Below are 144,179 nucleotides of genomic sequence, written 5' to 3' on the forward strand. Positions count from 1 at the left end.
CCTAGACTTAGAAAAACTGAAACCTAACTAACGTAAGGACATCACACACATTCACGCCCGAGGCAGGATTCGAACCTGCGACCGTAGCAGCCGCGTGATCCCGTACTGAAGCGCCTTAGCCGGCCGGAGTGGCCGAGCGGTTCTATGCGCTTCAGTCTGGAACCGAGCTACTGCTAAGGTCGCAGGTTCGAATCCTGCCTCGGGCATGGATGTGTGTGATGTCCTTAGGTTAGTTAGGTTTAAGCAGTTCTAGGGGACTGATGACCTCAGAAGTTAAGTCCTATAGTGGTCATAGCCATTTGAACCATTTGAAGCGCCTAGAAGCGCTTGGCCACAGCGGCCGGCTACATGAGAACTATCCGTTTCTTTTTCATTTTAGTTATTTCTTCTCTGTCTTTTACTCTAAGTATCAGTTTCTAATTCCTAATTCCATTCTTTCGTTTTTTTTTTTAATTGGACTTTCATCACTGATGACGGTTTTTATCAATTGAGAAAGGCTGAGAATTTTACCTAGCAGCGCCAACTGTTACTCTACTGCATTCTGTAACAACTCCCTATACCGTATGACAGAGCACTAGTAAGTGACCTTCTTTTGATTTTTTTTTGGTTTTTTTTTTTTTTTTTTTTTGTCATCAGTCTACTGACTGGTTTGATGCGGCTCGCCACGAATTCCTTTCCAGTGCTAACCTCTTCATCTCGGAGTAGCACTTGCAACCTACGTACTCAATTATTTGCTTGACGTATTCCAATCTCTGTCTTCCTCTACAGTTTTTGCCCTCTACAGCTCCCTCTAGTCCCATGGAAGTCATTCCCTCATGTCTTAGCAGATATCCTATCATCCTGTCCTTTCTCCTTATCAGTGTTTTCCACATATTCCTTTCCTCTCCGATTCTGCGTAGAACCTCCTCATTCCTTACCTTATCACTCCACCTAATTTTCAACATTCGTCTGTAGCACCACATCTCGAATGATTCGATTCTCTTCTGTTCCGGTTTTCCCACAGTCCATGTTTCACTACCATACAATGCTGTATTCCAGATGTACATCCTCAGAAAGTTCTTCCTCAAATTAAGGCCGGTATTTGATATTAGTAGACTTCTCTTGGCCAGAAATGCCTTTTTTGCCATAGCGAGTCTGCTTTTGATGTCCTCCTTGCTCCGTCCGTTATTGGTTATTTTACTGCCTAGGTAGCAGAATTCCTTAACTTCATTGACTTCGTGACCATCAATCCTGATGTTAAGTTTCTCGCTGTTCTCATTTCTACTACTTCTCATTACCTTCGTGTTTCTCCGATTTACTCTCAAACCATACTGTGTACTCATTAGACTGTTCATTCCGTTCAGCGGATCATTTAATTCTTCTTCACTTTCACTCAGGATAGCAATGTCATCAGCGAATCGTATCATTGATATCCTTTCACCTTGTATTTTAATTCCTCTCCTGAACCTTTCTTTTATTTCCATCATTGCTTCCTCGATGTACAGATTGAAGAGTAGGGGCGAAAGGCTACAGCCTTGTCTTACACCCTTCTTAATACGAGCACTTCGTTCTTGATCGTCCACTCTTATTATTGCCTCTTGGTTGTTGTACATATTGTATATGACCCGTCTCTCTCTATAGCTTACCCCTACTTTTTTCAGAATCTCGAACAGCTTGCACCATTTTATATTGTCGAACGCTTTTTCCAGGTTGACAAATCCTATGAAAGTGTCTTGACTTTTCTTTAGTCTTGCTTCCATTATTAGCCGTAACGTCAGAATTGCCTCTCTCGTCCCTTTACTTTTCCTAAAGCCAAACTGATCATCACCTAGCGCATTCTCAATTTTCTTTTCCATTCTTCTGTATATTATTCTTGTAAGCAGCTTCGATGCATGAGCTGTTAAGCTGATTGTGCGATAATTCTCGCACTTGTCAGCTCATGCCGTCTTCGGAATTGTGTGGATGATGCTTTTCCGAAAGTCAGATGGTATATCGCCAGACTCATATATTCTACACACCAACGTGAATAGTCGTTTTGTTGGCGCTTCCCCCAATGATTTTAGAAATTCTGATGCCGGCCGCGGTGGTCTCGCGGTTTTAGGCGCGCAGTCCGGAACCGTGCGACTGCTACGGTTGCAGGTTCGAATCCTGCCTCGGGCATGGATGTGTGTGATGTCCTTAGGTTAGTTAGGTTTAAGTAGTTCTAAGTTCTAGGGGACTGATGACCACAGCAGTTGAGTCCCATAGTGCTCAGAGCCATTTGAACCATTTGAAATTCTGATGGAATGTTAGCTATCGCTTCTGCCTTATTTGACCGTAAGTCCTCCAAAGCTCTTTTAAATTCCGATTCTAATACTGGATCCCCTATCTCTTCTAAATCGACTCCTGTTTCTTCTTCTATCACATCAGACAAATCTTCACCCTCATAGAGGCTTTCAATGTATTCTTTCCACTTATCTGCTCTCTTCTCTGCAGTTAACAGTGGAATTCCTGTTGCACTCTTAATGTTACCACCGTTGCTTTTAATGTCACCAAAGGTTGTTTTGACTTTCCTGTATGCTGAGTCTGTCCTTCCGACAGTCATATCTTTTTCGATGTCTTCACATTTTTCCTGCAGCCATTTCGTCTTAGCTTCCCTGCACTTCCTATTTATTTCATTCCTCAGCGACTTGTATTTCTGTATTCCTGATTCTCCCGGAACATGTTTGTACTTCCTCCTTTCATCAGTCAACTGAAGTATTTCTTCTGTTACCCATGGTTTCTTCGCAGCTACCTTCTTTGTACCTATGTTTTCCTTCCCAACTTCTGTGATGGGCCTTTTTAGAGGTGTCCATTCCTCTTCAACTGTACTGCCTACTGCGCTATTCCTTATTGCTGTATCTATAGCGTTAGAGAACTTCAAACGTATCTCGTCATTCGTTAGTACTTCCGTATGCCACTTCTTTGCGTATTGATTCTGCCTGACTAATGTCTTGAACTTCAGCCTACTCTTCATCACTACTATATTGTGTTTTGAGTCTATATCTGCTCCTGGGTACGCCTTACAATCCAGTATCTGATTTCGGAATCTCTGTCTGACCATGATGTAATCTAATTGAAATCTTCCCGTATCTCCCGGCCTTTTCCAAGTATACCTCCTCCTCTTGTGATTCTTGAACAGGGTATTCGTTATTACTAGCTGAAACTTGTTACAGAACTTAATTGGTCTTTCTCCTCTTTCATTCCTTGTCGCAAGCCCATATTCTCCTGTAACCTTTTCTTCTACTCCTTCCCCTACAACTGCATTCCAGTCGCCCATGACTATAACATTTTCGTCCCTCCTTTACATACTGCATTACCCTTTCAATATCCTCATACACTTTCTCTATCTGTTCATCTTCAGCTTGCGACATCGGCATGTATACCTGAACTATCGTTGTCGGTGTTGGTCTGCTGTCGATTCTGGTTAGAACAACCCGGTCACTGAACTGTTCACAGTAACACACCCTCTGCCCTACCTTCCTATTCATAACGAATCCTACACCTGTTATACCATTTTCTGCTGCTGTTGATATTACCCGCTACTCATCTGACCAGAAATCCTTGTCTTCCTTCCACTTCACCTCACTGACCCCTACTATATCTGGATTGTTCACGCTTCTGACATTCCACGCCCCGACTCGTAGAACGTTATCCTTTCGTTGATTATTCAATCTTTTTCTCATGGTAGCCTCCCCCTTGGCAGTCCCCTCCCGGAGATCCAAATGGGGGACTATTCCGGAATCTTTTGCCAATGGAGAGATCATCATGACACTTCTTCAATTACAGGCCACATGTCCTGTGGATACACGTTACGTGTCTTTAATGCAGTGGTTTCCATTGGCTTCTGCATCCTCATGTCGTTGATCATTGCTGATTCTTCCGCCTTTAGGGGCAATTTCCCACCACTAGGACAAGAGAGTGCCCTGAACCTCTATCCGCTCCTCCGCCCTCTTGGACAAGGTCGTTATCAGAATGAGGCTGACTTCTTAAGCCGGAAGTCTTCGGGCGCCAATGCTGATTATTTATCAAAACAGGCAGTCGCGGGGATCGAACCCGGGACCGAAGACGTTTTGATTATGTATCAAAGACGCTACCCCTAGACCACGGGTGTTACCTTTTGATATGAAATTACAAATCTTATTTCTTAAGTGCGTATAGGCCACTTTTCTGTGGGGCATATGTGATTCACACCTCGTTTCGTAACTAGCGTAATATTTTCTTCCATGTGTAAGTCTGTTCACTCAGTGCTCTTAGGTATATCAGATAACTTCATTTCCCCATTATCAAAGCGCTAATTTATAAAATTTTCTGCACAGATATGCAGCAGAAGATACAATTTTAAAAAATGCGAAATGAGTTGTGTGTGTCTCTAATAGACTTAAATAAATATTGCTACAGAGGACTATTCGAGTTTTCATGGTCCAAGATGCTACTATAGGCGGGTGTAAAATGAATGCGCGCAACGGAAAATACTGAACGCGAAAATCAAAATTTCGCCCTGTCTGACTACACCCTGAAGCAGATCTTAGGATCTCTTAATTGTGATATTATTTCCTCCTTCTTGCTCTTTAACATATAAATTACAACCTAAACATAAATGAATAAGGGAACTAGAAACTACAAAATGATAGATGTTGTTTCTGCTTATACATTTATTGTAGATAAAAACCCCTTTATATTACAAATGTTTATATTTCCTAACTAATATTACTCATCAATTGCCCTAATCTGCCCCATTTTATGGCTACGCAATATAAATAACGCGAGATGACTGACATCATCTACGTACCAAGCACTAGAAGACATTACTTTCAAAGATGATCTACAGTGGTGTGGAACCTCAGTGGAACTAAAATTTACGTGATCTCAGCTGTTTAACTTTATAGCCCTAATAAGCCGAAACCATTAGCAATTTCACCGTATGTACTGTGTCCGGTGCGTCGGAGTGATGGTTTTCGTTCAGGTCTGCGACGATGGAAGAACTCTAGCCACAAAATAAACTCTTTCAAACATTAGGATGGCAGCAGGCGGTCCTCTGACCAGTATAATCTAATACTGTCTTCTCTTCTCTGTGTTATACAAATAAGATACGCGAACTCCCAGCCACAAGGACGGAATTCAGATAACGTCTCTACGTGAGTGTAGACGGAAGAAGTGCTCTCAATCACTGAACGCTGCATACTCAATGACGACTCCCTACCCGGAGGCAAAGTCCAGAATCGTATAAGTTCGCAATAGTACAGTACCTAACCATTCTAACTATAAAATATCCTGAGAGCAAAGACAAGCCCGTCTATACCAACAAAAGATGATACTGAGCGATCGTCAAACACGGGCGCTCAAAACGGAAGACCTCTTTCTCCCCACCGCTGGCTTCTCAGCAAAGCTCGGCTCCCCTCCCGCGTATCTGCAGAAGGCGAACCATATTCTCGAAACCACGGAATATTCTCCCTCTCAGCAGATTCTTCCGAATGCCGACCAACCACATTTTAGTCTTTTATCATCCGGCGCGGAAAGCTTGCGAGGAAATATCTATCCCCCTTAATTAGAAATTCATACAATGGCACGCTTCTCAGAGTAAAAATCCTCGGAACGATCGCTAGCATCCTACGTGGCTTTATGTCATACTTTTATCTCTACTATTATGTTTCCTACATTCTCGCCACTGCGTAGGAGTTCCGTCTTTTGAAAATTTTTCTTTAAATCCCCTTTTATCATATTCGTGCAGCTATTTTCTTAGCGTAAAGGAGTGATCATCTTCTTCACTTGCCACCACAACGTGATCAACTGCGAAGAACAAGGTGTACAAACTTTGTTCCTTTGTTTATGAATGCGCATTTCAGTACATTTCCTACTCTACGGTCTGAGCTTTCTCGGTGTGTATTTCAAACAATGTAGGAGATAAACGAAGTTTCTGGACGATGATAAGACAATGAAAAACCTGTATACTGTTTAATCAAAAATTCAGTGTTTTTTTTTACGTTTTATTTTTGTGTCTACTTAGTTACTGAAGCAATCCTCTTTTAACCTTTCTTTTTTTTCTCTCTTTTTTTTTTAAGAAACTGATGTTATATGATATTTCCACAAAATTGTTTTGGGTTTGTGACCGATTCTTGGTATAAATGAAACTGTCAACTTTTCGACTATTATCACTCTGGGATAATCTGTGGCACTGTCTCCAGTGGTCACGGACTTCTTTCCTTGTCGTTATACATCACTTACATGTCGTACTAAAACATGTAAATCCACCTGATAATGGAGGTGTTGCGGATAGCGACTGATAGGAAACCTATTGTTTCATTTGATGCATCAGTTAAGGCATTAACTAAAATTTTGTGATAAAAATTTTCTTTAACTTGCTCAAACTTAATGCTTATCGGAACGCGCATAACCCTTCTGAGTTAATTGCATGAAATATTTTTCAGGCTGCATCTTATAAACTACTGTCATGAATATGCGAAAGACATTACAAACAGCTAGACTGCCGCCCACAGTGCAATGTCAGCGTGATACTTGTGGTTAAATCTGCCTGTCTTTCTTCTGTATGGGAAAATAATTCTAGACACCAACAAGCATTGTATCAAGGTTCTCCTCTTTCTGACAGATGACGAATGTCGCTAAGAAGGCGACTTTCCCCATTTTAAATGTCGCAGCTGCTTCTTTAGCTCAATAGAAAAAAACCTCGTATTATTGAACTGAAAAATGCTCATACCTTTGCTTACTATCACTTGCTGAATATCATGTTCTCGTATCACGACCCATTAAGGAAATATAACAGAAGTCCATGTTTCGTGGCAAATACTACTCATTACTGCTTCATTTGTTGAATAGGACAAACATTGTTTGCGTGACGCCCTTTTCAGCATGCGCCGCCACAAATAAGAAGAATTGGTATATTAACGTCTTGTATTACTATAAGTGGTACGCATCTTCGATAAGCCAATACAATCAGTTGTCGCTGTAGAATTTGATGGATTTCGAATTCCGAGAGATCTTCATGAGACACCAGAAGTTTATAGTGCAAACTGTTCATCACTTGTTGACAGGAGGAGGAGAATTTAAGTCTTAGATAGCAGTAGGATCAGCATTAAATAACGATAATAAAGCGTACTAATAATTATGTCCATAATTTCTTTCTGTAATCGCATCTTTTTTATTTATTTTTACAGGTTGAACCCCAACAGCTCACATGTTTGGGTGCTGTTGGCGAACGACATCAACTGGCGACTGGTGATCTTCAGGTCCCCTTCATGGCCCCCTAGAAGTAAACAACGAAATGTTCCTCTTTCTGCAAGCACGTGACTGCGCTGGAAGATGGAGTACTGACGTTTAAACTCTGCGTTTATGAATCATGTATATCAGTTTCGTAGGACTCCACACAGTCATATTTTGTGTAAATATACTTAAATGGAATAAAAATAATACACTGCTGAACTGCGAGTTTTTTCTTTGCATTCCCGCTGAATATTGTTTTAGTTTAAAATTATTTTGCACGTGCAGTATTCTTTTGTATTATTCGACCAGAATATTATTGCACTTGAGAGTGAGGCCACTTCGGTCACCTTATCATGAGCTTTTATCGTGATATTTTACAAAGCCACGCTGAACCACTTCATACGATATGCACAGCTGTTTTGGAGGAATTCACAGTGTGTTGCGTTTTCCCTAATTTTCCCCTGTACTTATTTACTGTAACGTCACGGGATGCCAAGTGAAATAATATTGTGGTCGGATAGTATATTGCTGTACGCACTTCTGCAGGTTTCTTAATATATTCATGTAGACCACACATTGTGTGGTGTGATGAAATAACTTTTAGCGCAGTATAACCAGAAAAAATTGGAGAATAGCCACAAATGACTATAAAACGCACATATAACTAGAATAGAATATGCATGAAATATTTTAACACATACATACGTTACGTGACAGATGAAAATTCAATATTTTTCGTTTGATGAAAATGCCACTGATGGAATTAGTATAACATGATCCGAGTAAATTTAAATTTACCGTTAATTCGGCTCTCAATATTATGCTTACGTAGTAAAACTGTCTAATGAAACGAAACACGTATGATGACAAGAAAGAGGACTTTGTGGTTGCAATATATTGTTAGTAGAATTAGAAGATTGGGTGAAACTGCTACAATAATGCGAGGAGCACTTCATCTTTAATTTCGTTATACAATGTAACAACAGACAATTCACAAGATGTCTCATATCTAAACACTTCACATCAAACAGTTTAGAAATCCCGTCCATTGAAACATAGCTCATTAATCGCTGTATTATGAAATAATGTTGTTGTCGGATAGTATATAGCTGCACACACTTCTGCAGGCTTCTTAAAGTATTTATGTAGACCACACATAGTGTGGTGTGATGAAATAACTTGTAGTGCCGTATAACCAGAAAAAATTGGAGCATAACCAAAAATGACTATAAAACACACATGGTGAGACATCTTGTGGATTTCTAGTTTTCACATTTACACGAGATGAAATACTGGATAACTTGTGTGAGCACGGCAGCTGACAACGAAACAAAGAGTAAGACTGATGTTCAGGATAAAGAGTGTAAACTTTTGGTAATATACTGCACAACGTAGACTCTTTTCTCAAAATGTGACGTATCAATGTTTATTACTGAGTGAGGTGACATTGCATGAATTTAAAAATATTGTTGTGGATGTGCCTAACCATAGCTAATATCGAATCAAAAATAAAAACAAATCTAGTTACACGGACAGTGAAGTTATAATTGTAATATAAACAGAATTAGTAGATGACGGATGGCACGATATTGGGTTCATGGCGTGTCGCGATTTATTACACATCAAACCACAGTAGCAATACTACTCTTCTCGAAAAGTCCTTTCATAACGTTATTTTCGATACGCGTTCTAAAAGAAGAGAAAAAAAACTTTGTCTGTTATATTTTGTAAGGTATTTTGCTTGGCATGGTATCTTCTCACAATGTTCCTATCGAGACAGGAAGAAGTGTGAAATAATAGTGAAGTATGTACACAGTTACATCAAGTACATAGGAGTGAGAAAGAAGTTCAAGTTTAATCATTATGTAGTTTAAACAGACCTAATTATGTATTACGACGCAGAAAATATAAAATAATTTAAGGCGAAAATTGTAAAGCAACCATTAATATGGACGATGAAGCCAAAGCTGAATTCTAGTAGAGTTGTACAATTTGATTTTGGTCGTCGTTTTTTTATTATATATTCGTGCGTTTAGAGTCTATCATTAATATTTCAGTATTCTTATCTGTGGGGTCCTGCCTCCTCGTCTCGTATAGGGTGCCTAAAGGATGCTACATTCTCAGAATGCTATACAATAATTCAAGCAAATAACATTAATAGTTTTTATTACAAATACGAAGACTGACATACATAACTTGGAATTTTCAATGGTGTCTCAAGCGATGGGCGACATGTAACATAAAGCCGAGTCATTTGCTATTTACAATGTTCATTCAAGTATGACATACAGTTTGTGATCAGATTAGATTTACTTTCATTTCAATTGGACCGTAGTGAGGAGGTCCTCCAGGATGTAGAACATGTCGCAAACACAATAATACATGCATGACAAATATTTACTACTAAAACAAATAAATAACGTACCCTCCACAGATAGCAAGTGGATCACTAGTAACTGCTATCGTAGCTTTCTCTGCTAGGCCTTCCGAATACTGAGCAGCCGAAGCTGACAGAAGCGGTGCTCTTGTAGGAATGCCGGACATTTGCCACTCCGGACATTTGCCACACTTGCCCCTTCGCCAAGTAGCGATCCCTCAGATAAGGGACGCCCTTCCTCGTACTTCCTCCGTCCGCTTTCAAACCGCCGTCTCCACACCTTACTCGGTACAACCAGTAAGTAAGGGACCTTCTTCTTCGACATCTTGGCCAAAAACAGAGCTTCTTTTCCGAAATCGAAAGATTTATAACTTTTGGGAAACGAAAGCAATACCGACGATTATGTCAGTATGTAATTAGTTCTGTCAAGTATAAATATAGATTCCTCTGCTGTACGGTAGCTTCTTTTCACCCTTACTGATTGAGATAGAAACAGTCCATCGCCATAGGAGTAACAAGAAAGGAACGATGTAAAGAGAATGCGAATTTATGCTAATCATTTCTTTTTGATCACTGCATTTGTGCCTACTTTGATTACTACAACTGCATACCCAAAAGACATCAAGGAAAGAAGAAATGGGTATGTGAAAGCTTGAAAAGAAGCACAACATACTCCATATTAATTTACTCTCTAAAATGCGATATCCCTTGCGGCGAAACATTAGTTAATAAAGTGTATCGGGACACTGTTCAAAACATGACTGAAAATACGTTCACTAAATAGAGATAAGAACATCTATGATTGACATGTCATCTAAAGTCGACGTACAATTTTAAAATGTTAGAAATAAGGAAATGAAGGAATACAGAATGCTATGCTTGTAACGTACGTTGTTGTTCTACATTGTTTAGCTCTGGTATTTACAGGGTCACAGAGAAAGCATCCTAGGTTTTGGAGGGAAAAGCCGTAATTGTAATGATCTGCACTACAACAGAAACAAGAAGCACAACTTAAGGAAAAATAATGTAATGTGTGTTCCAACTCACAAACGACATTGAAGCAGATAGTTCCTGTGACTTAGTATGGGCAGAGCTTATATTCGACAACCGGAATAAATTAATAACTGGCTCCTTTTACCGACCACCGGTCTCAGATGAAACAGTTGCCGAACAGTTCAAAGAAAACTTGAGTCTCATCACAAATAGGTACCCTACTCATGCAATTATAGTTGGCAGTGACTTCAATCTACCTTCCGTATATTGACAAAAATACATTTTCAGACCCTATTGTATATATAAACCAACTTCCGTAATTGTTCTAAATGCTTTTTCAAAATTATTTTGAAGAATTAGTTCACGAGGCCATTCAAATTGTAAATGGTTACGGAAACACACTTGACCTCTTAGCAACAAATAATCCTGAGCATCATGACGGATACAGGGCTCAATTCCGTAGCAAAGAAATTCACCAAAACTAAACGCGAAATATATCTATCTATAAAAGCAACTAAAAATTCGGTTGACGTCTTTCTAACAAGGAAACCTCCCCATCGCACCCCCCTCAGATTTAGTTATTATTTGGCACAGTGGATAGGCCTTGAAAAACTGTACACAGATCAGTTGAGAAAACAGGAAGAAGTTGTGTGGAACTATGAAAAAATAAGCAAAATATACAAACTGAGTAGTCCATGGGCAAGATATGCAACATCAAGGCAAACCTGGGCACAGGAGCGCCGTGGTCCCGTTGTTAGCGTGAGCAGATGAGGAGTGAAAGGTCGTTGGTTCAAATCTACCTTTGAGCGAAAAGTTTACTTACTATGTTTTTGCAAGTTATGATCTGTCCGTTCGTTCATTGACGTCTCTGTTCACTGTAATAAGTTTAGGGCCTGTGTTTCGCGACCGCACCGCAAAACTGTGCGATTAGTAGACGAAAGGACGTGCCTCTCCAATGGGAACCGAAAACATTTGATCCAGGAAAACACGTCTGCTATATTCTATACAACACTGGCGACGGCATGTGCGTCACATGACAGGAATATGATGTCGACCCACCTAACTTGCACACTTGGCAAATGGGTAAAAAGATTCTTCTACGTTGCCCGATTTAGGTTTTCTTGTGGATGTGATAATCACTCCCAAAAAAGTGATGAAAACATAAGAGTGTGTCACATAAACTGCAACAAATGAATGCAACAGCTTCACAGTCGCACAGTTTTCTCTGTGCTCTGTCAAAACATATGTTTTTAACGTTTTCAAATTTTTCCCTGTGTAGACCGTCAAATCCTGCATATGTCCAAGCAAATCTGAACACGTCCTGGAATTTTGGAGAGCGAAATTGAATATGTGTGAGTGCCTGAACTCTGATAATTGTCTGTAAATAAAAATTAAAACTTTTTACTGGATGGAAGACTTGAACCAAGGTCCTCCAGTTCCGTAGCTGCTTACGCTATCCACGGGACCACGGCGCTCCTGTGCCCACAATATCCTTGAAGTTGCCTATGTTGCCCACGGACTACTCAGTTTGTATATTTATCTTATTTTTTTCATAGTTCCACACAACTTCTTCCTGTTTTCTCGATTGATTTGTGTTCAGTTTTTCGAGGCCTATCCACTGTGCCACATTATAACTAAATCCGAGGGGGGTGCGATGGGGAGGTTCCCTTGTAAGAGACAGTCTCCAATCCTTTCAAATTATGTAAGTGAAGACCGTATGTGGTTTAAGTTCAAAGAAATAGTATCAACAGCACTCGAGATATTCATACCAAATAAATTAATAAAAGACGGAGCTGATCCCCCATGGTACACAAAACACGACAGAAAGCCGCTTCAGGAGCACCGAAAAAGTCAAGTATAATTTAGATGAACGCAAAATCTCGAAGATTGGCTATGTTTTACTGAGGCTCGAGATTTGGTGCGGATTTCAATGCGAGATGCATTTAATAGCTTCTACAACGAAACTCTCTCTAGACATGTGACGCAAAATCCAAAGAGATTCTGGTTCTATGTTAAGTAAACCAGCGGACAGCATGTGCATGATAGTGACCTACTACTTATGCACATCAAATTGCGCTCAACAGTGAGCCTTTACAGTGATTTCAAGGGAAACAGTGTGTGGTTGCATAACTTCAAATAACTGTACAGACCTTGAAGACGTAAGAGCAATAGATTGCCAAAATTAACTTGTTTTTGGTTGATTCCTGGTCTGCGTGTAAAAATCATACTCCTTTACAACAAACCTCCTGAAAAATGTGTGACATTACATTTCATGCCACCTGGAACTACTGGAGAAATTGACCATCTGCATGTTCGTTTTTCTCCGTCACTGTAGTACATATTGTCCCACTATCTGCAGCTACGCCTGATGTATATTAACGACATAGGGGACAATCTGAGTAGCCGTCTTAGATTGTTTGCAGATGATGCTGTCATTTACCGTCTTGTAAAGTCATCAGATGATCAAAAAGACTTGCAAAATGATTTAGATAAGATATCTGCATGGCGCGAAAAGTGGCAATTGACCCTGAATAAAGAAAAGTGCGAAGTTATTCACACGAGTACTAAAAGAAATCAGCTAAATTTCGATTACCCGATAAGTCACACAAATCTGAGGGCTGTAAATTCAACTAAATACATAGGGATTACAGATAAAAATAACCTAAATTGGAACGATAAAAAAAATGGTTCAAATGGCTCTGAGCACTATGGGACTTAACTTCTGAGGTCGTCAGTCCCCTAGAACTTAGAACTACTTAAACCCAACTAACCTAAGGACATCACACACATCCATGCCCGAGGCAGGATTCGAACCTGCGATCGTAGCGGTCGCGTGGCTCTAGACTGAAGCGCCTAGAACCGCTCGGCCACTCCGGCTGGCTGGAACGATCACATAGATAATATTGTGGGTAGAGCAAACTAAAGACTGCGATTCAATGGCAGAACACTTAGAAGGTGCGTCTTCAAAGAGACTGCTTACACTACGCTTGTCGGCCCTATTCTGGAGTTCCGCTGTGCAGTGTGGGATCCGCATCAGTTGGGACTGACGGATGACATCGAACAAGTACAAAGAAGGGCACCTCGTTTTGTATTATCGCGAAATAGGGGAGACAGTGTCACAGACATGATACGTGAATTGGAGTGGCAATCTTAAAACAAAGGCGTTTTTCGTTGCGACGGGATGTTCTCATGAAATTTGAATCACCAGTTTTCTCCTCCGATTGCGAAAACATTCTGTTGGCATCCACCTACACAGGGAGAAATGATCATCACGATAAAATAAGAGAAGTCAGGGTTCGCACGTAAAAACTTAAGTGCTCGTTTTTCCCGCGTGCTGTTCGAGAGTGGAACGGTAGAGAGACAGCATGAAGGTGGTTCATTGAACCCTCTGCCAGGCACTTGATTGTGAATAGCAGAGTAATCACGTAGATGTAGATGTAGAAGGGATAGCCGGTTTCACGATAAGCTGCACGGCAGACTGTTTCGCATTCAGTTGTCTGCCATCACATTCCATCAGTTCTTATCACCACGTTACATCAATATGATTCTATGCGCATTTTTTAAGAGTGCATACCTAGTTGAACGTACTGCACGGTTGATAACTCTCAAGGAATTCGCCTTCAGTCTTGATGGTGCGAACCTTCGTGATCACTGTGACGCGCCATTTTTAATTCGGTGTTCATGGTGCAAGTTAATGGTTTGTTTCGAACATTTCTTGAATATGGACGACGTCCATTTTGTGAAGTGTAATACACACCATAGAAGGTAGATCTCTGCTCCTTCCGGACGCTCTTTTTCTGTTGCCTTGCTGGTGCACATGGTGAGTCATTGGTAGCTAATATTTTTGGTGTCATAACTGTTAACACAACACTTTCAGACAAGCCATATTAAGGGTAAACTTGCCACCTTGCAAGCAAGGGGTTCCTTATCAGCCTGTTTCACAGGTAACTAATGTGGTCCACGCACATTTTCTGATCATTTCGGGCTTTATTTGCGTTCCTCCGAGTTGGCTGTATCGACATCCGGCGTCGCCTGTACTGCTCTGCTGACGACCATCTTCTTCGGACGAAGCTTTTGTTCGGACGTCTGGGTCGTGTGCGAGTGCGTCTTCTCGTGTTGTTCTGGGTGGTCGTGTGCTCGATGGTCTGTGCCGCTCGCTACTCTGTTCGTAGCCAAAAATGGCTCTGAGCACTGTGGGACTTAACATCTGAGGTCACCAGTCCCCTAGACTTAGAACTACTTAAACCTAACTAAGGACATCAGACACATCCAAGCCCGAGGCAGGATTGGAACCTGCGACCGTAGCAGCGCCGTGGTTCCGGACTGAAGCGCCTAGAACCGCTCGGCCACAGCGGCCGGCTCTGTTTGTAGTCGCCGGCGATAGGTTCCCCGCAGCAGAAGGCTGGCAGCCGCCATCTCCGCGTGGAGCGTCCACATAAATCAGGACTCCGCCTCTTCCACGGCAGCTGTTATCGCCATGCCGAGTGTTGTAGCGACGCCTACTGCCATTACAACGAATGACTGCTCTGCGAGTGGTCACTGCCTGCCTCCGCTCTGCACCACGCGGCCGGCCTCCCTCTCCGACCGTTATCGCGCGTGTACGTAGGGAGGGCGGTGAGATGGGGGGGGGGGGGGGGGGGGGAGGCCAGCTGCTTGGGAAGGGATGCCGCTGACACCCCGTCCTCGGTTCGCCCCAGCGGCAACGCCGCTGTTTTGTCGCATCGTCGTCGTCTTCGGCGGTGGCGTCTTTCGTTGTTCAGCATGAGTAACCTACAATTCACAATAGTGTTTGCAAACGTGGTGTCTGTTTGACATCACGTCGCGTCGAAGACGAAAATAGTATTCTATCGATTTTCGCATCGTTCGGGTCGCAGTGCACGAAGCAAATATGATGTTCGAAAAAATAACATTATCTTATGTAGAGAGAACTGGGGGTTACGCTTTTTCGTTATTGAAGGGTACGTTAACCCCGAATGTACATTGTTTGTAAATGTACTGGGTTCTGTATTCCTGTGAATTGGCTGTGGATAAGAGAACGATTAAAGTGTTGGGAAGAATTAACTCCGAAACTTACGGAAAAATTTGTAATAAGTATTTTTTCCTAATGCGTCCTCGTTAGTTAACCCGGAAAGTGAGACGACTTACTGATTTTTTAATTTTTTAAAAAAATTTTAAGCCAGCTGTCAGTCCAATAACGTGTACATTCAACAGCGTTCATTAAGGTGTCTCAACAAAACAGCTTACTTTTAGAAATTCTGAATACTAGTTTCAAGAGTCGTTGTGTAGTTAGAAGGTGTGGGTAGCCGCTCTAACAGACGAAAAGGAGCAGTAACTGATTTATTTTATGTCCAGTGGATAAATGCTGCCCGAAAACAGCAACGCACTGAGAATTTCTCGAAAAGCCGTCGCTAGTGGTAAACTTCCCTGTAATAAAATCAAAAAGGGGAACATTGTAATACTGGTGGTTAAAAATGTACTTTAGTTCAGGTCGCTCTACCTCTTCTTGTAGACGCTGCTGTGACCAGCGAAAGCTTTGGAGCGGCGCCAGTTTCCTACCTGCGGCCCGTAGCAGCGGACGCACGTCGGCTGGTCTTGTTTCGCTAGTGCGCTCGCGTGACTGGCATGTTTGGCAGCACACATGATACAGGAGCTGTGAGGACGGGCCGTGAGTCGTTCTTGGGTAGCTCAGTTGGTAGAGCGCTTGCCCGCGAAAGGCAGAGGTCCCGAGTTCGAGTCTCGGTCCCGCACACAGTTTTAATCTGCCAGGAAGTTTCATATCAGCGCACACTCGGCTGTAGAGTGAAAATTTCATTCTAGACACATGACACACTTCACCAATCTGCGGCAGTATTTCATATCACTACGTGGCCCTGTTCAAGACACCGAAAGCACCACAGCTTGGTGTTCAGTCCCACCGGTAGAGGCTCCACCTGCGTCGTAGCCCAGAAGCTTGCGCAGCTCGAATATTTTGGTGGCGTCTTTCTGCTGCTTCTGTATCCTTTATTTGTCCTGATGCGCAGCCTTACTGCCACATCACAGGCAACAGTTCTGGGTACTCTTTTGCGGAACATCTCGTCACTGCATAGTCGAGGTAGTTCTGTCACAAGTGTTTTCGCTGCCATTGTAACTTCCCCTTAGAACAATTACACATGACTGTGTTTAAACTGACATACAATATTTTTAGCGCAACGCAATCTGACTTTCAAAAATCCCTACAAAAGAATGGCCCTGACTAACATTAACCTGTACCTTTCACAAATCACTTACCTCACCAAAAATCTTCGTTACTCGAACTACTGCAATACAGCGAGCACCACTACTGCCAGCTAAATAAAAGATTCCAACTACTGAAGGCACTAACTACTAATAGGCATAGTTAGCAAATGAAAGATTTTGATAGAGAACAAACAATGTATTTACCTTACTAGTGTTCAAAAGTCATAATATATATAGCAGTTCATGACATCCAGTCTTACAAATTGCAAAACTCCGCCATCTCGCTCCCCACATCCACCACTGCTGGCGGCTCACCTCCAACTGCGCAACGCTACGCGCTGTTCACATCCAGCTGCCCAACACTACAATGGCAGACAACAATGCAAACTAGCCACAGACTGCACACAGCACAGCCAGTGATTTTCATACAGAGCGCTACGTGGCGTTACCAATAAGAAAACCTAAACAGCCTACTTACACCGTAGTCTTCTTCACCTTCTACAGCATTTTCTTCGGAGACGGGATGACGTACCTATTCAGTACAGGCGAGAGAGGCTAGTAGTCGGACCAGCTGTCCACTTGGAGCTCCACAAGGGTGTCATCGTCCACATACCTAACGCTGATTTCGTCTTTCGCTGCGTCCTGGAGTAGCCTCATGAACTCCAACCATTCCCTAGTATGCGAGAATGGAAACGACACAGGCTTTTGCACTATCCCCACCACGTCGCCGCAGATGTAGCCAAGTGATCATTGAAAAATCAGAGCTGGATGGCAAATCTAAAATTGCTATACTTCATCGGCGTACATGTAAAGCAGCTGATATTTATTTACCATCTAAAGCACTGCCGCGTCTTTGAAAATCTGGCTACTTATGTGTGAAAAATGTTTCCTCTGAAAATCACATTTATTTACCATAATTGCATTTGTTTGTGAAAATAATGTTTAGTATTTTTTCGTATTGCCGTTTTAAACACTGAAATTAGAAAAAAATATGCGTGAATGTAGTGAAATGTGAAGCTTTTAGATTAATTCCTCCCAGAAATGTTTGGTGTAATTTACAGTTGAACGCTAGCGCAGTAGTAAAAGCAAGCCCAATATCATGAATCGTATCTAACGGGTGTCGAATAAATTATATGAAATGGAACTATTTACAAAGAGTGTACATGCATATATGGAAAATTGATATGTTTCGTAATAAAGTTTGATGTGGTATTCATACAGAGAATACCTATCGTACTTTGACGCAATTGTTGTATCAAACATTTTTACATTTTGATTGAGATGTTGGTTAAAAAAATATTCTGTTATAAAAAGTAGTCTTTAGTCGCGTAAACTGGACCTCCTGAAGTTCATTAAACTGGACCCTTTACATTTTCACATTTAAAGTCGTTCCGTATTAGCGCACACTGTTATTCCCTTGGAATTCTCTCCCTGATTCCAACAGGATAATAAGGAGGGCTGATCAAAGAAAGTGGAGTCTCTCTAAACGCTTAACGCCATTGATGCAGTCGAAAAACAGGTGAGTTGGAAGAAGGTCAGTGAACAGTTTCATGTTCCAAAAATAATTCTTTTCAGGAAGTCCAACATGAAGAACATTACACCTGAGGAAGCAGCAACAGCAAAGCGAGGCAGACCTACATCTTTGTGTAAGGATCTTGAAGAAGAGCTGGTTTAGTGTCGTCGAGCTATGGACGCTTCTTTCTTCATGCTTACACACAATGACTTATGAAGAGCACTATATAATTGGCAGAGAGAAATAAGACTGGACACCTCTTCAAAGACGAAATTGTTGTTAAAATCGTGGTGGAGGTGAGGGGGGGGGGGGGGGGGAGGAGGGTGTTCTTAAACGACACAAAACAAAACTGTGAGAAATGAATTCCACAGGAACATTCTACTACAGCAGGACTCTTGGATTCAACAAAGTAAACAAACAAAAATTCTATAAGTTTCTGTAAGATGTTATATTTTACCTACTTTGAAACGTTCTCTCCGATTTAATACCTCCTTCTAATTTTGATTAGTATTCGAACCAGAAAGTAAAAGAGCTTTGGAGGACTTAAGATCAAATAAGGCAGAAAGATAGGTAACATTCAATCAGAATTTCTAAAATCGTTGGGGGAAGTGGCAACAAAACGACTATTCAAGTTGGCGTGTACAATGTATGAGTCTGGCGACATACCATTTGACTTTCGGAAAAATATCATTCACACAATTCCGAAGACTGCGAGAGCTAAAAAGTGCGAGAATCATTGCACAATCAGCTTAACACTCATGCATCCAAGGTGCTGACGAGAATAAGTACGGAAGAATGAAAAAGAAAATTGAGGATGTGCTAGATAACGATCAGTTTGGGTTTAGAAAAGGTAAAGGCACGAAAGAGGCAATTCTGACATTACGGTTGATAATGGAAGCAAGACTAAAGAAAAATCAAAACACGTTGATAGTATTTGTCGACCTAGAAAAAGCGTTCGACAATGTAAAATGGTGCAAAATGTTCAAAATGCTGAGAAAATAGGGCAAAGCTATAGAAAGACACGGATAATATACAATATGTACAAGAGACAGGAGGAAGTGCTCAGATTAAAAAGGGCGTATGACAGGGATGTAGTCTTCCGCACCTACTGTTCAATCTGTACATCGAAGAAGCAATGATAGAAATAAAAGAAATGTTTAAGAGTGGAATTAAACTTCAAGGTGAAAGGATATCAATGAGACGATTCGCTGATGACATTGCTATCCTGAGTGAAAGAGAACAAGAATTACATCATCTGCTGAATGAAATGAACAGTCTAAAGAGTGCAGAGTTTGTATTGAGAGTAAACAAAAGAAAGACGACGATAATGAGAAGTAGTAGAAATGAGAACAGCGAGAAACTTAATATCAAGGTCAATGGTAACGAAGTAGATGAAGTTAAGGAATTCTGCTACCCAGGCAGTAAAATAACCAATGACGGACGGAACAAGGAGACTAGCAATGACAAAAATGGCATTCCTGGCCAAGACAAGTCTTCTAGTCTCAAACATAGCCCTTAATTTGAGGCAGAAATTTCTGAAAATGTACGTCTGGAGTACAACATTGTATGGTAGTGAAATATGGACTGTGGGAAAACCGGAACATGAGAGAATCGAAGAATTTGAGACGTGGTGCTACAGACGAATGTTGGAAATTAGGTGGACTGATAAGATAAGGAATAAGGAGGTTCTGCGCAGAATCGGAGAGAAAAGGAAAATGTGGAAAACAGGGACAGGATGACAGAACATCTGCTAAGATATGAGGGAATGACTTCAATGGTACTAGAGGCAGCTATAGAGGGCAAAAACTGAAGAGGAAGCCAGACATTGGAATACATTTAGCATAATTGAGGACGTTTGTTACAAGTGTTACTATTACTATGAGAGGAAGAGGTCGGCACACGAGAGGAATTCGTGGCGGGTCGCATCCGACCACTCAGAAGACTGATGACCCCCCCCCCCCCCCCAAAAAAAATTCGATTATTTGTTCGTGAGATCCGATTTTGGCAGTTATTTTTGGAACTCGCTAAGTGTAATGTTTTTCGAAATATTTTTTTCATTATAACTTTCCGTATATTTCCTATTACTAAAATGTAAATGGTGCATAATATAAAAAAGTACATATCGCATGCTTTTAAAACACAGTATCTGTTGTTTTTTATTTCTTAAAATAAAAAGCTGAAATGAAAGTCTGCTTTTAGGCTGTTTGCTCTCCAAATGACATTGCTGCTCTTCGCTCACAGGAATTTATGCTGTAGTATTAGGTTGCTGAGTAACCACTCCATGGAAACCGAGACATAGTTGAAGAAAACGTAAAATATTTGTAACGAGTAAAAATAGAAATATCATTTATGGTCTCAGAATTCGTCACAAATGCGAAGATGGAAACAAAAATAATTAGCATACAACAATCTGTGAACCTGTGGCCTGAGATAAGGTAATACGATGCTTGTAACCTCACGAACAAGCAGAATGTTGAAAACGAATTAAGAAAGTTTTTGTTCATGTGAGGATCTCCTAGTGACTTTTTCCATCTATGTGACGTTAGCTGATATTTAATTACAAGAAATCCTACCAAAGGTGATATGTTTGTGACAAATTTTCAATGCGCCAAAAACAACTTCAGTGGGAAAACGAGTATAAACCTGAACGCGGTGAGACATATCGCTTTCCGATTGGCCTTCCAGTTCTGACTTCTGATGGGTCACTTGGTCAGAGCTGACACGACGTGGTGGGGATAGTGCAAAACTCTGTATCGTTCCCGTTCTCGCTCCTTGTATCGGGTGTAGAATGGCGGAGTCGGAACGCCTCCGAGTAGGCTACTTAGCACCAACGTCTCGTCGTCAGTAGGAGGCCACAGCTCTTACTATTCTGACGTCGATAACGTCGGCGAAGTCTTCCTCAGCAGCACGGCCTCTTTGTCTCCCGAGTTTTCTCTCCTGAGTAGCCCCACCGAGTTGCCGACCGCCGATCGAACACTTATCTGCTTCCCGAGGCGTCTGCCCTTGTCCATGGTGTGCGCAAGCACAAGCGACAATTTTGCAGTCGTTGTTGAAACTGTCGCTCTTCTCGGCTTAGCGGCAGCGCAGCACTCAGTCACACTCATCCGCTTGCAACGGCTGCCCAAGAGTTTGCGTTCGAGACGAACAACGTTACTGTTCCCATGAAGGATAGCGCAATGCTGTTATAGTTCTCTTCCCGGAAGCCTGAATGTGCGCATGTAGCTCTCCACATACTCAATATTATAAAAAAAAAAAAAGGCACTGGTCCAATGTCTGCAAAGAGTGACACTCAGTGGTAAAAAAAAAAGCGCTGGTTCAGTGTCTGCTAAGAGTCTGGAGAAAATGATTACAAAATTCGAAAAGATGGTTTCATTTGAAGTGCATTGTGGCAGAGGGAGGAAAGCAGTTGATCCGACGTCTGTCGGAAAAAAAAGAGGTTCAGATGGCTTTGGGCACTATGGGACTTAACATCTGAGGTCATCAGTCCCCTAGACTTAGAAACACTTAAACCTAACTAACCTAAGGACATCACATACATCCAGGCAGGATTCGAACCTGCGACCGTTGCAGTAGAGCGGTTCCGCACTGACGTGCCTAGAACCGCTCGGCCACCGCGGCCGGCCGTCTGTCGAAGATAAGGCCACAGTACTGCAGGAGCGGTCAAGCAGTGATCTGCAGTGAAAAGGCAAGTTGAAAAAGAGAGAGTGTGGGAGAATTGATATATACGCGTGTATTACAAACCTCTTCTCTCAAAAACATTTCTCTCCTTCATACCTCCTCTACGTTACCACAGGTGACATGTCACTGATCTCATTTGTACTAAGATTTGCGTCCAACGCACAGAGTGGAATGCATTAGTTTTAATGAAATTTCTTCTGTAGTTGTCCTCTGTCCATGAAACAGCACGTAGGTCGTCAATCCGTAATCTCGAGGCTGTAAGAAACTCTTAGCAATTTTAGAAATAATTAGATTTTAAATCAGTTTGTTTATACGGGAAGCCACTCCCTTTTCATTAGCAGAACACGAGAAACTGCACAATTACATTTCACTTTAGAGTCACAAATGATTTCTGCTTTTCAATAAACTAATGAACTGCGTATTTCCGTAAATAGTATCACACTTTTTTCAACTATATGTCCAAATAACATTGCTAATGAAGTCTCAGCTAACACTGACAGCGGCAGACAACTTACCTCTCCTCCGAAACTGCCGAACCAGCTCTGATTTATACAATAGATATTGCTATCTAAGTCTTAACTGATACCGCGAACAACATGTCCGTTCGCTGCACTCATGGACTGTGCGGCTGGTCCCGGCGGAGGTTCGAGTCCTCCCTCGGACATGGGTATGTGTGTTTGTCCTTAGGATAATTTAGGTTAAGTAGTGTGTACGCTTAGGGACTGATGACCATTAGAAGTTAAGTCCCATAAGTTTTCACACACATTTGAACATTTTTGAACATGTCCGTCCTCCGAGACTGTAGAACAGCCGACTACTTCGCCCGCGACCCAAAGATCAACGAAGCGCTTCGTCTGCCTTTTCGTTTTGCAGTTGTTTGCTATTCTGCTGGTTATTAATACACTCCCGGAAATTGAAATAAAAACACCGTGAATTCATTGTCCCAGGAAGGGGAAACTTTATTGACACATTCCTGGGGTTAGATACATCACATGATCTCACTGACAGAACCACAGGCACATAGACACAGACAACAGAGCATGCACAATGTAGGCACTAGTACAGTGTATATCCACCTTTCGCAGCAATGCAGGCTGCTATTCTCCCATGGAGACGATCGTAGAGATGCTGGATGTAGTCCTGTGGAACGGCTTGCCATGCCATTTCCACCTGGCGCCTCAGTTGGACCAGCGTTCGTGCTGGACGTGCAGACCGCGTGAGACGACGCTTCATCCAGTCCCAAACATGCTCAATGGGGGACAGATCCGGAGATCTTGCTGGCCAGGGTAGTTGACTTACACCTTCTAGAGCACGTTGGGTGGCACGGGATACATGCGGACGTGCATTGTCCTGTTGGAACAGAAAGTTCCCTTGCCGGTCTAGGAATGGTGGAACGATGGGTTCGATGACGGTTTGGATGTACCGTGCACTATTCAGTGTCCCCTCGACGATCACCAGTGGTGTACGGCCAGTGTAGGAGATCGCTCCCCACACCATGATGCCGGGTGTTGGCCCTGTGTGCCTCGGTCGTATGCAGTCCTGATTGTGGCGCTCACCTGCACGGCGCCAAACACGCATACGACCATCATTGGCACCAAGGCAGAAGCGACTCTCATCGCTGAAGACGAGACGTCTCGATTCGTCCCTCCATTCACGCCTGTCGCGACACCACTGGAGGCGGGCTGCACGATGTTGGGGCGTGAGCGGAAGACGGCCTAACGGTGTGCGGGACCGTAGCCCAGCTTCATGGAGACGGTTGCGAATGGTCCTCGCCGATACCCCAGGAGCAACAGTGTCCCTAATTTGCTGGGAAGTGGCGGTGCGGTCCCCTACGGCACTGCGTAGGATCCTACGGTCTTGGCGTGCATCCGTGCGTCGCTGCGGTCCGGTCCCAGGTCGACGGGCACGTGCACCTTCCGCCGACCACTGGCGACAACATCGATGTACTCTGGAGACCTCACGCCCCACGTGTTGAGCAATTCGGCGGTACGTCCACCCGGCCTCCCGCATGCCCACTATACGCCCTCGCTCAAAGTCCGTCAACTGCACATACGGTTCACGTCCACGCTGTCGCGGCATGCTACCAGTGTTAAAGACTGCGATGGAGCTCCGTATGCCACGGCAAACTGGCTGACACTGACGGCGGCGGTGCACAAATGCTGCGCAGCTAGCGCCATTCGACGGCCAACACCGCGGTTCCTGGTGTGTCCGCTGTGCCGTGCGTGTGATCATTGCTTGTACAGCCCTCTCGCAGTGTCCGGAGCAAGTATGGTGGGTCTGACACACCGGTCTCAATGTGTTCTTTTTTCCATTTCCAGGAGTGTACTTGTGAAATAAGGGAATGATAGCACGCTATTGAGAAATGCTTCCATTTGAAATTCAAGGAAATACGCTGTATAATTTGTCCAATATTAAAAATAGAAGATTACCGTTTTGGCGCGCAACTTCAGGAGACAGCGGCCAATCGCGGAGAAGAACCACAGTTTAGGTGGTTTTTGTCACGATACCCGTACCGAACACACCGTCGCTCATCGGTACCTCACACCACATTACGTTATCTTGCCACAGCTGCCTTGTCAACTGCTCTAAAAAGAGCTTCTTGTAGACGCATATTGTAACGTCCCACCGGTTAGTGAGAAGTTGAAAATGGTTTAAATAACTGTGAGTATCTTGTCTTCGGTGTCCCTCGACGACTTCATGCATGAGTTAAAATGTGCTTGTTCATTAAGTACAGGATACCATAATGGATTTCACTACATGATGTAGGCCACAACCGAAGTAAAGTACGTAGATTTATTCACTTCGGAACCTGTATCCTCTGCGCTCATGATCCATCTTCGGTGTAATAATCCTCGTTGTTACTACTACAGCTAACCGATGGTAGCACATACTACACTGGCGATATTAAATAGTCCAGATGCAGTAATTTGATATAAATGCATGTGTGAAGTCCATTCCATTGTTCAGCACTAATACTCAAGAAAGTACAGATATAAAGTAACATATAATTCTACCTTTTGCGATATTAAATCAAACTGATTAACACTCCGAAATAATCCGTCACTGCACTGTTGTAATATGCTATTTTAGACAATGTCCAACACACGTTGCTCTATTGTAAATCCTGAATCAGGCACCAAGAACTTAACTGTACACACAGATCTGTCCTGTAGTGGGTCCAGCACTCATCTGTCCTAACTTGAGGACGAGTATTTATACTCTTCCTACAGTGTACTACTGGTTATAATAATGTAAAACATAATTTATAATATGAAATAGTTTAACAACATTATCAAACACTCTATTATATTCCATACTTTGCTAGAACAACTTTAAGATATTTTCTAAACACATAAAAATCTCATTAATATTGAAACTGCAGAAATAAACGTTCTAACAAAACTAAACGATGACTTATCTATATTTTGTTACTTCGGCTCTTGATTTAATTAATATCATTTACAGATGATGAGAACGAAATATATTATTCTTTCAACTAAACATTTTCCATATATTAATTTCCTAAATCTGATTTTGATTGTTTATGGTACAAAGGGTATTAACTACTATGGTTTGGTATTGCTATTATTCTTCTTAAAAGCATTTTTTCTATTATCGAAAAGTAATTGAATTTAATTATAGCTGGAGATATAAGAGTATTGATCTAGTAATACATAATGCAAGGGTGATAACCATAAGCCTGGAACGTTACAATATGATGGGTGCAAATCCAGATATACAACTGCACAGGCAATTGCCCGTACGTTGAACTTGCCTGCGAGCACGAGGCGTAGATTTCTACGAAACATCCTGTACTGCTCTCCATACAGAATTACCTTTCTTCAGGAGCTGCTTCTATGACATGCCAGAAAGACAAACGTTCGCTCTGGAATTCTCGGTCTCTTGTAAGTGGACAGACGAAGCCCATTTCCGTCTACAAGGACATGTCTACACTGATTTGCGGAATATGGGCAACGGAAAATACGCACGCACATCAGCCGGTACCACTTCATTTTGCAGAGGTGGCTGTATGGCGCGGTTTGACTGCATCGTTTATAGTACGGCCATATTTTTTTGAGGAGATGAGTGCTGCTTTTCCCGTTACCTGTACCGTCACTAGTAAACTCTATATGCGTCTTGAACGCATCAACGTTATTCCAACCATTCAACGGCGTGTATGTGTAAGTAACATCATTTATGCACAAAATGATGCTTCTCCACCCGTTCCGCAGCCAGTGAGGTGGCTGTTGTAGAGACATTTTGGAAATGCTACAATGACCAGCCGTCATTCCCCTACAGCATATCCGTCCAGATCACCTGATCTTAGTCCAGGTGACTTCTGGCTGTGGAGTTATCTGAAAGATGTTGCGTTCAGTGCTCAAATTACGAACGTAGCTGAACTCAAGCCACGCATGGCGCAACACATTCTGAACATGAATCCCGAGACAATCCGATGTGTTGTGGAATATACTGTTTCTCGATTTCAGCTTGTGGGAAAAAACGGTGTCGAGTTTATTGAAGATGTCTCACGCCAGTCTCACCACAGTCAGAAACCCATGTCGTTTTGCTTTGTATGCGGTTTTTGGCCCGAGTGTAATTGAAAACCGATAGATTTTTCTTTTATTACGGGGTTTTGGTCTCAGCATAATTAAACATGATTAAACACCGATTTTTCCCATCCGATGTAGTACAACCTTCCCGTGGTGTATTGGCTTACCTAACTAACAGTGCCACAACTGTTGGCTGCCCAACTTGTTCGGTCATGCACACATAACAGTAGGGAAGGTGTGATGTGCAACTCAAACAATAGGCGTCGTGTTGCCAATTTATTTGAAACCGGCCCCATTACGTGTAGATGCTTATAGCGCGATCTACTGGTAAAAGTTTCGTCAACCTTTCTTTTTTTTGTTACGTCGCCCCCCCCCCCTCCCCACGGGTCAATAATACGCTGTACAAATTTAACGTCATTGGAAACTGGAACTTTAATTATGGACACACTATATACACTGAAGAGCCAAATAAACTGGTATAGGTATGCGTATTCAAATACAGTGACATGTAAACAGGCAGAAGACGGCACTGCGGTCGGCCTTTGTAAGACAACAAGTGTCTGGCGCAGTTTTTAGATCAGTTACTGCTGCTACAATGGCAAATTATCAAGTTTTGTGTAAATTTGACCGTGATGTTACAGTCGGCGCATGAGCGATGGGACACAGCATCTCCGAGGTAGCGATGAAATGAGGGATTTTCCCGTACGACCATTTCACGAGTGTACCGTGAATACCAGGTATACGGTAAAACATCAAATCTCCGACATCGCTACGGCACCGAAAAAGATCCTGCAAGAACGGGACCAACGACGACTGAAGAAAATCGTTCAACGTTACAGAAGTGCAACCCTTCCGCAAACTGCTGCAGATTTCAACGGTGGGCCATCAGCCATCAACAAATGTCAGCGTGCGAACTATTCAACGAAACATCATCGATATGGGCCCACTCACGTACCCTATGGCTGCACGACACAAAGCTTTACGCATCGTCCGGACCCCTTAACACCGACATTGGACTGTTGATGACTGGAAACATGTTGCCTGATCGGACGAGTCTCGTTCCAAATTGCATCGAGCGGATGGGCGTGTACGGGTATGGAGACAACCGCATGAATCCAAGGGCCCCTCAAGTCAGCAGGGACTGTTCAAGCTGGTGGTGGCTCTGTAATGGTGTGGGGCGTGTGCAGTTGGAGTTATATGCCCACCTGATACGTCTAGACACGACTCTGACAGGTGACACGTACGTAAGCATCCTTTCTGATCACCTGCATGCATTCAAATCCATTGTGCATTCCGACGGACTTGGGTAATTCCAACATGACAGTGCGACACCCCAAACGTCCAGAATTGTTACAGAGTGTCTCCAGGAACACTCTTTCGAGTTTAAACACTTTCGCTGGTCACCAAACTCCCCAGACACGAACATAATTGAGCATATCTGGTATGTCTTCCAACGTGCTGTTCAGAAGAGATCTTCACCTCCCTCGTACTCTTACGAATTTATGGACAGCCCTGCAGGATTCTGCGAGCACTACTTCAGATATTACTCGAGTCCATGCCATGATAATTTGCGACACTTCTCAGGGGCCCTATCCTATATTATGGAGGTGTACCAGTTTCTTTGGTTCTTCAGTGTATTTGCGTATCTTCGACATCTCCTCCTAAACCACTGGATCGATTTCAACCAAACATGGTACACATATTACTTACTATCTACTGAGAATTACTGTGGGAGTTACGATATTCACTGTTGGGGTTAGAGCAATCAATCTACGAAAGGGACGGTAGTGGGAGTGAAAACGTAGTGTAGTCACGACGATTGAATTCGCAGACTTTATTCTCTAATATTTGAGAATGAGAGCGCTTAGTAACTTGTAACAAACTTTACACGTAATTTAAAACCATTGCGAAAGTTTTTCTTGCTAACAACCCACACAAAATGATGAAAGGAAAAAAGTTAATCACTTACTACATTCTTGTTGTTAATGCCGCATCAGGCAGGACGGTAAAATTTATTAGTTCTGTACAACTAACTGTATTCACAACACATTTTACAGACAATATTCAAATGTATCACGGAATGACCTGTAAGTTATACCGCTGTATGACACAGAGTTCAGGAGATATGACATCATAAACACTGAGATGCGTGAAAAAATACCGCAATTTGCTTGATGTTTACGTTTATCACTTCTTTGCTACTAGCTCTATTCACAACAAAGTATGCTGCAGAATGGACGTACAAAATTACGTCATTGTACGACACAACGGTCTAACGCACTACTTCCCGAGCGGGAAGGCGTGCCGGTCCCTGGCGCGAATCCTCCCGGCGCATTAGTGTCGTGGACCGGAGTGCCGGCCAGCCTGTGGATGGTTTTTAACGCGGTTTTCTATCTGCCTCCGCGAATGGGGGCTAGTTCCCCTTATTCCGCCTCAGTTACACTATGTCGGTGATTACTGCCCAAACACTGTCTCCACGTACGTGTACAAAATAATTACTCTTCCAGACAAATGTTGGGGTTACACTTGTCTGGAATGAGACGTACCCAGTGGGGTCCACGGGGACCGAACCGTACAATAAACCTGAGTTCGGAATCGGGCGGCCGTGGGGTGAGTGGACTGTTGTAGGCTGTTGTGGGTTCGTGTACCACTGAGGGCTACGGCGAGGACGAAGCCTCTCCGTTGTTTCCCGGTAACCAGTTCAATATATACATATTCCTTAAAATAATAGGAACACATTAACATTTTTTGTGCTACAATAGGAACATTGTTATGCTGGTTCCTTTTTTTCCCTGCTGCAACAGGGCAACTCAAGCATATTAAAAGAACTGTATTGGTAAAGTTTGTGGCAACGGCCTTGCCGCAGTGGTAACACCGGTTCCCGTCAGATCACCGAAGTTAAGCGCTGTCGGGGTGGGCTAGCACTTGGATTGGTGACCATACGGTATGCCGAGCACTGTTGGCAAGCGGGATGCACTCAGCCCTTGTGAGACAAACTGAGGAGCTACGTGATTGAGAAGTAGCGGCTCCGGTCTCGGAAACTGACACACGGCCGGGAGAGCGGTGTGCTGACCACATGCCCCTCCATATCCGCATCCAGTGACGCCTGTGGGCTGAGGACGACACGGCGGCCTGTCGGTACCTTTGGGCCTTCACGCCCTGTGCGGGAGGAGTTTAGTTTTACTGGTAAAGTTTAGATAGTCTGCTTACGTGAAACTGAAACAATGCAAAACTAATTTTACACCTCAGACAGGATTTTATATGCAAAAAAATGTTACAGGTGCTTCAGTAGTGCAACATGGGGTTCCCAGATGATTACGGAAACACGTAATAGAATATTTCTCCATGCTACGTCACTTTATAAACAAAGACCTCGCTCACGCCGGATTTGACGTGCGTATTTTATGTGTACAAGTAGGATGACTTTGAACCCTTGTATCTTCGGAACGGATGAAGATATGAAGAAAATTTTCAAGGTTGTTGGAGATTGGGATCTTAGGAACCATCGTAAAAGCTATAACCATTGGCTGTGCATAGCCCTCTCGAAATCGGTGACTGGGTTATGGTAGCCAAAAGACAAGTTTTTATGATGTTTCTCGGTAATGGATACAGATTTTTGAAAACTAGAAGATGGCTCTTCTAGAGAAATGCCTAGAAAATATACCGTTAAAATTTGAGCAATATACAGGATCTTCCAAAGTGAACATATCGGTTTTAAAGCGTTGTAGCATTATTACGTTCAACTTACAGTTGTAAATAATACACCAAATGAAAGAACAACTGAAAGAGTTTTGTTTATATACCTGTGCGCAATGAAAAGAGTATGGAATGACAAGGAATGACTGAAAAACGTGTTGAAAGAGTGCAACTCTTTCACTTTTAGCCCCAAGTAATATCCCTGCGGAAAGTTTATGGGCCTTTCTTTTTCGGTGAATCAACTGTAACTGATGTTTCTTATCCTGATGTGCTACAGCTATGGCCCGTACCTCAATGGGAAGAAACTGAACGACACATCTTTTTTTGGGAGCAAGAGGGTGCGCCGCCTCACTGGCATGACTCTGAGCGCGACTGGTTACAGAACGTTATATCCGACCGGTGGATTGGGGGCAATGGGCCGGTTGACACAGCATTTTATGCATGACCTCCACGTTCACAGACTATCTGATGCGATCATGTGTATGTGCCTGCGATACCAGCTGATCTATCCGACTTTGGAAACAGTGTTATTGCAACAGTTTGGATTCAGAAATATTGGAACACGTGAGGCAATACTGACCCTACGACTTATCTTAGAAGCTAGATTAAGGAAAAGCAAACCTACGTTTCTAGCATTTGTAGACTTAGAGAAAGCTATTGACAATGTTGACTGGAATACTCTCTTTCAAAGTCTGAAGGTGGCAGTGGTAAAATACAGGGACCGAAAGGCTATTTACAATTTGTACAGAAACTAGATGGCAGTTGTAAGAGTCGAGGGGCATGAAAGGGAAGCAGCGGTTGGGAAGGGAGTGAGACAGGGTTGTAGCCTCTCCCCGATGTTATTCAATCTGAATATTGAGCAAGCAGTGAAGGAAACATAAGAAAAATTCGGAGTAGGTATTAAAATACATGGAGAAGAAATAAAAACTTTGAGGTTTGCCGATGAGATTGTAATTCTGTCAGGGACAGCAAAGGACTTGGAAGAGCAGTTAACAGAATGGATAGTGTCTTGAAAGGAGGATATAAGATGAACATCAACAAAAGCAAAACGATGATAATGGAATGTAGTCGAATTAAGTCGGGTGATGCTGAGGGAATTAGATTAGGAAATGAGACACTTAAAGTAGTAAAGGAGTTTTGCTATTTGGGGAGCAAAATAACTGATGATGGTCGAAGTAGAGAGGATATAAAATGTAGACTGGCAATGGCAAGGAAAGCGTTTCTGAAGAAGAGAAATTTGTTAACATCGAGTATAGATTTAAGTGTCAGGAAGTCGTTTCTGAAAGTATTTGTATGGATTGTAGCCATGTATGGGAGTGAAACATGGACGATAAATAGTTTGGACAAGAAGAGAATAGAAGCTTTTGAAATGTGGTGCTACAGAAGAATACTGAAGATTAGCTGGGTAGATCACATAACTAATGAGGAGGTATTGAATAGGACTGGGGAGAAGAGAAATTTATGACACAACTTGACTAGAAGAAGGGATCGGTTGGTAGGACATGTTCTGAGGCATCAAGGGATCACCAATTTAGTATTGGAGGGCAGCATGGAGGGTAAAAATCATAGAGGGAGACCAAGACATGAATACACTAAGCAGATTCAGATGGATGTAGGTTGCAGTAGTTACTGGGAGATGAAGAAGCTTGCACAGGATAGAGTAGCATGGAGAGCTGCATCAAACCAGTCTCAGGACTGAAGACCACAACAACAACAACAACAACTCCTGACACATTGATCAAGGTTTCGGAACAACTCACCTGTCGACTCGATGCGTGATCGGTGCTAACACTAAATAATTGTAAGAGAAACTGTTTGTGTTCCTTTTTCATTTGGTGTATTGTTTATAACTGTAAGGTGAATGTAAAATAGATGCTACATAGCGTTAAAACCCGTATATTCATTTTGCAACACCCTGTACGTCTGTTGTCTATTATATAGTTTTCACAACATGCTGGATTTTATGTGTAGAAGTTGGAAATTTTTGAAACTCTGCACCTTGGGAACGAATAAAGGGAACACAAAATTTTGACGATTCTTCACGACCGGGAGCTTAGGAATATATTGTAAAAATTTATACCATTTTCTGTGCGTAGCCATCTTTGAATCCTCGACTGGATTTTGATGCGCTGGTGACGGTGAAAATATTGTAAAAACAACTTTTGGGGAGGTTTTACGAAGAAACGCACATGCACTAATGGTGTGTCCATATGTTCCATGAAGCCCACCGTAGGCCACCTCAAATAGAAAAAGAACCGAACGATTTGCTCCATTTGCCTAACCAGAATGTAGGTGTGTAATATTCATACTTTGATCATTTACTGCAGGATAGTGCCACCAAGACGATTGGGTACACAAATGGTCCTTAGCCGAAGGGCTATCGAAAACAGTTGATGGTATCGTTTTATTACCAGTAGAAACCGAGGTATGAGCACCGAAAATCGCGTGTTTATGCGTGGATTTTGGAACATATTGGTAAGCATGTTGCCGCATGTATACTGTTAAGTTTGGCCTGCTATACCAACCCATCTTTCGGGTCAGTTTGTTTTAATACTGTATCTTAAGGATTATCTACCGTCTTTAAATTACAAATGTTTTAATACTGACTAACATAACTTTCAGTTATCATTCAGAAATACTTAATAACTGAGATGAACATAATACGATCACAGATGTGTTCAACTAACTTCTACGGTTTTAATGACATTTTTAATATGAAAGTGTTAATAAACGCGAGTCAATGCCGAAAGCATTCTGATATGTTTCGATTGACCGTACTCTGAAACATAGGATAAATAAAAAAATAAAATAAGGAACAAAAAGATTCTATACAAATGATCTGAAGACGGCGATAAAATTTCGCTGAAACTAGTAATCATTGTGTATTTTTATGTGATCTTGGACAATAAACTTCTGTAATAAGAAGAACAACTGTGCTGTAATTATGAAGTACTTCTATATGACCATCTTTCATACTGTTGCAGAAGCCGCCATTGTACCGGACAAACATTGCATCCCAGGCTGGAGGCCCGCCGCTTTCTCTCCAGTAATGCGGGTAAAACCCATCTATTGTCCTCTGCTGGCCGGCCCTAATTGCCCACCGGGAAAATCCATGCATCCAGGTCTCACTCTCATGATACGTTTCAAAACTTCTCTCTGGCCGATTCCTCGAGCATATGCGTTGCAGAGTACCTAGTCAGTTCTGATGAGTGAATTTGAGAGTATCGTAATACGTGATGTAAATAGTCATATCTTTTCAGTGCATTAACGTACAAGCTTACATGTTTCACTCCACCAAGGGACCGTAGACATTAGTATGTGACATAATTTACAAGTTGATAGCTGTTTGAGGTCCAAGGGTATTCATAGATAGACAAACGGACAACTGACAGCAAAAAATATTTTTAGGTGATATACTTACAAAGTGACAATTTTCTAATTTTTTTTCTTTTATTTCCATGGTGAAACCTTGCTGCTTGTCTAATTTCATGATTGTAGCTAATCGTGAAGTACCCTGTTGGTTTTGAAGACTGCATTGGCGAGTATCGAAATATGTGCCATAAATCGGCGTATCTTTTGAATGAATTGACTTAGAAATTTATATCTTCCACGTCGTCAACGGACCGTAGACCATACTACTCGATTTCTCTACTCGCTACTGAGGAAAAAAATTGTAACAGGCGGACAGATAGTCAGGCGGACGACAAAGTCATCCGATAACGGTTCCATTTTCACGGATAGAGGTACAGAGCCCTAAAAGGCAGCAACAACAAAATATAATTAAGAAAAATAAAAGCCGGCCGGAGTGGCCGTGCGGTTCTAGGCGCTACAGTCTGTATCCGAGCGGCCGCTCCGGTCGCAGGTTCGAGTCCTGCCTCCGGCATGGATGTGTGTGATGACCTTAGGTTAGTTACGTTTAATTAGTTCTAAGTTCTAGGTGACTGATGACCTCAGAAGTTAAGTCGCATAGTGCTCAGAGCCATTTGAACCATTCTGAAAAATAAAAACAGCGGCATATGACCCGTAACACTCGTCGGAAACAAAAGAAAAGACAATACATTAATCTCTTCGAATAGTTAAGTTCATTCCAGATAATCGAATTCAAACTACTGACATAAGATGCCAATGCGTACAAACTCCATAGTACTTTCGTACGAAATCTGCCTGTAGTAGAGCTGTCACGAAATTATCTTTTTCATAGACCTTACGCTGCATCTTAGCCACGTGACTCTTCAATAACAAAAATTCTGTACTAAGAATTTGAATGTCTACTTCATTTCATGCACAACACAAGACACTGCCGTATAACGCCGTCAAGCAACACAAAATAAATGCGTTCTACCTCGTAGGATTGGCCAGAGACACAAAGAAATACTAGAAAAAAATATGTAATCTCATATTAAATAAGTTACTTTATCGTAACATTTTCCCACAGATGTGCAATGTGGAAAGGCGCATAATTAATTTTTTCTTTTATTTGTTGATGAATGTGAAATACAACTCAGAAAAGTTGCAACTTGATAACAGCACACAATAAAATTGTAAAATTTTAATTATCGGGTTCAATTTCGTTCCCTATCCAGTACCTAGTAGATAATGCGGACGAACATATTTATTATTATTTCATCACGTAAAAATTAAATATATATTTTCTGTTTCGGAAAATTGTAAATCAGAGATCTCTTTTTCTACCTCCTGTACAGCTTCTTTCTCTACACTCAATATTGTTCTGCAATTGCAATCAGATTATGGAAATTTCAGCTCGAACAATGCTTACTACGAACGATAATTGTCAGGAACTTAAAAAAAAAGAAACAGTTTAGTAGCATATCTGAAAGGATAGGTCTTGTTGACGATCCACAGCTCAGGGAAATAATTCTAAATTTATTCGATGATAGAGAATTCTTTTAAATTAGCTGTTTTAAGTATAGATGCAGCCTAGTAAACATAAGTGACATATGAAAATTTGTGCTGGATCGGGACCCGAACCCGAATTTCCCCTTTATCGCAAGTGGTCGGCTTAACCACTTTCTTACAAAATTTTATTTAACATTTAACACTTTTACATAATCACGTCAATACCAGAACGTGACTGAAAACAAAACTCATTTACACTATACAGCACATTCATATTTATGTCTTCAGTACGGAAACGTGTAAGAAACTGTCAATTGAGGAATTTCTTAGGGGACGCTTGCGTAGAATTCACATTGTAGTTCTCTTAAGGGAGAACGCATATTCCCTATGACAACTGTTAATTTCTTTTACTTTGTGGTGATGCTTAGGTATGTACTAGCAGAAACCCTCTGTACTCCTATCCCTTTTTGAGAACATGTAAAATATCATACGTTACTTTATCCAGTTGACGGTATTTATTTCAATTTCGGGTAAGGTTCTTCATCTGGTTGAAGAAGATTCGTTTGTATCATCACGTCGGGCGATGTCCTTTAGATACCTGTAACTTTTTTTCTAATTGACAAACATAAATTGTTTGCATTACCACAAACAAACTGATGATCTTCGGCGTCTGTGAGGTTTCAGGTGGCACATCCCGGAATATCTGCCAGATGAATGGAGTGTAGTTATTTCAAAATAACATCGCCACATTCAAATTTGGGTAGCTGCAGAAGGGTCGAAATTATGCCGTCTAATTCTGACCTTCGCTCTTTATTAAATACCCGCCAGCAGCCATGCTCGGCGCTGGTGTCAAAATGGCGCTCTCGCGAACTGAGGCGTAGGGCAGGAAGAAACCGGTTTTCTCGTGTGTGACGTGGAGCAGTGTGGAAGTGGTTACCAACATGGGCTACCTCTTGCGGTTGTGACGATAGCCTAATCCCAGTTGTATCGCCGAGCGTTATGTCACACACAACAGTGGGAATCATTATAAAGGCAGGGTTCCACGAAATTAATAGTACAATGTCTGAAGCGTACATGTATCGAATTTACTATGAAAGTAGTAGGTTCATATAAGACATAAGCAATAATGACGGAATTACGAAGTTTCTGTCATGAAATGAGTAACAAAACAAGGAGTTTGCATTTCGAGTGTGGGAATTGCTATAAAGGCACTCAGTATCCTGATGTGTTTTGCATTGTTAGTACTTTGCCCAAACTACGTTCTTCCTAATTACCTCATAAGTTATCTTCGACACTGATTTTGTAAGGGTCGTACCGCTTTTTTCAGCTCACATACGGTCTCGAATTGCTTTCCATTGTGATAGCACACCCTGCAAGTATTCCATAAAGGTTTTGCACAGGATTCAAATCCGAGCTACATGCAGGCCAGGACAAGATATCGATGTCTTTATTTTAAAACCACTTTTGGTTCTAGCAGAACCTTGCACAGATGAATTATCTCGTTGTTTCGTCCTCTAGGTATTCATACATTCTAATCAGTTATGTTTCCAACATCTTAGAGTATATATTGTTTCTAGTCCTCAGCCAAGCATTTCCCTTTAGTGCAGTTCACCACCAGAATGTCTGCTCATTCTTACCTGCTGCTCTGTTCTCAGATCATGCTAATGATAATGAAACACATCCTGTCCATGTAAATTAAACTTATTCTCATCACTGAAGGTCACTTTATCCAATTCTGAAGTCGATGACATATGTTTTTTTTAGCAAACACCACTCTAGCCTCTTCATGTTTGGATGTCAATGCGGGTTTCTGCAGTCGTTTCTCGAACGCAATTCTTTTGTTGTATCGTGTCGTGTGGCTAGGACCTCCTCGCCGGGTGCAAATCTTTCGATTTGACGCCACTTCGGCGACTTGCGCGTCGACGGGGAGGAAATGATGATCATTAGGACGACGCAACACCCAGTCCCTGAGCGGAGAAAATCTCCGGCCCAGCCGGGAATCGAACCCGGTCCCTTAGGATTGACATTCTGTCGCGCTGACCACTCAGCTACCGGGGTCGGAATTTTGTTACGTGACAAACTTTAACTTCTTGTAGCTGTAAATCAGCAACAAGTTGAAAACAATAACGCTTTGTGCCCGTTGCTTTGCGCAAAAGTAACCCACTCTGTGCCTCAGATAATTTTATAATTTATCCGTATTTCCAGTTCTGTCCACTTCGCGCGCTCAGTCTAACGAAATGATCAATTACTGTATTCAAACCGTTTATCTTCTTGACAATTCGAAGATTAAAGAGTCACATTTCCTTGTACGTACCGATCATTGCCTTTTCATCACATGATAACCGTTTTCCGCTTGACACTGTTTCAGTCGCGGTTTATGTACACAACGTCCACTGTCACTAAAAGTGTCTGTTTCCTATATGCAGTAAATGCGCGTACGCATACACTAACACCGCACGGAGTCGTCTGCCTTTGTACCGAGTTTCGCCTTCTATCACCCGAATCGTTGATGTCTTGTTATATACTATGCTACTGACTTCATGTGCGATACCATTTGACTGCATTTATTGGTATAGTGGATTTCATACTATTGCATATAAATTGTGCGCAAGTGCTTCAAGTACTGTATTTTTTCCTGTTGGTTAATCGTGGTTACTCATTCGGCGAAAGTTGGAAGCATGAGACTGAAATCGTATTTTATGCCATCTGTAGTAAGAGTTGTTTCTTGAGGGGACCGGCAAGCTGACGTCCCTGTGGTTTGCGGTGACCGTATTTTGTTAAAAAAAAAAAAGTTCAAATGTGTGAAAGCTTATGGGACTTAACTGCTAAGGGCATCAGTCCCTAAGCTTACACACTACATAACCTAAATTATCCTAAGGACAAACACACACACACACACACACACACACACACACCTATGCCCGAGGGAGGACTCGAACCTCCGGTGGGACTAGCCGCACAGTCAATGATTGCAGCGCCTTAAGACCACTCGGCTAATCCCGCGCGGCGAACGTATTTTGTGCTTGTGTTCCTAAACTATCCTGAATTACCTGCTCTGATATGCGTTTGCTTCACTGGGAGTGGTAGCAAACAACGCGTAGTTGGTGTTTAGGAATACACGTTGTTTGTTTGGTGTGGGAATAGAGTTTAGGAATAATCTTTAATTTTGTATCGGTCTCATCTTTTGCTTCACTGAACGTGTATGCTGCCAACACGGTTTGGTCCTACGCCTAGTGAAGTCGTTCTGATCGCTTAGTGAGGGATATTTACGTTTACCATACGAGCGAAAAGCTTAGCAGAGATTCAGTCCTCTGAAGGTTACCTCCACCCCCCCCCCCCCCCTCACCATGCTTAGTCAGCTGTACTGTACGTTGAGATCTGAGTTGCGCAATTCGACTGAAGTCCTGCATTCGATTTCCATAATTGTGGTTGTAGCGTTCGCGTAGTGAGTTCGGTCACACGCAACGAAATCGGCACAGAGATCGATCCTGTGAGGTATGTGCCTGGAACTGGAAGTGTTTCTGAATTCTTGGGTACCTTCTCACGTTGCATGGTAACTTATTTTGAAATGTGAAAATACTCGCCTGCATCAGGCACTCACAAGCTGTTCTCAGCGAGGGACTGTAGTGACTTTGGTTGGCGTATGTCTTCCTGGTCCGGCTACATTCTCAGTGGTTCCGCTACAACGAGTCCTCGGTGATTCTGAACACAACTGTCGTGTGTCTTTTGGTGATCCAACTACGTGACAGGCTTATAGTTTGGCTGTCCGGTGTCTTGCACTAGCTGATGTCTTTTGAGATCCTTGTGTCATCTTTTTGAAATCTGATTGCGTATCCCAGCGGTATGATTACACGAGTAATGAGATTATTGACAAGACAATGAGTTTTGCATGTCATTATATATGAACGGCCTGAATCTCTCGCTTGTGTACTGTGTGAAATTTTGAGCAACTAAATTGACTGGAGGCACTAATATACGACACGTGGTCTCTCTATGTTGTTGTTGGACAACAGGTGGTTTTCGACAGACGTGTTTCACAGAGTAGTGAGTTTAACTGGCTGCAACTTCATAATTTGTTATGATCTAGTTGACTGGTTATTGGACGGCTGTGGACGTACTTTTTTTCGGTGTCGTCTTGTGTTATCTTACTACCTGCAGCAGACACCGACACACTGTTCTCAGCGTGGGACTGTAGTGAGCCGCTGTAGTATCCTCGTCACGATTTTGATATTACTTGTCTGTTCATCAGCGTGTGGTATGTGTATTGTAGTTGTGTATTTTGGCTGGTTTTAAGATAAGTGGCCCTTGGTAGTTACCGATTATTTTACGGATGTGTGCATATTTATTAAGTTTTGTCCGTCTGTTGCTCAACGAACAACTGACGTGCGTTCCTATCGTGGTCGTCAACTTTTCTCAGTGGCTCTCTAGAGCTCACATCTGCAGTGTCCTAGAGTGACAACTGTTCTAATAATTTCTTTTACTTCAGTGATATTTTACCACAAGTGCCTACTGGTATGGTTTTAAGTGACATTAAGCTCAGTAAATTAAGCTGTAATTTAAGTAGCAATCGGTGCAATTCAGTGAGCAGTCGCTACTCTAATATCTGTTTTCTTTTTTTTTGTGAGATGTCTTCCTCTACTATTTTTACACTCTTTAGCTCTCTCTAGGACCACGGAAATTTCTCCCTAATGTCTTAATAGATGTCCTATCATCCTGTCCTCCCTTCTTGGCAGTGTTGTCCCTATATTCCTTTCCTCGTCGATTCTCCAGAGAATTTCCTCATTGCTTACCTTTTCGCTTCACCTAATTTTCTACGTTCTTCTGTACACCACATCTCAAATGCTTCGATTCTCTTTTTTTCTCATTTCCCCACATTAGATATTTCACTAAAATTCAATGCTATGGTCCACACCAACATTCTCAGAAATTTCTTCCTTAAATTAAGGCCTATGTTTGATACCAATAGACTTCTCTTGGCCAGGAGTGCCCTTTTAGCCAGTAATAGTCTGCTTTTGATGTCCTTCCTGCTCCTACGTTATGGATTAGTTTGCTGACTAGGAGCAGAATTCCTTAACTTCATCTACTTCGTGATCAACAATCCTTGTGTTAAGTTTCTCGTTGTTCTCGTTTCTGCTGCTTCTCATTACTTCCGTCTCTCTTCAATTTACTCTCAGTCCGTATCCTGTACTCATTAGAATGTTCATTCCATTCAGCAGATCTTGTAATCGTTCTTCACTTTCGGTGATAACAGCAATGTCATTAGCTTATCTTATCATGATATCTTTTCACCTTCAGTTTTAATTCCACCCTTTCATTTCAATCATTGGTTCTTCACCCTTTTTAATCCGAGCACTTCCTTTTTCGTCTCCCACGCTTATTGTTCCCTCTTGGTTCTTGTACATATTGTATATCACCCGTCTTTACCTAAAGCTTACCCCAATTTTTCTCCGAATTTCGAACATTTTGCACAACTTTACAATGGTTCAAATGGCTCTGAGCACTATGGGACTTAACATCTGAGGTCATCAGTCCCCTAGAACTTAGAACTACTTAAACCTAACTAACACACACATCCATGCCCGAGGCAGGATGCGAACCTGCGACTGTAGCGGTCGCGCGGTTCCGGACTGAAACGCCTAGCACCGCTCGGCCACACCGGCTGGCCCACTTTACAATGTCGCGCGCTTTTTACAGGTCGACAAATACTATGAACGGGTGTTGATTTTTCTTCAGTCTTGCTTCCATTATCGACAGCAACGTCACAGTTGCCTCTCTGGTGCATTCACCTTTCCTAAAACGAAACTGATCGTCACCTAAAACATCCTCAACTTTCTTTTCCATTTTTCTGTATATTATTCTCGTGAGCAAATTGGATGCATAAGCTGTTCAGCTTATTGTGTGATATTTCTCGCACTTGTCAGCAATTGCAGTCTTAAGAATTGTGTGGGTGATGTTTTTCCGAAAGTCAGATGTCGCGATACTCATACATTCTATACACCAACGTGAATAGTCGTTTTGTTGTAACTGCCCCCAATGATTTTAGAAATTCTGATAGAACATTATCTATCCCTTCTGCCTTATTCGATCGTACCGCTTCCAAAGCTCTGACTCTGGTACTGGATCCCCTACCTCTTCTACATCGACTCCTGTTTCTTCTCCTACCACGTCATTAGACAAATCTCATAGAGGCTGTTAGTGTACGCTTTCCATCTATCCGCTCTCTCCTCTCCACTTAACACTGGAATTCCCTTTGCATGCTTAATGAGAGCCGGCTGCTGTGGCCGAGCCGTTCTAGGCGCTTTAGTCCGGAACCGCGCTGCTGCTACAGTCGTTTAATTTCACTGAAGGGTGTTTTGGCTTTCCTACATGCTGACTCAGTCCTTCCGACAGTTATTTCTTTTTCGATTTCTTCACATCTTTCCTGCAGACATTTCACCTTAGGTTTCCAGCACTTCCCATTTATTTTATTCCTAAATGACCCGTATTGCCGTATTGCTGAATTTCCGTGAACAGTTTTGTACTTCCTTCTTTCATCGATTAACAGAAGTATTTCCTCTGACCTATAGTTTCTTCGCAGTTATCTTCTTTGTATCTATGTTTTTCTTTCCAACATTTCCCATTGCACTTTTTAGAGGTGTCCATTCCTCTTGAACTGAACCGTCCACCGAGCTATTTCTTATCTCAGTACCTATAGCCTCAGAGAACTTCAAGCGTATCTCCTCTTTCCTTAGTGCTTCCGTATTCCACTTGTTTGCATTTTTGAGTCTTACTGACTCGTCTCTTAAACTTCGGCCTATTCTTCATCACTACTAAATTGTGATCTGCGTCTGTATCTCCTCCTGGGTACGCCTTACACCCCAGTATCTGGCCGAGCGGGGTCGCCATGCATTCTGTGGCGCCTTGTCACGGTTCGCGTGGCTCCCCCCGTCGGAGGTTCGAGTCCACCTGGGTGTGTGTGTTGTCCTTAGCGTAAGTTAGTTTAATTAGTGTGTAAGCCTAGGGGCCGATGACCTCAGAAGTTTGGTGTCACAGAACCTTACCACAAATTTCCAAATTTTCCAGTACCTGGAAATCTTCCCGTATCTCCCTTCCTTTTCCAAGTATACCTACTCCTGTTGTGATTCTTTAACAGAGTATTTGCTATTACTATCTGAAATTTATTGTAGAACTGCCGGCCGAAGTGGCCGTGCGGTTCTAGGCGCTGCAGTCTGGAACCGCGAGACCGCTACGATCGCAGGTTCGAATCCTGCCTCGGGCATGGATGTGTATGATGTCCTTAGGTTAGTTAGGTTTAACTAGTTCTAAGTTCTAGGGGACTAATGACCTCAGAAGTTGAGTCCCATAGTGCTCAGAGCCATTTGAATCATTTTTATTGTAGAACTTAGTCTTCCTCTTCTCTCATTCCTAGCACCAATCCCATACTCTCCCGTGACCCTTTCCTCAACTCCTCCCCTATAACCACATGACTACTACATTACCTGTTCTATATCCTCACAGACTTTCTCTATGTCTTTATCTTCAGTTTGCGACGCCGGCATGTATACTTGAACTGTGTTGGTCTGCTGCAGATTCTGATGAGAAAACCCCAACTCTGAACTGTTCACAAAGACACTGTCTCTGTTTTACCTTCCTATTCAGTCGGATCCTGCTCCCGTTACGCGATTTTCTGCTGCTGTTGATATTACCCCATACTTATCTGAACAGAAATCCTTGTCTTCTTTTCATTTCAGTTCACAGACCCCCGTTATATCTGGATTGAACCTTTGGATTTCCATTTTCAGATTTTCAAGCTTCCCTTTCAGGTTCAAACTTCCGACACTGCAGTCGCCGGCTCTTAGAATGTTATCCTTTCCTAGGTAATTCAATCTTTTTCTCATGGCCACTACTTCCTTGCCAGTCCCACCACCCCGGAGATCCGAATGTGGGACTATTCCCGAATCTTTTGTCAATGGAGAGGTCATCATGACACATTTTCTATTACAGACCCCATGTACCCTGGATACACGTGCTCTGTCTTTAATGCAGTGCTTTACATTGCCCCTGTATCCTTATACCGTTGATTACTGCTGATTCTCCGCCCCCTCACCCCCCCCCCCTTTTAGGATCGGTTTCCCACCTCAAGAGCGAGAGGATGCCCTGAACCTTTGTCCGCTCCTCCGTCCAATTTCGACAAGGCCGTTGGCAGAAAGATGGTGACTTTTTATGCCGGAAGTCTTCGGCCGCCATTACTGATGATTTTAATTCAAAATCTGACGTCGTGGGGCTCGAACCCGAGACCGAGACCGTTTTGATTAGTAATCAATGACGCCAATCTTGGACCGCACCATTTAGTAACTTTGATTAGTAACTGAGCACGAGGAAAAAGCTGAAGTATTTAACTTCTTGATTGTGAATGATAGTTTCTGAATCACTGTGCACATTGCGATCGCGTTTAATGTTTATTAAATGCCATTCTGGTTGAGCTGTAGGAGAACGCCCAACCGGATATTTTGGTGTAATTTCTTATCAGTCAATGGAGTTACTTACCCAGATCCCTGTTTCAGAGTAAAGATGCTTCCGTTTTTCGTCCATTCCGTACTCTGAACAGCTGACGGGTGCACGCCGTCGTTGCTACTGGCGCTGCGCTGGTCGAAACGGGCAGATTCTCGCTACCGGCGACTACTTCACTCCAAAGATGTCGGGTTTTCCAACTTGATGCAGGGTGCTAAGATTTTATTTTGAATGAAATTAAAATTGGAAACTTAAATAAAGGACAGAACAATAAACGTATGCCGGCCCATCCACCCACAGTCGCAAACGACCCAGCGCGTCATAGCAACCACATTCCCGGTCGTATAAGGAATGTCTCTGATAGATTAGTTACTCAGGAGACATCTATGAATATTTCATGCTCACTCTGCCTCCCGCCCCAATCATTCTGCTGTTAAGGCTACTCTGCTGAAAGCGCAATAATCATTGCGTCCTTTTAAACTGGCGGGTCCGCCTCGCGTGACGTGTAGTGGTAAATTTTGCATTAAAAAAGGGGTCCGGATTCTTTTGATGAGACTGTACGCGTAATATACCACAGTGAAGGGCATTGACAGTTTCTATGTATAGTTAAAGACTGTTTAGAAAATTCTATAGACCAAAGTTTTTGTTGGATGCTACGTTTGGACGTCTGTCAAATGCCGTTACCTGAATATGGGTTGTTTGACTGCCAGAGTGTAATAGCAAGCGCCCAGTATGGCTCTGGAGACGAAAGAAAACTAATATCATAGATGATCACCGTGAAGTGTCTAATGTTGAGCAATTTAGTTTCCAGTCCGCACGGAAATCGAATAATCAGCTGCTACCAATAATAAATGTCGCATACTGTTCTGCGTCGACTCCGTAAGTGTACTGCTTGACAATTTGCTGATAAAATAATTCCTGGGAATAGCTTTGGAGCGTATAGAAGCCACGCTTCTACTTATCGGTTAGTTGTTCTTTGTAACATAGAAAACTAACGATTTTAGTGAAAAAAGGGGTTGACTGTGGAAAAACAAAGAAACGTGAATTACAGTTCGTGTGGTACAGATCGGTCAAAACTGCTTCAATGATTGGTGTCCTGGTGCAAAATTGAAAAAATGTAAACCCAACGCTCGATGAAACTATGGTTAACGCTGCTTCTTTTTCACACAATTTCCTAATTCTCGTGTCTTTTTCTTTCTACTACTATTCAAGTTTTACTGAAACTTTTTTGTGAAGATGCGCCGATTAACAGAATTTTTTGTAGGAAACAAGTATTTGCATATCATCGAACAGGATGACATTTCAGACTGAACGAAAATGTTGTTTGGATTTGTTATAACAATCTGTAGTCAAACGTAAGTGTTAAATGAAAGTAAAAAGTACTTCTAATCTCTGAATCATACTTCACACATATTAATTTACAAATGCTCTGGAAATAAACAAAGCCCATTTTCAGGACTTACTTAGTTTCTGCGCATATTTTCCGACGTTGCTCGCGAATTTTGCGGAAAATATTCTTCCAATAGTGTTTGTTCAAGAATTCTGTACTGTGAGGAAACATGTTCAATGGTCTCGCTACCTGCGGCCTGCAAGCTGTTAATGCTAGTTTGCAGTGAATGTTTAGCAATTGATTGGGTCCATGAAGTCCCTGTTTGTCATAATTATAACATTCACTTTGAAGATTACGAGCGAGACCTAAATTACGCTGGTAAAAATTTTATATTTCTGGAAGACTAGTTTTATTACTTGTTAGATAGAGTATTATAAGCGATATTTCAGTTACATGATTTAATAAGTTTGCCTTATCAGAAGCTGAAAAGTAATATCAGTACTTTGACACTGTGCCCATTTAGACACACCACACTGAATTGTAGTGACTAATATATACGTAAAGGAACACTGCTTTAGCAAACGTGTTGTTTATAACATTGTTGGTAACGATAGTAAAAGCAGTTTAATCTGTTGCTATAGTTTGAAGTAGCTTTACGTGAATGCTCAAGAACGAAAGTGGCGGTAAGTATAGTACACATTTCACGCACTGCCTTCGAATTTACAAGTGCTGTGCATTGTAAAACTATTCTGTCATATAACAGACTCAAACATAAAGTAAAACATCTAACAGGCGTTTTTCTACTGAATGTAACATCAGTACTTCGTGAAAAATATCTCATTGTTATGAGTTTATCTTTCTTGTGTTTAACCGTTACACCTCATTAGTTCATCGTAACAGACCCCACTGTCATCTTTAATTTTATTATTTAATCAGAGCTGCTAGAAAATATTTCGTTTCGCTATCACGTACTACCCTTATACAAACATATATTAGGTATTATGCATCTCCATCTGACTAATAGCATACTGTAAGTCCATTTAAGATTTTTCTCGCTTTTAAAGATATGAAATATGTAATATTTTCAACAATAAAATAGCATCGTTAAAACGATTTTTGTTCTCCTAACCGTGATACTGTAGAAAAAAATGAACGAAAGAATGTTTTACATGAAAATGATATCACATCTCAGTGAATGTACGGGAAGTAATCAATAGAAAGTTAGTCAAAAGTTAAGCTAGCTTCAAAATCATAAACAGCTATCACACCTTAAACTATGTGCTCAGCGTAAGACATGTATTTCAAAATAGGCCGCAATCGTTAGGAAATGAGCTAGATAATTGAATAATGTAACAAGTGTACTAGCATTTTAAAGTTGTGAAGATTTTAGTTTTGGCAAATTTGAGTTCATCGCTGGTGACTTGTGTAGACACGTTATAGAGGTCTTCCGAATGCAGTTGGTTGAGCAGGAATATTCCTGAGTGACACCTCTTTACCATATACACAACTGAGTACAATTAATGTACTTCTTCTTGTTAAGTTTTGTTTTAATTTGAAGTTGTTATATGCACATATGTAGACGTGTCTGAACACTTTATTGATTTTTTTTACCCTTGTGATCGTAACAAATATTGATAGCACGAGCGCAGAAGTACTGAATATGGCGGCCGAACATTCTCAGGGCGCTGCCCCAGGAACTGTCCTCTGACACACAGATGCATTATCTATTCATTTTAGATGATAATGGTAAATGATGCGGAAGTAGCAAAACGAGCTGTTCTGGTCTAGCAAGCAGCCATGCATGTACCACTTCAGCAAAACCGTGTTATCAAATTATTACCAGAAAATTCATAGTTGGATAAATATCTATGTAATCATACACTTTCCGTTCGTTTAGTGTATTGTACTAATTTAATTTATCATGTTAAATTTCTACTCTGTAACACTTATAAAATCTGTGGTGTTATTGTTATCACAAGTCGAACATACAATAATTGTTATTACAGTGTCAGGTTTGCTGTACAGTATAGTTAGAATCAAAACAGATCTTCACGGAGTGGTTATGTGTTCTGCGCGTCTCTTCAACAGCGCGTACGACAGCTAGATAAGTCATACAATTAAAAAGAAAACGAGGTCATAGAATGGTCTGAAGTGGTGTGTACTCCTTACTAGAATTTCGGATGAAATGGCAAAATAATTTTTTGGCAAGCAGTATCAAAAAATGCTAAATCTTCAAGTTACAGTGTGAAAAATTTTTGCTAACCCAATCAGTAAACACAGTGTGTACTTACAAAAATATAACTGCAGTAATTATAAAAAAGTAGTGTGAAGGACAAGCGTTTTTTTAAAGTCGTGTAACTTTATTACAGACCTATAAAAAACATTACTTCGCGATATGGCAGGAACTGCAATAGTTTGCAGACTTGTGCGTACTGTTTAAACAGGGACCATGAAGACAATATATATATATATATATATATATATATATATATATATATATATATATATGGCGGAATCCCTGAACTTACCATTCACACGATCGTCGTGATAATGAAACTGGAAGTGCAGTTACTGTCAAAATAGTAGCTAAATATTATACATCAAACAAAGCCATTAGTTTCAGACCCACGAATATTGCATTTACTTGAGAACATAATTAAGGAAGAACGTACTGTAAAACAATAAAACATTTTGCAAAATTATTTTTATAAATCTGTTTTATTCGTATGAGTTAATTTTCATACATATCATCACCATTTAACACTGTTTAAGTATTATGTGCAACTATGCATCACTTGTGTCTTACTGTGCTGCTGCTCAACAAGTTAATCATAATATTAGTATTTTGGTAAGGTGACCCGAAATTGACAGTAGCTGGGGTGGTTTTCACTTTGTTTTGTTTTGAAGGAGTAGGGACAGTTGGGAAGATCTGAGATGGAGGTGGTCATGCTCAGTGCAGTAACCAGTTTAGGCAGGGAATGCCTTGCAGGAGGCGGAATGCAGAGCTGGGCAGAGTGCTGACGTTATCTCACGAGGGCTCCGTCGCCGCCGCGCTACGCCTCATCCTGTTGCCACTCGGGGCAGTTTAGCAGGTGGCTCAGGTCGAGAAGCGGGTTGAAGCCTCCCGGGGCCCAGATGCTCGCGCGTCCACTGAAGCCGTTGGCGGCGCGGCGGCTCGGCGGCACCACCGGATGCTGGTCCTCCGCCTTATGGCGCCCCTCCCTCCGAGACACGCTCGCCTCCTCGAGCGTCTTCCGCAAGCGACGCTGGCAGCTCCAGTCGTACGGCGTCAGCTCTCGCACGTGCTGCCGCATGCGCTGGCCGGTCTTCAGCTTCTTGCTGCTCATCTGGGCTTCCTGCAGCATTGACAGCCGCTCCTCGTCGCCGCACTGCTTGAACTGGCGCCTGCGCGCCTCCTGTGACGGTACGGACGCATCAGCGATGTCCACGTCCCTGTGGCAACAGACAGTTGGTTCGAGTTAGTGGGAGCCATTTTGTGGTGCACATGGTCATCAGCATCTACTGGCACGATGGCATCACGCCGGCCTGTGTGGACGAGCGGTTCTAGGCGCTACAGTGTGGAACCGCGCGACCGCTACGGTCGCAGGTTCGAATCCTGCCTCGGGCTTGGATGTGTGTGATGTCCTTAGGTTAGTTAGGTTTAAGTAGTTCTAAGTTCTAGGGGGACTGATGACCTCAGATGTTATGTCCCATAGTGCTCAGAGCCATTTGACCCATTTGATGGCATCACAGACAAAATGACAAATGATGAAGTTTATTATTGACTCACTTTCTCCCACTATAACACATATCTTCCACCAATCCTTAGCCACGAGTGTTGTCCGCGAAGTTTGCGAACTGGGACTTGTTAAGCCACTACCTAAAATCAAATTTGTCGCCAGTTGCGAATATGGACAATCGTCATCCGTATAATGCAACGACAATGGAAATTTTTGTTGGGCCGGGACTCGAACCCGCATTTTCCACTTATCACGAGTAATCACCTTTCCATAAGGCTATCCGAGCCCGCTTCACCACCACAATCCAGCTTCCATATGACGCCATCATGTGTCTGCAACCTGCACTCATACATCAACTAGGCCTATGTGCACTGAGGATTGTATTGGATTGTTTGTGGGAGGAGACCAGACAGCGAGGTCATCGGTCTCATCGGATTAGGGAAGGACGGGGAAGGAAGCCGACCGTGCCCTTTCAAAGGAAACGTGCCGGCATTTGCCTGGAGTGATTTAGGGAAATCAAGGAAAATCTAAATCAGGATGGCTGGAAGCGGGATTGAACAGTCGTACTCCCGAATGAGAGTACAGTGAGCTAGCCACTGCGCCACCTCGCTCGGTGCACTGAGGTGACATCCGTCACGGGGCAGCGATACGCACATATACTGATGAGGGTAGTACCACGTACACGAGGGGGAAAAAAAGGCCAGTACACTGGCGGAGCTGTTATTTCTACCCAGGGGATTCACCCGAAAAGATTTCCGAGGTGATTATGGCCGCACGACGGAAATTATGAGATTCTGCAATCGGAATGGTAGTTCGAACTAGACGTATGGGAAATTCCATTTCGCAGATCGTTAGGTTCAAAATAGTTCAAATGGCTCTGAGCAATATGGGACTTAACATCTGAGGTCATCAGTCCCCTAGACTTAGAACTACTTAAACCTAACTAACCTAAGGACATCACACACATCCATGCCCGAGGCAGGATTCGAACCAGCGACCGTAGCAGTCGCGCGGTTCCGGACTGAGCGCCTAGAACCGCACGGCCACCGCGGCCGGCGCAGATCGTTAGGGAATTCAAGATTCCGTGACTCACAATGTGAAGAGTGTGCGAGAATAACACATTTCAAGCATTACTTCCAGCCACGGACAAGTGAACGACCGAGGGCAGCGGCGTTTGTGTAGAATTGTCAGTGCTAGCAGACAAGCCACACTGCGTGACATAACCACAGAATCAATGTGAGACGTACGACGAACGTATCCAATAGGCAGAGCAGCGACTTTGGCCTTAATAGCCGGCCGATGTGGACAAGTAGTTCTAGGCGCTTCAGTCCAGAACCACGCGGCTCCTACGGTCGCAGGTTCGAATCCTGCCTCGGGCATGGATGTGTGTGATGTCCTTAGGTTAGTTAGGTTTAAGTAGTTCTAAGTCTAGGGAACTGATGACCTCAGAAGTTAAATCCTATAGTGCTCAGAGCCATTTGAACATTTGTTTCCCCTGTACAGGAATGTACATAATGATTGTACGAGTGCAGGTTGTAGACACATGGTTGACCAGCTACCGAAGTTTGAGTTTAGTCGTAAAGCGTGCTCAGATAGCTTCATGGTATGGTGACCGCTGACGATAAGCTGGAAATCCGGATTCGAGTCCTGGACCGGCACAAGTTTTCGTTGTCACCATTGTCCAAATTCGCGACTGAGAATTCATTTTGTGTAGGCCTATTTCATAACGGCTATGGTCGCCGGAGTGCCTGTTCGTTCGGACATGCATGCACGGTCGACGGAACATTGCATTGTACTTCTGAACAAGACAGGCACTGCCCTATCGTAGTACTACCTAAAAAGGACGTTGGCACGGATTATCAGATTATTTTCATTCTTCCTTCACTGTCCAAGGCCTTAGTGAAGTGTTGGCAGAAGAGCCAACACTGTGTTGCTAGAGGAGGCTGAAATACACGCGTTTAATTACACGCTGACTGGCGTGAGGTCTGGAACAGTTAAGGGAATTAATAGTAGCAAATAAAGTACGTAGTTGATATAATACTTAACTTTAATCCACAATTGTTGTACATCGTTCTTGACGGTACATGTTATAATCTCAATATCAAATGCTATGGCGTCTTGCTAGGTCGTAGCAAATGACGTAGCTGAAGGCTATGCTAACTATCGTCTCGGCAAATGAGATCGTAGTTGTCAGTGATCCATCTCTGGCTAAGTCGGCTGTACAACTGGGGCGAGTGCTAGTACGTCTCTCTAGACCTGCCGTGTGGCGGCGCTCGGTCTGCAATCACTGACAGTGGCGACACGCGGGTCCGACGTATACTAGCGGACCGCGGCCGATTTAAAGGCTACCACCTAGCAAATGTGGTGTCTGGCGGTGACACCACACTTAGAATATTTAGTTCCTTCTTTCCAACCCTATCTTCCTCATTTCCCACCGTTCTTAGCCGGTGCAGTCTCCTCAAAAGTCCCTAACCCCAGAACTAGCTATATCATAAAACATCTATTTTGTTCGCCTATAAATTCTTTTTATATCTCCCTCTATTATTATTATTGTAGTTATCATTATTATTATGGGTATTATTATTATTCGAAACAGAAGTTGTAGAAGTACTGTCAGTGTGCTGGCTCTTAGCTAGCAGTATTTACCCATGACGTTTCTACAGGCTATCAAATCATTTTACTATTTTTTATATTAAAATTATTGTTTGTTCTCTGGTGACCGCGACGTAAACAAAGTACTGTGCGTGTGAAACCCGAGTACGGTGTAAGAGAGGACTTGAAATCAATAATCTGATCAACTTAAATAAATAAATTCATAAAAATTACAGAGTGGACGATTAAAATTCGTGGTTTAGTTTAATTTGCAGATTTTTCAGAACTCTCGCTCACAAAAATTGAAGTGACAGATTATAAATTAGCAGTTTTTGAAATCCCATAAGATAGCCCTATATTCACGTTAGGTTCATCAACTAGAAAATAAATACGGCAGTGGCGTGCGTCATTGTATGGTTAAGCAGACCACGAGGGCTCAGTAATATTGAGATATGGTGACTAAGTTTGTCAGGGAGGGGCGACAATTCATCCCCATGCTCACAAAACCAGTCTTGGATGATGCGACCCGTGTGAAGAAGAGACTTGTAAACTTGGAACACAATACGTCCATTGCGGAACAAGCACTGTACTATGAGAAGACTCTGACCAACCAAAATGGTCACTTAATCTCTGACAGCAATTCGACTTTGCTGAGGAACCACGGGACGAGTGGAATACTACCATACGGCTACCCAAATCACCACCTTCCTACTGCCATGTTTCACTTTTGGGACATACAAAAGGCTATAAGTTCGAAACAATGTGAAACAAGGCACACCCGATCGAATTACTTTCCTCCGTCGCTCCGTAGTGTAGGTTTCATGGCTTCGGCGCATTTTCCGTTACGGGCTTTTGCATCAGTAGTAAGTCATTTGAAATTCCCACTTGCCCTGGAATTCCCTGCTATGGAGCTCCCTTCGTGTTGTTTTTAGCGCTGACGGGGTTCACGAGAGCGACATTGAGGTCTATAGTGACTTTTGCAGCTGTTGGTCCCATATTTGTCGTCACAGTCCACCTCAACGACTGTCCGCCGCGATTACTCAACACACACTTTCATCCGTGTTGTTGGACGATGTTTTTCCGCTTACTCTGTACGCGGTATACATTTACGATACGGTGCCAAACATTTCGCCCACCTTGTTTCCGGTAATCTCCACCACACAAGTGTGAACAATTTCCCCGCGTTATGGACTTCAGTTACCTCCGATTTTACGCATTCACAAGTATACAGAACACTTATGACCACAACTAACATTAGCAACATATCGAGGTCATTCCGTAGACCGAATACAACAGCGTTACTTTCAGGATTGCTAAAACTGATGTTCAAGCACGCATATCTTATGGTGTTATCATATTTTTGTCCAGCCCTTGTGCGTCCCGTTCCTCGCCTTACACTCGCAATAAGCACTGTAGAGACTCCGAAACATCTTAGAGTGTCGTTTATCAATTGCCGTCAGATTCTGTTACATCAGTTCAACGTCCCGTCCCTTGAGGGTAATTTTGCGACCAAATTAACATCACAACTTTTTCTCTGCAGTAGAGAGTATTCTCGTGTGAATATGAAAACAGTAAGATAAGATAAAACCCAATAATGAAATAGGGGCAAGTAATTTTACTTCGGATTACCGAATGCGGCTGATCATTCGATAAAATAGTGGTCATCAACCACTCTGCAAAACTGCTCCAGTCGATATGTAAAATACATGATAGCCCAAATACCGCAGGTTTCAAGAACAATATAGAAGTCGCAATAGCGCTACTGAAGAAGGCAGCTGCTGGCAAGAGGAATATTATCGAACAATCAGTTTAAGAAGAATTGTTTTCAAAAAAGTGAGCGTGGTTTATCTTCAAAAGAATAGTACAACTGATAATATCTGACCTGAGGAAAAATGAAACTGGATTCCGTAAAAAAAAGTAGAACATGTGAAGGAGTACTTCCCCAACAACTTACTTTAGATGACACGTTCAAGAAAGACAAACATATCTTTACAACAAAGCAACACACTCTTTGAAATTCTAAATGTAGCAGGGACAATACACAAGTAGCAAACGACTACGACTATTGGATAATGACAGCAGTTACAAGAGTCAAAGGACATCAGTGAGAATCAGTAATTGTGAAAGTAGTACACCCAACATTACTCTACCTGTAGACTGAACAAATGATGTGAATGAAAGAGACATTTGAGAAGAAAATTTAAGGTTCAGAGACAACAAATATTTGCGGTTTGCCAGTGCCATTAAAAACCTCTCACTGACGGAATGCACTTCATACATCAGTTGAGCAGTACAATTAGTGTCTTTAAAAAAGGTTATAAGATGGATATCCAAAAAATAAAACAACGGTAATTGAAAGTAGTCGAATTAAAGCGCAATGCTTAAATAACTCCGCCCAGGACTGCTTACCAGTCAGGTTCAAACGTTCAAATGCGTGTGACATCTTATGGGACTTAACTGCTAAGGTCATCAGTCCCTAAGCTTACACACTACTTAACCTAAATTATCCTCAGGACAAAAACACACACCCATGCCCGAGGGAGGACTCGAACCTCCGCCGGGACTAGCCGCACAGTCCATGACTGCAACGCCTTAGACCACTCGGCTACAGTCAGGTTCCTTTCAGAGTGTACTCATACAATAGCTCAACTTTTAGCAATGATATACAACCGCTCGCTTGTCAGAAAATCCGTACCTTAAGTTGTACAACTCACACCTGTACCCAAGGAAGGAAATAGGAGTAATCCGCTGAGCTAAAAACCCATAGCGCTAACATCGATTTTCAGTATTTTTTTTTAACATATACTACACTCGAGCATTATGTATTGCTTTAAAGAAAACGATTTATTGACAAATAGTCAATACGGATTCAGAAAATATCTTTTTTCCGTGAAACAAAGGCAGTTGTTTATTTTCATGTTGTATTAAGTGCCATCGCGATTTCTTGAAACAAAAGCAGTTCTTTATTTTCACGAAGTAATAAGGGCTATCGACTGTGTCACACTTATTCCATATTTTTAGACGCCCAGAAAACTTTGATACAATTCCTCAAAGCGCCTTCTAACGAAATTGCATTCCTATGGAGTACTGTCTCAGTTGTGCAACTGTATTCGTGATTTCCTGTCGAATAGGTCACATTTGGTAGTAACTGACGGGAAGTCGTCGAGTAAAACAGAAGTAATACCTGGCGTCCCCCCAAGGACATGCTAGAGGCCCTCTGCTGTTGCTGATGTACGTGATAGATTTTACAGTCAACCGGAGTAGGCCTTTTAGAATTTTCCAGGTTATGCTGTCATTTACCGCCTTGTGAAGTCATCATACGATCAAAAACAACTGAAGAATTATTTATACAAGATAACCGTGTGGTGCCGAGAGTAACAATTGACTGTAAATAATGAAAAGTGTAAAGTCATCCACCTGAGTACCGAAAGGACTTTCGGTTATACGATAAATCACACAGATCTGAAGACTGTAAATTCAACTAAATACTTAGGGGCTACAAATACGAATAACCTAAATTGGGCCGATCACATAGATAATGTTGTGGGGAAAGCAAACCAAAGACTGCGATTTATTGGCAGAACATTTAGAAAAGGCAAGAGGACTAATAGAGCGACAACTTCCACTCTACTGGTCCACCCTCTTGTGGAGTATTTCTGCAAGTTGTGAGATCTGCATCAGATAGTATTGTCGAAGGACATCGAAAAAGTACAAAGAAGGGCAACTCGTTTTATGTTGACGCCCAATAGAGGACAGAATGCCATGGATACGATACGTGAATTGGGGTGGCAATAATTGAAAGAAAGGCGTTTTTCGTTACGGGCAGGATCTCCTCAAGAAATTTCAATCACCACCTTTCTCCTCAGGGTGTGCAAATGTTTTGTTAGTGCCCACCTACATGGGAAGAAATGACTATCGTAATAAAAGAAAAGAAATCAGAGCTTATAAGAAAAGATTTAACTGTCCGTGTTTACTGAGGGCTATTCAGAATGAAACGGTAGAGAAATATTTCTACGGTGGTTTGATGAACCTTCTGCAGGCACTTAATTGCGAGTTAAATTAGGGACGGAATCACTGAAAGTGGTCGATGAGGTTTGATAATTGAAGAGCAGACTTAGAAAGCATCTGGAACGGCAGCTGGTAATAGTACGGTAAGTGTTTCTGAAAGGGAGAATATAAATTTCGGTATTAAGAAGTCTTTCCTGAAAATATTTTGCCTGATGTGTGGCTTTTACCGAAGTAAAATGTCGACGAGACACAGATCATATATAAAGAGAACAAAAGACTGTGAAATGTGGAACCGCCTACGGAAGATTACATGGCTAGGTCGGGTAACTAATGAAGAGGGGGGGACCTACTAAATAAAAACTGGAAAGACAAATTGGTGGCAGCACTTTACTAAAAGAGGGGACAACTCGATAGAACAATTCTTGATTAATTAATTGGTAATTGAGGAAATCGTGGGAGGTAAAATTTATAGAAGAAGACTGAGCTTTGGCTACGGCAAGGAAATTGAGGTAAATGTAGGTTGTGTAGTAGAGCAGTAACAAGATTTGAGGAGGATACAATAGCTTGAAGCGCTGCACCAAACCAGCCTTCTGAAGTCCACCATAGCAACATCAGTATCTTACAATACCGTCTAGTCTCTATCGTTTTCTTCTATCTGATAGTAACAGTAAATGAGAAATCCGAATTCTTTGCCAGCCGCGCAAAATTCATTCCTTATTGACGGCAAAAAGGAACAGTGATAAGTTAGGAAAATTTTGTACTGGACCCATGCGTAGAAAGACAATGATAGAAACCCGATCCATAATAGGATTTCTACAAAAGAAAATATGTTTCAGATAACGTTTACTTACATGTTGTTGCCTTTGTTCGCTGCGTCTAAGTGGATATTCTTCATTGAGGTGACCAAAATTTCCTGAAAGGCAAACGAAAAATCTGTTAATGAAAGCATTTAAAAATTTTTACTACAAGAACAAACATATTTTATGTTATAGGAAGTGCCTTTACGGCTGCCATTTTATAGTCTAATTCGATTTTATGTTACCAATTGTTATCAAAATGGATTCACTATGTACGAAATGAAATTTCATATTTCATCTCAGATTCTCCTTTGCAAATAAAAATTACGCTGTAGAGTGTCCCTGATTAAATGATTACCTAAAACGTTATTGATAGCTAAAAATGCAGAAACGTCGAGATTTTCATCACTATAATCTCTCCCTAAAGTCTTAATTCACCATAAACTCCCAGAGACCGTGGTAGAAAAACTACGTACATTTCTCCGGTTTCCCTTTTTATTTCTAGTATTTACATTTAACGTCCACGAAAGTCACTGCATCTGGATTAACCTGAAATTTCTCCTAAGTAAGTAAATAAACCGAGACTGTAGAAGTAAAGTACGACAAAAGTTGTATGACATATAAAATTTGTAATAATATGCAGTAACAAGACATGAAGCAGAACAGGCAATGTTGTAGACTCTTTCAAATGATGCGTTAATGATTAGAAAACCGTAAAGTAATCATCTTCTTGTTTATGATGTTCTTTTATTCAGATAGCAAAAGTGATCTGCATGCAATTTTTTTTCGAGGGAACTGGCCTTCCCGTATCAGTGCTTCATCAAGTGTTCTGATTTGTAAGGCGAGACCAAGATACTGACAGAAATTTGCACGAAGCGTCGGATTCCATAAATACATGATCAAACCTGATGAAAATGTGGGTAACACAGTTTATGTGTAGTTGGCAGAATATGTTGAAACTTGTAGCCTGTTATCAGTATATGCAGATTAGCATCATGTGAAAGTGATGTTGTGTGTCTGCAGAATTGGCTTATGTGAACACTTCGCTCATGGCAGTTGAATCATCCGGGGAGAATGTGCTGTGACAATAGATGTTATCTTCCAGGTCATTAAGACACAAGATGAAGAACTATTATTTCCAAATTGCTGTTATATGTCAAGCTCCTTATTTCATTGTCTTCAGCGTAGTTTGCAAAACGAGTTCAAATAGAAAACATGAAATAAAATCTAGCAGATTTTTCCGTCGAAGGCACGGAAACTGTTGCTACCAACAAACTCAATCAAAACTGTGATGTGTACTGCGCGACAAACGTAAAATCGTGCGCTGATATTGTCACTGCGCCGACGATTTTGCCGCAGTGGTAACACCGGTTTCCGTTAGATCACCAAACCGTCGGTATTGGCTAACACGTGCATGGGTGACCGTCCGAATCCGCCGAAAGCTGAGACCAACTGAGGAGCTACTTGACTGAGAACTGACAACTGTCGGGCGAGCGGTGTGTTTACCACATGCCCTCCGATATCCGCATCCAGTGACGATTATCGACTGAGGCGATCGGTCGGTACCGTTCGCCTTTCCGAGGCCTGTTCGGACGGGAAGTTCTGGGAGATATTGTCACAAGGAATCCTAAGGATCCACGTGCGTGTGCAGCTAATTGAGCTCACACCCAAACTGACCCCGCGCAACAAATCTTATAATAAATTTGGGGAAAACACAACCTAGGAAGGATGGAAAATAGATTATGCTATTCTGAGACACTTGACAGAAAAAGGCCAATCAGAGCCTCACTTAAAGGTAATACATTTAAAAAGATTAAGTATCCTGCAGTATTATGACCAGTAGGTATAGACCACGAATCGCTAACACAAATATAAATAAAAGTAATCTACACCGACCATTTGGACAGAGAAAAATCAGGAACCTGTGAAATCACTGTTACAGAGGGAAGATGGCTTCCTCTACTGTGGCTTATTTGGCATATTCGTTAATTTATGGTCTTTATTTTTATTATTTTACAAACCACAACTGCTGGACACACACAGTTTACAGGTATTTGTACGCAATGACGTAAAAATACCAGTATTTTGTAGTTACGGCTGTGAATTAGTGTCACACGACTCACAATGCGCAGAAAAAATTTTCCACTTCCTAAAGGATAACATTGGCTGGAAACTATACCCAAAAATCTCAAACTACTTTCTACTTTGTCTACCAGGTATCAGTCTTCAGTCCTTTTGACTATTTAATCGGCAGTAATCAGAATGGGAACCATCTAATAATGGAAAACAAATTGCAATTCTGTTTATGGTAGAATATGAAAAAAATGGTGCTTTGAATTAAGGCGGGGAAGAGATGCTATTCGTGGCAAATACACAATAACCGAAAGAAGTTAGCTCATAGATTAACTTCTTGAACAATGGTCAGAGATATCAAGAACTGTTAGTCTGGTAACTTTTATAGACAGATCTGGCAATGAGAAAGTGTGTGCAGAAAATGATGATGACAAAGCACAAACGACTGGACTGCCTAGAATAAAGACATTTCCACTAGAGTATAACAACAGTTCCCCATCACGCTCACGGGAGGAGACGAAATCAGAGGACACCAGATGTCATCACAAAACATGCAAAATATTTCTACGAAATTTAAATAAAAAGTTCGTACCAAGTCTCATAAAATTTGAGACGATAATAGTAATGATGAAAAAGTGATCAAGTTAATACGAAAACACAGTGTTCGAGAATATTCGATGCCCTTTGTACTGTTTATTACCGGCTGACAGCCACACAAGAATTTCGTAGAAACTGTTTGTGTATTCCGTAACTCATGAATACCAAAGCAGTCCCGAACCTGAATGTTGTTTTACACATGAAAGTGACTTTACATGAGTGATCTTTATAGTGCGTAACGAATACCAAAGCAGTCCCGAACCTGAATGTTGTTTCTCACATGACAGTGACTTCACATGCGTGATCTTTTTAGTGCGTAAAATATTTGTTATGTTACAAACACCGGGCAACGTGCCGCTCTGGTGAAGACAACGTAGGCGAATTCGAGAAACAGCAGGCATCAAGGTCAAGTCCGATGTTTGTCCTTTAGAATTTCCATGGTTTCATAAAACATTTCAGATGGAAACCTCGTTGGTCAAGGTTTTTGTCTGCTTCAGTTCTGGTCAGATGTAACCTAAGCCACTTTCTTATTTGACATCGGAAACTACCATCCTGTGTCTGACTGAGACTCATTCATTGGTGTTAAGCATTTTCAGTAAAACTACTGGAACCGCTTTCCTTATAACGGCTGTGTGCTCTACTGTATAAGCCTATTTTATTCGTTTTTACTCATTTATCAGGTGCCGTAGGACCAGCGCAAGGCAAAGCAGCCTGGTCACTGAAAGAGTCAATACGTACTTTACAGAATACTGATTAGAAAATTTATCAGCGAAAGAACTAAGGAATTGTTGTACTTTCAACAATCATGATAATCTACTATATAAGAAATTATCAGCATCGATTGAGATAATGAACCCAATATTTACCTGGGTTTCAGCCCAAATAATTCAGCCTTCTTCAGAAAATATACCTGACTATAATTTGTGAAGAGGGCATGGTCTAGAAATAACAGGCTGTTTTAGTTTTATTTCTAGACCATGTCTTCTTCGACTAATTATATATTCGGCTTTATCTTCTGAAGAAGGCTCAATTATATGGGCTGAAACCTAGATAAAGGTTGGTTTTATTACTGCAGTCGAGGCTGATAGTATCTTATAAACTAAAGAATTTCTATAACACGAAAGAAAGTGGAAGAGTGAACGAATAAAATTATCAACTACAGCGAGGACTTCCTGTTCAAATCAGGAGTGTGTCATAAGGAAACCTTTCAACATAGGTTTGAAAACTGGCAGGCTACTCTCTCAGTTCTTTTTCGGGTCTGCTAGAATCCAACTTCTTAAACAGTGCAAAACTTTCTGAGCAATGTTTAAGGAAGTGTAATGCGAATGTAATTCGTTGCTCTGTCTGATGTTCACTGACTGAGTCAGTGTTGTCAGTAACAAACCTCATAATGAAGTATATGTAAAGGGATGGCAGAGACTGAACAAGAGACAACGGCCAATACTAAGTTTGCGATCTGACGCCAAAGATCTGGCTGACCGGATTTTTTTGGACTTCCCTTGATGCGCACACAGAGCTGGCCCAAAATACGAAACCACAGAAGGTAATAGCGTGAAAGTAAGAGAAGTGCACAAATCTTTCCATTTCGGTGTCAGAGGCAATGGAGATGATGCTCATTGTGAAGATACCAGCATTCTTCGCTCCCTGTAGATCTAGCACGTGCTACTTTCAAAAAGGTTTTCCATCTACCCTCAGTCCTAAGTATTTAAAGTGATCAATTTCATGATGACCACTCTGGGGTAGTACAGTTTCGCTTTAACAGAATTTCGTTTTTGGAACTATGTGGCCGGCCGGGGTGACCGAGCGCTTCTAGGCGCTACAGTCTGGAACCGCGCGACCGCTACGGTCGCAGGTTCGAATCCTGCCTCGGGCATGGGTATGTGTGAGATTTCCTTAGGATAGTTAGGTTTAAGTAGTTCTAAGTTCTAGGGGACTGATGACCTCAGAAGTTAAGTTCCATAGTGCTCAGAACCATTTTTTTTTTAAATATGTATTGCATATTGTTGCAGCTAAGCACTGACACGTTCTCTCAAAGTCTCGTACTCGACTAGTCTATTAGCTAGATCTTTTACATTAATTGATGGACTGTTACTTGTCTTATTTTGTGTGTCTGTTCTCCAGAGACAACAGTGACGTATGTTTAGAGTTTTATTTAGTCACTTTGAGAACACTGCACCTAAAGTCTGACTATAATGAAATCCAAAATTGAGGAATCGTTACGAGAAGCCTTGACTTAAAGTTACGGCCAGCACTTCCTACGCAATGCAAAAGTTAAGGTTTGTACTGTTATAGCGTTAGCACCTGTTTAATTGCAACGATAATATACACCTATGAGCCAAACAGCAATACAGTGGGAAAGCTTGCGTCTCTTCTATTGCCAGGTCGTCCATTCGCTCTCCACCAACATTGAAGTCGAAGGGTTAGAAATACATTACGCCTAATTCCACTGGTTTCCAACTAAATTGTAATTGACTAACTATGGTGGGCCATTTCTTCGTGTTTACTCTTTAAAATACCGAGTAGGGTTCTCTAGGAACCCCAGAGTGTCATTTTGGCGCTGCTGCTGCAACTGTAAGAAATAATTTGTTCTTGATTTTTATATGTGGCCTTTACCTGTTTCAGATACGTAACACATAATTCGATCTATGGATTGTTAATTAGAAAAATATAAAGCAAATGAGAAGACACTCTGTGTCGCGGTATGACCCCACTACGTTACATATTGTGATGTACTCGTATTTAATTTTTTTGTTATTTTCATAACGTGAATGCTATAAATTTTCAAAAATGGCTATTAATCAAATCTCAAATGATGACAACCTTTGGATGTTGGATGAGTTCAATTTCAGTGACGCAGAAGATGCATGGAGCATACCTGGTGAGGACTTTATTCCAGAACAAGATGCGTCAGAATCGGAAGATAACCTTGAAGTGATTTCTGAAAAAGGTGATATGTATGCCCTGTGGAACTGGTGATTAAGATTCTGCTAAAGGAGAAGAGTTCAGTGCAAAGACAGGAACAAAATAGACCAATCAGTGTTCCTGTGATTCAGCACCCCCAGTATAACACTGTCAAATGATCTACCAGGCGAACGAAGCAAGTGATCTTGCAGCCACAATGACCGATGTTTCAACACATTCTTTGATTAACAAATTGTAGATACTGTATGCATCTTCACCAACGCTGGAGTTTCGTATTTTGTTCACCATTACAGTGCAAATGCTGCTATAAACAGAATGAGAATTGGGACACGATTATATGCTGCCGAACTGAGAGTGATTTTTGGTGTACTTCTGATAGCTAGAACTGTTCCCTGCCGAATGGAAACAGTTCCTGAAATGTGGACAGCAGATGGAAACATTCGTCGTGCAGATTAAGCTTATCCATTACGGATGTTTAGGAACCTTTGACCTTTCAATATAAATACAGAAAACAGCAACCAATCATTTTTGAAATAGTTATGTATTCCATGAACAGGTTTTCAAACATTTCCAGGCTCATCTTCAGAGGGTGTGCAGGAGCAATGTCCCCTCCTGTGAACTATCTGAAGATGAGGCTGAAAAGGTTCGAGACCTGGTTCACGGAATAAATAACTATTTCAAAAAGAGACTGATTTCTGTTTTCTATATTTATATTCGTCGTGTAGTTTCTGCTACTGCCTTGGCCCAGAATCGAATTGCACACAATTTTCAGTTTATCAAGTTTCACGATAAGTCTTATTTACTTTAAATGTACATTTAAAAATCCAAAGAACCTAATCTGAGTAACCTTCTAAATTCTGTATTGAGGAAAAAAATAAAAAATAAATATGCGGGTTACGCATAAAATTCCAGCTTGGTAAGCAACGTTGACAGTTTACGCTTGACATCTTAAGGCGGTGGCTTGTTTGCTTCAGCGATACAGACAGCCGTATCGCAGGTGTAACCACAATGGAGGGGCATATGTTGAGAGGCCATTAAAAGTAGCTGTGTCCCATCGATCGTACGCCGACGATAACACCACGTTCAAACTCACTTAAATCTTGATAACCTGCCATTGTAGCAGCAGCAAAGGATTTAACAACTGCGCCAGACACTGCGTTGCCGAACGCAGCGCCGTATTCTGCCTGTTTACATATCTCTGTATTTGAATACGCATGCAGTTTCTTTGGCGTTTCAGTGCAGAAGTAGAAGGCGACATAGATGAAGATGTGATGAGAGATATGATACTGAAAGAAGAATTTGTGGAGCACTGAAAGACCTAAGTCGAAACAAGGCCCAGGGGTAGGCAACATTCCGTCCGAACTACTGATAACACTAGAAGAGCCAACAATGACAAAACTCTTCTATCTGGTGTGCAAAATGTATCAACAAAATCAAGACAAGGATAATGGAATGTAGCCGTATTAAATCAGGTTGTCTGGACTGATGGTAGAAGCATAGAGGATATAAAGTTTAGACCGGCAATGGCACGAATGTGTTTCTGAGGAAGAGAAATTTGTTGACATCAAGTATAGATTTAAGTGTTAGGAAGTCTTTTCTAACCATATTCGTGTGGAGTGTAGCCATGAATGCATGTGAAACATCGATGATAAACAGTTTACACAAGACGAGAATAGAGGCTTTTGAAAGGTGGTGCTACAGAAGAATGATGAAGATTAAATGGATAGATCACGTAACTAATGAGATGATACGGAGTAGAACTGAGTAGAAAAGAAATTTGTGGCACAGTCTGACTAAAAGAAGAGATCGGTTCACAGGATACACACTGAGACATCAAGGGATCTTCAGTTTAAAACTGGAGGGAGCTGTGGGGAATAAAAATTGTAGAGGGGGACCCAGAGATGAATACAGTAAGGAGATTCAGAAGGATGTGGGTTCGAGTAGTTATTCAGAGATGAAGAGACTATCACAGGATAGAATAGCATGGAGAGCTCATTGAATCGTGTTTGGACTGAAGATCACATTAACATACGACAGCAACTCGCCGAGCCTGTATATTTTCGGCTAGATGGTAACAAAAAAAATGGTTCAAATGGCTGTGTGCACTATGGGACTTCTGAGGTCATTAGTACCCTAGAATTTAGAACTACTTAAACCTAACTAAGGACATCACACACATCAATGCCCGAGGCAGGATTCGAACCTGCGACAGTAGCGCCTAGAACCGCTCTGCCACCCCGGCTAGCAGATGGTAACACTTTGATGATATGAACACCATAAAAAAACGACAGACAAAGCGCAAAGCTTTACTGTTGTCACAGCGACGATATAGGGCTAATTGACCGTGTTCTATGGAAGAGTCCGATGCTTTTAGCCATAGGGAGTACCAGTAGGTAGGTTCTGTGGGATAAATATGAAGAGGGCAGAATTAACGACGGTTCTGAGACATCAATTTAAAAAGAAGTTCTGAATTTAGCTTAAGAATGCGGAACAAAACCGCGTCAAACTGAAAATATAATATAAACTCTTACGTGATTTCAGCCTCAAATTGTAACGGTTCACTTTTGTTTTCGAGAAATGAATCAATAAATTAAATAATAAGTACAACGCGCCTTTCGAAACGCCCTTGCAATTGCGATTTTCGTAAAACTATCGTCTTTTATATAAAACCTTTGATTCACAGTACACCTACTAGTCAGAAAATGGAGTCAATCCCAATAACAATGATCGGCTTGCTGGACGAGCTGTATTAGCGGTAGCTCTGCATCGCGGTGTAGCTTGCTCGCCAGGTTTCGAGAGGGTGCGTTTCTGGATGAGGTATCGAATATATTGCTTCCCCCTACTTATACCTCCCGAGGAGATCACGAATGTAAAATTAGAGAGATTAGAGCGCGCACGGAGGCTTTCAGACAGTCGTTCTTCCCGCGAACCATACGCGACTGGAACAGGAAAGGGAGGTAATGACAGTGGCACGTAAAGTGCCCTCCGCCACACACCGTTGGGTGGCTTGCGGAGTATAAATGTAGATGTACGTCATAAATAAGTTCAGTTATGTTGTGGAACGACTGTCAAAATATCAAATTAAAAAGGGAATAACTTTTTTTAAATTGATACCTTCGATAATAATGGATAAGCATAAGCAGACTGGTCCCAGAGTATCGTAATTCACGGACAAATAAATGTGGCACCATGTGTTCACTGCAGAATCAACGACAATGAATTTTTATCAAACTTGCTGTGACACACGTGCGAAAGAAATCCTAGATAGACCCTTGGCGAAGTTAATCCTTCCTACTGGAGACGGAAGCTATATTTCCATAAGCGGTGGACGTGAATATTTATGTATATAGCTCTAATTCCTTCCTCTGAACTGAGACAACACCACACTCCCCCCATTCAGGGGAGCAAACATTTTTCCCAAACACTATGTTCTTCTGAAAAGATGCGTTAGACAAAAAAAAAAAAAAATAACTTGGGACCAGCCGAGCGTCAAACCTTAGGTTTGGTGGCTTGACTGTTGTGGTACCGAAGCTTACTAGGATTCGTAAACAAACTTCCAAATCTAAACTTCCATAGTTCGTAGCACTAACTTCCATGCACGAATATAGGCAATACCGATAGTTATGACTAGTTGATTGGCTCGTCATGAACATCTGAATTAGGTTTACATGTTAGCGGAACGTCGTTCAAAAAAATTAACTGTCAATGAAAAACGTAGCTCTACACGCCATAGCCTTGTGAATATGGTTCTTCATCCATTGGGCTGGCTCTCATTTCAGAGCTTACTTCCAACGAAGACTAAGAATATCAAACATCGGCTTGTAATTACTGGCTAATCTTAAGAAAAAAATGTTTATAACATTGAAAACACAAAAATGTCTGAGTCGCCCTTGTCCGATATCCAGTGCAATTGGTATACACTAGAAAGACGGGCGCTAGTCTATAGTGGTGTTCTTCCTGTTATCATCACCGTGTAACAAGTGATGTTGAAAAAATCATGAAAATTAGTAGATTGTATGACAGTTCCCATCATAATTCATTAGTATATGTATGTGTGCTCTGTCACCAACATGTTTTCAACTATAACAATTATTTAATGCTATTTTGTCGAAAACTGACGTTTTGAGACCATCATTGTGTACAAAATATAAGTTGATTCTTGTAGAGAAGATAATCGCAACTAGACAATTTTCATAATGTTATTTATCGACACAAATAGCATCGTTGCCGATTTCGAAAAGACAGATTCATCATTAGTCGAGTTGTTCAGATTAAGATACACTTTTGTTGTAGGTACTTTAGTTTTCGCATTTTATTCCCCCCATGTAGTGAAAATTCCTTGCGGTGGTGGTGCGTCCGAAAACCTCAAACCACACGAACACACACACACGCGCGGTGGTGGTGCCCTACAACCAAAATCTGATGTGAGAAATTGTCTGTTTCACTGTAACTGTGCCTCAAAACTATATCATTCAACGTAAAAAAATTATCAAAGTGAAAATATTTTAAAAACAATTCCAGTGATATTATTGATTGCCAAAGTCGTTGATGACGTTTCGCCACAGTTTTATTCGATTCAGACATTGATGTAAGGTATCAGAGAAATAGTGAAGTCATCGTAAAAAAAAAGAAAAAAAAACGGAAAATCTGTACTCTGCAGTAACCTGCAAAGCAATCAACATTTCATTTAATAACCACATGTGCCGGGCAAATAGTAATCAAACATGTAGTGAACTAACGAAACTTAGATTCAGTGGGACACTTGTATTATGCGGACGCGTAAGGACACAATTCCAATTCCATAAACTATATACCCCTACGACTTAGTTGATTGCGTGTTCACAAAACTTACGGCGTACCGTAGATTGTTGTCGAGCATTTTTTCAATTATAAGTCAACATTTGTGTAGTGTCTTGATCCAGTACGCATGCGTTGAGTACATTACAAAGAACAACACTGCACATTAATCGACGTATATTTAGATTATCTACCAAAATGTCTCTGGCTTTACCCCGTTAGCGCCAGATGAAACGCATTGTGCAACGAGTGTGATTCTGCAGGTACAGTTGTTTCTTACTGAGATCGCAATACCCTATATTTCCTTAGATAGTACGGCAAGATAGCAACCAATTAATCCGCAGTGCTGTTCTATGTAATACTTTATTACCACCTCCGACGAAGAGATAATGAAATTTAACACTACATTGCCACAGATATAGGAGAAATTGCATCCTCATTAATCAAAACTTTCAACGAATATCTTTCAACACTCTTAACGCTTGAGTACACTCATCATAATTAACAAACTGTAGGTAGCAGCAATATATGGCATAATTAGAACCTCTATACTATCTGAACTGATTTTACTAATTCAGCCGTTTTCCCTAGTGTTTCGTTCCATCTTCAGTTGTGTAAGTAATAGTGTGCAATAAGCTCCTGATGGGGCATGTACATCCACAGCATAAAGATAATGATAACTCGAATATTAAAACGTCTAAAGTAGCAGGAGAAACTACAGTTAACACAAGTCAAACACGACCACGGATTAAAAAGGAAAATACTTCCGAACAAAACACACGCAAAATTTGAACGATATAGGGTCTTTGAAATTCCTATGTTGTTTAGTGAAACTGAGTTTCTGTTGGAAATTAGTAAAGATTCTGTCACAGCGTACATTAAACATGAAAACAGAAACCTTTGCATGTCCCGTAGAAAAAGAGCTACTTTCGCAATAATTTCGCTCACGCTCTTCTTCTTATGCACAGCAATTAAAGGTTGTATCCAGCTGTCAGGCTATATGTACATTAAAAAGTTGGGCAAAGATATTGAAAATCACAGAGCTTTGCTAGACTAGGTATTGCTATAAAGGATCTTCCACTGAGTGGTAGAGTTACAAGTTAACGTGAGAAATGACTCACGGTTTTTGCGGACACCATGCTGGAGATTAACGTGAAGAACTGTTGACAGATAACCTAACCTACCACTTTTGAAATAAACGTAAAACCCCTGAAGTCAATATACTTGTCCTTATAATGACATTTATTACACCATATGTGCCTACTCCGAAACACATAATTCGTTTCTTTTGAGTTCTACAACAAGAAATCAGTTATGTGTAATACGCCACGTGAAGAGACTTATTTTTGGACGCTATTTAATATGCACAGTGAATAAGTTACAGTCTTGAAAAGGAATACTGAACACAAAAAATGCAAGCACTAGTTCACAGCATAAAAGACTCGGGTCCTTCAACAAGACCAGAGAAAAAAGTATATTATGCAACAATCTTCCGGATAAATTTTGAAGGTAACGTCTCTGCCTCGAAAGATACGTATACAGTCATTCGTACGTTTCTATCTTGCTATCCGTCCTCAGTCTGGATTAACACCAAGGAAAGCGGAATGAGACGTGCGTTATTCTGTGATACCACAAAAATTGTAGAATACAATACAATTGAAGAATAAAAATATACACTCCGAAGAAGACTACCTTAGACGTAATGTAAATATGATTTTCTACGTGAATGAAGCGCTAAACAATGTAAATTTACTAACAGAACAGAAGCAGAAGGAAATAACGCTTGAAAACATGTAACTGACAAACACCTCGCGCTGTTTTAGCAAGAAACGCGCCATTAGTGTCATCTGCCGTCACAATTCGCAAGAACTGCTTGCTGATGTGACAGCTAACAGTCTTACGTCTCCGAGAAACGGACGAAATAGATTCGAATCTTACCTCAGGTCTCGAAGCATCGATCATTGTGTTGTCTTCACTGTGACCGAACGTTGCCATCTCGGGTCTCGGATGCAGTCCGTCTTGTAGTCGTCAACAACAAATTACGGTAGCCGATTCGCCTTACGACGCCTAAGACTGCCTTGACGGGTCCCCAACAACTTCTTGACAGCCAGATACGCGCGTCCTCCCTGTGGAGTTGCGAAACAAAGACTGTCGCAAGCTTTAGCGAAGGGGTGGTACCAACACCAGCCACAGACAGGGGTAGGGGCAGGGGAGGGGGTGAACTAGACTCGAGACAGTACCTGGTAGGCTCGCATGCTGGCACCAAAGGCGGAAAGTGAGTCATCCGCAATTCAAACAATTTATCTCAACCGTCTCAGGCCATTTTGGGACCTCTACGGCAAACGAAGAGGTAACCACAATAGAGTTGAGCCATTCTCATGGTGACTTAAAATTAAAAATACGAGGTTACAGTTTCCGAATAAAGCACAGAGCTATATTTCGCTTGAGCTGTTTCAGGAACACTTTTCTGAGGCAAGTGTCCATGTCATTTTCATCCAGAATACATAACGAGACTGCATATAAAAATACAGAGATGAACTCAGATAAAGGTCTTGGACACGTGAATGACTAGCGCGCGTATGTGGGTGCTAATATTCTGTGACACATTTCAACTTATTTGTTACGGCGATAAATCTTACAGTAGACTTACGTCTGGCTTGAATTGTTTCTTAGACTGGAATCCGCAGACTTTGCTTTGGAGCTTTGGTTTGAATAGACGTCTGGTCAGACCTAAACGTTCTTCGCGTCAGTTTAAACTTTCTCTTTGTTTACTGAACATGAAAAAAACTTAAAATTGTTTCTCTATATTACCGGTTTATTGTCACAACAAGCACCTTCAGCTCTATCAGATAATAATTAAAATAGGAATACAGACACAATTTAAATACAAGCTGAAAGTAGAAACAGTGCTCCCCAAAAGTAAAATATTATAAAATGAAACAGTGGTACAATATTAGTACCTTGCAGATCTTCTTTTTTTCCTTTTTGGGACATCATTGTGCTTACTGGTCTGAGGTTGCCCACCGCGTATTATTCTCTTGTACCAGCGTCTTTACATCAGAGGAGCACCTGCACCCTGCATTCTCAATTAAATGTGTGAGTGTGTTCCAGTCTTTGTCTCTCCCTACATTTTGTACCCTCTACAGCTCTTTCTAGTACGTTGGACATTATTCACTCATGTCTTGACACATATCCTGTCATCGTGTCCCTTCTTGATGTTCGTGTCTTCCTTACGCTGCCTTCTTCGCCGATTCTGCGGAGAACCACCTCATTCACTAAATTACCAGTCCACTTTATTTTCAACGTTCTTCTGTAATACCAGGTCTCAAACAGCTCGGTTGTCCTCTTTTCCGATTTTTTCATAGCCCCTGTGTCACGAGCGAAAAATGCTGTGATCCAAACATACATTCTTAGAAATTTTCTCCTCAAACTAATGTCAATGTGTGATACTAGCAGACGTCTTTCGGCCATCTCAGTAACAAATCACTCCGAGTTCAAATACACTCCTGGAAATGGAAAAAAGAACACATTGACACCGGTGTGTCAGACCCACCATACTTGCTCCGGACACTGCGAGAGGGCTGTACAAACAATGATCACACGCACGGCACAGCGGACACACCAGGAACCGCGGTGTTGGCCGTCGAATGGCGCTAGCTGTGCAGCATTTGTGCACCGCCGCCGTCAGTGTCAGCCAGTTTGCTGTGGCATACGGAGCTCCATCGCAGTCTTTAACACTGGTAGCATGCCGCGACAGCGTGGACGTGAACCGTATGTGCAGTTGACGGACTTTGAGCGAGGGCGTATAGTGGGCATGCGGGAGGCCGGGTGGATGTACCGCCGAATTGCTCAACACGTGGGGCGTGAGGTCTCCACAGTACATCGATGTTGTCGCCAGTGGTCGGCGGAAAGTGCACGTGCCCGTCGACCTGGAACCGGAACGCAGCGATGCACGGATGCTCCCCAAGACCGTAGGATCCTACGCAGTGCCGTAGGGGACCGCACCGCCACTTCCCAGCAAATTAGGGACACTGTTGCTCCTGGGGTATCGGCGAGGATCATTCGCAACCGTCTCCATGAAGCTGGGCTACGGTCCCGCACACCGTTAGGCCATCTTCCGCTCACGCCCCAACATCGTGCAGCCCGCCTCCAGTGGTGTCGCGACAGGCGTGAATGGAGGGACGAATGGAGACGTGTCATCTTCAGCGATGAGAGTCGCTTCTGCCTTGGTGCCAATGATGGTCGTATGCGTGTTTGGCGCCGTGCAGGTGAGCGCCACAATCAGGACTGCATACGACCGAGGCACACAGGGCCAACACCCGGCATCATGGTGTGGGGAGCGATCTTCTACACTGGCCGTACACCACTGGTGATCGTCGAGGGGGCACTGAATAGTGCACGGTACATCCAAACCGTCATCGAACCCATCGTTCTACCATTCCTAGACCGGCAAGGGAACTTGCTGTTCCAACAGGACAATGCATGTCCGCATGTATCCCGTGCCACCCAATGTGCTCTAGAAGGTGTGAGTCAACTACCCTGGCCAGCAAGATCTCCGGATCTGTCCCCCATTGAGCATGTTTGGGACTGGATGAAGCGTCGTCTCACGCGGTCTGCACGTCCAGCACGAACGCTGGTCCAACTGAGGCGCCAGGTGGAAATGGCATGGCAAGCCGTTCCACAGGACTACATCCAGCATCTCTACGATCGTCTCCATGGGAGAATAGCAGCCTGCATTGCTGCGAAAGGTGGATATACACTGTACTAGTGCCGACATTGTGCATGCTCTGTTGCCTGTGTCTATATGCCTGTGGTTCTGTCAGTGTGATCATGTGATGTATCTGACCCCAGGAATGTGTCAATAAAGTTTCCCCTTCCTGGGACAATGAATTCACGGTGTTCTTATTTCAATTTCCAGGAGTGTACATGAAGTGGCATCATGGGGATGCACATAATTACAGATGTAATCACTGAGCGTTGGGAAAATGGTAGTAATATCACATGGTGACAAGCGCGCTAACGAGGATTTAAGAAATTTAAAGAAAAACCTAACGAGTACAATTCTTTTCTTTAACAATATGGTATGGTTTCCTAAATTAATTTCGTTTTTGCATCTAATAAAGATGCTTAGCATCTTACTTGATTAATTAATGATTTTCAAGAGTAGAAATTTTATCACTCGACGTTAGATGATCTGCGTATGGATCCCTATATATATATATCCGGAAAACAAGAGCGTTGAAACTTATCGTGACCACTTTTTAACAGATTCCCGACCGAGTTACAATGCCACTTCATGCAGTCATTTTATGTTAATAAGAGGGACGTAAGATAAAACTGGCCTTGTTGTTGTATTAACATCCGTGGATGTTCGCATCTGTGTAGGCTTTCAAAAATGGTTCAAATGGCTCTGAGCACTATGGGACTTAACAGCTGAGGTCATCAGTTCCCTAGAACTTAGAGCTACTTAAACCTAACTAACCTAAGGACGTCACACATATCCATGCCCGAGACAGGATTCGAACCTGCGACCGTAGCGGTCGCGCCGTTCCAGACTGAAGCGCCTAGAACCGCTCGGCAACATCGACCGGCTGCACGCTTTCACCCGCAAAATAATTATTACTGGGAATATTCGAGAATATATTAGTATGTTCACAGACATCTAGACAGCGGCTTGGTGGCTGTTTCAGGGGCGACGTACGTGTGTGGAGAAGAGACATTATTCAAACATTGTAAGGTGAAAATGCAGGGCGGCCAAAATAAAATAAAAAAATGGTCGAAAATGGTATCCGGAATTTCGTGCAAACAGAATCTAAATGGTGGTGCAGAGAAAATAAAAGAATTGTCCGAAGCGGGGCCGAACACTAGAAAACTGGGTACGCGTAAAAGATAGCCGACAGAAAGGCAGACAAAATACAAGCACTGATTAGGTGTGAAAATGGGAATGACAACATTTTAAATCTCAAATCATCTGCTACATACCGGTTTAAAGTTACGAAACCAACGAGCGCTCCGTTGGTGTAAGATCAACTCGTCAGTGAACGTAAACTCTTCCTATTGCAAGTACATTCCACGCCAATTTCCCAACAGCCCATTCTCCGGACTGTTCACCGACATAACCTGTATAAATCACTGATACTTTACTCCTCTACGACAGTTACCTACGCAGATGTATTTGGTATTAATTTTTGCCTAAGGCCACATACACGGCATCATTATCTGTTGAGACTCACTGTCACGTAGTCCTCGGAAGATTTAAATACGTCACATGCAGCGGTTGGACAAAACTGTGGAAACAACACGACAAACGCTTGGCTGAACATATTTGCTTGTGCTAGCCAAGTCTAGAGGTTGCGCTGTTGTAAATGACTTCGAATGGCACCTATGCAACGCCCTGAGTACGTTGCATGTGTCACCTGCGATCAGAAAAGTATTCTGTGTAGTGGTGAGTGCATTACGTAGGAGAAATGGTATAAGATGCCTTTAAAAGTACCCAAGATCTGTATTTATCCATTCCGAATCGAGTGAAAGCTGTTTTGAATGCCAACGGGTTTGCTACACCGTATTCGGCATGGTAATTTGTTGTATTTTTGTTATTTCCAGAAACAGGCTCGAAGGGGCGCATGTGTTCATTTACCTGAAATACCAGCACCAGTGAGTTGTGAAGAGCACAGTTAAGAGTTTTTTTACACTACAAGCAAGCATCCACTTTTCGCAGCAGATCGAAATATTATCTAGGTCATCCAGAGCATTTGTGCAGTTTTTATCAGGTAGTATTTCTTTATACGTAGCTGCTTCATCTGCAAAAGTCTGAGTTTACTATTGTCATTGTCAACCAGGTCAATAATACATTAAAAAATGAATAGCACAGTCTGACAAGAAGACCATCGGACCTCGAAGCCTTGTTTAGCGTCGGCCGAAGTGGCCGTGCGGTTAAAGGCGCTGCAGTCTGTAACCGCAAGACCGCTACGGTCGCAGGTTCGAATCCTGCCTCGGGCATGGATGTTTGTGATGTCCTTAGGTTAGTTAGGTTTAACTAGTTCTAAGTTCTAGGGGACTAATGACCTCAGCAGCTGAGTCCCATAGTGCTCAGAGCTCAGAGCTTGTTTAGCTGTACAGACTTTGGGTGTGTTGCAGCACAACCGCGCTAGTACTTGCATCACTCATCTTTGCAGTTATGAAAGGACTAAAATGAGGTAGTACTTCAACATCCTTTTTGAAGGAACATCTGGAAACGGAATCCGGTATCTATTCTTTTGCTTTGCTACTTTTAATTTCCACTCCTGCGTTATCCATGAGTGTTTGGACAGTAATTTCGGTGCAACTGATATGGTTAACAAATTAATTTTTTTGGGGTCGTGGGAGAGTTTGCTACGGTAGTCGCTGAAGGCTTCACGCATTGCCCATTTGAAGGTCAAAAATGACTCGCTCAGCACCTCTGTCTCTGTAACCTCATGCCTTGTTTTATAATTAGGCAGCAGTCGCATTTCCTTAGAAGCTTTTCACAGACACTGCATACAATGTAGGATCTCTCTCATCATGAAAGGTTCAAGATTGGGACATTTCCGTGAGTCCTAATCCGCTGACTATCTAGCACTATTGTGTTGAGGAAAGGTAGAGGAAAGAGAGGCAATTCTGACGTTGCGGTTAATAATGGAAGCAAGACTAAAGAAAAATTAAGACCCGTTCATGGGATTTGTCGACCTGGAAAAAGTGTTCGACAATGTAAAATGGTGCAAGATGTTCGAAATTCTGAGAAAAGTGGGGATAAACTATATAGGACTCAGGTAATATACAATATGTACAACAGTCGAGAGGGAATAATAAGAGTGGACGACCAAGAAAGAAACGCTCGTATTGAAAAGGGTGTAAGACAAGGATGTAGCCTTTCGCCCCTACTGTTCAATCTGTACATCGAGGAAGCAATGACGAAAAAAAAAGAAATTTTCAAGAGTGGAATTAAAATTCAGGGTGAAAGGATATCAATGATACGATTCGCTGATGACATTGCTATCCCGAGTGAAAGTGAGGAAGAATTACATGATCTGCTGAACAGAATGAACAGTCTAATTAGTATACAGAGTATGGATTGAGAGTAAATCGAAGAAAGAAGAAGGTAATGAGAAGTAGTAGAAATGAGAACAGCGAGAAACTTAAAATCAGGATTGATGGTCACGAATTATATGAATTATATGGAGTTAAGAAATTCTGGTTCCTAGGCAATAAAATAACCAATGACGGACGGAGCAAGGAGGACATCAAAAGCAGACTAGCAATGGCGAAAACGGCATTCCTGGCCAAGAGAAGTCTACTAATATCAAATATCGGCCTTAATTTGAGGAAGAAATTTCTGAGAATGAACGTCTGGAGTACAGCACTGTATGGTAGTGAAACATGGAGAGTGGGAAAATCGGAGGAGAAGAGAATCGTAGCATATGATATGTGGTGCTACAGACGAATGTTGAAAATTAGTTGGACTGATAAGGTACGCAATGATGAGGTTCTGCGCACAATCGAAGACGAAAGGAATGTGTGGAAAACACTGATAAGGAGAAGGTACAGGGTGATAGGACACGAGGGTATGACTTCCATGGTGCTAGAGGGAGCTGTAGAGGGAAAAAACTGTACAGAAAGACAAAGATTAGAATACATCCAGCAAATCCATTGAGGACGTAGGTTGCAAGTCTACTCTGATATGAAGAGGTTAGTACAGGAGAGGAATTCGTTGCGGCACGCGTCAAACCAGTCAGACGACTTATGACCCAAAAACAAAAAAAAAACAAAAAAAAAACGGTGACGTCCGACCAGCAGGTAGCTGATTCGAGTCCTCTCTGCAGAAGATAGTGACGAGACCTGCATGCGGTCTGACACAGAGACAGGAAAGCGGCGTAAAGTTGTCAACCTCCAGCTAGTGAGCCAATATCATGGACTAAGTGGCTAACCTCTTCTCAGTGATCCAAGGAATAATAGAAATTTCACATTATGGTGATCATGAAATGAATTTTAAAACATCTGCAGCCATCTCCTTTGCATTTAGTTTATTTACGCATCCATTTTCTGTGTTCCCTTACACCACCTTCACACTGGTTGCGTAAATAAATTAAATACAAAACAGACGGCTGCAGGTGTTTAGAATTTTCATTTCGCACTGAGCAGCTGACATCCCTGTAAGCATCTACTACAAGGGTTGAAGTATAAAGTATGTGAATAAAAATAGCCTAGGTTCCAATTTATTTTTTCTTAATTAACGACGCTTTTCGCTTTCGTGTGACAAATCACGATTATCTTAAAACTTTCCTCTTGCAACATGTTAAAAACTACAAAACGACTCTGTGCTACACTGAAGCACGCGTAGAATCTAATGAGCCCGTAGAGACGTTAATAAAATGCTAATAGCAGTCCAGAATAGTGCAATAGCAGTAGCACACACTTATTTAAAAGATCATAGTAATCAGACCTTCGAAAGGCTACGTTAAGCTCGTCAGTTTCCTAGGGTGATGTTCGAGAAGAGTAAGCTATCCCGGTACCGAATGCCAACATCTGTCAGAATCGCAGTATTTTTTGTGTAGTATTGCAACGGGAAACGCCGCGAAACAAGCATCGACGGCAGGGAATCTATGAGACTGTGGGCGGTAACAGACGCTGAATACGAACCCAGACAGTTCCCAGCTATCTTTTTGCAAGTGGCCTCTGCTCTTGTAATGCACGGTTTGGATACCATTAAGCACAGGATACTGATATGCCGGACGCTGGCAGAGTGTGGGGGAACCTGGTTACGTGAAAATAGCGAGAGGAGCAAAGTTTCGTTCACAGCTGAGCAGCGATTTGGAGAACAGACCAGGAGTTGACAGCTTAAAGTATGGAACAAGAATCAACCACATTTTTAAGCAAGAAACAGAAACAGTTGAAGTTTAACTGTCGAGTACGCATTTTGCAATCTATGATCTAAAGGCGTTTTTCTTTCTCCTTGTTTATAAAGCACGACAAATATACAGCCCCGCCAAAGGAACCGGAACAATCACTTCGGGCAATCGTTATCTGCGAATACAAACAACTTTCATTAAGTGTCAAAAAGACGTGAGATTGTAATTGAGCTGTCTTGTGCTAGCTACAACAGTAGAAGCCGTCCATGATGAACCGTTCAAAAGTGCAAAAATCACTGGCGAGAAACGCAGCCGAAGTACAAGGTGATCGCTGCATTCATTATGAAGAGGGACGTTAATGACCATTAACTAAAAAACAAGTTTACGACGAGATCCGCTTTCCTTACTTTCATTAAGTGTCAAAAAGACGTGAGATTGTAATTGAGCTGTCTTGTGCTAGCTACAACAGTAGAAGCCGTCCATGATGAACCGTTCAAAAGTGCAAAAATCACTGGCGAGAAACGCAGCCGAAGTACGTGATCGCTGCATTCATTATGAAGAGGGACGTTAATGACCATTAACTAAAAAACAAGTTTACGACGAGATCCGCTTTCTTGAAAATGACATGCAAGTAGTATGAGCCCGGATCTGATAGAGCAGCGTTCACGTCGAAGAGTCCGGAGATAACATTTTCTGCCTGCGAGAATTGTAGCTTTGTCATCCCCTGAAAGCTTGTTAACAGTTACTGCACATATTTGTTTCATATTCATGCTAGGTAGATGTCGATATTAAACTAAAAGCCTTGTCGCAGTGGTAACTTCAATTCCAATCAGATCACGGAAGTTAAGCTCTCTTGGGTTTGGCAAGCACTTGGATGGGTAACTATCCGGATCTGTCGAGCGCAACTAGTATGCCGGGTGTACTCAGCCGTTGTGAGGCCAGCTAAGGAGGTCCTTGAGTGATAAGTAGGAGTTCCAGAAGCGAAACCTGATAACGGCTAGAAGAGAGGTGTGCTGACCACATGTCCCGCCAATCTGCATCCTACGACGCTGTCGGCCTTGGATCAATAGCGTTACACCATTCGTGGCCCGTTCAGACGGTGTTCCGTTTCGCCGGCTAGAGTGGCCGAGCAATTCTAGGCCCTTCTATCTGGAACCGCGCGACTGCTACGGTCGCAGGTTCGAATCCTGCCTCGGGCATGGATGTGTGTGATGTCCTTAGGTTAGTTAGGTTTAAGTAGTTCTAAGTTCTGGGGGACTGATGACCTCAGATGTTAAGTCCCATAGTGCTCAGATCCATTTTTGTGTTCCGTTTCGACATGTAACTATTATTCGTATCTGTGTTGTTTGGTCCACTGAAGATATGCAGCATCATGTGCCACTATGAGCAAACGAATTTGCGAGGTATCCAACTCCGAATGTCCACTGCTTGGCGTTCCATGCACAAAGCTTACTCGGAAACTGATTAACTGTGGTCACTGATTATTGTCACTGACAAGGCTATTCTCCAATTCCTGCATCTTATATTTTTAATTTTTCTGCAAGAAGTACAGTGGGCTGTTCGAAATTCCACCTATTGAAGAGTCGCGGTTCTGTTCGGTCCATTATCAGACAGACGGATAGTGGGACAGCTGCGACATCACAGTTGGAAATAAATGGGAGGTGCTTACCAGTCCTGGGATTCGCCTTACAACCCAGCAAAATCTCCCAAAAAGCTTGATGGGAACCGAGGATTGGAAACATTACTTTTATTCCTGGATGTCCGCCTTCGTCGAGGACTTTCTCGCAGCCAAAAAATAAATTTGTGAATGTGATAAGTATGTATATGTTGTATCTGTATGTATGTATGTATGTGCTGGGTAACAGCATGTGGAGAGTCCTTGTATGGCTTGGGTGTCTCTACGATCTTACGCCGTCTTACGTGGCTTCATGTAGCAGAACTTTTCCTGTGGACACTCTGGATAAACCTCTTTGATATGCTATCAAACTGGTCAGTTCATTCACGGCGAGGTCATGAACAAATGAACCACGTTAGCTCCTTCTCCCATTCTGTCACGCTTCCACGACGACGCATCTTGTTGAGCTAATTCCATACGACCGAAGGGCACATACAAGTGTTTCCAAAAAAAATGGTTCAAATGGCTCTGAGCACTATGGGACTCAACTGCTGTGGTCATAAGTCCCCTAGAACTTAGAACTACTTAAACCTAACTAACCTAAGGACAGCACACAACACCCAGCCATCACGAGGCAGAGAAAATCCCTGACCCCGCCGGGAATCGAACCCGGGAACCCGGGCGTGGGAAGCGAGAACGCTACCGCACGACCACGAGATGCGGGCGAGTGTTTCCATTGCCGTGACTTACGTCGTGGTCACGTGACCGCCTTGTGTCGCGTGAACACCAACTACTGTGCTCCAATGTGAGAAGAGTTGTTTTTTTAATGGGGATGATCATTATACTTTACGTTGACGTTTTGTACTGAACAGTTATACACACACACGATGCAGGCTAAAATTTACCAAACTTATTAAACAAATGTGGAAGTGGGTGTTTATCAGCAACAGCATTAAGAAAAAACTCAGCAACACAATGACTCCCACGAGAACGCCGACGGCCACACAACAGTCGACGTGTTAAAATCGTAAAATACTCAGTAACGCAGAGGTCATCTAGAGTATCAATGCCACCAAATATGCTGGATTGATGGACCACAGCTGTATTATGCACGCGGTAACTTCTATCTACGGCGCACAGATATGTCACGTCACTCAAATTCTATACGCAAAAGACGGAACTGTTACAGTGAAACTTATCTGACCCAGTAACGCCAACTATTTTCTAAACACACAACGCAAATGTACTATCGTTTTTCGTAACTGCAACATTTATTGGCACTGAATATTTAATACGTCACCGCTTTGACTGTATTTACTTGCATTCAAATGTTGACGTTAAAAGATAATTACGCAGTCTCGTTTAGTGAGAATTGGTGAAACAGTGATAATAATTGTTGTTTCCTATCATCGTTTTTTGATGACGACTGTGGCTGTGAGCGTACATGTAATTAAGTAGGATTAAACATTTTTACGTCACTTGTGATAACCTAAAACCTCATCAGTATATACAGCTTGTAAAAAAGGAAAAAAAATGACCGTATGGCATCGTCGGCTGGGAAGCCCCATGTGGGGAAGGTCGGCCGCCAAGAGAAAGTCTTACTTCAGTGGACTACACATTGGGCGGCTTGCGCGCCGGCGATGAGGATGAAATGATGATGAGGACAACACCACAGCCAGCCCCCGAGCGGAGAAAATCTCCAGCCCGGCTGGGAATCGAACCCAGGCCCGCTTGCATGAGAGGCGAACACGTTACCACCCAGCTAAGCAGACACGCAAAGACAAAAATTTTGAAAGAGAGAAACTGCAGACAGATATCATAAGTTGCACGTCGTAGTAATATAATACAGTGAAGGTCCAGAGTCCAAGAACAACTACACGTCGCCCCATCGTTATCCGAAATTGTCAGTTTGTTTGCGCGAAGCTATTATTTTATCTTCGTGGATAATAACCTCTGGTTTTTACTAACAATTGGTACAGTTCTACCATTGGTATGGCCTCTTGTTTAGGGCAATGCGACAGAAAGTTGGCAGACGACATTCTACAAGAGGAGGCTGCCCGCCGAATTCCGCGGCCAGTACGGTTAGGAACTTGCTTGGAAGACGCGTGGCATCACGCCTCCTAAGCATTTGTGCATGCTACATTTATTTTCTGTTTACGTTTACTGCCTGTCTACTAGCATATTTCACGCCTTTGTCACTATGATTTTACTCTGTTTCACAAATATGGTAATTAAGGTCACGATTTCAAAGTAGTTGTACACGCTGTAATCTGTTGTGTGTTTTTACTTTTTTTTAAATAAGTAAATGGTGTCCTCATGTCATTTCGTTGTTTCTGTGGAGATGTCTTTAGGAAGTTTGAGATGTAAATGAAGTATACAACGGACAGTATTATCGAAGGTAATTGCAAGTGACTGCTCTAATATTCTAATTGACAAAATATTCTTGGGATCGAGGACTATGTTCCTCGATGCATCACTGACAATTATGCGCCTGTCCTCGTCATCACGGATTTCTTCCACATTTATGTTATGTGCAGAGCTTGGCCAGAAATGAAAGTGACAGATAACGGAGCTCCAGATGGTCAAGCGCTTAGAGAAATATAGCGTTTTTGGCGCGGATCGGGTGAGTTAGGGCCATTTATTTTACCATAACTTCCAGGTAGCGCTTGGTGCAGAGGAAAGACTACAGAAGTAACCCGAGTATTCTGGAGCTGAGTCCTTCTGCGAAATCCTTTTTCTTTTCAATTTTTAAGTTACTTACTCTGCAAGTGAACCAAAATGTCTGTCAGTATATTGCATTTATTTTCATAAGAGGGATGGAAAGGAGTCGGGAGCTAGTAGCAAAGCGAATGAGCTTCGTTGCCGTAGTTGGCGTTGCCTTCCAGCGGCCGATGGGGCCGCTTTTACCTGCGCAGGGAAAACCTAACGTTCGCGTGCCGCTGCCGAAGGCCGCTCAAAGGTCAAAATGAACCTAACGGGATACGAAGTCTTGCATGCCTTGACTACAGTCTCGTCTTGGAAAGCTACTTGCAGACTCCTCGTGGGCAAGCAGCCAGCCAGTTGTAACGTAAGGTGATTTTATTCAACATTTTACCATGGCTTCTACGGATGCAAACCCTTCTTCTTTTTTTTTTTTTTTTTTTTTTTTTTTTTTTAAGTAACAAATTTTACATTGGAACTCCAAATAATGAAGCGATGTGACATTTGTCTAATGGAAATATGCTGTCAGCGCATATCATTGTATACACTATAAAATATGCTCGTACATACGATTAGGGCTTCTCAAGTAAAATAGTTAAATTCCAGAAATAGAATAAGTCAAACAAAATTCAGGACTGGATTTCAACTGTTTTACTTGAAAAGCCCTGATGGTTCGTCCGAGTATATTTTATAGTGTATACAATGATATGCGCTGACAGCATATTTTCATTAGACAAATGCCAGATCGCTTCATTATTTGGAGTTCCTATGGGAAATTTGTTACTTTTTTTTAAAAAAGAAATGAAGAAGACGGGTTTTGCATACGTACAAGCCATGGTAAAATGTTGAATAAAACCACCTTACGTTACAACTGGCTGCCTGCTTTGGATTCCTTTGCTAATACACTGACCATTACTTCGGTTTATTTGTAATGTAACTAACGTAAGTGAACCAATACGTCACCGCTTAAAAAATTTCCGCTTGTGAACTCGACCGCACAACCACTGGATTACTGTTCGGGAGTCTTTCTGCTGCTTCAACCGCAGACTGGAAACTACGCTAACATAAGTGGTCCATATGTCACCCGACGTGAGCAAAAACACTATTTTTTTTTTCCCCCTAAACGTTTGGCCATGTCGAGCTGCTACTTGCGGCAACCGCCTGCCTATACTACGAATTTGAACGAAATCAGAGATGTCTAGTAGGCGCCGTTTCATTATCAGTTGATGTTATTTACTTACGGGGACAGTAAAGGTGGCACTGGTATTACCATAAAAGAAACAGCTACCATCAGCGCACCACACGTAGTGACAATGTTCCGTCACTGAATCAGTTTCTCTTGCTCCTAACGATATTACCCACCCTGGGAAGCCGACATGAATCTAAAAGCTGTACAGCTTCAGTCTGCGTTTAGAAAACACCGCTTCACAATTGATGACTAAACCTTTTGGAGACAACAGTGAATCAGTGTAGTGAAATACTAAACCACGACTAACTCTATTGTTTCGAAATGAATTGGCATTTTGTTGCCCCTGTCCATTTACAGAATTTTCATAATTGTCAGCGGTGCGTTATAGCGTCGTAATGGACACAGAAGGCTGCTCCCCACTGAAGAATGAAATAATACCTATAACATGACGAATGGACCTCTAGTTACTATCCAGATTGCCGGCCGGTGTGGCAGTGCGATTCTAGGCGCTTCAGTCTGGAACCGCGTGACTGCTACGGTCGCAGGTTCGAATCCTGCCTCGGGCATGGACGTGCGTGATGCCCTTACGTAAATTAGGTTTAAGTAGTTCTAAGTTCTAGGGGACTGATGACCACAGATGATAAGTCCCATAGTGCTCAGAGCCATTTGAACCATTTATTACTATCCAGATTAATTGCCCTCGGGAACTTCCCTGGTGGCAAACCTGAATAAAATATTTGGGAACACGGTGGAATTATGATAGGGAGAGCCTTTGCCATGAGTTTCAGAATAGTGAAGATTCCGAAATATCTGACGACATGTACAACTGTCTAGATATAGAACGTCGCAGAAAAGAGGAGCGGCCGCCGATGTGGCCGAACGGTTCTAGCCGCTTTAGTCGGGAGAAGCGCTGCTGCTACGGTCGCAGTTTCGAATCCTGCCTCGGACATGCATGTGTGTGATGTCCCTGAGTTAGACAGGTTTAAGTAATTCTAAGTCTAGAGGACTGCTGACGTCAGATGTTAAAGTCCCATAGTGCTTTAGGCCAATGATCCCTAAGGAGATCAAGAAATCGAAGGTAATTGAAATCCTGAAGCCAAACGAACCAAAGAACCTATCTGAAAGATAGCGCAGGTAGCCCTGCTGAGTTCATGTCACAAACTCCTAGAAAGAACAACTCTAGAGCGAATAGGCCCATTATTAGTTAAAGGGCTGGACTCGGACCCGATCGCAACTGTGTCGACCATTTACTCATCCTAACAATACACATTGTGGGTGGGATTCAGAAACATTTGAAAACCACAGCGGTGTACATGTAAGAGCGGCATACGGCATGACTTAGAGGGAAAATCTCCTTTTTGAACTTCCACTTGCTAGCATGTTAAAGAATGCGCTCTGCGACAAGTCTTTGCAATTGCTGAAAAGAAATATTAAGAGTAATATGAGACATATAAATAATACATTTCGGCTGTACCAAATACGACATCTAGAATATATGTATATGCCGACGAACTTCCCCCTGCCCCCTGCCTTAACTTTACAGGGAAATGCAGCAACATCTTATCGAAAGACCTTATCTTTCTTACTGGAGACTAATTACAAACAAGACCAAACATGAAATGCTGTGTTTACACCTCAATCATAAACAAGCATTTATTGAGGACCAACCATAAAACAACAACAGCTTAATTCTCTATAGTCTTTTCCCAGAATATTAGGGGTAACGATGGACCGGACATTAACTTTTACCAGAAACATCGAGAAAACATTGCAGCAAAACTCAACATCAGAAACAATATAACACATAAATTGTGCTTTAAAAATTGTGGTGAGAGTGGGGGTAGGGGGGAGGGAGGGGGAGAACGCAGCCACCAACAGAACATCAACAAATGGTCAAATGTGTGTGAAATCTTATGGGGCTTAACTGCTAAGCTCATCAGTCCCTAAGGACAAACACATACACCCATACCCGAGGGAGGACTCGAACCTCCGCCGCGACCAGCCGCACAGTCATGACTGCAGCGCCCTAGACCACTCGGCTAAACCCGCGCGGCGAACATCAACACTTCGTTTGTTGTACTCAGTTGCCGAATTCTACGCTCCAGTCTGGTTAAACAGCCACCATGTGAAGAAGGTTGACACCAAACTGAGTGAGACCACGATAATGATTAGTGACTGTGCAAGAAGCACTCTCCTACCTCGGCTAAGTGTTTTGAGCCGTATTGCCCTTTTTTTTATTCACAGGCAGGAGGGATTATTTAGGGAATACCACACCATTTTAGCCAGTCGCCATGTTCTATTGCACGGTTACCCCAGGCTGACCTGCTCTGCAGAGGTTAAATTCTAGATACCAACCCCCCCCATGCACACACACACACACACACACAGACACACACACACACACACACATGAAAAAACTACCATTAGCGGAACTACTTTTGACGGAAAGTTTCAAAACAAGTGGAGCGAAGCCTGGGAAGTCCTGAAACCAGCTCAAGCTTCACCCATTAACGACGCTACTTCTACACTAGTAGGAATAGAACTGGTCGTGACGAATCGAGAACAGTGAACAGAACTATAACGTCTCGTGGCATGTGTCGTTCTACAAATGGGGTATGGTGGCGACCTGTATGCAAATGCTGAGAACCTCTTCAGTCTATTCACCATATTGTTACCGACTGCCCCCTTCCAGCATATCCAGGAGAAAAGTGTGATTATTTCGAAGCTTCAAACTTTGTACTAGATTGGATTCATGGACTCAACATTAAAATTAAAATTTCTATATGCACTGCTTGTATGATTTGCTTTATCTTTATGCCCACATTGTAAAATTTTATCATTTTTTTATACATATGTTTTTTATATATTAGCACAACTCCGTGTAAGCCAGAAGCCAAAAAAGAAGGTGGATGTCGGTGAACAGCTGAACAAGGGTAGCACCACAGTCTTAAAAAAGGAAAGAGTGAAAATTCAGTTCCTTGATTAAGATACGTTTTGCATTCCAGATTTACAAAATACAATCGAGAAGAAAAAAAGAAAAGAAAATCATTCAACATGAAGAAATCATACGAATGTAACCAAATCGATAGATATGATGTACATGTGCAGACAAACAAATGACCATAATTTCAGAAAAATTGGCGATTTGTTCAAGAGAATGTGCTTCACAATTTGAGGAAGTCACTAATGAGTTGCTCAACCAAATGACCCTTACCCGAACAGTTATTCGATTTGGCACTGGCTGACAGAGTTTTTGGATGTCCTCCTGAGGGATATCGGGAGAAATTCTGTCGGATTGGTGCGTTAGGTTATGGAACTCCCGAGATGGTTGAAGGGCTGTGCCCATAATTGTCCAAACGTTCTCATTTGGGGCAGACATCCGGAAACCTTGCTGGCCAAGGTAAGGTGTGGCAAGCACGAAAACAAGCAATAGAGACTCGGGGCGTGTGCAGGCGTATATTATATCGCTAAAATCTAACCTACGACGGCTTGCCATGAAGGGCAACAAAACAGTAGGGTATCGTCGACGTATCACTGTGTTCCTCGAATGACAACCAAAGGTGTTTTGCTTTGACAAGAAATGGCACCACAGACCATCACTCCTGGTTATGAGGCATTGTGGTGGGCAACAGTCAGGCTTCTATACGAGAGCTGCCCGGGGCGCCTCGAGACACGTCTCTGCTGGTCGATGGGGCTTCTCTTGCAGCGGGACTCACCGATGAAGACGATTCTATTCCAGTGAATGAGATACCAGGCAGATGATGTGCCTGGAGGCGCGCTGGAGAGCGGTCGAATTCCTCCCTGAGTGTCGCCCGCCATGCCACCCTACAACCAGGAATAGTAAAAAAAGAAAACGGAACACCACAGCTGTATAATAAAAGAAATTTATTGGAAACGACTAGTTTCGGTGCAACACATACGGAATCTTCAGGACCTATTTACGAAAGAACAATCTAGGTAGCCACAATGCCTCACGTTTTTCGTAAACATGACCTGAAGATGTTGTAAGTGTTGCGACGAAACTAGTCATTTGAAATAAATTTCTTTGCTGATACGGTTGTGGTGGTTCGTTTTCTTTATTTATATCTTCAGCCGTTTTCCCACGCCCTCGAGAACGATGGACTTCCACAACCAGGAGTGGTGGTCTGGGATGTCATTTCATTTCATAGCAGGTCCCCTCTGGTTGTTATCCGCTGTACTCATACGGCACGGAGGAACATCGATAATATTCCGACCCCCTTTTGTTGCCCTTGATGGGGAGACATCCTAGGCTTATATTTCAGCAACATAATACATTCCCGCACAAGACGAAAGATTCCGCTTTCGGTTTCGTGGTTGCCAAATCCGACCTTGGCCAGCAAGGTCGCCGGATCTCCTCCCCCCCCCCCCCCTATCCTCCTATTGAGGACATTTGGAGCATTATGGGTAGAGCCCTCAAACGATCTCGGAATTTTGACGATCTAACTTGCAAACTGGACAGATTCTGCAAGATGTCCTTCGAGAGAACTGTTGTGTCGGTATCTGGGCCGACACTGTGAAGTTGAGATGGCTGAAAAGGCAAGCTAGACTAACGCAGACGGGCGTGAAGTACTGGAACAGGATACGTAATTAATGTTAGGAAGAAAAGTACGGAGCAGGTTTAATACTTAACTTTACTCAAACATTGTGGTACATCGATCTTGACGATACACAGGAGACTTTAAGTACAATCACTGTATGGCTAATGGCGCCTTGCTAGTTCGTAGCCATTAACTTAGCTGATGGCTATTCTGTCTCTCGGCTAATGAGAGAGAAAGGCTTCGTACATCTGGTCGGTAGCTAGGTTCTCGTACAACTGGGGCGAGTGCTCTCTCGTATCACGAGACCTGCCTTGGTGGTGGCGCTAGGTCTGCGATTACACAGTGGCGACACGCGGGTCCGACATGTACTAAATGGACCGCGGCCGATTTAAGCTACCACCTAGCAAGTGTGGTGTCTGGCGGTGACACCACATTCCTCCCCCGCAAATCGGCGAACGGTCGTGTGATAAGGCTTCCGCCCGCCGTGGGGAGGACCACATGTTGACGGATGCGATGAGGTGGGGAGCCTAACAACAGGCGAGGCTGTGCCACCCGCACCCGGCCATTCGGTCCGAGGGGAGCTAGGAAACGCCTGAAAAACTAGTCCAGGGTGCACGTCAACATGCGGTGTATGCGCCCGTAAAGAGACAGGAGGGACCGAAGGATCAACCTCCATTGCGTCGGGGTAGCCGACGCGCGATGACGTCATGTGGTCCGGAGCGGGCGGGAGTTCCATGGCGGAGGACAGCTGGTCACGGGAAGCGATCGGCGGCGCGTGACCCTGGGAGGCGCTTGGCGGCTGCAACGAAGCGTCGAATGCGGGCGGCGCCGGCGGGAGAACAAGCGGCGGCGGCGGCGGCTGCTGCTGCTGCGGCGGCGGCGGCGCGTCGCCATGGGGCAAAATGGAAGGCATCGTCGGTAACACCTGGGGATGAGGCGAGCCAGTAGATGGGTCCCCAGGGCGCTAACCGGACGGCACCGTCGCTGAAAGCAGACGGGGAGCGGCAGAACCCGAGCGACGACAGAGGCGCAGCTGATTGAGATGCCGACGCACCTCACCAGAGGCCCCCAAAACCAAATACATCGCGCGGCCGAGGCAGCGAAGAATGCGCCCTGCGAGCCAACGCCGTGAACCTCGATAGTTGCGATAAAATACAACGTCGCCTGGAGCAAAAGCAGGAGTCTGCCGCTGCACAGGAACCTGATGCGGCGGATGCAGCAAAGACATCAAGGTGCGATGAGGACGACCGTGGAGCAACTCAGCCGGCGAGCGACCATCTCGGGGCTGAGAGCGATACGAAGACAAAAAGAGCAACAACGCGTCCTCCCGAGAATGCGACTCTTTCAATTTCAACATCTGTGACTTGAAAGTCCGGACCAATCGTTCAGCGGCACCGTTTGACTGAGGCGAAAACGGCGCGGATGTCAGATGTTGAATACCATTGGCCTGGCAGAATGACTGAAATTCTGCGGACATGAATTGTGGGCCATTGTCGGAAACAATAGTCTGCGGAAGACCTTCAATGCAAAAGATAGCAGACAACGCTTGGATGGTGGCGGAGGACGTCGTGGAAGACATCCGGACAACAAAAGGAAAATTACTGAAGGCGTCGACCAGAACCAACCATCGAGCATTCCAGAATGGACCAGCAAAATCAATGTGCAAGCGTTGCCAAGGGGAAGTGGCTTTTGGCCACGCAAAGACTTTCCGCGGCGGTGCGGACTGTTGTTCGGCACACGCCGGGCACGAAGAACACATATTCGTAATCGCAGCATCGATTCCGAACCAAGTACAGTGCTGACGAGCAAGTTGTTTCGTTCGCACTATACCTCAATGTCCTTGGTGAAGAAGCCGTAAAACAGAGGACTGTAACGAACGTGGGACCACGACTCTGGACTGATCATTATCAGAACGCAACAACAAAACACCACGTCGAACAAAAAGTCTCTCCTTGTGAGCAAAAAATCGGCGGACCAACGGATCCTCGATCCGAGACTTTGACAAAGGCCATTGCGTAGCAACAAAACTTAAAACAGTAGCAAGGACAGGGTCAGCAGCTGTGGCTGTAGCGACACGACGAAAATCAATCGGAAACGATTCGACCACTTCATCGGTTTCCGAATCAATGAACATGCAAGCAAGTTCGGAAGAATCGAATGCTTTATCCTCAGCAACAGGCAAACGGGACAACGCATCGGCGTTTCCGTGCTTAGCAGTGGACCGATACAAGATATCGTAGCGGTACTGCGAGAGGAAAATAGACCAGCGAATGAACTTCTGCGCTGTACGTGGAGGTACAGGCTTGGTCGGATGAAAAAGCGATGTCAAAGGTTTGTGGTCTGTGATGATGGTAAAGTGACGACCATACAAGAAATCATGGAACTTAGTAACACCAAACACGAGAGCCAAAGCTTCTTTCTCTATCTGTGAATAATTTCTTTGCGCAGACGAGAGCAATTTGGACGCAAAGGCAATAGGGCGATCATGGGAGCCAACTTTGTGCGCAAGCACAGCACCGATCCCGAAATCCGATGCATCTACCATCAACAAAAGGGGTTTCTGGGGATCGAATGGCGTAAGGCAAGTATTAGAAAGCAACGCCGATTTCAACTGGCGAAAGGCGCGTTCGCATTCCGTCGTCCAGACGAACGGAACACCTTTACGGCGTAAGCGATGAAGCGGAGCTGAAATGAAAGAGGCATTGCGCACATTCACTCACACCTTGTGATTCTACATTGTGCAATGTTCTTGCGACCTCCTGACGCAATGCGTGGGGAACATTGCGCGCTCTGAAAAATTTCGGTTGCGCGTTTCCTTCCAGTTCCAAATGTGCTTCATAGTTTTTAGCGCAACCTAAGCCCGGTGCAAAAATGTCTGCAAATTCGTCACACAGCCGAGAAACACTGTCTGTAGGCACAGTCTGATTCACTGAGAGGACCTGATTTACAATAGACATGTTAAACAACTGAAATAAATCTAGACCAAACAAGTTCACCGCAGAAGAAGAACGAAGAACGTAAAATGACACAAGTTTTGTTTGTCCCTTGTATGTTGCAAGAAGGCTGCACTGTCCTAACACAGGAATTGTCTGTCCGGAATATGTAGTTAGCTTAACATTGGCGGAACGCAACGGAGGTTTGCCCAGTTGTTTGTACGTGTCATGATTGAGCAATGAAACTGCCCGAGACAGGATTCGAACCTGCGACCGTAGCGGTCGCGCCGTTCCAGACTGAAGCGCCTAGAATCGCTCGGCAACATCGGTCGGCTGCACGCTTTCACCCGCAAAATAATTATTACTGGGAATATTCGAGAATATATTAGTATGTTCACAGACATCTAGACAGCGGCTTGGTGGCTGTTTCAGGGGGCGACGTACGTGTGTGGAGAAGAGACATTATTCAAACATTGTAAGGTGATAATGCAGGGCGGCCAAAATAAAATAAAAAAATGGTCGAAAATGGTATCCGGAATTTCGTGCAAACAGAATCTAAACGGTGGTGCAGAGAAAATAAAAGAATTGTCCGAAGCGGGGCCGAACACTAGAAAACTGGGTACGCATAAAAGATAGCCGACAGAAAGGCAGACAAAATACAAGCACTGATGAGGTGTGAAAATGGGAATGACAACATTTTAAATCTCTTAAATCATCTGCTACATACCGGTTTAAAGTTACGAAACCAACGAGCGCTCCGTTGGTGTAAGATGCTTAGCTCAACTCGTCAGTGAATGCAAACTCTTCCTGTTGCAAGTACATTCCACGCCAATTTCCTAACAGCCCATTCTCCGTGCTGTTCACCGACAGAACCTGTATAAATCACTGATACTTTACTCCTCTACGAGAGTTACCTACGCAGATGTATTTGGTATTTATTTTTGCCTAAGGCCACATACACGGCATCATTATCTGTTGAGACTCACTGTCACGTAGTCCTCGGAAGATTTAAATACGTCACATGCAGTGGTTGGACAAAACTGTGGAAACAACACGACAAACGCTTGGCTGAACATATTTGCTTGTGCTAGCCAAGTCTGGAGGTTGCGCTGTTGTAAATGACTTCGAACGGCACCTATGCAACGCCCTGAGTACGTTGCATGTGTCACCTGCGATCAGAAAAGTATTCTGTGTAGTGGTGAGTGCATTACGTAGGAGAAATGGTATAAGATGCCTTTAAAGGACCCAAGATCTGTATTTATCCATTCCGAATCGAGTGGAAGCTGTTTTGAATGCCAACGGGTTTGCTACACCGTATTCGGCATGGTAATTTGTTGTGTTTTTGTTATTTCCAGAAACAGGCTCGAAGGGGCGCATGTATTCATTTACCTGAAATACCAGCACCAGTGAGTTGTGAAGAGCACAGTTAAGAGTTTTTTTACACTACAAGCAAGCATCCACTTTTCGCAGCAGATCGAAATATTATCTAGGTCATCCTGAGCATTTGTGCAGTTTTTATCAGGTAGTATTTCTTTACACGTAGCTGCTTCATCTGCAAAAGTCTGAGTTTACTATTGTCATTGTCAACCAGGTCAATAATACATTAAAAATGAATAGCACAGTCTGAGAAGAAGACCATAGGACCTCGAAGCCTTGTTAGACTTTTGGTGTGTTGCAGCACAACCGCGCTAGTAATTGCATCACTCATCTTTGCAGTTATGAAAGGACTAAAATGAGGTAGTACTTCAACATCCTTTTTGAAGGAACATCTGGAAGCGGAATCCGGTATCTATTCTTTTGCTTTGGTACTTTTAATTTCCACTCCTGCGTTATCCATGAGTGTTTGGACAGTAATTTCGGTGCAACTGATATGGTTAACAAATTAATTTTTTTGGGGTCGTGGGAGAGTTTGCTACGGTAGTCGCTGAAGGCTTCACGCATTGCCCATTTGATGGTCAAAAATGACTCGCTCTGCACCTCTGTCTCTGTAACCTCATGGCTTGTTTTATAATTAGGCAGCAGTCGCATTTCCTTAGAAGCTTTTCACAGACACTGTATACAATGGCGGATCCCTCTCATCATGAAACGTTCAAGATTGGGACATTTCCCTCAGTGCTAATCCGCTGAAAATCTAGCACTATTGTGTTGAGGAAAGGTAAAGGAACGAGAGAGGCAATTCTGACATTGCGGTTAATAATGGAAGCAAGACTAAAGAAAAATCAAGACACGTTCATGGGATTTGTCGACCTGGAAAAAGTGTTCGACAATGTAAAATGGTGCAAGATGTTCGAAATTCTGAGAAAAATAGGGATAAGCTATATAGGACTCAGGTAATATACAATATGTACAACAGTCGAGAGGGAATAATAAGAGTGGACGACCAAGAAAGAAATGATCGTATTGAAAAGGGTGTAAGACAAGGATGTAGTCTTTCGCCCCTACTGTTCACTCTGTACATCGAGGAAGCAATGACGAAAAAAAAAAAGAAATTTTCAAGAGTGGAATTAAAATTCAGGGTGAAAGGATATCAATGATACGATTCGCTGATGACATTGCTATCCCGAGTGAAAGTGAGGAAGAATTACATGATCTGATGAACAGAATGAACAGTCTAATTAGTATACAGAGTATGGATTGAGAGTAAATCGAAGAAAGAAGAAGGTAATGAGAAGTAGCAGAAATGAGAACAGCGAGAAACTTAAAATCAGGATTGATGGTCACGAATTATATGGAGTTAAGAAATTCTGGTACCTAGGCAATAAAATAACCAATGACGGACGGAGCAAGGAGGACATCAAAAGCAGACTAGCAATGGCGAAAAGGGCATTCCTGGCCAAGAGAAGTCTACTAATATCAAATATCGGCCTTAATTTAAGGAAGAAATTTCTGAGAATGTACGTCTGGAGTACAGCATTGTATGGTAGTGAAACATGGACAGTGGGAAAATCGGAGGAGAAGAGAATCGTAGCATATGAGATGTGGTGCTACAGACGAATGTTGAAAATTAGTTGGACTGATAAGGTACTGAATGATGAGGTTCTGCGCACAATCGCAGACGAAAGGAATGTTTGGAAAACACTGATAAGGAGAAGGGACAGGGTGATAGGACATGAGGGAATGACTTCCTTGGTGCTAGAGGGAGCTGTAGAGGGAAAAAACTGTACAGAAAGACAAAGATTAGAATACATCCAGCAAATCATTGAGGACGTAGGTTGCAAGTGCTACTCTGATATGAAGAGGTTAGCACAGGAGAGGAATTCGTTGCGGCACGCGTCAAACCAGTCAGACGACTTATGACCCAAAAACAAAAAACAAAAAAAAAAAGAAGAACGGTGACGTCCGATCAGCAGGTAGCTGATTCGAGGCCTCTCTGCAGAAGAAAGTGACGAGACCTGCATGCGGTCTGACACAGAGACAGGAAAGCGGCGTAAAGTTGTCAACCTCCAGCTAGTGAGCCAATATCATGGTCTAAGTGGCTAACCTCTTCTCAGTGATCCCAGGAATAATAGAATTTTCACATTTTGGTGATCATGAAAAGAATTTTAAAACATCTGCAGCCATCTCCTCTGCATTTAGTTTATTTACGCATCCATTTTCTGTGTTCCCTTACACCGCCTTCACACTGGTTGCGTAAATAAATTAAATACAAAACAGACGGCTGCAGGTGTTTAGAATTTTCATTTCGCACTGAGCAGCTGACATCCCTGTAAGCATCTGCTACAAGGACTGAAGTATAAAAATCATAGTATTTGAATTAAAAATAGCCTAGGTTCCAATTTATTTATTTTATTAACGACGCATTTCGCTTTCGTGTGACATCTCACGATTATCTTAAAACTTTCCTCTTGCAACATGTTAAAAACTACAAAACGACTCTGTGCTAGACTGAAGCACGCGTAGAGTCAAATGAGCCCGTAGAGACGTTAATAAAATGCTAACAGCAGTCCAGAATAGTGCAATAGCAGTAGCACACACTTATTTAAAAGATCATAGTGATCAGACCTTCGAAAGGCTACGTGAAGCTCGGCAGTTTCCCAGGGTGATGTTCGAGAAGAATAAGCTATCCCGGTAACGAATGCCAACATCTGTCAGAATCGCAGTATTTTTTGTGTAGTATTGCAACGGGAAACGCCACGAAACAAGCATCGACGGCAGTGAATCTATGTGACTGTGGGCGGTAACAGACGCTGAATACGAACCCAGACAGTTCCCAGCTATCTTTTTGCAAGTGGCCTCTGCTCTTGTAATGCACGGTTTGGATACCATTAAGCACAGGATACTGATACGCCGGACGCTGGCAGAGTGTGGGGGAACCTGGTTACGTGAAAATAGCGAGAGGAGCAAAGTTTCGTTCACAGCTGAGCAGCGATTTGGAGAACAGACCAGGAGTTGACAGCTTAAAGTATGGAACAAGAATCAACCACATTTTTAAGCAAGAAACAGAAACAGTTGAAGTTTAACTGTCGAGTACGCATTTTGCAATCTATGATCTAAAGGCGTTTTTCTTTCTCCTTGTTTATAAAGCACGACAAATATACAGCTCCGCCAAAGGAACCGGAACAATCACTTCGGGCAATCGTTATCTGCGAATACAAACAACTTTCATTAAATGTCAAAAAGACGTGAGATTGTAATTGAGCTGTCTTGTGCTAGCTACAACAGTAGAAGCCGTCCATGATGAACCGTTCAAAAGTGCAAAAATCACTGGCGAGAAACGCAGCCGAAGTACAAGGTGATCGCTGCATTCATTATGAAGAGGGACGTTAATGACCATTAACTAAAAAACAAGTTTACGACGAGATCCGCTTTCCTTACTTTCATTAAGTGTCAAAAAGACGTGAGATTGTAATTGAGCTGTCTTGTGCTAGCTACAACAGTAGAAGCCGTCCATGATGAACCGTTCAAAAGTGCAAAAATCACTGGCGAGAAACGCAGCCGAAGTACGTGATCGCTGCATTCATTATGAAGAGGGACGTTAATGACCATTAACTAAAAAACAAGTTTACGACGAGATCCGCTTTCTTGAAAATGACATGCAAGTAGTATGAGCCCGGATCTGATAGAGCAGCGTTCACGTCGAAGAGTCCGGAGATAACATTTTCTGCCTGCGAGAATTGTAGCTTTGTCATCCCCTGAAAGCTTGTTAACAGTTACTGCACATATTTGTTTCATATTCATGCTAGGTAGATGTCGATATTAAACTAAAAGCCTTGTCGCAGTGGTAACTTCAATTCCAATCAGATCACGGAAGTTAAGCTCTCTTGGGTTTGGCAAGCACTTGGATGGGTAACTATCCGGATCTGTCGAGCGCAACTAGTATGCCGGGTGTACTCAGCCGTTGTGAGGCCAGCTAAGGAGGTCCTTGAGTGATAAGTAGGAGTTCCAGAAGCGAAACCTGATAACGGCTAGAAGAGAGGTGTGCTGACCACATGTCCCGCCAATCTGCATCCTACGACGCTGTCGGCCTTGGATCAATAGCGTTACACCATTCGTGGCCCATTCAGACGGTGTTCCGTTTCGCCGGCTAGAGTGGCCGAGCAATTCTAGGCCCTTCTATCTGGAACCGCGCGACTGCTACGGTCGCAGGTTCGAATCCTGCCTCGGGCATGGATGTGTGTGATGTCCTTAGGTTAGTTAGGTTTAAGTAGTTCTAAGTTCTGGGGGACTGATGACCTCAGATGTTAAGTCCCATAGTGCTCAGATCCATTTTTGTGTTCCGTTTCGACATGTAACTATTATTCGTATCTGTGTTGTTTGGTCCACTGAAGATATGCAGCATCATGTGCCACTATGAGCAAACGAATTTGCGAGGTATCCAACTCCGAATGTCCACTGCTTGGCGTTCCATGCACAAAGCTTACTCGGAAACTGATTAACTGTGGTCACTGATTATTGTCACTGACAAGGCTTTTCTCCAATTCCTGCATCTTATATTTTTAATTTTTCTGCAAGAAGTACAGTGGGCTGTTCGAAATTCCACCTATTGAAGAGTCGCGGTTCTGTTCGGTCCGTTATCAGACAGACGGATAGTGGGACAGCTGCGACATCACAGTTGGAAATAAATGGGAGGTGCTTACCAGTCCTGGGATTCGCCTTACAACCCAGCAAAATCTCCCAAAAAGCTTGATGGGAACCGAGGATTGGAAACATTACTTTTATTCCTGGATGTCCGCCTTCGTCGAGGACTTTCTCGCAGCCAAAAAATAAATTTGTGAATGTGATAAGTATGTATATGTTGTATCTGTATGTATGTATGTATGTGCTGGGTAACAGCATGTGGAGAGTCCTTGTATGGCTTGGGTGTCTCTACGATCTTACGCCGTCTTACGTGGCTTCATGTAGCAGAACTTTTCCTGTGGACACTCTGGATAAACCTCTTTGATATGCTATCAAACTGGTCAGTTCATTCACGGCGAGGTCATGAACAAATGAACCACGTTAGCTCCTTCTCCCATTCTGTCACGCTTCCACGACGACGCATCTTGTTGAGCTAATTCCATACGACCGAAGGGCACATACAAGTGTTTCCATTGCCGTGACTTACGTCGTGGTCACGTGACCGCCTTGTGTCGCGTGAACACCAACTACTGTGCTCCAATGTGAGAAGAGTTGTTTTTTTAATGGGGATGATCATTATACTTTACGTTGACGTTTTGTACTGAACAGTTATACACACACACGATGCAGGCTAAAATTTACCAAACTTATTAAACAAATGTGGAAGTGGGTGTTTATCAGCAACAGCATTAAGAAAAAACTCAGCAACACAATGACTCCCACGAGAACGCCGACGGCCACACAACAGTCGACGTGTTAAAATCGTAAAATACTCAGTAAGGCAGAGGTCATCTAGAGTATCAATGCCACCAAATATGCTGGATTGATGGACCACAGCTGTATTATGCACGCGGTAACTTCTATCTACGGCGCACAGATATGTCACGTCACTCAAATTCTATACGCAAAAGACGGAACTGTTACAGTGAAACTTATCTGACCCAGTAACGCCAACTATTTTCTAAACACACAACGCAAATGTACTATCGTTTTTCGTAACTGCAACATTTATTGGCACTGAATATTTAATACGTCACCGCTTTGACTGTATTTACTTGCATTCAAATGTTGACGTTAAAAGATAATTACGCAGTCTCGTTTAGTGAGAATTGGTGAAACAGTGATAATAATTGTTGTTTCCTATCATCGTTTTTTGATGACGACTGTGGCTGTGAGCGTACATGTAATTAAGTAGGATTAAACATTTTTACGTCACTTGTGATAACCTAAAACCTCATCAGTATATACAGCTTGTAAAAAAGGAAAAAAAATGACCGTATGGCATCGTCGGCTGGGAAGCCCCATGTGGGGAAGGTCGGCCGCCAAGAGAAAGTCTTACTTCAGTGGACTACACATTGGGCGGCTTGCGCGCCGGCGATGAGGATGAAATGATGATGAGGACAACACCACAGCCAGCCCCCGAGCGGAGAAAATCTCCAGCCCGGCTGGGAATCGAACCCAGGCCCGCTTGCATGAGAGGCGAACACGTTACCACCCAGCTAAGCAGACACGCAAAGACAAAAATTTTGAAAGAGAGAAACTGCAGACAGATATCATAAGTTGCACGTCGTAGTAATATAATACAGTGAAGGTCCAGAGTCCAAGAACAACTACACGTCGCCCCATCGTTATCCGAAATTGTCAGTTTGTTTGCGCGAAGCTATTATTTTATCTTCGTGGATAATAACCTCTGGTTTTTACTAACAATTGGTACAGTTCTACCATTGGTATGGCCTCTTGTTTAGGGCAATGCGACAGAAAGTTGGCAGACGACATTCTACAAGAGGAGGCTGCCCGCCGAATTCCGCGGCCAGTACGGTTAGGAACTTGCTTGGAAGACGCGTGGCATCACGCCTCCTAAGCATTTGTGCATGCTACATTTATTTTCTGTTTACGTTTACTGCCTGTCTACTAGCATATTTCACGCCTTTGTCACTATGATTTTACTCTGTTTCACAAATATGGTAATTAAGGTCACGATTTCAAAGTAGTTGTACACGCTGTAATCTGTTGTGTGTTTTTACTTTTTTTTAAATAAGTAAATGGTGTCCTCATGTCATTTCGTTGTTTCTGTGGAGATGTCTTTAGGAAGTTTGAGATGTAAATGAAGTATACAACGGACAGTATTATCGAAGGTAATTGCAAGTGACTGCTCTAATATTCTAATTGACAAAATATTCTTGGGATCGAGGACTATGTTCCTCGATGCATCACTGACAATTATGCGCCTGTCCTCGTCATCACGGATTTCTTCCACATTTATGTTATGTGCAGAGCTTGGCCAGAAATGAAAGTGACAGATAACGGAGCTCCAGATGGTCAAGCGCTTAGAGAAATATAGCGTTTTTGGCGCGGATCGGGTGAGTTAGGGCCATTTATTTTACCATAACTTCCAGGTAGCGCTTGGTGCAGAGGAAAGACTACAGAAGTAACCCGAGTATTCTGGAGCTGAGTCCTTCTGCGAAATCCTTTTTCTTTTCAATTTTTAAGTTACTTACTCTGCAAGTGAACCAAAATGTCTGTCAGTATATTGCATTTATTTTCATAAGAGGGATGGAAAGGAGTCGGGAGCTAGTAGCAAAGCGAATGAGCTTCGTTGCCGTAGTTGGCGTTGCCTTCCAGCGGCCGATGGGGCCGCTTTTACCTGCGCAGGGAAAACCTAACGTTCGCGTGCCGCTGCCGAAGGCCGCTCAAAGGTCAAAATGAACCTAACGGGATACGAAGTCTTGCATGCCTTGACTACAGTCTCGTCTTGGAAAGCTACTTGCAGACTCCTCGTGGGCAAGCAGCCAGCCAGTTGTAACGTAAGGTGATTTTATTCAACATTTTACCATGGCTTCTACGGATGCAAACCCTTCTTTTTTTTTTTTTTTTTTTTTTTTTTTTTTTTTTTTTTTTTTTTTTTTTTAAGTAACAAATTTTACATTGGAACTCCAAATAATGAAGCGATGTGACATTTGTCTAATGGAAATATGCTGTCAGCGCATATCATTGTATACACTATAAAATATGCTCGTACATACGATTAGGGCTTCTCAAGTAAAATAGTTAAATTCCAGAAATAGAATAAGTCAAACAAAATTCAGGACTGGATTTCAACTGTTTTACTTGAAAAGCCCTGATGGTTCGTCCGAGTATATTTTATAGTGTATACAATGATATGCGCTGACAGCATATTTTCATTAGACAAATGCCAGATCGCTTCATTATTTGGAGTTCCTATGGGAAATTTGTTACTTTTTTTTAAAAAAGAAATGAAGAAGACGGGTTTTGCATACGTACAAGCCATGGTAAAATGTTGAATAAAACCACCTTACGTTACAACTGGCTGCCTGCTTTGGATTCCTTTGCTAATACACTGACCATTACTTCGGTTTATTTGTAATGTAACTAACGTAAGTGAACCAATACGTCACCGCTTAAAAAATTTCCGCTTGTGAACTCGACCGCACAACCACTGGATTACTGTTCGGGAGTCTTTCTGCTGCTTCAACCGCAGACTGGAAACTACGCTAACATAAGTGGTCCATATGTCACCCGACGTGAGCAAAAACACTATTTTTTTTTCCCCCTAAACGTTTGGCCATGTCGAGCTGCTACTTGCGGCAACCGCCTGCCTATACTACGAATTTGAACGAAATCAGAGATGTCTAGTAGGCGCCGTTTCATTATCAGTTGATGTTATTTACTTACGGGGACAGTAAAGGTGGCACTGGTATTACCATAAAAGAAACAGCTACCATCAGCGCACCACACGTAGTGACAATGTTCCGTCACTGAATCAGTTTCTCTTGCTCCTAACGATATTACCCACCCTGGGAAGCCGACATGAATCTAAAAGCTGTACAGCTTCAGTCTGCGTTTAGAAAACACCGCTTCACAATTGATGACTAAACCTTTTGGAGACAACAGTGAATCAGTGTAGTGAAATACTAAACCACGACTAACTCTATTGTTTCGAAATGAATTGGCATTTTGTTGCCCCTGTCCATTTACAGAATTTTCATAATTGTCAGCGGTGCGTTATAGCGTCGTAATGGACACAGAAGGCTGCTCCCCACTGAAGAATGAAATAATACCTATAACATGACGAATGGACCTCTAGTTACTATCCAGATTGCCGGCCGGTGTGGCAGTGCGATTCTAGGCGCTTCAGTCTGGAACCGCGTGACTGCTACGGTCGCAGGTTCGAATCCTGCCTCGGGCATGGACGTGCGTGATGCCCTTACGTAAATTAGGTTTAAGTAGTTCTAAGTTCTAGGGGACTGATGACCACAGATGATAAGTCCCATAGTGCTCAGAGCCATTTGAACCATTTATTACTATCCAGATTAATTGCCCTCGGGAACTTCCCTGGTGGCAAACCTGAATAAAATATTTGGGAACACGGTGGAATTATGATAGGGAGAGCCTTTGCCATGAGTTTCAGAATAGTGAAGATTCCGAAATATCTGACGACATGTACAACTGTCTAGATATAGAACGTCGCAGAAAAGAGGAGCGGCCGCCGATGTGGCCGAACGGTTCTAGCCGCTTTAGTCGGGAGAAGCGCTGCTGCTACGGTCGCAGTTTCGAATCCTGCCTCGGACATGCATGTGTGTGATGTCCCTGAGTTAGACAGGTTTAAGTAATTCTAAGTCTAGAGGACTGCTGACGTCAGATGTTAAAGTCCCATAGTGCTTTAGGCCAATGATCCCTAAGGAGATCAAGAAATCGAAGGTAATTGAAATCCTGAAGCCAAACGAACCAAAGAACCTATCTGAAAGATAGCGCAGGTAGCCCTGCTGAGTTCATGTCACAAACTCCTAGAAAGAACAACTCTAGAGCGAATAGGCCCATTATTAGTTAAAGGGCTGGACTCGGACCCGATCGCAACTGTGTCGACCATTTACTCATCCTAACAATACACATTGTGGGTGGGATTCAGAAACATTTGAAAACCACAGCGGTGTACATGTAAGAGCGGCATACGGCATGACTTAGAGGGAAAATCTCCTTTTTGAACTTCCACTTGCTAGCATGTTAAAGAATGCGCTCTGCGACAAGTCTTTGCAATTGCTGAAAAGAAATATTAAGAGTAATATGAGACATATAAATAATACATTTCGGCTGTACCAAATACGACATCTAGAATATATGTATATGCCGACGAACTTCCCCCTGCCCCCTGCCTTAACTTTACAGGGAAATGCAGCAACATCTTATCGAAAGACCTTATCTTTCTTACTGGAGACTAATTACAAACAAGACCAAACATGAAATGCTGTGTTTACACCTCAATCATAAACAAGCATTTATTGAGGACCAACCATAAAACAACAACAGCTTAATTCTCTATAGTCTTTTCCCAGAATATTAGGGGTAACGATGGACCGGACATTAACTTTTACCAGAAACATCGAGAAAACATTGCAGCAAAACTCAACATCAGAAACAATATAACACATAAATTGTGCTTTAAAAATTGTGGTGAGAGTGGGGGTAGGGGGGAGGGAGGGGGAGAACGCAGCCACCAACAGAACATCAACAAATGGTCAAATGTGTGTGAAATCTTATGGGGCTTAACTGCTAAGCTCATCAGTCCCTAAGGACAAACACATACACCCATACCCGAGGGAGGACTCGAACCTCCGCCGCGACCAGCCGCACAGTCATGACTGCAGCGCCCTAGACCACTCGGCTAAACCCGCGCGGCGAACATCAACACTTCGTTTGTTGTACTCAGTTGCCGAATTCTACGCTCCAGTCTGGTTAAACAGCCACCATGTGAAGAAGGTTGACACCAAACTGAGTGAGACCACGATAATGATTAGTGACTGTGCAAGAAGCACTCTCCTACCTCGGCTAAGTGTTTTGAGCCGTATTGCCCTTTTTTTTATTCACAGGCAGGAGGGATTATTTAGGGAATACCACACCATTTTAGCCAGTCGCCATGTTCTATTGCACGGTTACCCCAGGCTGACCTGCTCTGCAGAGGTTAAATTCTAGATACCAACCCCCCCCCATGCACACACACACACACACACACACACACACACACACACACATGAAAAAACTACCATTAGCGGAACTACTTTTGACGGAAAGTTTCAAAACAAGTGGAGCGAAGCCTGGGAAGTCCTGAAACCAGCTCAAGCTTCACCCATTAACGACGCTACTTCTACACTAGTAGGAATAGAACTGGTCGTGACGAATCGAGAACAGTGAACAGAACTATAACGTCTCGTGGCATGTGTCGTTCTACAAATGGGGTATGGTGGCGACCTGTATGCAAATGCTGAGAACCTCTTCAGTCTATTCACCATATTGTTACCGACTGCCCCCTTCCAGCATATCCAGGAGAAAAGTGTGATTATTTCGAAGCTTCAAACTTTGTACTAGATTGGATTCATGGACTCAACATTAAAATTAAAATTTCTATATGCACTGCTTGTATGATTTGCTTTATCTTTATGCCCACATTGTAAAATTTTATCATTTTTTTTATACATATGTTTTTTATATATTAGCACAACTCCGTGTAAGCCAGAAGCCAAAAAAGAAGGTGGATGTCGGTGAACAGCTGAACAAGGGTAGCACCACAGTCTTAAAAAAGGAAAGAGTGAAAATTCAGTTCCTTGATTAAGATACGTTTTGCATTCCAGATTTACAAAATACAATCGAGAAGAAAAAAAGAAAAGAAAATCATTCAACATGAAGAAATCATACGAATGTAACCAAATCGATAGATATGATGTACATGTGCAGACAAACAAATGACCATAATTTCAGAAAAATTGGCGATTTGTTCAAGAGAATGTGCTTCACAATTTGAGGAAGTCACTAATGAGTTGCTCAACCAAATGACCCTTACCCGAACAGTTATTCGATTTGGCACTGGCTGACAGAGTTTTTGGATGTCCTCCTGAGGGATATCGGGAGAAATTCTGTCGGATTGGTGCGTTAGGTTATGGAACTCCCGAGATGGTTGAAGGGCTGTGCCCATAATTGTCCAAACGTTCTCATTTGGGGCAGACATCCGGAAACCTTGCTGGCCAAGGTAAGGTGTGGCAAGCACGAAAACAAGCAATAGAGACTCGGGGCGTGTGCAGGCGTATATTATATCGCTAAAATCTAACCTACGACGGCTTGCCATGAAGGGCAACAAAACAGTAGGGTATCGTCGACGTATCACTGTGTTCCTCGAATGACAACCAAAGGTGTTTTGCTTTGACAAGAAATGGCACCACAGACCATCACTCCTGGTTATGAGGCATTGTGGTGGGCAACAGTCAGGCTTCTATACGAGAGCTGCCCGGGGCGCCTCGAGACACGTCTCTGCTGGTCGATGGGGCTTCTCTTGCAGCGGGACTCACCGATGAAGACGATTCTATTCCAGTGAATGAGATACCAGGCAGATGATGTGCCTGGAGGCGCGCTGGAGAGCGGTCGAATTCCTCCCTGAGTGTCGCCCGCCATGCCACCCTACAACCAGGAATAGTAAAAAAAGAAAACGGAACACCACAGCTGTATAATAAAAGAAATTTATTGGAAACGACTAGTTTCGGTGCAACACATACGGAATCTTCAGGACCTATTTACGAAAGAACAATCTAGGTAGCCACAATGCCTCACGTTTTTCGTAAACATGACCTGAAGATGTTGTAAGTGTTGCGACGAAACTAGTCATTTGAAATAAATTTCTTTGCTGATACGGTTGTGGTGGTTCGTTTTCTTTATTTATATCTTCAGCCGTTTTCCCACGCCCTCGAGAACGATGGACTTCCACAACCAGGAGTGGTGGTCTGGGATGTCATTTCATTTCATAGCAGGTCCCCTCTGGTTGTTATCCGCTGTACTCATACGGCACGGAGGAACATCGATAATATTCCGACCCCCTTTTGTTGCCCTTGATGGGGAGTCATCCTAGGCTTATATTTCAGCAACATAATACATTCCCGCACAAGACGAAAGATTCCGCTTTCGGTTTCGTGGTTGCCAAATCCGACCTTGGCCAGTAAGGTCGCCGGATCTCCTCCCCCCCCCCCCCTATCCTCCTATTGAGGACATTTGGAGCATTATGGGTAGAGCCCTCAAACGATCTCGGAATTTTGACGATCTAACTTGCAAACTGGACAGATTCTGCAAGATGTCCTTCGAGAGAACTGTTGTGTCGGTATCTGGGCCGACACTGTGAAGTTGAGATGGCTGAAAAGGCAAGCTAGACTAACGCAGACGGGCGTGAAGTACTGGAACAGGATACGTAATTAATGTTAGGAAGAAAAGTACGGAGCAGGTTTAATACTTAACTTTACTCAAACATTGTGGTACATCGATCTTGACGATACACAGGAGACTTTAAGTACAATCACTGTATGGCTAATGGCGCCTTGCTAGTTCGTAGCCATTAACTTAGCTGATGGCTATTCTGTCTCTCGGCTAATGAGAGAGAAAGGCTTCGTACATCTGGTCGGTAGCTAGGTTCTCGTACAACTGGGGCGAGTGCTCTCTCGTATCACGAGACCTGCCTTGGTGGTGGCGCTAGGTCTGCGATTACACAGTGGCGACACGCGGGTCCGACATGTACTAAATGGACCGCGGCCGATTTAAGCTACCACCTAGCAAGTGTGGTGTCTGGCGGTGACACCACATTCCTCCCCCGCAAATCGGCGAACGGTCGTGTGATAAGGCTTCCGCCCGCCGTGGGGAGGACCACATGTTGACGGATGCGATGAGGTGGGGAGCCTAACAACAGGCGAGGCTGTGCCACCCGCACCCGGCCATTCGGTCCGAGGGGAGCTAGGAAACGCCTGAAAAACTAGTCCAGGGTGCACGTCAACATGCGGTGTATGCGCCCGTAAAGAGACAGGAGGGACCGAAGGATCAACCTCCATTGCGTCGGGGTAGCCGACGCGCGATGACGTCATGTGGTCCGGAGCGGGCGGGAGTTCCATGGCGGAGGACAGCTGGTCACGGGAAGCGATCGGCGGCGCGTGACCCTGGGAGGCGCTTGGCGGCTGCAACGAAGCGTCGAATGCGGGCGGCGCCGGCGGGAGAACAAGCGGCGGCGGCGGCGGCTGCTGCTGCTGCGGCGGCGGCGGCGCGTCGCCATGGGGCAAAATGGAAGGCATCGTCGGTAACACCTGGGGATGAGGCGAGCCAGTAGATGGGTCCCCAGGGCGCTAACCGGACGGCACCGTCGCTGAAAGCAGACGGGGAGCGGCAGAACCCGAGCGACGACAGAGGCGCAGCTGATTGAGATGCCGACGCACCTCACCAGAGGCCCCCAAAACCAAATACATCGCGCGGCCGAGGCAGCGAAGAATGCGCCCTGCGAGGCAACGCCGTGAACCTCGATAGTTGCGATAAAATACAACGTCGCCTGGAGCAAAAGCAGGAGTCTGCCGCTGCACAGGAACCTGATGCGGCGGATGCAGCAAAGACATCAAGGTGCGATGAGGACGACCGTGGAGCAACTCAGCCGGCGAGCGACCATCTCGGGGCTGAGAGCGATACGAAGACAAAAAGAGCAACAACGCGTCCTCCCGAGAATGCGACTCTTTCAATTTCAACATCTGTGACTTGAAAGTCCGGACCAATCGTTCAGCGGCACCGTTTGACTGAGGCGAAAACGGCGCGGATGTCAGATGTTGAATACCATTGGCCTGGCAGAATGACTGAAATTCTGCGGACATGAATTGTGGGCCATTGTCGGAAACAATAGTCTGCGGAAGACCTTCAATGCAAAAGATAGCAGACAACGCTTGGATGGTGGCGGAGGACGTCGTGGAAGACATCCGGACAACAAAAGGAAAATTACTGAAGGCGTCGACCAGAACCAACCATCGAGCATTCCAGAATGGACCAGCAAAATCAATGTGCAAGCGTTGCCAAGGGGAAGTGGCTTTTGGCCACGCAAAGACTTTCCGCGGCGGTGCGGACTGTTGTTCGGCACACGCCGGGCACGAAGAACACATATTCGTAATCGCAGCATCGATTCCGAACCAAGTACAGTGCTGACGAGCAAGTTGTTTCGTTCGCACTATACCTCAATGTCCTTGGTGAAGAAGCCGTAAAACAGAGGACTGTAACGAACGTGGGACCACGACTCTGGACTGATCATTATCAGAACGCAACAACAAAACACCACGTCGAACAAAAAGTCTCTCCTTGTGAGCAAAAAATCGGCGAACCAACGGATCCTCGATCCGAGACTTTGACAAAGGCCATTGCGTAGCAACAAAACTTAAAACAGTAGCAAGGACAGGGTCAGCAGCTGTGGCTGTAGCGACACGACGAAAATCAATCGGAAACGATTCGACCACTTCATCGGTTTCCGAATCAATGAACATGCAAGCAAGTTCGGAAGAATCGAATGCTTTATCCTCAGCAACAGGCAAACGGGACAACGCATCGGCGTTTCCGTGCTTAGCAGTGGACCGATACAAGATATCGTAGCGGTACTGCGAGAGGAAAATAGACCAGCGAATGAACTTCTGCGCTGTACGTGGAGGTACAGGCTTGGTCGGATGAAAAAGCGATGTCAAAGGTTTGTGGTCTGTGATGATGGTAAAGTGACGACCATACAAGAAATCATGGAACTTAGTAACACCAAACACGAGAGCCAAAGCTTCTTTCTCTATCTGTGAATAATTTCTTTGCGCAGACGAGAGCAATTTGGACGCAAAGGCAATAGGGCGATCATGGGAGCCAACTTTGTGCGCAAGCACAGCACCGATCCCGAAATCCGATGCATCTACCATCAACAAAAGGGGTTTCTGGGGATCGAATGGCGTAAGGCAAGTATTAGAAAGCAACGCCGATTTCAACTGGCGAAAGGCGCGTTCGCATTCCGTCGTCCAGACGAACGGAACACCTTTACGGCGTAAGCGATGAAGCGGAGCTGAAATGAAAGAGGCATTGCGCACATTCACTCACACCTTGTGATTCTACATTGTGCAATGTTCTTGCGACCTCCTGACGCAATGCGTGGGGAACATTGCGCGCTCTGAAAAATTTCGGTTGCGCGTTTCCTTCCAGTTCCAAATGTGCTTCATAGTTTTTAGCGCAACCTAAGCCCGGTGCAAAAATGTCTGCAAATTCGTCACACAGCCGAGAAACACTGTCTGTAGGCACAGTCTGATTCACTGAGAGGACCTGATTTACAATAGACATGTTAAACAACTGAAATAAATCTAGACCAAACAAGTTCACCGCAGAAGAAGAACGAAGAACGTAAAATGACACAAGTTTTGTTTGTCCCTTGTATGTTGCAAGAAGGCTGCACTGTCCTAACACAGGAATTGTCTGTCCGGAATATGTAGTTAGCTTAACATTGGCGGAACGCAACGGAGGTTTGCCCAGTTGTTTGTACGTGTCATGATTGAGCAATGAAACTGCAGCTCCGGTATCGAGCTGGAATGGTATCACTTTGCCTTCAAAGTCTAAGTCCACAAAAAGTTTATTGTTCTGCTGACGACAAGAGCGACTGTTTTGTGCAATTGGAACAGACACTGGTACAGAATCACTTGCTAATTGACGTGATTTCCGGCGACGTCGACGCACAGTTTTTGTGGGACGAACACAGTTACTGTTAGAGAAAGTGTCACTGGACGAAGTGGAATTAATGACATGAATGTCCATAGGCGAAGGTCCTTGGTTCGATTCCGGCGCGAAGCAAAGGGCCTGGAATGATTGTGATTGTCTGATCTGAGCTTTTTCTGGCAAACACTTTGAACATGTCCTTTCTTATTGCAGAAAAAGCAAATAGCTTGGCGTGACGGGCAATGTTCACGTGAATGTCTAGTAGCACACCGCGGGCATGATTTCACGACATTTGTGGGCTGGCGCGGCACACGTGGCTGAGCGCGCGGCGGCAGCTGGGCGGACGTGCGCGAGGCCCGGTTACCGGGCCGCGCAGCGCGTCCAGCGGGCCGGATTAATGTTACACACGGCTGGCGAAGTGTCAAAAGATTCCTGAGCACAGTCAAGTGTGTCCTGTCTATCCAATATGTCTATCACTTGTTGAAGGGAGGGATTAACTAGTTTCAAAATTTGCTCCCGTATGCGAACATCAGAAACGTTCTGTGCAATTGCATCACGCACCATTGTATCTGAATAAGAAAGACCACAGTCACATTCAAAGGCACAGTCCCTAGTAAGTCCTTGCAATGTTGCTACCCACTCCCTATTAGTTTGACCGGCCGTACGTTTTGTACGAAAGAACGTATACCGTTTTGCAACCACATTAACTGTTTCTTTGAAATAGGCATATAATGCAGACAAAATTTCCTCGTAGGACAGAGTTGCTACGTCGCGTCGGGGAAACAATTTCACTATCACACGGTATGTGGACACACCGACACAAGAAAGCAAAAACGGCTGCCGCTCATTACCTTGAATTCTGTAGGCCGCTAGATGAAAGTTGAACTGGCGAGACCACTCGTGCCAGGTCTCATCGGCTGCCACGTATGGTCGAAAGGGAGGTGCAACAGCGTTTAGTGGCAGCGGTAGCGAAGAAGCGGCGGCGGCCGCATCGGTGTGCAGCGCACGTTGACCCTGGACGAGCTGTCCAAGGGCATCCAATAACGCCTGCGTCTGCTGATTCTGCAAGCGATAAAATTCGGACAGTACATCTGGAGAATGTGGCGAAGCCATGACACAATGAAATGTAAGCAATCAGAAAGAACTCTTTTCCCTCGTCGCCAATGTTGTGTCGGTATCTGGGCCGACACCGTGAAGTTGAGATGGCTGAAAAGGCAAGCTAGACTAACGCAGACGGGCGTGAAGTACTGGAACAGGATACGTAATTAATGTTAGGAAGAAAAGTACGGAGCAGGTTTAATACTTAACTTTACTCAAACATTGTGGTACATCGATCTTGACGATACACAGGAGACTTTAAGTACAATCACTGTATGGCTAATGGCGCCTTGCTAGTTCGTAGCCATTAACTTAGCTGATGGCTATTCTGTCTCTCGGCTAATGAGAGAGAAAGGCTTCGTACATCTGGTCGGTAGCTAGGTTCTCGTACAACTGGGGCGAGTGCTCTCTCGTATCACGAGACCTGCCTTGGTGGTGGCGCTAGGTCTGCGATTACACAGTGGCGACACGCGGGTCCGACATGTACTAAATGGACCGCGGCCGATTTAAGCTACCACCTAGCAAGTGTGGTGTCTGGCGGTGACACCACAAGAACAAGCAAGAGTTCTATCAAACAATGCCAAGCCGAATAACTGCTTGCACAAAGGCTAGAAATGCACCAAAGCGTTATTGACTTGCTCAGTTTTCTCTTGAAGAAATCATTCAACTATTCTAAAATGGTAATAATTTTTGTCTGTGCATATAAATCACATCTACGGATTTCGGCCCTATTCGGATAATTCCTCAGTGGTGAGGTGATTTTTTTTGTTTTGGCACGCTGCACACTTCGAGCTGCCGTTCACCTCGATGACAGCGACGCCCAATCGCTTAGAGCCTACTGGTAGTTTCACTGTTGTTCTACCTTTTTCTGTAGGTGCTAAGGACAGTAGCATGTGAACATTCGACCTGCTTCGCCATTTTCGAGATACTGGTACACAGGCTCTGCGAAATAATAATCTGCCCTTTTGTCAGTCACTTATCTCAATAGATTTTCACATTTACAGCTCATACCTACGCTAGGGGTTTCCCGATCGAGTCTGCTCCATTTGTACTTTTGTTACCACGTCACGTGCCCGCAACACCACGAGCCGGCATCCATCGTCGCGGTGGGCAGTTGTCATAATGTTTTGGCTTATCAGTGCAAGAATGACATCAACATCAAACCAATACAGCGTAACTTATGCACGAAGTTGTCAGTTTTCAGTTTCATCGTCGACTGAAACTGTTATACAACAGTTATTTGGATCGTCTTGCCGCAATTACTCATTAGTTACGAAAATTGTGAATAATTGCTTCTGGTAACATACAAATCGAATTACGTCAAGGGAGGTAAAGTTAGTGTCCATAGACAAGTGCCACAAGTATCATAGTGTAAAAAGCCGTTGTCTACACAGAAAAAATGAGACACAGTGTAATAAAGAGTGAATATGTAATGTGGGTGTACGGCATTATATTTATAGACATGCACTACATAAATTCGGTAGTTTTGGAGTATACTGTAACTCACCGTCAAATAATATTTACACTCCTGGAAATTGAAATAAGAACACCGTGAATTCATTGTCCCAGGAAGGGGAAACTTTATTGACACATTCCTGGGGTCAGATACATCACATGATCACACTGACAGAACCACAGGCACATAGACACAGGCAACAGAGCATGCACAATGTCGGCACTAGTACAGTGTATATCCACCTTTCGCAGGAATGCAGGCTGCTATTCTCCCATGGAGACGATCGTAGAGATGCTGGATGTAGTCCTGTGGAACGGCTTGTCATGCCATTTCCACCTGGCGCCTCAGTTGGACCAGCGTTCGTGCTGGACGTGCAGACCGCGTGAGACGACGCTTCATCCAGTCCCAAACATGCTCAATGGGGGACAGATCCGGAGATCTTGCTGGCCAGGGTAGTTGACTTACACCTTCTAGAGCACGTTGGGTGGCACGGGATACATGCGGACGTGCATTGTCCTGTTGGAACAGCAAGTTCCCTTGCCGGTCTAGGAATGGTAGAACGATGGGTTCGATGACGGTTTGGATGTACCGTGCACTATTCAGTGTCCCCTCGACGATCACCAGTGGTGTACGGCCAGTGTAGGAGATCGCTCCCCACACCATGATGCCGGGAGTTGGCCCTGTGTGCCTCGGTCGTATACAGTCCTGATTGTGGCGCTCACCTGCACGGCGCCAAACACGCATACGACCATCATTGGCACCAAGGCAGAAGCGACTCTCATCGCTGAAGACGACACGTCTCCATTCGTCCCTCCATTCACGCCTGTCGCGACACCACTGGAGGCGGGCTGCACGATGTTGGGGCGTGAGCGGAAGACGGCCTAACGGTGTGCGGGACCGTAGCCCAGCTTCATAGAGACGGTTGCGAATGGTCCTCGCCGATACCCCAGGAGCAACAGTGTCCCTAATTTGCTGGGAAGTGGCGATGCGGTCCCCTACGGCACTGCGTAGGATCCTACGGTCTTGGCGTGCATCCGTGCGTCGCTGCGGTCCGGTCCCTGGTCGACGGGCACGTCCACCTTTCGCCGACCACTGGCGACAACATCGATGTACTGTGGAGACCTCACGCCCCACGTGTTGAGCAATTCGGCAGTACGTCCACCCGGCCTCCCGCATGCCCACTATACGCCCTCGCTCAAAGTCCGTCAACTGCACATACGGTTCACGTCCACGCTGTCGCGGCATGCTACCAGTGTTAAAGACTGCGATGGAGCTCCGTATGCCACGGCAAACTGGCTGACACTGACGGCGGCGGTGCACAAATGCTGCGCAGCTAGCGCCATTCGACGGCCAACACCGCGGTTCCTGGTGTGTCCGCTGTGCCGTGCGTGTGATCATTGCTTGTACAGCCCTCTCGCAGTGCCCGGAGCAAGTATGGTGGGTCTGACTCACCGGCGTCAATGTGTTCTTTTTTCCATGTCCAGGAGTGTATATACGACAGTCGTAACCTAGCTCAATATGAAACTGTACCTAAGTCGTGCAGAGAACGAGCGGAGATTGAACACGTGGCACAAGAGACAAAGACATAACAGTGTGTAACAAATCACTAATTTTCTTCATTCTATAACTAAAAAATTTGATGTTTTTCAAGACATTACCTCCCCCCCACCCACCCCTCCATGGTGAACTAGGGTTCCGTATAAACTTTTTAGTTTGGTGCACAAGTTCGTAGCGGTTTCTCGTAAATTAAACAAACACAACAGATGCACATAACTGAGACTTTAGTCATCAATAATATATTCTGCTTCACTATTTACGTCTGCCAACGCTGGGTTACCTCTTCGATTCCGCGGCTGTAGAAAACACATGGTTTTGAGGCGAAAAATTCGTTGAGCTATGTTCGAACCGTATTTTCATCTGGAAAGGAAGGTCCCTGAAGGTTATTCGACAGAGAGCGGAAAAGATAAAATCATAGGGTGCAAGAGATGAAAGAAGTGGGTGCAAAATGACTTCCCGACCCAACTCCTGTGCAGTGTTTTTTGTCAGTCTAGCAGAATGCGGGCGAGCGTTCTCGTGGAGTAGCATCACTTCATGCAGTCTTCCTGGTCGTTGTTGTTGGACTGCGTCTGCAAGACGTCTCAGTTATTGGCAGTAAATGTCAGCAGTTATTGATGGTTACACCTCGGGGAAGGAAATTCGTAGCAAACCACACCGTCAGTGTACATAACGTTATCTTTGGTGGATGCACCCAGGTCTTTCTGCGGGGAATCGCTGCTTTGTTTGGGCTCATTCACTCCTTTCTTTCCTTTATTTTAGGAAGTGTCGGTATTGTTCACAAGCCACATGATGACGAGCAAGCAAAGATGCACATCGGGCCACCCGCTGCATTTTGTGGTTGTTGTTTGGAGCATGCTGTACCCACACACCTTATTTTTGAACCTTTCTCACTGTGTGTAAATGATGCACGGTGGTGGAAAGGTCATAGTTCATCACATTTCTGAGTTCTCGAGTACACTGACGTGTATCATTGTGGATTAATGCGTTTAAACGACCTTCATCAAACCCCGAAGGTATTCCTGAACATGAAAAATCGGTAATATTAAAATGATTTTCTTCAAAACGAGAAAACCGTTTTCTTTCTGTTATCTGCCCAGTGGCATTATCCCCATGAATGGCACAAATGTTTTCTGGCTGCCTCCACTGCTGTAACCCCTCGTTTGAACTCAGTACAGAATAATACTTAGGCAGTGTTCCTTTCTGTCCACTTGGCGCTCCATTTTCTAGCATCCACAGCTCCACTCAGTATCTCCAAATGACGAAATTATAATACGCAAACTCGAATAGCATCGGTGAACTACAAATGAAAAATGGCAATCGATAAATAAATGCATAACAACCGGAATACCAATACACAAAACCAACTGCCTGTTGGCTCCGACGTTTCTTTGATGATTTTTGTGACGTTTCGCCAGCACGAGTGGCTGGCATTATCAGAGCTTCACCATCTATTGCTGGTGGTGGACTGGAATCGAGCTCGCGGGCGCATATTGTATGTAGTTGGGGCGCCAATGTCCTATGGCTTTTCCGTGGTCATTTCCGCTACGGTTATCTTCTTGGTACCCGCAACGGTCGTTCGCTGCAGCACAGGAATCCGGCGTCCGTTCACCTGCAGGCTTTCTTCTTTCTTGATGAAGCTATTCTCTTGTTTGAGTATTTATACAGCTTTTCTGAACAAGCGGGTGTGAGAGCTCTTCGCCGGCCGAAGTGGCCGTGCGGTTAAAGGCGCTGCAGTCTGGAACCGCAAGACCGCTACGGTCGCAGGTTCGAATCCTGCCTCGGGCATGGATGTTTGTGATGTCCTTAGGTTAGTTAGGTTTAACTAGTTCTAAGTTCTAGGGGACTAATGACCTCAGCAGTTGAGTCCCATAGTGCTCAGAGCCATTTGAACCATTTTTTGAGAGCTCTTCTTTAGAGGCAGAATTCCCGTGTCGGAGAATCTTGCTACATGGTCGGCCTCACACAACGCGTTCTCTGTCGCGGTCGATTCTGTTAGTCACTCTTGGATTGTGTGCTATAAAGGCCGTACACGACATATCTTTTTCGGATGTGTCAATTCGCCGAGTGTTGGTGTTACACTTCTTATATAACTTGTTGAGTACCCATTGCTTCTCATAATGCTATCCAGGTGTTGCATCTCGCGTCTGATGTGCTGCGGCTCACATATTCGTCTAGCTCGAGTTACGAGAGTATTAATCATGCCTCGTTTTAGGCTCGGGTGATGATTCGACAATTTGTCCAGGTATCGGTCCGTGTCTGTCGGTTTTCGATACACGCCGTGTCCCAGGTTTTCACCATTTCTTGTTGGATGCACATCTAGAACGGATAGCTGTCTGTCCTTTACTACTTTCATGGTAAATATCATGTTGGCAGGGAGGATGTTCAGGGGTATTAGGAAGCCACCAATCTGTTTTTCACCATATTTGCACTCAACGAAGGTATCATCTACGTATCTGTGCCACACTTTAGGTTTTTAAGTTGCCCAGTGCCTATGCGTCGAAATGTTCCATGAAAAAGTTGGCTACCACTGGACTGAGAGAACAACCCAAGGCGACGCCTTACAGCTGTTCGTAGAAGTGACCATTACAAGTGAAACAGCTCGCGGAGGGAGATTCATTAAAGAGCTTGGTGATATCCTGCGGAAAAATGAAACCGATGTGCTCCAGAGAGTCACTGAGTGGCACTTTGGTAAACAAAGATGCAACGTCAAAGGTGACCAGGATGTCGTTTGGTCTAAATTTTAGTTTCAACAGCTTCTCAATGAAATGTCCTAAGTCCTTAACGTATGTGTTAGTCCTTCGCAGGTAAGGCTGGAGAGCAGAGAATTCAAATGTTTTACCAGTTTATATGCCGGTGAGCCAGGAGCGCTAAGCGCTAACGATCGGGCTGAATGGAACATTATTCTTACGGATCTTTGGTAATCCACACAGGAGAGGTGGTAGGGCTTCGATGTTGCCCCTTGATTAACCGATTAGTATTCCTCGTGATCGGCTGCGTCGGATCTGTGCTTAGTTTTCGGTACGTCGTCGAGTCTAATTGGCCCTGGATCTTCCGCTCATAACTTCGGTCTTCATTCGACGGTCGCATTTCCATTATCAGCAGGTAGTACCAATATACTCTTGATAGCGTATACCTCTTCTTTCTTCAGGTTCCAAGCTGGTGGTTTTACTGGGCGCAGTTTCCTGGCTGTTTTAGTGCGTATTTCCTCAGCTCTTTCAGAAGGAAGAGCCCGAATGGCCGCTTCAGTATTAGCAGTAATGTCCTCTATAGGTATAGTTATCGGGATGATAGCGAAATTCATTCCTTTTTGAGTTACAGACAGTTCTTCCCTGATCAATTGTCATTCAGTGAGATTGACCACTGCGTGACATGTAGGGAATCGTCGTGTGCCGGCCGTGGTGGCCGAGAGGTTCTAGGCGCTTCATTCCGGAACCAAGTGGCTGCTACGGTCGCAGGTTCGAATCCTGCCTCGGGCATGAATGTGTGTGATGTCCTTAGGTTAGTTATGTTTAAGTAGTTTCTAAGTCTAGGGGACTGATGACCCCAGATGTTAAGTCCCATAGTGCTTAGAGCCATTTGAACCATTTTTGAATCGCCGTGTAAATCTGCTGCCAGCATCTTGTAAACTTTTCCTTCTGTCGCTCGGTGCAGCGATCGAGTTCGTTCTGCATGCTCTTGTGAGTGATGCTGTCGATCTTGTCCCAGTCGTCTCGATGCGTTCTGCTTCTTAGTTGGTAGAAAATATCCAAAAGGTCCTCATCCGTTATTGCCAAGTATATACGTGTTATATGAATTCGTTTACGAAGAAAAGCTCGTTCTATTCTAACGTGGATACGATGTGTTCGCCGGTGGTGAATAGGTGCTCACATTTCAAGAACTTAGGTGCAGCCCCTTCATACCAGGACAGCAATAGAAAGGCGAGAGAGAACATCTATCGCACTTTCTTCTTCCGTCATTCATTAAGGCATCAGTACAATCTGCCAACCTTCTCCTCGTAGACGCGTAGTACAAAATTGTTACGGATTTCAAGGTGACTTTCGTTATCTACCGTGGCAGAGCACGCGTTGTGTGGGGCCGACCACATAGTAAAATTCGCCGTCACGGGAGTACTAGCTGTAGAGAAGAGCTATGGCACCTGCTTGTGCAGAGAAGCTATGCAAATACACAAACACGAGAACAGCTTCAAATATGAAAGAAAAAAGCTCGAAGGTCAACGGGCCTTTGATTCCCGTGCAGCGAACGACCGTTACAAGTAGCAAGAGGAGAACCGCACCGGAAATAACAACGGAAAGCTCTTGGACTTTGGCGCCCCAGGTACATATAATCTGCGACTACGATGTCGATGCCAGTCCACAACCAGCAATGGAGGGCGAATATTTGATAATGCTACTCGTGCTGGCGAAACGTCAGACAAAATCATCAAACAAACGTCGGCCGAAGAACCCGAGACAGAAACCAGCAGACAGTTTGTCAACAAGTGGCCACGGAAGCTTTAACAATTTTATACAAAACAAAAACGGTACGAACTTACGCATCAACCTAATATTTATTTGTATAGATAATAATAATAATTTTCTGCAGCACAGTGGCTTGGTGCGAGCATTTCTATTGCACACCACTCCCATGACTTGCATATACCTAACCTACTCCAGTTACCCAACTGAGGGAGGAGTACTTACGTATTAACGAGGAATCCGAACCACGTGTCATTTCTGGCGAGTCATTACGTCGTTGATAGATGAAGGCTAGGTTAAAGCGTGAAAAATCCGTCGCGCGACCGAGATTCGATGGCGCGACCGCTCGGTTTCCAGACACGTGCTTTAGCGCTAATCCACCAGTGCTGCGATGTGTATACGTGTGTCATAGATCATCTATACGTGCTGGTGGGTGAGTTTGCGATTACCAAACTACGTGTCATATATGTAGTGGTATCTTGACTGTATTGACTTAGCAGCTTAAATTAATTACAGCGTCAATGGACCATAGAGCCCAGTATTTTGCATAAATTACTTGATACTACTACATGTTCCTGTGAAAAATGAACGGGCTTTAACAGACAGGCAGACGGGTGGATAACAAATGCCAATATGTTGGCATTTGTTGCCCGTTGCGCTGTCTGTCTGTTAAAGCTCATTTTTCTCCAGGAACACACACACACACACACACACACACACACACACATATATATATAGACGGAGAAGAAATGCCTGTTTGATAGAATTTGCAAATTAACAATTGTAGGATTTTTACGTTTACTTTTACTGTGAAACATTGTTGCTTACCAAATTTTATTATTCTAGATGAACGGGAAGTTGTGACATACCAGCCGCCAAGTAATTTCCGTAGATTTTCTAATTAGACTCCCTGACGAGAAACCATATTTGCGACGTACCAAAATTAAGCTCACTGGTGGTCAGCTGGTATTTGGGCTATGCACGGTTTGTTCAGACAGTGTGGCTCAACGTTATCATAAAGTCGAGCTGTGCACGTCTGCTTTCATGCCCATTAGCTAAGGTAGCTGATATAACAGTTGCATATTATGTTCCTACGGTGAAATATGAAGTTGAGCGAAATTTTAAATAGACACAAATTGCAAATAAATGAATAATAATGGACGGTAATAAAATTTTGTCATCTGCTGATAATAAATTGATGAAGACGACATTACAAATATATGTTGAATAAAGCGATAATTTATTCAATTAGACTCATGGAAAAATATCTAGAAATGGTGGTCCTCCAATGATTTAATACAAAAAATGCAACTTCATAACCACTCATTTGCATTTACGTCTGTATAAATCTGTGTATTGAGAATGTAGTAGACTTAACCAGATATCAATAAATTATTAGTCCGTCATGCTTTGAACTAGGTACAAATATTTCCAGGAAAGCAAGTATGTCACAGGCTTCAGCACATCTTATGAAGAACGCTCACAGTTACAGCTCATATTAACTTACTGAGCCAAAGTCCCAAAAGACTCTGAATTTTATTAAGTTGGAGAAAATTCTGAAGTATTCGAGACCGATATTCGCCCAGAGAATAAAAGAATTACCATTTTACCGCACGAACTAGTCTCAACATCGAGTCCATTCTCTCTACCATGTCGACACCAAGTCCTCCTTCTGTCCCATCTCGACACGAAGTGCACTGTGTCACATCTCCATCCCAAGTGTTTCACTCTCCATCACCTTTCGACGTAAAGTTTTTAACTCTCTTACGCGAAAATCCCATCTTGCTCCTTAAAGCCATTCCGCGAATCAGAATGTTCGACATCTTTCCCGCTCACACTGTTGATAAACATTCGCTTCCACACAATTAAAACGTAATTTACTAAAATCTGTAAAATGGACGTCCATTTACATAACAATAATGTCACAGATTCAACCTATATAGCTTAAATTAAAGAACATTTTCTACCGCGTCTGTATGTATTATAAAAAAGAATTTATGTGTATATGTATGTGTGTACAGGGAATCTACATCTACATCTACATCTACATGGATACTCTGCAAATCACATTTAAGTGCCTGGCAGAGGGTTCATCGAACCACCTTCACAGTTCTCTATTATTCCAATCTCGTATAGCGCGCGGAAAGAATGAACACCTATATCTTTCCGTACGAGCTCTGATTTGCCTTATTTTATCGTGGTGATCGTTCCGCGCTATGTAGGTCGGTGTCAACAAAATATTTTCGCATTCGGAGGAGAAAGTTGGTGATTGGAATTTCGTGAGAAGATTCCGTCGCAGCGAAAAATGCCTTTCTTTTAACGATTTCCAGCCCAAATCCTGTATCATTTCTGTGACACTCTCTCCCATATTTCGCGATAATAGAAAACGTGCTGCCTTTCTTTGAACTTTTTCGATGTACTCCGTCAGTCCTATCTGGTAAGGAACCCACACCGTGCAGCAGTATTCTAAAAGAGGACGGACAAGCGTAGTGTAGGCAGTCTCCTTAGTAGGTCTGTCATATTTTCAGTGTCCTTGCCAATAAAAAGCAGCCTTTGGTTAGCCTTCCCCACAGCATTTTCTATGGGTTCTTTCCAATTTAAGTTGTTCGTAATTGTAATACTTAGGTATTTAGTTCAATTTACGGCTTTTAGATTAGACTGATTTATCGTGTAACCGAAGTTTAACGAGTTCCTTTTCGCACTCATGTCTATGACCTCACACTTTTCGTTATTTAGGGTCAACTGCCACTTTTGGCACCATTCAGATATTTTTTCTAAATCGTTTTGCAGTTTGTTTTGATCTTCTGATGACTTTATTAGTCGATAAACGACAGCGTCATCTGCAAACAACCAAAGACGGCTGCTCAGATTGTCTCCCAAATCGTTTATATAGACAAGGAACGGCAAAGGGCCTATAACATTACCTTGGGGAACGCCTGAAATCACTTTTGTTTTACTGGATGACTTTCCGTCAGTTACTACGAACTGTGACCTCTCTGACAGGAAATCACAAATCCACTCACATACCTGAGACGGTATTCCATAAGTAAGCAATTTCACTACGAGCCGCCTGTGTGGTACAGTGTCAAAAGCCTTCCGGAAATCCAGGAATACGGAATCGATCTGAAATCCCTTGTCAACAGCACTCAGCACTTCATGTGAATAAAGAGCTAGTTGTGTTTCACAGGAACGATGTTTTCTAAACCTATGTTGACTGTGTGTCGATAGACCGTTTCCTTCGAGGTAATTCATAATGTTCGAACACAATATATGTTCTAAAATCCTGCTGCATAACGATGTTAACGATATGGGCCTGTAATTTAGTGGATTACTCCTACTACCTTTCTTGAATATTGGTGTGACCTGTGCAACTTTCCAGTCTTTGGGTACGGTTCTTTCGTCGAGCGAACGGTTGGATATGATTGTTAAGTATGGGGCTAATGCATCAGCGTACTCTGAAAGGAACCTAACTGGTATACAGTCTGGACCAGAAGACTTGCTTTTATTAAGTGATTTAAATTACTTCACTACTCCGGGGCTATTTACTTCTACGTTACTCGTGTTGGCAGCTGCTCTCGATTGGAATTCTGGAATGTTTACTTCGTCTTTTTTTGCGAAGGCACTTCGGAAGGCTGTGTTTAGTAAATCTGCTTTGGCAGCTCTGTCTTCGATAGTATCTCCATTGTTATGGCGCAGAGAAGGCATTGATTGTTTCTTGCCGCTAACATACTTCCCGTACGACCAGAATCTCTTTGGATTTTCTGCCAGGTTTCGAGACAAAGTTTCATTGTGGAAACTGTTATAGGCGACTCTCATTGAATTCCATGCTAAGCTCCGAGCTTCTGTAAAGGATCGCCAATCTTGGGGATTTTGCGTCTGTTTAAGTTTGGCATGTATTTTCGTTGTTTCTGCAACAGTGTTCTAACCCGTTTTGTGCACCAAGGAGGATCAGCTCCGTCGTTGGTTAGTTTATTTGGTATAAACCTCTCAATTTCTGCCTATACTATTTCTTTGAATTTAAGCCAAGTCTGGTCTACACTTATATTATTAATTTGGAATGAGTGGAGATTGTCTCTCAGGAAGGCGTCAAGTGAATTTTTATCTGCTTTTTTGAATAGGTATATTTTTCGCTTAGTTTTCGAGGATTTGAGGATTACAATATTCAGTCTCGCTACGAAAACCCTGTGTTCACTAATCCCTATATCGGTTTTGATGCTGGTTATTAACTCAAGATTATTTGTTGCTAAGAGGACAAGTGTGTTTCACATCCGTTTACTATTCGCTGGGGCTCATGAACTAACTGCTCGAAATAATTTTCAGAGAATGCGTTTAGCACAATTTTGGATATTTTATGCGTACCTCTGAAATTAAACATGTATTTTCGCCAACAAATCGAGGGTAAATTAAAGTCGGCACCAACTATTATCTTATGAGTCGGGTACGTGTTTGAAATCAAGTTTTCTTTGAACTTTTCAGCAACTGTATCGTCTTAACTGGGAGGTCGGTAAAAGGATCCAATTATTATTTTATTCCGGTTGCCAACAATGACCTCTGCCCATAATTAAAGGACTAGATTCGAAACGCAATACACACAGAACCACTGCTCCTGGGCCGACTAGAGATACCGTTGTTCGTCAGAAAAGCTTATAATTTGCAGTTCTTTGAACAGTAATTACTTTTTGCGACTACTTAATAAGCAGAGAACACTTGTGTTTGATTGAGAGGTTATGTCAAAAGCTGCGTTATAAACTGACTAAATGTGTACAAATATGTTTTGAAAAGTGTATATCTACATTGCAAAACCTACGCTGAATTTCTGTTTCCACATACCGGTACTAGAAACACCAGGTTACTGTAATTTGGCTGGCTATAAAAGTAATTACCGACATCAAAACGAAGTTGCCATCACATTTTCTTCACCAAGCTTCGGGAACTAAAGAAAAAGTGGCTAAGAAAAACTCCCACCGACATCTCAAAACTGAAAGAAAACCAATAATATGCGTAAAAAATTTCACTACCGAGTGCATAATCAAGACAGAAAAGTTTGTAGTTGATGGAGAAATAGAGACTTTAAAAAAATTGCCCAAGCTGAAACCAAGCGCACTGCCTACAATTTATCAGAATACCGGACAGCAGCTGAGCCCTCGTTTAGAAGAGTATGTTATGCAGAAGCTGACAATATTGAAAAATCAGTGGCAAGAAGTTTGAAACATTAAGGGCAATATTAAAAATTTGGAAGAAATATGTAAATACTTTTCAAGTGCAACTCGTACCAACAAGAAACGGTGATGCTGTATTGAATGTTAACAGAAGATAGTACTAGGTTTCATTGACTAATGAATCCCAGTTACTTTAGGTTCTGTGACTGTTAATACTGATTCAAGTGTCCTGCTTTCTGTCAACAGATTCAAAATTCCGCAATATAAAATGCCCACAGAATAGAAGTTAGTAAAAAAAAAAAATATTTCATAGAATACTGAAATGTCATGTCTATATTGTCTGAAGAAGACAATTTAAACATGTGTTCGGTCGTTAAAAATATAGTTAAAGTTCTAGAAGCTAGACTGTCAGGTCATACATGTTCACAGCTGCAGCTGATAATTGAGCAAATTCTGTTCCTAACAAAAAATGAGAACAGTCGCAGATATCGTGGGAATTCATTATTATTGGCTACTTCTTTGTATGTCCATTCACTGTCAGCATACACAAATATGCACAATAGTGGTTAGCTATGTTTGTCACATCCATGCATTGCCAGAAAGCTGATACCTAAGTTCAGTTTAAATAGTATAAATGTGGATGCTCAATTGCTCATAAATATGTTATTATATATAATTATTGAAGTATATGAAGTTCAGTTTAGTGCATTGCTTTATATTTCAGATAACAGTGCACTAAATCGAAAAGCTTATGGGTTACTTTCCGATGGTGGTGTTTTGCAGCTTTGTATTCAACATCCTAATGACAGTACTAGAGAGTTGTTACTAATTTTTGACAAACTACATATACTAAAATGTATCCATATTAACGGGATTACTAAACCTGACAGAGTCTTGAACTTTCCAGATTTTGACAATTTTGAAGTTGTAGATACTGCAGACCTCCAGATTTTAGAAATGATGTACAAGAAGGAAAAAGGTTCGTAGGTGAAATATAGACATTTATTGTATTTAAGGCATTATTTCCTTTCAATATTCAGAAGCAAAATGTTAACCTTGCACTATGATCTTTGATGGCAGAAATGTTGCAGCTTTAAAGTTCTTAGCTTCAAGAGAGACAGATTCTGCAGGCTTTGAAACTACTTCATCTTTCATACAAAGAATTTGTAACTGGTGGCACGTTTTTAACGTGAAACGTCCATTAGAAGTTGAAAGGTTTGATTATCAATACATTCTGCCTATTAGGGTAAATAGGTGTTTACAGTTTGGTGTTTTAAGAAAAATGTCTTTATGGTTAAAACATTGTTAAAGCTCTCATACTTCTCAGACACTAATCAACACTTTTGATGGGCTTTTCCTATTGATTCCACATGTATTTGAACATTACAAGCCAGGTTATATATATTTCAGTATGTTTCAAAATGATCATCTGGAAGGTAAATTTAGTAGTTTCGGTCAAATGATTGTGGCAATTTATTATATAAGCTGTATTCAGATATTTGAGATTGGAAAGAAATTAAGATTCAAAGATATGGTTTGCGTTCGTCCGAGTTGGCTGCATTGATATCTGGCGTTGTCTGTACTGCTCTGTTGACGATCATCTTCTACGGACGAAGCTTTCATGGGATGTCTGGGTGGTATATGAGTGCGTGTTCTAAAATGGCTCCGAGCACTATGGGACTCAACTACTCGGGTCATCAGTCCCCTAGAACTTGGAACTACTTAAACCTAACTAATCTAAGGACATCACACACATCCATGCCCGGGGCAGGATTCGAACCTGCGACCGCAGCGGTCACGCGGTTCCAAACTGAAGCTCTTGGAACCGCACGGCCACACCGGCCGGCAGTACGTATTCTGGTGTTGTTCTGGGTGGTCCTCAGTTTCAGAGGACGTTGGTGTGGTCGTGTGCTCTATTGTCTGTGCCGCTCGCGACTCTGTAGCCGCCAGCGATGAATTTCGCGCAACAGGAGACAGGCAGCAACTATCTCTGTATGGGTCGCCGTCTATATCAGGCCTCCGCCTCTCCCAGGGCAGCAGTTATCGCCACGCCGTGTGTTGTAGCGCCGCCTACAGCCACTGTGGCGTGTCTCCTCGCTGAATGGCCACTGTCTGCCTCCGCTCAACACCACGTGACCGGCTTCCCTCTCCCACCATTCTCGCACGGCCGGGAGGAGGGGACGGCCACGTAGCTGCCTGGGAAGGGAAGCCGCTGCCACCCCGTCCAAGGTCCGCTCCGGTGGCGGCGCCGCTGTTTTGCCGCGTCGTCGTTGACTTCGGCGGCGTCTCCTGTTAGGTAGTCAGCATGTAGGAGGTGAATTGCATTACGGCGGCTATGGATTGAGTTGCACATTACATCATCCGTGCTGTTCAATGCGCATGACTGCACAAGCTCGGCAGTCAAGAGTTACGGCCCTGTGAGCTACGTATGCACGCCAAGGCTGTATCACATCGGATGGGAAAAATCGGTTTTTTATTGTACTGGGACCGAAAACCGCCTAAAAATAAAAATGCACAGGTTTTAGTTGTCATTGGCCCAAAAACCACATAAAAAGCAAATCGACATCGATTTCTGATTGTCGTGAGATTGGCGAGCCACGTCTTCAGTATGCTTTCCACCGTTTTGTGCCACAAGCTGAAACCGACAAACTGCATATTCCACAACACATCGGAGTTTCTCGCGGTTCACGTTCAGAATGCGTTGCGCAGTGCGTGCCTTCAGTTCAGGTACGTTCGTTATTTGAGCACTGAACGCAACATCTTTCAGATAACCCCACAGCCTGAACTCACACGGACTATGAGCAGGTGGTTTGGACGGGCAGACTCTAGCGAAATAGCAAGGGGTCCCGGGTTCGATTCCCGGCGGGGTGAGGACTTTTGACCTGCCTCGAGATGACTGGATATTTGTGTTGACTTCATCATTTCATCATCATTCATGCAAGTGGCGAGAATGGACTGAGCAGAGGCTGGTAATTTGTACGGGCGCTGATAAACGTGCAGTTGAGCGCCCTACAAACCAATCATCATCATCATCATCTAGCGAAATGACGGCTGATACTTATAGTATTTCCGAACGACTCTGCAGCACCTGCTTCAGTGGCTGTGCAACGTGTGGAGAGATACCATCTTGCATAAAAAATGGTGTTACCTACACATCCACGCTGTTGAAGGCCTGTATTGGCGTTGGTGCGCGCAAGACTATTATAGGGTTTACCTTTAGCGGTACAGCTAAGAGGACCCACAGGACCCATCTTCTCGAAAAGATACGGCCCTTCAATAAACGATGCAGTCAATCCCCATCACATAGCCATCTTTGCACAATGAAGTGCTACAGGCTGATGTCAGAGAGCATTTTCCTTTGCGCATATTCTGTAATTCTGTGTAGACTCCTCCTTGGAGATGTAAATGGGTTTCGTATGTTCGTAGAATATTCCATGCCCATTCATTTTCCACTTCAATGCGAGTGAGAAACTCCCGAGCGAACGGTTACCTTTCTGGGAAGTTACAAAGAAGCAATTCCTAAATGAGGGTGATACTGTACGGATAGCAATGCAGGATGCTTTGAAGAAATTTACGCCTCGTGCTCATAGGCAAATCGAACCTAAGGGCAGTTCCCCATGCACTGCATGTCTTCGGCGGCTTCTCCTCTTGGATTGTCACAATGGATAACCTACAGCTCACAAGACTTTGTGCAAACGAGATGTCGTTTTCACCTCACGAAGTTATCGAAGACCGCAGGAACTGATATCCATTTGTTAGCGTCCGATGCAGAGCGCTTATAGCCACCATAATCGATTTCGTATCGCAACGTGCGGATTATAAAAATATATTGTTTCAAGGCAACGTCACAATGAAGATCTATAAAAACAGGTCATTGTTGGTAATATTTGTTATAATTAAACGTCACATAATAACGTATCCGCTGTAAAAAGCCCTCATTACGTTTAAATTAAAGTACAAAGGGTAACAGCATACTAGGTCACTGTGGTATAATGATTATAAGCGTTAAGTTACAGAGTGTAGCGCAGATATGTATTTTTTTTTTTTCTTACGTCGCATTCCTTGAAGGTTCTGGGCCTTCTTTATTAAGACAGAAGTAGGCTTTGTAATATTCAATGTTGTGTTACTATATGACTGCTCTCTCTCTCTTTCTGTATATTTATTGGTGTGAGTTGTCACTGTCAATACACTTATCAGTTAAGCATGAAATACGCAAACGCGAATAAATATTCACATATTGAATCAAATGGTATTGCAAACTAGCATTCAAAATAAAAAGGCCTAGGAAAGACTGATACATATGAAGCAGAATTGAAACACAACTTAGTCTCAGCCATCTATAAAGTATATAAAAGAGTATTTCAGAGCTCGTTCTTTTAGTGCACTTCTTTTTTAAACAAACGTCTTTAATTAAAGCACATCTTTAATCACTAATATTGCAATATAACTCTTTTTTGACGTTATATTGCATCAATGTTTAGCAATACCGACGCTTTTTCGAGACATCCGCAATGTATTGGTGCTTTGAAACACCATTTATTCATTCGACTTAAGATAAACCACTTGCTGTTTCATTTAGTCTGTTAGAATGACTGCCTCTCTCCCCCCCCCCCCCCCTTTCCAATCACATGCCAATTCCTGAATAAGTAATCAGAGTTCATAAAAATTAGCTGTTTTTTGAGACACCTTTATGAACACTGTTGAATGTACACGTTATTGGATTGACTGCTGGTTTATAATTAAAAAAATAGAAAATTTCAGGACGTCGTCTCATCTTCGGGTTTAAAGACGGTGTATTAGGAAAAATAGTTAATACAAATTTTTCAGTAAAGTTCAGAGTTAATTCTTGCCAACAATTTAATATCTTCTTTACCCACAGCCCATTTCGCACAACTGCAATACCTTGCAGTAAAGATGAAGCGTAACCACTAGTGTTCTCTACATGAGATTAATGCCATTTTCTGAAGGTCATGTTCGCCTCGAATGTTGTGAACCGAACGTCTACAGATTATTTTCGTCTTCGATACGGCTTGACGTCACATTTGCGCAAAGTATGCAAGATGGTGCTTCTCCACAAGGTCCACAGCCACAAAGCGGCTGCTGCACAGGCTTTTCACAAATGTTATATTTATCGGCCGTCATTTGCCTACAGCCTGCCCGTGAGATCAGCTGATCGCTGTCCGTGTGTCTTCTGGCTATGGGGTTATCTGAAAGAAGTTGTGTTCAGTGCTCAAATTACGAACGTAGCTGAAATGAAAGCACGCATTGCGCAACGCATTCTCAACGTATACCCCTGAATATTCCTTGACGTTTCCCCCTATAATAGGCTGTTCAAATTTGAAATCATTGTGAACAGTAGTTCTCTTTCAACAGCCTTTCGGAACTAAAACCTTAATTGTGGACACCCTACATATACACTCCTGGAAATTGAAATAAGAACACCGTGAATTCATTGTCCCAGGAAGGGGAAACTTTATTGACACATTCCTGGGGTCAGATACATCACATGATCACACTGACAGAACCACAGGCACATAGACACAGGCAACAGAGCATGCACAATGTCGGCACTAGTACAGTGTATATCCACCTTTCGCAGCAATGCAGGCTGCTATTCTCCCATGGAGACGATAGTAGAGATGCTGGATGTAGTCCTGTGGAACGGCTTGCCATGCCATTTCCACCTGGCGCCTCAGTTGGACCAGCGTTCGTGCTGGACGTGCAGACCGCGTGAGACGACGCTTCATCCAGTCCCAAACATGCTCAATGGGGGACAGATCCGGAGATCTTGCTGGCCAGGGTAGTTGACTTACACCTTCTAGAGCACGTTGGGTGGCACGGGATACATGCAGACGTGCATTGTCCTGTTGGAACAGCAAGTTCCCTTGCCGGTCTAGGAATGGTAGAACGATGGGTTCGATGACGGTTTGGATGTACCGTGCACTATTCAGTGTCCCCTCGACGATCACCAGTGGTGTACGGCCAGTGTAGGAGATCGCTCCCCACAACATGATGCCGGGTGTTGGCCCTGTGTGCCTCGGTCGTATGCAGTCCTGATTGTGGCGCTCACCTGTACGGCGCCAAACACGCATACGACCATCATTGGCACCAAGGCAGAAGCGACTCTCATCGCTGAAGACGACACGTCTCCATTCGTCCCTCCATTCACGCCTGTCGCGACACCACTGGAGGCGGGCTGCATGGTGTTGGGGCGTGAGCGGAAGACGGCCTAACGGTGTGCGGGACCGTAGCCCAGCTTCATGGAGACGGTTGCGAATGGTCCTCGCCGATACCCCAGGAGCAACAGTGTCCCTAATTTGCTGGGAAGTGGCGGTGCAGTCCCCTACGGCACTGCGTAGGATCCTACGGTCTTGGCGTGCATCCGTGCGTCGCTGCGGTCCGGTCCCAGGTCGACGGGCACGTGCACCTTCCGCCGACCACTGGCGACAACATCGATGTACTGTGGAGACCTCACGCCCCACGTGTTGAGCAATTCGGCGGTACGTCCACCCGGCCTCCTGCATGCCCACTATACGCCCTCGCTCAAAGTCCGTCAACTGCACATACGGTTCACGTCCACGCTGTCGCGGCATGCTACCAGTGTTAAAGACTGCGATGGAGCTCCGTATGCCACGGCAAACTGGCTGACACTGACGGCGGCGGTGCACAAATGCTGCGCAGCTAGCGCCATTCGACGGCCAACACCGCGGTTCCTGGTGTGTCCGCTGTGCCGTGCGTGTGATCATTGCTTGTACAGCCCTCTCGCAGTGTCCGGAGCAAGTATGGTGGATCTGACACCGGTGTCAATGTGTTCTTTTTTCCATTTCCAGGAGTGTATTTATATATCTTCCACATCTCTTCTTAAACCGCTGGACCGATTGCAGCTAAACTTGATACATAAATTACTTACAACCTTTGGGGGTTGCGAGTATCACTGTGGGGGTTAGAACAATCTATCTATGAAAGGACCGTGGTGGGAGTGAAAACGTAGTGTAGCTCACGACGCGCGAATTCGCAGCCTTGATGGTTCAGTATTTGAGAATGAGAGTACTTACTGACTTGCAACAAATTTTACATATAATTTTAAACCTTTACGAAAGTTCTTGAGGGTATTCTTGTTCTGTCGTTGCAACTACAAAAATGCGTGATTTTTTTCACCAGATGCATTTCGCTTTATTGAGGTAAACCATCATCAGTGGTCTGTAATCAACTTATTTACATTTTTATTTAGTTTTAGATCGAAAAATAGTTCGTTAAGAATAAATTGATTTGTACGTACGGTGATTTTCGGTTGATTTATCGCTTACGTCGGGAAATGCTGTCTGCTAACACATCGATGTTTTTCTGCGTTAGACACTGACAATTTAGTTCTAATTTTTAGATGTTCGGCAGCACTATGCATTTATTATGTTTTACAAAATACATTTTTATGCACACTACTTCATCCTGTTTGTTTTTGTACTTGAAGTATGTGTTGCACTCTGTGTTTTGTAGTGTTGACAACATAACGTTTCCACTACTTTGTCTTTGACCTACAACATTTTTACTTAGATTATTGTGTGTGCATAATTCTATTTAATTGTGTGTGTGTGTCTTTATGTACCGTGTAAGAGTAGAGAAGGAATAGCGATGGAGGGATTTTTTGTGTAGGGAAGGGGGAAATTATGATGAATGGACATAAGTATATAGCAGCATTTTCATCAGTTATTCTACATAAAGTCCGGTTTCCAATATTTATTGGATTATTGAGCAACTGTTTATTCTGAAACTTCCTGGCAGATTAAAACTGTGTGCCGGACCGAGACTCGAACTCGGGACCGAGTTCGAGTGCACACAGTTTTAATCTGCCAGGAAGTTTCATTTCAGGTCTCACTCCGCTGCAGAGTGAAAATCTCATTCTGGAAACTGTTTATTTTCTGTGAATTCTCTCTGTATGTGGAAATTTTCTTGGAAAGGGAGAAGGTGTCTGTCTTTATTGATTTTTATGATACCATATCGTTTCCAATATTGCTTGGTCTATGGTGTCCTATGGTTTTCGAATGATTTGTACCGTATTTTATATCTTGTGTCGAATGTCCTTCCAGTCATTCCAGTGTATATCTTCTCACAATCTCTGCAACTGAGCTGATAGATACCACATTGTTATTATCTGACTGATTTTGATTTTAGTTTCGGGATGTGCTTCTGTATGGAATTGTTTGCTTGTAAGCAACCTTACGAAAGGTTTTCTTGCTATCAACCCACACACAATGACGAAAGGAAGCAAGTTAATGGCTTACTACGTTCCCGCTGTTCATGCTGCATCAGACATGACTGTCTGATTTATTATTTCTACACTACTAACTGTATTCACGACATATTTTGCAGATAGTATTCACATACACCAGTGAATGACTTGCAAACTATATCGTTGCATGACACAGAGTTCAGGAGATGTGAGTTCATAAAAACTGAAAAACTGCCACATCAAGTATGAAATCTTAATTTACTACGTCTTTACTACTAATTTTGTTTGCAATTCATTTTGAAGATAGTAAAAATATATATTACTGTGGCATCTGCAAAATTATATCACTGTAAGACACATATTTCAGGAGATATGACATCACAAGGAATCAGCTGTGTCAAATTGAAACTGCAGGGCGAACTTCGCTACAGATACAGGTGAAATATGTGTGAAATATGTTAAGCATATGTAACACTTGTGCATTTTGGGAAAGCCTCCGCCAGAAATTTCCTCCTGAACCCAAGGACCAACTTCTGCCAAATGTGGTACACATATCACTGTTTCGGAAGAAAGACTTTAAGGGTAGGAATGGGAAACCTCCAGTTGGGGTAAGGGTGATAACAGGAGAGACAAGGGAGGAGGGAGAGACAGAGAGACAGGGGGGAAAATGGTATGAACACAGGAGGAAATGTACACACTGAGGCGGAGTGGGAAATGGACCGAGTAAGGGAAGAGGAGATGGACAGAGAAGAGGGGGGGGGGGGGGGGGAGCCCATGGACAGAGAAAGGAAAGAGGAGAGATGGAGGGGAAGGAGGAGTTAGACAGAGAAACAAACATGAGGAGATAGTGAGGAGAGTGTAGGAGGTGGACAGAGAAGGAGGAAGGAGTACATGGACAGAGAGGAGAGTGAGGAGATGGGCAGACAAAGGGGGAAGGTGGAGATGGGCTAATGGAACTGGAATAAATTCACACCTGGGCAACACCAGGTACTCAACTAGTAGCACATATAAAAGCCTAATCTACCACATTGCTATGTATGACACATCACGAAGAATGCTTGTTAAAACACATGAAATAACAACAGAAAAATGCTCCTATGAGAGCAAAAAACAAAAAAAATGCGAATATGTTCCTGTTTATTTAAAAGACTTTGACTGGGGGTACCAGCTGCCACATTCTACCTTCCTCAGCACCTTTAAAATTTTCCCAACAATTTTGGCATGTGAACATATTCGAGCATTTTTTAACATACAACTCCACTCAGACTCCCACAATCTCTCCTACCTGTAATTCACTCATACCTACTAGTCAATTGCTGTAAGCCGTGTCCATCCACTCTCAGTTGCTCTTTCTCACTCACTCATTCAGCCCAACTCATTGTCATTACCTGTTCGTGTGTGTCTGTCATTGTCTCCTGTGTCACAAACACATTCCCACTCAAGCTGTTCTACTAATAAAGTCTCCTTTTGCTATCACTGTCTCCCTCTTGCCTCTCTCTCTCTCTCTCTCTCTCTCTCTATCCTACTGCTAATGTCTCATCCTTCTCCCCTCCTGCTGCTGTCTCTTTTCACTTTCACTGTCTCTCTCTTCCTCATTGTCATTGTTATATACTCACATACTCTTTCTCTTTATCCGTCCCTCCCCTCAAGGCCCCTCCCCTCTCGCCGCCAGCACTGCCTCTTTCACTCTTCCCTCGCACTGTTCTGTCACTGTCAACTGTGTTCATTGCCACTGTGTCCGTCTCTTTCCCTCACACTGTCGTTGTGTCCTTCACTGTTTCTATAACGTAACCACTGACTACTTTCTTCATTGTTACTATTTTTCCGTCTCTTTAATACTGTCAATGTCTTCTTCTTTCTCATCATAACAAAGTGCGTATATATTTTTAAAAAATTTGGAATTATTTATAAAGGCGCTGAGGAAGATAGAATGAGGCAGCTGGTATCCCACTTTTCAGTCGTAACCTTTAAAATAAACATAAAGGCGGAAGAATCAGCAATGATCAACGACATGAGGATGCAGAAGGCAATGGAAGCCACTGCATTAAAGACACATAACGTGTATCCACAGGACATGTGGCCTGTAATTGAAGAAGTGTCATGATGATCTCTCCATTGGCAAAAGATTCCGGAATAGTCCCACATTCGGATCTCCGGGAGGGGACTGCCAAGGGGGAGGTTACCATGAGAAAAATATCGAATAATCTACGAAAGGATAACGTTCTACAAGTCGGGGCGTGGAATGTCAGAAGCTTGAACGTGGTAGGGAAATTAGAAAATCTGAAAAGGGAAATGCAAAGGCTCAATCTCGATATAGTAGGGGTCTGTGAAGTGAAGTGGAAGGAAGACAAGGATTTCTGGTCAGATGAGTATCGGGTAATATCAACAGCAGCAGAAAATGGTATAACAGGTGTAGGATTCGTTATGAATAGGAAGGTAGGGCAGAGGGTGTGTTACTGTGAACAGTTCAGTGACCAGGTTGTTCTAATCAGAAGCGACAGCAGACCAACACCGACAACGATAGTTCAGGTATACATGCCGACGTCGCAAGCTGAAGATGAACAGATACAGAAAGTGTATGAGGATGTTGAAAGGGTAATGCAGTATGTCCACCCCATGAACCATGGACCTTGCCGTTGGTGGGGAGGCTTGCGTGCCTCAGCAATACAGATGGCCGTACCGTAGGTGCAACCACAACGGAGGGGTATCTGTTGAGAGGCCAGACAAACATGTGGTTCCTGAAGAGGGGCAGCAGCCTTTTTAGTAGTTGCAGGGGCAACAGTCTGGATTATGGACTGATCTGGCCTTGTAACATTAACGAAAACGGCCTTGCTGTGCTGGTACTGCGAACGGCTGAAAGCAAGGGGAAACTACATCCGTAATTTTTCCCGAGGACATGCAGCTTTACTGTGAGATTAAATGATGATGGCGTCCTTTTGGGTAAAATATTCCGGAGGTAAAATAGTCCCCCATTCGGATCTCCGGGCGGGGACTACTCAAGAAGACGTCGTTATCAGGAGAAAGAAAACTGGCATTCTACGGATCGGAGCGTGGAATGTCAGATCCCTTAATCGGGCAGGTAGGTTAGAAAATTTAAAAAGGGAAATGGATAGGTTAAAGTTAGATATAGTGGGAATTAGTGAAGTTCGGTGGCAGGAGGAACAAGACTTTTGGTCGGGTGATTACAAGGTTATAAATACAAAATCAAATAGGGGTAATGCAGGAGTTGGTTTAATAATGAATAAAAATATAGGAGTGCGGGTTAGGTACTACAAACAGCATAGTGAACGCATTATTGTGGCCAAGATAGACACAAAGCCCATGCCTACTACAGTAGTACAAGTTTATATGCCAACTAGCTCTGCAGATGATGAAGAAATTGATGAAATGTATGACGAGATAAAAGAAATTATTCAGGTAATTAAAGGAGAGGAAAATTTAATAGTCATGGGTGACTGGAATTCGTCAGTAGGAAAAGGGAGAGAAGGAAACATAGTAGGTGAATATGGATTGGGGGGAAGAAATGAAAGAGGAAGCCGCCTTGTAGAATTTTGCACAGAGCATAACTTAATCATAGCTAACACTTGGTTCAAGAATCATAAAAGAAGGTTGTATACCTGGAAGAATCCTGGATATACTAAAAGGTATCAGATAGATTACATAATGGTAAGACAGAGATTTAGGAACCAGGTTTTAAATTGTAAGACATTTCCAGGGGCAGATGTGGATTCTGACCACAATCTATTGGTTATGAACTGCAGATTGAAACTGAAGAAACTGCAAAAGGCGGGAATTTAAGGAGATGGGACCTGGATAAACTGAAAAAACCAGAGGTTGTACAGAGTTTCAGGGAGAGCATAAGGGAACAATTGACAGGAATGGGGGAAAGAAATACAGCATAAGAAGAATGGGTAGCTCTGAGGTATGAAGTAGTGAAGGCAGCAGAGGATCAAGTAGGTAAAAAGACGAGGGCTAATAGAAATCCTTGGGTAACAGAAGAAATATTGAATTTAATTGATGAAAGGAGAAAATATAAAAATGCAGTAAATGAAGCAGGCAAAAAGGAATACAAACGTCTCAAAAATGAGATCGACAGGAAGTGCAAAAGGGCTAAGCAGGGATGGCTAGAGGACAAATGTAAGGATGTAGAGGCTTGTCTCACTAGGGGTAAGATAGATACTGCCTACAGGAAAATTAAAGAGACCTTTGGAGAGAAGAGAACCACTTGTATGAATATCAAGAGCTCAGATGGCAACCCAGTTCTAAGCAAAGAAGGGAAGGCAGAAAGGTGGAAGGAATATATAGAGGGTTTATACAAGGGCGATGTACTTGAGGACAATATTATGGAAATGGAAGAGGATGTAGATGAAGATGAAATGGGAGATAAGATACTGCGTGAAGAGTTTGACAGAGTACTGAAAGACCTGAGTCGAAACAAGGCCCCGGGAGTAGACAACATTCCATTAGAACTACTGATGGCCTTGGGAGAGTCAGTCATGACAAAACTATACTATCTGGTGAGCAAGATGTATGAGACACCCTCAGACTTCAAGAAGAATATAATAATTCCAATCCCAAAGAAAGCAGGTGTTGACAGATGTGAAAATTACCGAACTTTCAGTTTAATAAGTCACAGCTGCAAAATACTAACGCGAATCCTTTACAGACGAATGGTAAAAGTGGTAGAAGCGGACCTCGGGGAAGATCAGTTTGGATTCCGTAGAAATGTTGGAACACGTGAGGCAATACTAACCTTACGACTTATCTTAGAAGAAAGATTAAGAAAAGGCAAACCTACGTTTCTAGCATTTGTAGACTTAGAGAAAGCTTTTGACAACGTTAACTGGAATACTCTCTTTCAAATTCTGAAGGTGGCAGGGGTAAAATAAAGGGAGCCAAAGGCTATTTACAATTTGTACAGAAACCAGATGGCAGTTATAAGAGTCGCGGGGCATGAAAGGGAAGCAGTGGTTGGGAAAGGAGTGAGAAAGGGTTGTAGACTCTCCCCGATGCTATTCAATCTGTATATTGAGCAAGCAGTAAAGGAAACAAAAGTTCGGAGTAGGTATTAAAATCCATGGTTAAGAAATAAAAACTTTGAGGTTCACCGATGACATTGTAATTCTGTCAGAAACAGCAAAGGACTTGGAAGAGCAGTTGAACGGAATGGATAGTGTCGTGAAAGGAGGGTATAAGATGAACATCAACAAAAGCAAAACGAGGATAATGGAATGTAGTCAAATTAAATCGTGTGATGCTGAGGGGATTAGATTAGGAAATGAGACACTTAAAGTAGTAAAGGAGTTTTGCTATTTAGGGAGTAAAATAACTGATGATGGTCGAAGTAGAGAGGATATAAAATGTAGACTGGCAATGGCAAGGAAATCGTTTCTGAAGAAGAGAAATTTGTTAACATCGAGTATAGATTTAAGTGTCAGGAAGTCGTTTCTGAAAGTATTTGTATGGAGTGTAGCCATGTATGAAAGTGAAACATGGACGATGACCAGTTTGGACAAGAAGAGAATAGAAGCTTTCGAAATGTGGTGCTACAGAAGAATGCTGAAGATAAGGCGGGTAGATCACGTAACTAATGAGGAGGTATTGAATAGGATTGGGGAGAAGAGAAGTTTGTGGCACAACTTGACTAGAAGAAGGGATCGGTTGGTAGGACATGTTTTGAGGCATCAAGGGATCACAAATTTAGCATTGGAGGGCAGCGTGGAGGGTAAAAATCGTAGAGGGAGACCAAGAGATCAATACACTAAGCAAATTCAGAAGGATGTAGATTGCAGTAGGTACTGGGAGATGAAGAAGCTTGCACAGGATAGAGTAGCATGGAGAGCTGCATCAAACCAGTCTCAGGACTGAAGACCACAACAACAACAATGCAGTATGTAAAGGGGGCCGAAAATCTAATAGTCATGGGCGACTGGAATGCAGTTGTAGGGGAAGGAGTAGAAGAAAAGGTTAAAGGAGAATATGGGCTTGGGACAAGGAATGAGAGAGGAGAAAGACTAATTGAATTCTGCAACAAGTTTCAGCTAGTAATAGCGAATACCCTGTTCAAGAATCACAAGAGGAGGAGGTATACTTGGAAAAGGCCGGGAGATACGGGAAGATTTCAATTTGATTACATCATGGTCAGACAGAGATTCCGAAATCAGATACTGGACTGTAAGGCGTACCCAGGAGCAGATATAGACTCACATCACTATATAGTAGTGATGAAGAGTAGGGTGAAGTTCAAGACATTAGTCAGGAAGAATCAATACGCAAAGAAGTGGGATACGGAAGTACTAAGGAATGACGAGATACGTTTGAAGTTCTCTAACGCTATAGATACAACAATAAGGAATAGCGCAGTAGGCAGTACAGTTGAAGAGGAATGGACATATCTAAAAAGGGCCATCACAGAAGTTGGGAAGGAAAACATAGGTACAAAGAAGGTAGCTGCGAAGAAACCATGGGTAACAGAAGAAATACTTCAGTCGATTGATGAAAGGAGGAAGTACAAACATGTTCCGGGAAAATCAGGAATACAGAAATACAAGTCGCTGAGGAATGAAATAAATAGGAAGTGCAGGGAAGCTAAGACGAAATGGCTGCAGGAAAAATGTGAAGACATCGAAAAAGATATGATTGTCGGAAGGACAGACTCAGCATACAGGAAAGTCAAAACAACCTTTTGTGACATAAAAGCAACGGTGGTAACATTAAGAGTGCAACGGGAATTCCACTGTTAAATGCAGAGGAGAGAGCAGATAGGTGGAAAGAATACATTGAAAGCCTCTATGAGGGTGAAGATTTGTCTGATGTGATAGAAGAAGAAACAGGAGTCGATTTAGAAGAGATAGGGGATCCAGTATTAGAATCGGAATTTAAAAGAGCTTTGGAGGACTTACGGTCAAATAAGGCAGAAGGGATAGATAACATTCCATCAGAATTACTAAAATCATTGGGGGAAGTGGCAACTAAACGACTATTCAAGTTGGTGTGTAGAATATATGAGTCTGGCGATATACCATCTGACTTTCTGAAAAGCATCATCCACACAATTCCGAAGACGGCAAGAGCTGACAAGTGCGAGAAGTATCGCACAATCAGCTTAACAGCTCATGCATCGAAGCTGCTTACAAGAATAATATACAGAAAATTGAGAATGCGCTAGGTGACTATCAGTTTGGCTTTAGGAAAAGTAAAGGGACGAGAGAGGCAATTCTGACGTTACGGCTAATAGTGGAAGCAAGGCTAAAGAAAAATCACTTTCATAGGATTTGTCGACCTGGAAAAAGCGTTCGACAATATAAAATGGTAAATCGGAGAAAGACGAAGGTAATGAGAAGTAGTAGAAATGAGAACAGCGAGAAACTTAACATCAGGATTGATGGTCACAAAGTCAATGAAGTTAAGGAATTCTGCTACCTAGGCAGTAAAATAACCAATGACGAACGGAGCAAGGAGGACATCAAAAGCAGACTCGCTATGGCAAAAGAGGCATTTCTGGCCAAGAGAAGTCTACTAATATCAAATACCGGCCTTAATTTGAGGAAGAAATTTCTGAGGATGTACGTCTGGAATACAGCATTGTATGGTAGTGAAACATGGACTGTGGGAAAACCGGAACAGAAGAGAATCGAAGCATTTGAGATGTGGTGCTATAGACGAATGTTGAAAATTAGGTAGACTGATAAGGTAAGGAATGAGGAGGTTCTACGCAGAATCGGAGAGGAAAGGAATATGTGGAAAACACTGATAAGGATAAGGGACAGAATGATAGGACATCTGCTAAGACATGAGGGAATGACTTCCATGGTACTAGAGGGAGCTGTAGAGGGCAAAAACTGTAGAGGAAGACAGAAATTGGAATACGTCAAGCAAATAACTGAGGACGTAGGTTGCAGGTGCTACTCTGAGATGAAGAGGTTAGCACAGGAAAGGAATTTGTGGCGGGCCGCATCAAACCAGTCAGTAGACAAAAAAAAAAAAAAAAAAAAAAAGTCCACATTCCTATTTTGTGCTCCAGTAGGAGCATTTTCCGATGCTGCCCTTTTTCCCTGCTGCAGTAGGGCAAGAAGTGCATTGAAAAGAAATGTATTGGTAAAGTTTAGATAGTTTACCTGTGTCAAATTTAAAAAATGCAAAACTAATTTTAGACCTCAGTCCGGATTTTACATTCAAAAAATTTTAGACGTCGTTCAGTACTACAACATGGAATTCACAGATGTTAACGGAAACACTTAACAGTATTTCTCTTCCTCCTACGTTTCCGCTCACACAGGATTTTGCGTGTACAAGTAGGATAGCTATTAACCTCTGTATCTTCGAAACGGATAACGATAAGAAGAAAATTTCGAGGTTGTTCGGGATCGGGATCTCAGGATCTATCTCAAAATTGAGCCATTTGCTGTGCATAGACGTCTCGAAATCGGCGACTGGGTTTTTGTAGTCAAAAAGCAAGTTGTCTGGTATTTATCGACAGCCGAAAAAGATGTTTGAAAACAGGGTGATGGCTCTTCTAGAAAAATGTCTAGAAAATACGCCGTTAATATTAGAGCAATATTGTTCTGTTACCTATTATATAGTTTTCGTTACATACGGTTTTTATGTGTAGAAGTAGGAAAATTTTGAAGATCTGTATCTTGGAAACGGATAAAGGTAAAACGAAAATTTTCAAGGTTGTTAAAGATCGGGAGTTCAGGAGTATACCGGGAAAATTTCAATCATTTGCTGTGGAAAGCCGTCTTTGAATCCTCGGCTGGGTTTTGGTCTTCTGGTGACGGTGAACATACAGTAAACACACCCTTTTAAGGGGTTTTATGAGGAACCACCCATGAACTAATGATGCCTCCATGTTTCCCATCAATCCCACCGTAGACCACATCAAATGTTAAAAGAACCAACCGATTTGCTCCATTTGCCTAGGCAGAAGGAAGTGTCTTATTACATGTAATTCGACCTTCCTGTTGGGTACACAAATGGTCCCTAGACCAAGGGCTATCCAATACACCTGACCCTACCTTTTTATCACCAATAGAAGCCGAGGTATGAACACAGGAAAATATTGGAACATATTGGTAAGCGTACTGTCGTGTCCATACCAATTACTTTTGCTTGCTCAACTGATGCATCTTTTCACGTCAGTCTGTGTATGACATTACATCTTACGGATAATTTAATATCTTTAAATTACAAAGGGTCCAAAACTGACCAACAAAACTTTCAATCGTTTTTCAAAAATAGTTCATAACTGAAATACACATAACACGGTCATGTACATGTTCGACTTATTTCTATACTTTTAATGACGTTTTTAATATGAAAGTGTTAATGGATGAGAGTCAGTGCCGCGAACACGCTGATATGTCTCGATTGGTCATAATGTGAAACATGGGAAAAAAATAAAATAAAAAAATTCTATGCAAATTATCTGATAATGGCGATTTAATTTCGTTGAAACTAGTAATCATCGTGTATCTTTGTGCGGTCTGGGCGAATAAACTTCTGTAATGAGAAGAAAAACCGTGTTGAAATTATGTAGTGTTTCAGTATGGCCATACTTCATACTGTTACAAAAGCCGCCATTGTACCGGACAAACTCTGAATCCTGGGCTCGAGGTCCACCGATTTCTATCTGGTAACGCGGATGAAACCCTTATATTGTCCTCTGCTGGTCTGCCATTAGTCGATGCACTTGACACACCACGAAAGCCTCTGCAGCCAGTCCCCACTCTCATGATACATTTTAAACCATCTCTCTGGCCGATTCCACGATTAGAGTACCCAATCAGTCTTGATGAGTGAATATGCGAGTATCGAAAAATATGACATAAATGGCCGTATCTTGTGAGTGCATTGATTTAAAAGCTTACATGTTTGACTCCACCAAGGGACCGTAGACTTTAATACGTGGCATCAAATCCAGCTTTATAACTGTGCGAGGACTGAGATTAAAGGGGTCTTCATAGACAGACAAACAAACGGACAATTACCAGCAAAAAAATTATTTTTTATGTGATATGATTACAAAGTAACAATTTTCGAAAATTTTCTTTTACTTGTACTGCAAAACCTTCCTTCTTGGTGAATTTCATGACTGTCGGTATTCAAGAGATACCCTATAGGTTTTGAGTGTCTAAATATGTGACATAAACAGCCCTATCTTTCGACTGCTTTGGCTTAAAACCTTACATGTTTCACCCCGTCGAGCGACCAACGACCGTAGTATGTGAACTAAATTTCATCTCGATATCTTTTCTCATTCCTGAGGAAAAAAAATGTATTATCGGTCGGACAGACAGTCAGACGCACGACCAAGTCATCCGATAAGGGTTCCGTTTTCACCTATAGAGGTATAAAATTCTAAAGTGCAGCTACAATACAACCAAATCTGATTAAAAAAAATCTAGACATACACTTTCTCAATTAAAAGAAAAGGCAATGCATTTTTCTCTTCAAATATTTAGGTCATGTTGATTGCAGATATCTAATTGAAATTACTGAAGTAAGATGCCAGTGATACTTTCGTACGAAATCTGTCTGTACTATTGGTGTCACGAAATTAATAGTCTTTTTCATAAACCTTAAGTTGCACCTTAGCTACATGACTCTTTGGCAACAAAAATTCTGTACTAAGCATTTGACTGGCCACTCCATTTCATCCACAACAGAAGATAATAACGCATAACGCAGTCAAGCAACATAAAATAAATGCGTTCTAGAGTGTAGAGTTGGCCAGAGACAAAGTAATACTAGCAAAGTGCATAATCTCATATTAGGTATTTTATTTTATCAGTAAATTATTCTTTGATTGTAAAATTGACTCGCAGATATGCAATGATGAAAGAAGCGTAATCACTTTTTTCTATTTTTGGTTAATGTGAAATTTATCAACTCAGAAAAGCTGCAACTTGATAACAACAAACAATCAAGTCGTAAAATTTGATTTGTGAGGTTGAATTTCGTTGCCTATCCAGCAGCTATCAGATAATGCTGATGAACTTGTTTATTGCGATTTCACCATGTAAAAATTCAAGAGACATTGTCTGTTATGGAAAACAGTAAATCGGAGATCTCTCTTTCTACTTCCTACACAGCTTCCTTCAGTGTTCTCAATATCGTTTTGCAATTGCAATCATATTATGGAAATTTCAGCTTGAACAATGCTTACTACTAACGATAATTGTCCACAACTTACAAAAAACAGTTTAATAGCATATCTGAAAGACTAGATATTGTTAACAGTTCAGTGCTGTACGAAATAATTCTAAATTTATTCGCCGATTGAGAATTTCTTGACATCAGGTGTTTTAAGTATAGGTCCAGGTGTAGCCTCGTACGTATAAGAAAGTTTGTGCCACACCGGGACTCGAACCCGAATATCCCTCTTTTCACGAACGGTCGTCTTAACCACTTCTTCTCAAAATTTTATGTAGCATAATCACATCACATACCAGAACATGACAGAATACAAAACTCATTTTATAAATCGTTATATACTCTACAACACATTCATAGTTATTTTTCAGTGCGGAAATCTGTATGAAATTTTTGAATTGAGTAGTTTCTGAGGTGGTGCTTGCGAAGAAAGTCACATTGCAGCTCTTTTGAGGAAGAATACATATTTCTCATGGTTACTGTTCGTTTCTTTTAGTCTGTGGTGTTGCGTAGGCATATACAACCACAAATCCTGTTCACTCCTGTTCATTTGTGAGAACATGTAAAATATCGTACGTCTATTTATTCAGTTGACGGCATTTTCCTTCATTTTCGGGTAAAGTCCTCCATCTGGATGTAGAAGGCTAGTGGGTGTTATCAGTTTGGACGACATCCTTTACATAGATGTAAAGTTTTTCTAATGGACAGCAATACGTTGTTTGCATTACCAGAAACGAACTGATGTTCTTCGGTGTCAATATGGTTGCAGATTGCACACAGTGGAGAATCTGACAGATGAATGGAGTGTAGTCTTGAGTTTATTTGGAATTTTCAGTTTGGAAACGTGGTACAACTTTACCCTTAAATTAGTGGATAGTATTTGGCCGTGTTTATTCTTCCTGACTTTGTGCCAGCCAAAGTCCTTATACAATAGTTTCAGTCAGTGACTCCTGTACTTTAGTTTTGCACCAAGTTCTTCTACACCTCTTACACTTTGGTCAAATGTTCTCCAGGAGTTCCCGTCTCAGTATAACTTATTCATTGAGATTTTATGGTGTAATTCATAAGGGATATAGTTGACACCTACAAGGTGTGGGGGTAAGGGGGGGGGGGGGAGAGGGACTAAGGGTGGCCAGTGCTACTTCATTTAATAGTGATGCCCTTTGTTGTACACATCTGTAAGACTCAAATCGCCATTGTCTGTTGTCAATGTCATTGTTCCATATTTCATCTAAAATATATGTCTGCGGCTGACAAAGTGACCAAGAGCAGTTCAAATGCTTTTGACAATAAAACGAAACTGAACTCCGCTCGAATAGGCCTTGGATGGCCCAACGATACCGACCGGCCGCCGTGTCATCTTCAGCCCACAGGCGTCACTGGATGTGCATATGGAGAGGCATGTGGTCAGCACGCCGCTCTCCCGGCCGTATGTCAGTTTACCAGACCGGAGCCGCTACTTCTGATTCATGTAGCTCCTCAGTTTGCCTTACAAGGACAGAGTGCACCCCGCTTGCCAACAGCGGACAACTCTTAACTTCGGTGATCTGAAGAGAACCGGCGTTACCACTGCGGCAAGGCCGTTCTTTTGGCACCTTTCTTCGATAACAGCACAACTTGGGCAACATAATTTATTTTTAACGTGATGTAGGTGATCAGCAGATTCAACCTCTGTATTTCGTCAAGGATCCTTAGATTATATTGATGCATCCTGGCTCTGGTATTGACGTGTATTTTTCTGTAATTTATGGCAATTGTTTGTCGTACATTACACGTGAATTCCATCTCAAGATATTTCAACTGCTAATCTCCTTTGTTTGTCCTTGGATGGGAGCTTCTAATCCACGATTAATATTCCTTATTCCGCTTATTTTTATTAAGTTCCGCGTCTGATGCTAGTTCGTACTTGTTTATTATTTGTGGTGGTTTTTCTGTTTCACTGGCGTCCGTTACCAGAAAGCCAACGTCATCGGCATATGCCTTGCATACGACCCGCTGCCAACGCGTTGTTAACTCTTGGAGGTTATTATTTAGATTAAAGCGGAGAATGTCGATTGCAGTGGCGAAGAGTGCCATGGTCAACGGGCCTCCTTGGCTTACTGTGTTCAGTTGGCCAAACACGAGCCTACAATTATCCCCCTCCTCCCCCCAACCATGTGATAGAGTAGCACGACCCTCAGACCTTACCTGCAGTTCTCGGAACGGGCGATCCGGTCTCTCAGCAGGTACGCACAATGCCAGATTTCTGCGTAGGGCGCCGTTTAGTCAAGTCCGTGAGTTTTCGGCGAACCGGTGGCTGACGCGCTACTCTGGCAGAACGGCGCGCTCGCGTCGGCCACCCAGTAATATTTTTGGAACGACGTTAAAGAAACTATTCGGTAAAAACAGTTTTTTTATAGTTTTATACGTCAATTTCATGGTGAGGCGCCCATCATTTCGCTAATGGTCATAATTATTGTGGTATTTCACAAGTAAGTAGCACATTGCGTAAAATTCGAAACGTTTGTCATGAAAAATAGAGGTCGCTATAAAATTGCTTTTCGCGCGTTTTAGAGTATATAATTCGAAATTCAACTAACATATTGAGTTTCTCTTTAGACTTGAGAGGTCTCTATCACCGATCTCGAGAAAACTGATTTTACGTATCACACTCATTTGGGATAGTGCACATCAGCAATAAACCCAGAGTGAAATACTCGTAACACCCCTCATAACTCAGAAACGGTTTGAGATATGGAAACGAGGTTTCGCCAAACGATAGCATACACAGAGAGAGTCTTTTTGCCTTATGATAAACGAGCGGAACTTTCTTATCTACCGCGATATGGGAGTAAATGCAGACTTTTGCAGTGGATTGAAATAACTTTCTAAGAGTCATCGGTAGCTGGTGAAATGAGAATTAGTGTGACCTTGCAACAACATACAATGAAATTACACGTTTATATTTATACTGAGGATGTACTTTTTCATAAACTTTTGACGTGATTTGTCCTCAATTCGTCGCTTAATCAAACGCTATTTCAGAATTCTGTCGCATTTGCAACTTTTTTAGGATGTTAACGAGGTGACATTGTGTAAACACCACTCTGATCTGTCAAAAGAAGCAAATTTTAACATGGTAACAAAATAAATGTAGCTCGAACTTCGCCACTGTTTAATGAGTGCCTTTCATGTTACAGCAAGTTTTAGTTGCTGCAAGTATAGTAAACGGCGTGAACCAGCTATCACATTGTAAAACTTGTACAACCGTGCTGTGAAATACCTTGCTTGTGAAAACTGAGTCAAGGACGTTACACAAACAACAATGTAAAAAATATGGCGTACAAAGAGATGGTTGAAACATTTTTAGACAGTATTCCAACTGGGGACCAACGTGTTATAAAAACTGACAATTAACCGAAACTAAAGAGTAATTCAAAAATGTGCAAGCAGCGTTTTCTGATGTGAGCGAAAATCAGACATAATAGATCTTTTGCAACGAACTGCTTTTAGATGTACAAAGCGAGCTAGATTGTTGATATGTTTCATTACACATCACTGCTGGTGCAAAGATGGCTTTAAGACACCTTAACAATTTCTGGAATAATCTCAGAAAGATGCAGGTCTTAGAAAGAAGGGTAAAAGGGTGAGGGATCACTTGTGTAAAGCAACACTATCGTGAGCACCAATAAATGTTGCCTGTAATACGTTCGTTATTGTAGACTAGTACCTATAGCTGTGTTATGTTCATTATTTAAGAGATATTATGTATTACTACAGTTTGCAAAGGCTCAAACAACCGGAGACTGCCACAATTATCTTTCTAGCATGGTCTATATCTTCCCTCTAAGATGAAAATTACTTGATAAAGTATACTACAATAAAGAAAATGCGTATAAAACGTCGCACTGTGCAACGTACATGCGATCAGACACAGTCGCGACTCCTAAAACCCGTCGCCTGTGGCCTCTGGCCTCTTGATCGTACAAGGCAACCCTGGGTCCGTGGATAAATCACGACAACCGACCGATTTTCCCTCACACAAGAACAGACCCTGCCTCAGGGTAGGTCGGGGTGCCAGATCCATTGGGTGGGGTCATCACGTTAGTTGTAAACGACGGAGTTCACGTGGGCGGGCCAGATCCATCAGAGATATCCGCAGACCTGGCCCGCGGTTCCCGCTAGTAGCGGAAATCCGCACTGCTTGGTTCAAAT

This window comes from Schistocerca serialis, chromosome 1 (genome assembly GCF_023864345.2).
Source record: "Schistocerca serialis cubense isolate TAMUIC-IGC-003099 chromosome 1, iqSchSeri2.2, whole genome shotgun sequence".
Taxonomy (NCBI): domain Eukaryota; kingdom Metazoa; phylum Arthropoda; class Insecta; order Orthoptera; family Acrididae; genus Schistocerca; species Schistocerca serialis.